Source organism: Lolium perenne, chromosome 6 (assembly GCF_019359855.2).
Source record: "Lolium perenne isolate Kyuss_39 chromosome 6, Kyuss_2.0, whole genome shotgun sequence".
Taxonomy (NCBI): domain Eukaryota; kingdom Viridiplantae; phylum Streptophyta; class Magnoliopsida; order Poales; family Poaceae; genus Lolium; species Lolium perenne.
The window spans coordinates 43,828,202-43,972,380 of NC_067249.2; the positions used below are offsets into that span (position 1 = coordinate 43,828,202).

At 45.5% G+C, this 144,179-nt stretch overlaps 6 protein-coding genes and 3 pseudogenes across 7 annotated transcripts; 5 read left to right on the plus strand and 4 right to left on the minus strand.

Moving 5' to 3' along the window:
• Nucleotides 1-1,247: 1,247 nt before the first annotated feature.
• Nucleotides 1,248-5,122, minus strand: LOC127321211 (peroxisomal fatty acid beta-oxidation multifunctional protein MFP2-like; annotated as a pseudogene).
• Nucleotides 5,123-23,988: 18,866 nt separating this feature from the next.
• Nucleotides 23,989-63,596, minus strand: LOC127321205 (glyoxysomal fatty acid beta-oxidation multifunctional protein MFP-a-like). Its single transcript, XM_051350245.2, has 3 exons — nt 63,442-63,596; nt 24,238-24,309; nt 23,989-24,062 (listed from the first exon to the last, which is right to left on the minus strand). The coding sequence occupies exons 1-3, from the start codon at nt 63,536-63,538 to the stop codon at nt 23,989-23,991; spliced, it is 243 nt and encodes an 80-aa protein (XP_051206205.2). The 5' UTR covers nt 63,539-63,596.
• Nucleotides 63,597-68,286: 4,690 nt separating this feature from the next.
• On the plus strand, nt 68,287-68,950 carry LOC127321212 (ubiquitin-ribosomal protein eL40A fusion protein-like). The gene is made up of 3 exons (XM_051350251.2): nt 68,287-68,668; nt 68,765-68,831; nt 68,921-68,950. Exons 1-3 carry the CDS (start codon nt 68,307-68,309, stop codon nt 68,948-68,950), a joined length of 459 nt encoding a protein of 152 aa, XP_051206211.1. The 5' UTR covers nt 68,287-68,306.
• A 6,791-nt stretch (nt 68,951-75,741) lies between these two features.
• LOC127321213 (ubiquitin-ribosomal protein eL40 fusion protein-like) lies at nt 75,742-76,445 on the plus strand. The gene is made up of 3 exons (XM_051350252.2): nt 75,742-76,121; nt 76,234-76,300; nt 76,396-76,445. The coding sequence occupies exons 1-3, from the start codon at nt 75,757-75,759 to the stop codon at nt 76,426-76,428; spliced, it is 465 nt and encodes a 154-aa protein (XP_051206212.1). The 5' UTR covers nt 75,742-75,756; the 3' UTR covers nt 76,429-76,445.
• Nucleotides 76,446-81,836: 5,391 nt separating this feature from the next.
• LOC127321204 (peroxidase 3-like) lies at nt 81,837-82,273 on the minus strand. Its single transcript, XM_051350243.1, has 2 exons — nt 81,998-82,273; nt 81,837-81,941 (listed from the first exon to the last, which is right to left on the minus strand). Exons 1-2 carry the CDS (start codon nt 82,271-82,273, stop codon nt 81,837-81,839), a joined length of 381 nt encoding a protein of 126 aa, XP_051206203.1.
• A 12,241-nt stretch (nt 82,274-94,514) lies between these two features.
• On the plus strand, nt 94,515-97,043 carry LOC127321203 (uncharacterized; annotated as a pseudogene).
• Nucleotides 97,044-105,051: 8,008 nt separating this feature from the next.
• LOC139830113 (uncharacterized) lies at nt 105,052-107,128 on the plus strand (annotated as a pseudogene).
• A 7,021-nt stretch (nt 107,129-114,149) lies between these two features.
• On the plus strand, nt 114,150-117,093 carry LOC127321202 (uncharacterized). The gene has a single exon (XM_071821633.1). The coding sequence runs from the start codon at nt 114,179-114,181 to the stop codon at nt 116,804-116,806; it is 2,628 nt and encodes an 875-aa protein (XP_071677734.1). The 5' UTR covers nt 114,150-114,178; the 3' UTR covers nt 116,807-117,093.
• A 96-nt stretch (nt 117,094-117,189) lies between these two features.
• On the minus strand, nt 117,190-121,004 carry LOC127321184 (peroxidase 3). 2 transcript variants are annotated; one of them, XM_071821634.1, is made up of 5 exons: nt 120,857-121,004; nt 119,470-119,610; nt 119,195-119,386; nt 118,962-119,124; nt 117,190-117,714 (listed from the first exon to the last, which is right to left on the minus strand). In XM_071821634.1, the coding sequence occupies exons 1-5, from the start codon at nt 120,932-120,934 to the stop codon at nt 117,299-117,301; spliced, it is 990 nt and encodes a 329-aa protein (XP_071677735.1). In that variant the 5' UTR covers nt 120,935-121,004; the 3' UTR covers nt 117,190-117,298. The 2 variants fall into 2 exon arrangements, with proteins under 2 accessions (XP_071677735.1, XP_051206185.1); XM_051350225.2 differs by lacking the exon at nt 120,857-121,004 and having other exon boundaries at nt 117,194-117,714; nt 119,470-119,880.
• Nucleotides 121,005-144,179: the final 23,175 nt, after the last annotated feature.

Here is a 144,179-nt window from a genome sequence, read left to right on the forward strand (position 1 = left end):
TTCTAGCTTTTATGTGTTTCTATACTTTTACATTGATGATATTGTTGTTCAACAACCCTTCGATGGTCAGGAATTGCACTTCACTTGAGAAAGTTCACCACTGTGCTTCACTTGTGGCAATCAACAACTTTGAAGGGGCAAAGACGCAATCAAGAAGACTTCTAATTATCTACTTCGTATATCTTTGTATAGCTAGCAGTGTCACCATGTCCAAATAATTGTATATGTGGTGGATGAACTATGCAATCAATATAATTGATATTATATTGTGTGTTGTTGGTGCATCTGATCATATATACGTTTGAATGTAATGTTGGATTATGTGCTATGGAGAACAGCTTAGTAATGCTTGTTGCGTAGATAAATCATATTCGATGCTTGCTGAAATCATACGGCTTGCTTACACAAACATGTGACATCTCTGCTGAACGCATACGTCTAAATTAAAAACTGCCGACGGTTAAGCTTAACGCACCGTGTGTCCTATCGCACACAGTTCTTTGCACTCAACCGTTTGCGACAGGACAAAATGTCGCATACGATTTAAGAAACCGTGTGCCTTGTTGAGGCGGACCGCCCACCCTTGTGTAGTGACGGTTAGGTTTATCATGTGCGATAGGCCGTTTTAGCCGTGTGTGACTACCCGATCTGTACTAGTGATCATCCGTCGCCTCTTCTATTCGAAAAAAAATACTACAATTTTTGTTTACTAATCGCATCATGATTATCCTACGGGCACGAAGTGTCACCGTGCCAATGCTTCCTAGTATATTTTGATGAAACGTGCGGTGCATACTATATATTTAGATGTACTCGTATGCTTCTTTTTAGATTTTTTTTTGAATTTTAAAACATTATTTTCGTATTCGTTTAAAAGGCTCTTGGGAGGTCGGCGCTAATAGCACTTTTCGCTCCACGCCCTCGGTGTTTACTGAGGATATTGTACGTCTGTTCTTACTGAAGACAACATATCAAAAGCAATGGTTTGACAGCTTCCGCTCCAAGCATGAATTGGATAATATTAGTGCACGTAATCATCCCTTCGCGTAGCAACTCTTCTTCACATTAGTACAACGGAACGATGAAAACTGTCGGAACTCAAAACCATCATAATGTTCTCAACCATTTTGAGTCACCGTACAAAATACATAAAAGTCCTAAAGGTTGCTATTACTACTCTTTTTTTATAATTGCTCCTTACTTGTAACACAATTCCCCTGTGCTCAAAGAAATATCCCGTTCATCCTCTATAGCCGAGCCTTGACTTGATCTGCTGCTGCACTCTGCAAATGCAAATTTATTTTCACTTATATGTTATATCATTTATGCAATATTGGGTTACATGTTTGAATTATGGATGAAACAAATAAAAACTACTAAAAAAGTGACCACGAATAGAAACTAATACTCCATTCGATTCATATTACTTGTCACTAGTATGAATGTACCTAGAACTAAAATATGTCTAGATACATCTATATTAGTGGCAACTGATATGGATCGGAGAGGGAGTATATGTTAAATAGGTGACTAAATAGGCGGTAAAATTTCAGCTGTAACACTGGCATGCTCACCAGTTGAATTCGTCCTTTTGCTATTTCAGCAAGGTAGGAGCAAGGCCTGAAAAAGTCACAGTAGCGATTCGCCCACTCCTCTAATTTGTCGTGGACGTACTTTGCACCCATGGAATCTCCCCATAACATGACGCCTCCCCTGGTTGAACAAATTAATAGGTTAGTTGTTAGCAAATATCTGAAAATGGACCTCTAAGGTTTTCCGTGAGAGGATAATTATACTACCAAATCTCCAAAAACAGACCTATAAGGTGGGAATCCTGTGCCGAAGATTGAGGCGATGTCAAGATCAGAAGCTTTGGCTGCAATGCCCTCATCAAGGACACGGCATGCTTCATTTACCACTGGGAATAATACCATCTCAACTAAATCCTTCTCGCTTAGGTCCATCAACTGATGCATTTGTAGAAACATTTAGCACTTGAGCCAACTCATCCCTTTGGTAAGAAACACAACATTTACTGGTACAAGAATCTAGTCAATGTATTATAGATTTTTTTTACCATCATAACCATCTATTTTTAATCTAAAACAAGTGCTACAGTTTGTAGGAGCATACGTATGTGGAAGCATAAAAGTTCATCTCATACAGGAAGTTGTAATATGTAGCTGAAAATTTTGTTTTGCATCCAAAAACATCATTATGTTTCAAATGTAAACAATGGCATACACATAAAAAAATCATAATATAGCTAAAATCCTAAGAACAGACTATAACAACAAAACGAAAAATATCTGGTGAACATCTCCTTGAAACGATGCATAGAAGATTCAAAACAAATGGGAAACGACATATCAAGGAAGTAGTTTTATTTCCCTTAGACACGATCACAGTGATATGACAACGAGAGAAAAATCAACGAGTAGAGAAAAATAGTATTATAGAACAAGTTTACTATTTATCCTGAATTTGTTTTTTCTTAGCTTCCAAATGCACTTGATTTTAAACTTCACATTCTATATTTTTATAGAATATTACCACATTTACATCATATAATTGATGCACTAGCCTACTCAACCAAAAGTTCAAATTGATGGAAAGCTTTATGTAATATATTCATTTGAACACTCTCCCACATGTGTAGGTATTTTATTCCTTAACATGGGTTTGATGTAATCCATAGAATTTTATTTTAATACTGCGTGAGCAGGTACTTGGACTTGAAACTTCTTAGCTCTCATACTATACAGAATTGATGCAGTAGCTAACTCAACCAAAGGTTCAAACAAATGAAAAGGGCTATCCAATATTTTTAGTTTAACATACACATCATGTTTATTTAGGAGTTTTGTAATATTGTCCCATAGATAAATGTACCAACCGTGAACCGTAAGGCACAGCTATTCCATTGCAAAACATGGTTTATGGAGACGACGAGGCTTTCTCTAAGGAAATACAGAATATATAAGTAGAACACAAAGAGATGGATCCAAACCTCAGGGTATAGTGTGACTCCTGTCATGCTCCTAGATTTCTGAATGTATTTCATAATTTCAGGATCAGGAGTTCCCTTCCTCTTGGCCTCATAGTTGTAAAACCCCTTGCCTGTGGCTTCACCTAAATGAATGGTAGGTCATGGTTGCATATTTCAAAAACCAGCACAAACATGTGTGATATGTGAAAGAACATATAGGCAAAATCTAGTTGTGTTGTTTGATTAATCCTACCTTCCCTGTTGTCCTCCATCATCAGATGAATTAGCACAGAGTTGTAGGCCCTCTCTGGGAAGTTCTCAAGGTACTGCTTCATAGTGGCCGCAACAACACAAAAACCAACACGATCAGCATCCCTGCATATACATACATGAAAGATGGCTAAGGAACCATAGAACGAAACAACAAAATTGTTGCATGAACCTATGTATTTTTTTAAAAAAAATCATGAATCTAACCTGAATGGGCCCATCGGCATTCCAAATTTTGTACATGCACGGTCAATCTTATAGACATCCATGCCACAATCAACAAGCAAGAGTGCTGACTGAGTGTAATTTAAGAATACCCTGTTAACCGTGGAACCGCTACAATTTCTGACCACTATGGGTGTCTTCTTGATTCTCTTCCCGACATCCAGCAAGTCAACAATAACTTGCGCTGAGGTTTGCTGGGTACGAATTATTTCCAGAAGTGGTATTGTGTGCGCTGGACTGTACAATGCAATAAGTTACTGGATGCTCAATGATAACTAATGTGCATCACAATACTTGCGTTATACCTAAAGAAGTGTGCACCGACAATATGGTTTTGGGACTTTGTTTTCTCTCCGATGAGATTGAGATCAATTGTGGATGTGTTAGTTGCAAGGATGCAATGGGAAGGGCAATACTTCTCCAAGTCAACGAATATTTGTTGCTTCATTTTCCTGCAATTTCAACTTTGTGAGCAAGCATAAATGTGCCTAGGAATCTTGTGTAATTCTGGCCCACCAGTACGGAAAGAGGCTTGCCTCTATAACTAAATCCACATCTTTGAACTTTTCATAACCAAGGGTACCAGTCACAAGAGCGAGAGCCTTCTCATATCTCTCCTTGGTCATTTTCCCTTTTCTAACACGACTTTGCAAATTGTCTGGTGAAACAAACAAGTACGATGGTTTGTTTAAACAAAACATATACAATTATAGACAAGATATAGTTAGTAGTAAGCATGTTTCTACCTTTTATCCTGTCAATGCCAACATTAAGAAGTTCCTCACTTCTTTAAGTAGCACAGGATAGTTACTTAGTATCATTGTGGTTGCAATTCCAGAACCCATAAGTCCACCACCTACAATGGCGACTCTCGCTATTTTTCTAGGCATCAACCCCAAGTTCGTAGTACCAGGAACCTGTTGCAATTTTTTCGGAGGAATAAGACATGGCATGATTCCATATAGTAAGAAAAAATTATCTCATATACCTTTGATGTTGCCCGTTGAGAGAAGAATACATGAAGTAAGCTTCTGCATGTATCCGAGAAAAGAAGGCTCTGGAAAGCAGTTGCTTCCTGCATTTGCATTAAGTGAATAAAAAGTTTTGTAAAATATGTTTACAAAAGGAAAATAAGAGAAGGGTAAAGGTAACAAAATACATAGCATCATGTACCTTCCAGAGCCCAGCTCGAGGCCCTGAAACTATTCCTTCTTCAATGACATCAATACAAACAAGTGGGTGCTTCAGATTGGGAGCCCGCTTTCTAGCTTGAGCCCTTGCAAACCCAAGAATCTCCCTAGCCTCGCCAACGGGTACTAGTTTGTCGGTCTTGTAAAGGCTTCTGTTCCATGGCCTTTTAAGTTCACAGATATCCAATGCACAACGACGAGCAGCATTCACCAGATCATTAGGAGAAACTATGGAATCAATAAGACCCAGTTGGAGTGCCTCTTCACCCTTTATGAGCTTGGATAGCTGGTAAAAATAGTTATCAAATCAACTGAAGCAGATAGATGAAACAATGGAAGTCGTACAAAAGGATAACAAGAGGCTCTAGCAGTAAGAAAAAAAGTCACGTCACTTACTAAAATCATTTCAAGTGACTTTGTGAGTCCAACAAGACGTGGGAGTCGTTGTGTTCCTATAGAATATGCATAGGGTCAATACGAAAGCCATACTGAGCTGTACCATCTTCATATTGAAAGTAAGAAGTATTTAGCAGCAGGGGGAAGTTCATATCCTTTATATCCAGAACCAAAAACGATAAAAAGAAGATAAATATATACATAAACATGACACAAAGTTCATTAAACATGGCGACGGATATAAATTCAATCAGACACCATTGATGTGGTATAGATTCTTCATTAGGGCATGTACAATGACGCGGCGTCAGCCTTCTCTTAGAGCTGCCACGTAAGATTTTTGCTGAGTTGGAGAAGAGAGAATAGAGAAAGAAAATGCTATCTTCTCGTAGCTAAGTTATAATTTCTTAGAAAATAAGAGAAGGCGAGTTTCACCATTTCACATTTCTTCCCTTATTAACTTGGTTTTTTTACCAAAATTTACTTAATTTTCATTAATCATAAGAGATGGCAATAAGAGATAATGCATTGTACATGTTATACCTATTTTCTTCTCTAGATGATGTAGATGCTAAGGAAGCACGTGCCTTCTGTACTATTGTATATGTCCTTCTGGTTACATCTTTAAAAAGTTCTAATCTAAATTGGTACATTTCCAATAAACATTGGCATATTTCTATTATATTGATAAGGATTAACCATTACCGAAAACAGACCGTACTTACCTGCAAAAAGGGGGAAAAATAACCTACCACAAGTGTAGTACTTGTATCATCTAATATACCATTGACCAACGAACGTCCAAGGTTAAGTACTATTCCTACTACTCTATATATCTTAAAATAGGATGCCTATAATATTTAGATAAAATTAAACTTGTCAACAAAGTTTGATCAACTATATAGGCAAAAAGTGTCAACATTTATAATTCTGAATTAATATTTTTAGAATTATTACGAAATAAATTTTCATAGTGTGCATTTAAAATTTTAGATGTTGCTATTTTTTTGTATATTTTTGCTCAAACTTCAAAAAGTTTGACTTTAATGAAAAAAATTATAGGCAGCCCAACTTGGGAAGGAGGGAGTACGTCCGTATTATATTATAAGGTTAGAGAGTTCTGAAAAATTGTTAGACACTATGAGACCCTTCCCATTTGTTGTTTTAATTATCGCAAGTAACTAATACAAATTTCTCTTTCTTTCAATCTCTCAATGCATGTTCTCTCTCTCAACATATGTACTTTTTCCCTCTCTCTGTCCTCATGTTGTCCTATGCATGCGAAAACTATCGGTGCATCCATTAATTAATTATAGGGTGTAATTAGGCTTCTTGGTCCAAGTGAATTGTTCCTCTAGCCTTATAATCCCATAAAAAGCATCTCCCCATTTTTAGATTGTTAAGGATTATAAGGCCTCTCTTATATATAATTCCTCCTTTCCAAAATAGGATGCCTATAATATTTTGATCAAATCAAACTTATCAAACTTTGACCAACTACAAAAAAAAGTGTCAACAAATAAATTTCAAATCAATATTTTTTAGAACCGTCATGAAATATATTTTCATAATATGGGCATTTAAAATTTTAGATGTAGGTACTTTTTTGTATGTAGTTGCTCAAAAATTTTAAAGTTTGACTTTGACCAAAAAATTATAGGTATCCTAATTTGGGAAGAGGGAAGTATTGTCTTAATTTCTATACTCTCTCTAGTGTATAGATCCTGCGCGTATTTTTATGTTATCGATTTGGTAAACAAAAAAATCAGGGTTGGGGGATCCCTACCATTTGGTGCATTCCATAGAAAGTAGCCTCGCGATCCCATCTTATTACAAACAGATTGGAGAGATTACACGAGCTACAAGGGAGTAGAGAACAAAAAAAATACGGAAAAAAACTAGAAACTATGGAACACTAAAAGGAAGGGAGAAGTTGGCAACCAAGGCCAACCGAACCCCCTGGGAGGCTAGCATCTCCATCGGTGTAGTGGCACCGAGGGTACTACGGTCCACCTGTTGATGGCTCCGTGCGACGGCCCATCTGCAAGTCACAAGGTATTTCTCCCTTCATGAAGTTCTTCGTCTTCGTGAGGAGTCCACACCAGCCTCCAAAAGATGCCGTGTAGGACCCCCCTACAAGACGTACCGCATGAAGATGACGACAAGGATGGTGACGGAATCCATGACACACGTCGTGGTGGGAGATGACCACTCCCTCCATGCTGGTAGATAAGGAAGAGCCTAACACACCCATGCGTAAAGAGATGACGCAGTTGCTCCTTCGCGAAAGGTTCGTCGTGGATGGTGCATTTCCGAAGAGGGTGTCCTAATTGGTCCACAACCACTTCCATAGACCGGTGCCATGTCCAGGGCATTGACCAAGTCCATCTCTGTAGTAGGGGATAGTTGTGTCTCTCCTTCCTCACGTTTGTGATAACCCCTCCCCAATGTTTCTGTGGGTAGGAGGACCAGTGCCTCTATAAAAGGAGGGGCAGTTGCCTAATAAAAGGGATCCCTTTTTTGGACCTTCAATCAGATATAATTTTCACCTCCTAGCTAGAGCCCTCCAGATCTAGCCGCAGCTTCTTCAAGCTGCAACCATGTAAAACCCTCTTGGGGCTTCACGAGCTATCAATATCAAAGAAGGCAGGACGTAGGGTTGTTACCTCTCCACGAGGGCCATGAACCTGGGTAACTCTGTCTCTCTCTGTTGTGTCGCCTTTTCTACTCTCCTACGTCGCCGTGGCTTTGGGATCTTGGAGTGGTGCTCTTGGCCCTTGTGTTCAATAACCTTAAGGGTGCTACCGAGGTACCCATGTTCCTCTCGAGACACGAATCTCCAACAGTTGCGCGCTAGGTAGGGGGCTAAAGCTCGTTTCAGGTTCACCATCGACATGACCGACACCCGGAGTCAGCGCTCACAACGTCGCAACGCCATCAGGGTTCAATCCGCGCCTGATGGGAACCGTGCGCCTCCATACGGCAGCGCCAAGAACGACTCCGCTTCATGTTGGATATGTGCCCTAGAGGCAAATAAATAAAGATGTTTTTATATAATCATATATGTGTTTGTTCATAATAAGTTTTATGCCATGCTATAACTATATTAAGTGGAAACTTAAATACATGTGTGGTATGTAAACAAAACCTTGTCCCTAGTAAAATAGTCTATTGATTAATAAGATGATCAAGATTTCTAGAGCATGGACAGCAACGTCATTAATAATGGAGTCATGTTGTATAGCGTGATGGACACACACACCCATAAGGTATTGCAGTGTGATCAAGTCACAAAATTTAGCATTGTTCCAACATGAAATGTTGTAACCTAATCCTTAGACCGTGAAACCATATCTAATCACTATCACCGATGGCTGCTTTGACATCATCAACCATTACATCATAACAAGGTAGTCATAAAGGTGCTGCTCAGGTATTTCAGTGGGATGGGTTGGGGCGTATGTGTCAATAGAGGGATTTGTACATCCTGTGATGGATAGATACCGAAGGGCCCACTCAGTGATATTATATCAACATTTCTTGCAAGCATGTTACTAGGTCGGATATGTTATCAAAATAACGAGTTGAATATGTTTGTTAGTAACGAGATCAAACTAGGTAAGCCATATACCGAAGATCAAGTCTCGAGCAAACTAGGTATCGTGTAATAAAGGGAATTGGACTCGACGTTGAGGTTCAAACAATATACATAAATCCATGCTTCTGTAGGGACCGTTATGGTTTTCTAGAACCCCTGATAGTCATTGATCGTAGAGTCATGTTGATCATGTCTATGCATTCCCGAACCTGTAGGGTGTCACACTTAAGGGTATACGATGATTTGAGTTATATCCGGGATCAATAGAGAAAAGAGAGCAAGCACTGGAATCGTTCCGGAGAAGCATCGGAATAAGTTTCGGAGTTAACAAATTGTTCAGAGACTTAATAATTTGTTTTATTATTTAATTATATGAATTAAATAATAAAATATAAAGAAAAAGGGAAGTACCCCGAATTAGGCCACCATAGGGCAGCCCAATAAGGGGGCCCGGCCGGGCCACCAAAGGGGAAGGGAGGCTGGCGGCCCAAGAGGGCCGAACACGCCACCCTAAACCTAGGGGGCCGGCGGCAGAAAGAAGGGGGTGCGACGGCTGCCTTAGGTGGCCCCACCTCATCCTCCGTATCCCCCTATATAAAGAGCCCCCTTGGGGCTCTTCCCTCATTCAATTCATTGGCCTTTGCCTTCTCTCTCCCTCCCTCCCCACGTGTGAGTTCCCAAAGTTAGGAACGTGCATTTGGAAGCTCTGTAAACCATATGCATGCCATCGTGTTGCTGGGACATCGATTAAGATCTACTACTTATGTTGCTTCGCTGGACCGGGGCCCAGAGGACGTCTATAAATAGTACGTGTGTAGAACTGCGGAGGCACGACACTTGGAGCGCTTCATCGTTGGACTTCTTCACGGCCTTGAGTTCGGCATCAATGGTATGAACACCGAATCGCTCCATTACTTTGCATCTCCATATAGAATAGATGCTGGCTATGTTATTATGTCATAGGAATTTTTTTCTGCAACAGAATCCTACAGTGGTATCAGAGTGATCTATGCATAGATGTACTTGTATGGCTAGGACACATAGCGATATGTGGGCATCGATTCTCTAATTGTTACCCTCTCACATGTTCATGCTCATTACTGCGGCATTGTATGATGAAGTGGCCCCGACCGACCTCACGCGTACACTGATGTGAAACTGATTCTGCACTTGACATATGGCTTCTACCATATACACGGCTAGGGGGTTCCATCTCTCTTACTTCAGTGGTGTGGCTTTTACATACAGAGGCCCTTGAACAAGGGACTAAGAGCGACAAATAGTTAATCAATGTTGTGGTTCTGAAGTTCGTAGGTTATGAGCGTTTCTTCCGTGACAGCCCTAACAGCCACATAAAATATGCAAAGATAAAAGTAGAGACGTCTAACTTTGTTTTGAAGAGGGCACATGATATGAATATGGTATGGTCAAGATAAGTTTATGAATTGTTCGATGACTACCTGTGAGGAGGCATCGTGGACCCTTGGCACCATTCGAGAGCGCACAGTGGAGATCAAGGCGTGACGACGACTATACCATGTCACGATTTAATTTCATGTGATGTTATTATTATTTTTTTCTTACGATGCATATATTATATATTCAACGATAGCATTGTAAGATGATACCTCCATGAAATACCAACATTTGTGTTCTCCCTTTCTCAAGGAATTTTCCTATGTTCATAATATATGAGTTCATATATTATGAAATTACCAATCTCAAAGCACTATGATAACATGGGTGCACTCGAGATGATCACCGATCTCAAAGCTGCATTTGCACCACAAGCTAGAGCTGAGAGGTATGAAGCTTCCGAGCTATTCTTCTCTACAAACATGGAAGAACACATCAGTATGAGCGAGCATGTGGTCAAGATTTATGGCTACGTTCAGCCCCTAAATGCTTTGGAATGCCCAATTCCGAACGAACATGCAATTGACAGGGTGCTCCAATCGTTGCCCCTAGCTTTAAAGGATTCGTCCTGGACTACAACATGCAAGGGATGACTATGACCCTTTTTGAGTTGTTCTCAATGCCCAAGATTGATGAAAAAGAGATCAAGAAGGAGCACAATGTGCTGATGGTCAACAAGACCCTTAGCCACAAGAAGTCTCGCAAGAAGGGCAAGGGCAAGAATGGGAAACCTAAGAAGAATGGAAAAATGTTGCCACCACTCCTAGAGCTGCCAAGCCTGGACCTAAGCCGGGCTTCGAGTGCTTCTACTACAAAGAGGGTGGTCACTGGAAACGCAATCGCCCCAGGTACCTAAAATACAAGAAGGCCAGCAATATCGCTGGAAAGGATAAAGGTATATCCGATATACATTTTATTGATGTTTAAATCACAAGTGCCAGAGTAATATCTGGGTATTTGATGTTGGATCTGTTGCTCGCATTTGTAACTCTCAGCAAGAGTTGTGGAATAAGCGACGCTTGGCGAAGGACGAAGTGATGATGCGTGTTGGCAACGGTCACAAAGTGGGTGTGGAGGTTGTCGGCACTCTTCATACTATTCTACCTTCAGATTGATATTAGTTTTGAATAAGTGTTTTTTGTACCCGTGTTGAGTATGAACATCATTAGTGGATCTTGCTTAATGCAAGATAGATATTGATTCAAGTCCGAGACAACTGGTTGTTCCATTTTATGAATGAGATGTTTTATGTTCATGCACCAGAGCACAATGGTTTTTTCATTCTGAATTTTGATTGTAATAATTCGCATATTCATAGCATATATGTCAATAGCTGCAAATATAGTGATGATAACTCCATGTACTTATGGCATTGCCGTCCTGGTCATATTGGTTTAAACCGCATGAAGAAACTCCATTTCGATGGGCTTTTGGAATCATTAGATTTTGAATTTCTTGAAAGATACGAACCATGCCTCATGGGAAAAATGACTAGGACACCATTCAACGGTATAGTAGAACGAGCGAATGACTTGTTGGGAATCATACATACCGATGTATGTGGACCATTGAGCGTGTCGGCACACAATGGTTATTGTTACTTTGTGACATTCACTGACGACTTAAGTAGATATGGGTATATCTATTTAATGAAGCACAAGTCGAAAACCTTTGATAAGTTCAAGGAATTTCAGAGTGAAGTCGAGAACCAACTCAACGAGAAAATCAAGCACCTTCAATCTGATCGAGGAGGCGAGTTTTTGAGTTCTGAGTTTAACACACATCTCAAGGCTTGTGGCATTGTACCACAACTTACATCAGCTGGAACACCACACAGAAATGGTGTGTCCGAACGATGTAACCTTGCTCTATTAGATAGCGTACAATCTAGATGTCCTTACCGACTTGCCATTATATTTTTGGGATCATGCGTCAGATACATCCACATTCCTTCAAAATAGGGCTCGATCCAGATCTGTGGAGATAACGCCGAATGAATTATGGCATGGTAAGAATCCAAAGTTGTCATTCTTGAAATTCTGGGGTTGTGAAGCTTATGTCAAAAAGCTACAGCCTAACAAACTTGAACCAAAAGCGGAAAAGTGAATATTTGTAGGGTATCCAAGGGAAATTGTTGGGTACGCCTTCTACAACAAAACCGAAGGCAAATTGTTTGTCGCAAAAAAGAGTACCTTTCTCGAGAAGGAGTTTCTCGCTAAAGGTGTTAGTTGAAGAAAAGTAGAGCTTGATGAAATTATTGATCCCTCTCTCCAAATATCGAGTAGTGCAACGGAACATGTTCCGGAGCTGTCCTCTTCAGTGGAAGCGGAACAAAATGATAATGATTATGATGATGAAGACCATGACTTTCATCATGAAAAGCAATTACTGAACCACACAGGTCTAGAAGAACAAGAAATACCCCTAAGTGGTATGGTGATCTCGTTAAGACCGTCATGTTAGTTGAATATGATGAGCCTGCAAACTACAAAGAAGCAATGGGAGGACCCGAGTCCAAGAAATGGCTTGCAGCCATGATATCAGAGATAGGATCCATGCACAACAACAAAGAATGGAGTTTGGTTGATATTGCCGATGGACGCAAGGTTGTTGAGAATAAATGGATTTTTAATAAAAAGACGTATGATTACGAAAACGACACTGTCTACAAAGCTCGACTAGTCGCAAAAGAGTTTCGACAAATTCAAGGAATTAACTACGACGAGACTTTCTCTCCCGTAGCGATGCTTAAGTCTATATGGATTTTGCTAGAAGTTGATGCCTAGTTTGATTATCAAATATGGCATATGTATGTCAAAATTGTGTTCCTTAATGGAAATATTGAGAAAGAGTCGTACATGGTACAACCCGAAGGTTTTGTAAATCCTGAGGATGCTGGAAAAGTATGCAAGCTTCAGCGTTCAATCTACGGACTGAAGCAAGCATCTCGGAGCTAGAATCTTTGATTTGATGAAGTAATCAAAGAGTTTGATTTGTTCGAAACTTCGAAGAATCCTGCATATACAAAAAAAATGAGTAGGAGCTCTCTTGCATTCATACTACTCTATGTGGTTGACATACTGCTTATTGGAATGATATGAATCTATTGAAAGGTGTGAAGGAGTATTTGAACAAATTTTCCATGAAGAACATGGGTGAAGCTACTTACATTTTAGGCATCAAGATCCATAGAGATAGATCCAGATGTCTATTAGCACTAAGTCAGAGCACGTACATAGAAAAGATTTTGAAAAGGTTCAATATGGATCAGGCTAAGAAAGATTTTTGCCTGTGATAAAAGGTACGAAGTTGAGTGTGACTCGGAATCCAGCAACATAACAAGAGATAAAGAGAGAGAGAATGTTTACCATGTAGGATAACGTTGCATAGAAAACAAAAATTTTCCTACGGCGAACACGCAATCCAAGCCAAGATGCAATCTAGAAGACGGTAGCAACGAGGGGGTATCGAGTCTCACCCTTGAAGAGATTCCAAAGCCTACAAGATGAGGCTCTTGTTGCTGCGGTAGACGATCACTTGCCGCTTGCAAAAGCGCGTAGAAGATCTTGATCACGATCGGTTCCGGCGCCACGAACGGGCAGCACCTCCGTACTCGGTCACACGTTCGGTTGTTGATGAAGACGACGTCCACCTCCCCGTTCCAGCGGGCAGCGGAAGTAGTAGCTCCTCTTGAATCCGACAGCACGACGGCGTGGTGTCGGTGGCGGTGTAGAAGTCCGGCGGAGCTTCGCTAAGCTATGCGGGCAATATGGAGGAGAGGAGCTTGGCTAGGGTTTGGGAGGGGTGGCCGGCCACTCTATGGGGGGCGGCCAGCTTGTGGTCTTGGGGTTGGCCGGCCCCCTCCCTTGGCCCCTCATTATATAGGTGGATCCCAAGTGTTGGTGTCCAAGTCTTCGAATAAGACCCGAAACCAAAACCTTCCATAGGAGGGGGAAACCTAGCCCAACTAGGACTCCCACCCAAAGGTGGGATTCCCACCTCCCATGTGGGGGGTGGTCGGCCCCCTATGGTGGAGTCCACTTGGGACTCCACCCCATCAAGGGCTGGCCGGCCATGGAGGTGGAGTCCCTTGTGGACTCCACCTTCCTTGGTGGTTTCTTCCGGACTTTTCTAGAACCTTCTAGAACCTTCCATAGAACCTTCCGCGACATTTTATTTCACATAAAATGACATCCTATATATGAATCTTATTCTCCGGACCATTCCGGAACTCCTCGTGATGTCCGGGATCTCATCCGGGACTCCGAACAAATATTCGAACTCCATTCCATAATTCAAGTGCTACCATTTCAACATCCAACTTTAAGTGTGTCACCCTACGGTTCGAGAACTATGCGGACATGGTTGAGTACTCACTCCGACCAATAACCAATAGCGGGATCTGGAGATCCATAATGGCTCCCACATATTCAACGATGACTTTAGTGATCGAATGAACCATACACATATATTACCAATTCCCTTTGTCTCGCGATATTTTACTTGTCCGAGGTTTGATCTTCGGTATCACTCTATACCTTGTTCAACCTCGTCTCCTGACAAGTACTCTTTACTCGTACCGTGGTATGTGGTCTCTTATGAACTCATTCATATGCTTGCAAGACATTAGACGACATTCCACCGAGAGGGCCCAGAGTATATCTATCCGTCATCGGGATGGACAAATCCCACTGTTGATCCATATGCCTCAACTCATACTTTCCTGATACTTAATCCCACCTTTATAGCCACCCATTTACGCAGTGGTGTTTGGTGTAATCAAAGTACCTTTCCGGTATAAGTGATTTACATGATCTCATGGTCATAAGGACTAGGTAACTATGTATCGAAAGCTTATAGCAAATAACTTAATGACGAGATCTTATGCTACGCTTAATTGGGTGTGTCCATTATATCATTCACACAATGACATAACCTTGTTATTAATAACATCCAATGTTCATGATTATGAAACTAATCATCCATTAATCAACAAGCTAGTTTAAGAGGCATACTAGGGACTTCTTGTTTGTCTACATATCACACATGTACTAATGTTTCGGTTAATACAATTCTAGCATGATATATAAACATTTATCATAAACATAAAGATATAAATAATAACCACTTTATTATTGCCTCTAGGGCATATCTCCTTCAGTCTCCCACTTGCACTAGAGTCAATAATCTAGATTACATTGTAATATACCTAACACCCATGGCATTCTCGGTGTTGGTCATGCTTTGCCCTAGGGAGAGCTTTAGTCAACGGATCTGCTACATTCAGATCAGTGTGTACTTTGCAAATCTTTACTTCTCCATCTTCGATGTACTCGCGAATCGAGTGGTAACGCAGCTTGATATGCTTCAGCCTCTTGTGTGACCTTGGCTCTTGTGCATTGGCGATGGCACCCATGTTATCACAAGAAATGATTAATGGGTCCAATGCACTAGGAACCACACCGAGCTCTACAATGAACCTCTTCATCCATACCGCTTCGATGAAGCCTCCGAAGCCGCTTATGTACTCGATTCTGTTGAAGACTTCGCCACCGTGCACCGTTTCGAGCTTGCCCAGCCATCGCAAAGCACCATTCAATATAAACACGTACCCAGATTGTGACTTAGAGTCATCAGGATCGGTGTTCCAACTTGCATCGGTGTAACCGTTTACAACGAGCTCTTGGTCACCTCCATAACAAAGAAACATGTCCTTAGTTCTTTTCAAGTACTTCAGATATTCTTTACCGCAGTCCAGTTGTTCCATTCCTGGATCACTTTGATATCTCTGCTAGTCAAACTAACAGCATGTGCTATATCCGGTCTAGTACATAGCATGGCATACATGATAGATCCTACTGCCGAGGCATAGGGGATGTTACACATCCTTTCTCTTTCTTCTGCCGTAGCCGGTCCTTGAGTTTTACTCAATACCTTGCCTGGTAACATAGGTAAGAACCCTTTCTTACTTTCGTCCATTCTAAACTTCTTTAGAATCTTGTCCAGATATGTACTCTGTGATAGCCCTATTAGGCGTCTTGATCTATCTCTATAAATCTTGATGCCTAAAATATACGATGCTTCACCAAGGTCTTTCATTGAAAAACTATTATTCAAATAACCCTTAACACTGCTTAATAGTTCTATATCATTCCCGATCAATAATATGTCATCTACATATAATATCAGGAATGCTACAGAGCTCCCACTCACTTTCTTGTAAATACAGGCCTCTCCATGACATCGTATAAACCCGAAGTCTTTGATCACCTTATCAAAGCGTCGGTTCCAACTTCTTGATGCTTGCTTCACCATAGATTGAACGCTGAAGTTTGCATACTTTGTCGCATTTTTAGGATCGACAAAACCTTTGGGTTGTACCATATACAACTCTTCCTCAATATCTCCATTAAGGAACGCCGTTTTGACATCCATCTCGCCAAATCTCATAATCGAAAAATGCAGCTATTGCTAACAAAATCCTCACAGATTTTAGCTTCGCTACAGGTGAGAAAGTCTCATCGTAGTCAACTCCTTGAATTTGTCGGAAACCCTTTGCGACAAGTCGAGCTTTATAGACAGTAATATTACCATCAGCATCTGTTTTTCTTGAAGATCCATTTATTCTCGACAGCCTTTCGGCTATCGTAAGTCTACCAAAGTCCATACTTTGTTATCATACATGGATCCCATTTCGGATTTCATGGCTTCTTGCCATTTGTTGGAATCTGGGCTCATCATCGCTTCTTCATACGTCAGTGGTCCTCATCATTGTTATCTACAATCATGACATTTAGACAAGGATCATACCAATCAGGAGTGGCACGTTCCCTTGTCGATCTGCGAGGTTCAATAGTTTCCTCGTTCGAAGTTTCATGATCATTATCATTAGCTTCCTCTCATGCCGGTGTAGGCGGTACAGTACAACTTCCGATCGCGCTACTCGATCAACGAGTATAGATTCATCAATCTCATCGAGTTCTACTTTTCTTCCAAATACTTCTTTAGTGAGAAATTCTTTCTCAAGAAAGGTTCCATTCTTAGCAACAAAGATTTTGCCTTCGGATTTGTGATAGAAAGTGTACCCTATAGTTTCCTTAGGGTATCCTATGAAGACGCATTTCTCCGCTTTGGGTTCTAGCTTGTCCGGTTGTAACTTCTTTACATAGGCTTCGCAACCCCAAACTTTCAGGAACGATGACTTAGGTTTCTTATTAAACCATAATTCATACGGTGTCGTTTCTACGGATTTTGATGGTGCTCTATTTAAAGTGAATGCGGCTGTCTCTAATGCATAACTCCAAAATGATAACGGCAAATCGGTAAGAGACATCATACTACGAACCATATCTAAGAGAGTTCGATTACGACGTTCGGACACACCGTTTCGTTGAGGTGTTCCCGGCGGTGTCAATTGTGAAAGTATTCCGCATTTCTTTAAATGCATGCCAAACTCATAACTCAGATATTCACCTCCACGATCAGATCGTAGAAATTTGATCTTCTTGTTACGTTGATTTTCTACTTCACTTTGAAATTCCTTAAACTTCTCGAAAGTTTCGGATTTATGTTTCATGAAATAGATATACCCATATCTACTCAGATCATCTGTGAAGGTTAGAACATAACGATAACCACCGCGCGATGCTACGCTCATTGGTCCACATACATCTGTATGTATGATTTCCAATAAGTCAATAGCTCGCTCCATCATACCAGAAAATGGAGTCTTTGTCATTTTACCCATTAGACATGCTTCGCATCTATCAAGTGACTCAAAGTCAAGTGATTCAAGTAATCCATCAGTATGGAGTTTCTTCATGCGTTTCACTCCAATATGACCAAGACGACAAGTACACATATAAGTAGAATTATCATTAAGTTTAATTCGCTTAGCATCAATGTTATGTATATGCGTATCACTACTATCGAGATCTAATAGAAATAAGCCATTCTTTTGTGGTGCTCGACCATAAAAGATATTATTCATAAAAATAGAACAACCATTATTCTCAGACTTGAATGAATAACCGTCTTGCATTAAACAAGATCCAGATATAATGTTCATGCTCAACGCAGGTACATAATAGCAATTATTTAGGCTTAAAACTAATCCCGAAGGTAGATGTAGAGGAAGTGTGCCGACTGCGATCACATTGACCTTGGATCCGTTTCCAACGCGCATCGTCACTTCATCTTTCAGCTTGTCGTTTATTCTTTAGTTCCTGTTTCGAGTTACAAATATGAGCAACCGAACCAAGATCAAATACCCAGGTACTAGAACGAGAACCAAGAAATGAACATCTATAACATGTATATCAAATATACCTTCTTTCTTCTTCTTGACAAGGCCGCTCTTCAGATCAGCCGGATACTTGGAGCAATTACGCTTCCAGTTGTCCCTTCTCCTTGCAAGAATAGCACTCAAGATCGGGCTTAGGGCCGTTCTTAGGTTTCATAGGAGGCGTGGCAGCTTTCTTGCCACCCTTCTTGAATTTTCCCTTAGACTTGCCCTGTTTCTTGAAACTGGTGGTCTTGTTGACCATCAACACTTGGTGCTCTTTCTTGATCTCAATCTCAACAGCTTTTAGCATGCCAAAAAGTTCAGGTAACTCCTTGTTCATGTTCGCATATTGTAGTTCATCACAAAGTTCTTGTAACTTGGTGGCGGTGATTGAAGGACACGATTAATCCCAGTCTGTTAGGAATCACTATTCCCAAGTCAGAGTTTCTTCGCATGCCCGGTCATGGCGAGCATGTGCTCACTAACGGAGCTGCCTTCTTCCATCATACAGTGAAGAAATGTTTCGATGCTTCATAGCATTCCATCGCCGCATGAGTCTCGAATATAGCTTTCAGCTCATTCATCAACTCATGAGGATCATGGTGCTCAAAACGTTTTTGAAGATCGGATTCCGCATCGCACAGATGGCACACCGAACTTGAGAGTACCGAGTTTTCCGAGTCGCGTAAACAGCTTTTACTTCATCGGATTCATCTTCTGCGGGAGGGTCACCTAGCGGTGCATCAAGCACAAATTGCAGATTTCCGCCGCAGAGGAAGATCCTCACATGACGGAACCAGTCGGTGAAGTTGCTACCGTTGCTCTTAAGTTTCTCTTTCTCTAGGAACTGATTAAAATTGATTGGGGACGCCATCTCTACAACATATATTTGCAATAGTTTAGACTAAGTTTATGACAAATTGAGTTCAAATTTTAATTCAACATAATTAAAAACCTAAGTGAACTCCCACTCAAAACAATATCCCTCGCATTGTCTTAGTGATCACACGAACCAAATCCACCGCACCTAAACCCGATCATCACGAGAAAAGGTGTGATTTCAATGGCGAACACTCAAAGTGTTCATCATATCAACCATATGATTCATGCTCTACCTTTCGGTATCACGTGTTCCGAGACCATGTCCGTACATGCTAGGCTCGTCAAGGCCACCTTAGTATCCGCATGTGCAAAACTGTCTTGCACCCGTTATATGTACTTATTGAATCTATCACACCCGATCATCACGAGGTGCTTCAAACGACAAGACTTGGCAACGGTGCTACTAAGGATGAACACTTTATTATCTTGAGATTTTAGTGAGGGATCATCTTATAATGCTACCGTCGCGATCTAAGCAAAATAAGATGCATAAAAAGGATTAACATCACATGCAGTTCATATGTGATATGATATGGCCCTTTTGTTCTTGCGCCTTTGATCTTCATCTCCAAAGCACGGATATGATCTCCATCATCTTCGGGCATGATCTCCATCATCGTCGGCGTAGCGTCAAGGTCAATGGCGCCGTCTTCATGATTGTCCTCCATGTAGCAACTATTACAACTACTTTGAAATACTACTCAACATGAAATTTAAAGACAACCATAAGGCTCGCCGGTTGCCACAATACAATAATGATCATCTCATACATATTCATCATCACATTATGGCCATATCACATCACCAAACCCTGCAAAAACAAGTTAGACGTCTCTAATTTGGTTTGCATATTTTACGTGGTTTAGGGTTTTCGAGAGAGATCTAATCTACCTACGAACATGAACCACAACGTTGATACTAATGTTTTCAATAGAAGAGTAAATTGAATCTTTACTATAGTAGGAGAGACAGACACCCGCAAAGCCTCTTATGCAATACAAGTTGCATGTCGAACGAGGAACAAGTCTCATGAACGCGGTCATGTAAAGTTAGTCCGAGCCGCTTCATCCCACTATGCCATAAAGATGCAAAGTACTCAAACTAAAGATAACAAGAGCATCAACGCCCACAAACCATTGTGTTCTACTCGTGCAACCATCTATGCATAGACACGGCTCGATACCACCGTAGGATAACGTTGCATAGAAAACAAAAATTTTCCTACGGCGAACACGCAATCCAAGCCAAGATGCAATCTAGAAGACGGTAGCAACGAGGGGGTATCGAGTCTCACCCTTGAAGAGATTCCAAAGCCTACAAGATGAGGCTCTTGTTGCTGCGGTAGACGATCACTTGCCGCTTGCAAAAGCGCGTAGAAGATCTTGATCACGATCGGTTCCGGCGCCACGAACGGGCAGCACCTCCGTACTCGGTCACACGTTCGGTTGTTGATGAAGACGACGTCCACCTCCCCGTTCCAGCGGGCAGCGGAAGTAGTAGCTCCTCTTGAATCCGACAGCACGACGGCGTGGTGTCGGTGGCGGTGTAGAAGTCCGGCGGAGCTTCGCTAAGCTATGCGGGCAATATGGAGGAGAGGAGCTTGGCTAGGGTTTGGGAGGGTGGCCGGCCACTCTATGGGGGCGGCCAGCTTGTGGTCTTGGGGTTGGCCGGCCCCGCCCTTGGCCCCTCATTATATAGGTGGATCCCAAGTGTTGGTGTCCAAGTCTTCGAATAAGACCCGAAACCAAAACCTTCCATAGGAGGGGGAAACCTAGCCCAACTAGGACTCCCACCCAAAGGTGGGATTCCCACCTCCCATGTGGGGGGTGGTCGGCCCCCTATGGTGGAGTCCACTTGGGACTCCACCCCATCAAGGGCTGGCCGGCCATGGAGGTGGAGTCCCTTGTGGACTCCACCTTCCTTGGTGGTTTCTTCCGGACTTTTCTAGAACCTTCTAGAACCTTCCATAGAACCTTCCGCGACATTTTATTTCACATAAAATGACATCCTATATATGAATCTTATTCTCCGGACCATTCCGGAACTCCTCGTGATGTCCGGGATCTCATCCGGGACTCCGAACAAATATTCGAACTCCATTCCATAATTCAAGTGCTACCATTTCAACATCCAACTTTAAGTGTGTCACCCTACGGTTCGAGAACTATGCGGACATGGTTGAGTACTCACTCCGACCAATAACCAATAGCGGGATCTGGAGATCCATAATGGCTCCCACATATTCAACGATGACTTTAGTGATCGAATGAACCATACACATATATTACCAATTCCCTTTGTCTCGCGATATTTTACTTGTCCGAGGTTTGATCTTCGGTATCACTCTATACCTTGTTCAACCTCGTCTCCTGACAAGTACTCTTTACTCGTACCGTGGTATGTGGTCTCTTATGAACTCATTCATATGCTTGCAAGACATTAGACGACATTCCACCGAGAGGGCCCAGAGTATATCTATCCGTCATCGGGATGGACAAATCCCACTGTTGATCCATATGCCTCAACTCATACTTTCCGGATACTTAATCCCACCTTTATAGCCACCCATTTACGCAGTGGTGTTTGGTGTAATCAAAGTACCTTTCCGGTATAAGTGATTTACATGATCTCATGGTCATAAGGACTAGGTAACTATGTATCGAAAGCTTATAGCAAATAACTTAATGACGAGATCTTATGCTACGCTTAATTGGGTGTGTCCATTATATCATTCACACAATGACATAACCTTGTTATTAGTAACATCCAATGTTCATGATTATGAAACTAATCATCCATTAATCAACAAGCTAGTTTAAGAGGCATACTAGGGACTTCTTGTTTGTCTACATATCACACATGTACTAATGTTTCGGTTAATACAATTCTAGCATGATATATAAACATTTATCATAAACATAAAGATATAAATAATAACCACTTTATTATTGCCTCTAGGGCATATCTCCTTCATACCATTCCCTATGCTTCAACCATAGATTCTATCATGTATACCATGATGTGCACTCGCCCTGACGTTGCCCTAGCAGTTAGTATGACTAATCGTTTCCAGAGTAATTCTGGAATGGAACACTAATAGTTTTGAAGAATAAAAGTACTTAAAAAGGACTAAGGATATGTCTTTTGTCTTTGGAGGACTCGAACCACTATAACTAGTCCACAGATCTCGGCTTCAATGCCATTCTCCACTACTTACTTCACCATGGATCTAAATACATGTCCCACGATGGCAACAAACTGCATAACTTCGCATCGCTGCCTCTGAAACCAAACGGTCAGAAAAAAACATGGTTGTGCATGACCGAATCCCATCCGATCCGGCAATCTCCAGCCATGAGTCGTCCAGTGGAATTCGCCGGTGGAGCCTTCCGGAACACGACACTTCGTTCAGATCAATGTATACACGTATCAAGCAGATCTTCGTCTTGGCTTGAGAGAGACCCTAGGACCGTCTCCTTTATTGAAAATCGAGCTAGTAGGCCCCATGCACCCGCCGGCAACCTACAGGATCCGCTGCTCGCAGGTGAAATAACGAGACAAGCAAAGACGATGCCTTCGACAAGGTAACAACGCCAAACGACGACGCCATCGTCCGTCAAGGCCGAAGTCTGGGTGCAGTTTTCTCCGGCTGCCACATCACCCCAAACTCGTCAGCGAGACCACCCAGTCGACCACCTTTGGCGGAGAAGGAGGCCACCACCACCATGCCGGAGACAGTTGCCACTGGCGTCCTCGTATCGCGAGCATAGCCCAAGAGAACCTGTGCGAGCGGCGTCGAGGGACACGAAACAGCAAGCAACATTCCCGCAGCCCGCTGGACCACCACCACCGCCCGTTGCCATCCACCGCCCGTTGTCGAGTTCCTTCGACCACCGCTAGCCACGACACCACCATTGACATCAGCCAGGTGCGGGCACTGCCGATAGCACGAGATTGTGCCCCCGCGTCAAGCTCCGTCGAGGTAACCGCCGCCGCCACACCACCAGAGCTTTGCCCGGTGACACCAATGGCGGCGGCGGGAGGGGAGGTGGAGGAAGGGGAAGATGGTGACCGCCCGGGTGCAGGAGGTTAGGTGCGGGAGGTTGCGGTAGGTAGAGACCAGACAGCCTAGCTAATGATTCTTTATACTAAGTAAAACATAAATTGTAAACTGCAATATTGGTCTGTAAACATATTCAGAATGGATGTACCAAAGTACCATAGAAGCTAAATTGAGATGATTGAAAGAGAAAAGAGATAAGTTTACCTCCAAAACCTGGAATGATTCCAAGCGGAAGTTCCGGAAGACCAAATTGAGCATTGGGGGTTGAAATGCGCGCATGGCATGCCTGCCAGAACATGCAGAAACTTTCTTAAAGATAACACATTTGAAGTTAAATGATGTGGGCATGGCATAAGGCAGACAAAAGTACCATGGCAACCTCCAGTCCTCCACCAAGAGCAAGACCATCAACTGCAGCTACCGAAGGCTTTGTTGCTCCTGTTTAAAACAGTAAATACGGACAAATACACAACAAAAATTAGTTAATTGAATAGAAATAACGATTATAAGAGGAAGCCAACAAATCACGTACCTTCCATAAAATCAGTGAAAAACTCTATCGATATGTAACCAACCTTTGGCTGCTGTACTGTTATGAATATATGAACATAATTAATGATGAGATATGTAGAACGGAGGACACAACACTCAACATGTACTATAACGAGATAAGCATTACGCACATTTTCCACTCTGAATAGCACAAAATGAAGCAATGTCGAATCCTCCAGAAAATGTCCCTCTATTCCCTGTAAAATACTCAATGTATATGTTTCAATGAATAGAATCTTATCAACAGAATATAGAATCTTATCAACAGAATATCACCATAGACAGAAGGTGGTCAAACCAGCAGCTCCAACACTGCCATAGAAAATATATATTGCATGTAATAATAAATTAATAATGAACGAGTAGGAGTACCTGTAATAACAATAGCTTTGACATCCTTTCTCCGAAGAGCTTCTTCATAGCTTTTCCTGAAGCCCAGCAAGACTAGAATGCAACAAGTGATGGTGAGAACCATAGATGGCACGCGAGTTTTCAATAATGGTTTATATGTAGTATTTTAGAGGCATATTGAAGCATGTAGTTTTTTTCTGAAACGAGGCAAGACTCGCCATTTTATTAATAGAGAAGAATAGGTGGCCGATTTATTAACGGAAAACCGGCAAAAAACCGGTACAAACACCCTCGCCGATCGTCATGGAACACGACCGTCGCAAGGGAACACACATCCACCCGGCAACCCACCGAGGATGCACAAACACCATCGAAGCAAAGATCGTCGTCGAGGTTGCTCACCAACGTCATCGTCATCGCTCTGCAATGACTCCGACTTCCTCGAAGAAGCGGCCACCAGAGAAGACCTCGCCGAAGCAGCACCACGAGGCTCAAGCCGGCCTATGCCAAACAGGTGGCTCCTTGATACGTCTCCGACGTATCGATAATTTCTTGTGTTCCATGCCACATTATTGATGATATCTACATGTTTTATGCACACTTTATGTCATATTCGTGCATTTTCTGGAACTAACCTATTAACAAGATGCCGAAGTGCCGATTCTTTGTTTTTCTGCTGTTTTTGATTTCAGAAATCCTAGTAACGAAATATTCTCGGAATTGGACGAAATCAACGCCCAGGGTCCTATTTTGCCACGAAGCTTCCAGAAGACCGAAGAGGAGACGAAGTGGGGCCACGAGGCGGCCAGACTACAGGGCGGCGCGGCCTAGGTCTTGGCAGCGCGGCCCTGTCATCTGGGCCCCTCGTGCCGCCCCTGACCTGCCCTTCCGCCTACTTAAAGCCTCCGTCGCGAAACCCCCAGTACCGAGAGCCACGATACGGAAAACCTTCCAGAGACGCCGCCGCCGCCAATCCCATCTCGGGGGATTCAGGAGATCGCCTCCGGCACCCTGCCGGAGAGGGGAATCATCTCCCGGAGGACTCTACGCCGCCATGGTCGCCTCCGGAGTGATGTGTGAGTAGTCTACCCCTGGACTATGGGTCCATAGCAGTAGCTAGATGGTTGTCTTCTCCCCATTGTGCTTAATTGTTGGATCTTGTGAGCTGCCTAACATGATCAAGATCATCTATCTGTAATTCTATATGTTGCGTTTGTTGGGATCCGATGAATAGAGAATACTTGTTATGTTGATTATCAAAGTTATGTCTATGGGTTGTTTATGATCTTGCATGCTCTCCGTTACTAGTAGATGCTCTGGCCAAGTAGATACTTGTAACTCCAAGAGGGAGTATTTATGCTCGATAGTGGGTTCATGTCTCCGTGAATCTGGGGAAGTGACAGAAATCTCTAAGATTATGGATGTGCTGTTGCCACTAGGGATAAAACATTGGTGCTATGTTCGAGGACGTAGTTACTGATTATATTACGCGCAATACTTAATGCAATTGTCTGTTGTTAGCAACTTAATACTGGAGGGGGTTCGGATGATAACCTGAAGGTGGACTTTTTAGGCATAGATGCATGCTGGATAGCGGTCTATGTACTTTGTCGTAATGCCCAATTAAATCTCACAATACTCATCATAATATGTATGTGCATGGTCATGCCCTCTTTATTTGTCAATTGCCCAACTGTAATTTGTTCACCCAACATGCTGTTTATCTTATGGGAGAGACACCTCTAGTGAACTGTGGACCCCGGTCCAATTCTCTATACTGAAATACAATCTCTTGCAATCTTGTTCTACTGTTTTCTGCAAACAATCATCATCCACACTATACATCTAATCCTTTGTTACAGCAAGCCGGTGAGATTGACAACCTCGCTGTTTCGTTGGGGCAAAGTACTTTGGTTGTGTTGTGCAGATTCCACGTTGGCGCCGGAATCTCTGGTGTTGCGCCGCACTACATCTCGCCGCCATCAACCTTCAACGTGCTTCTTGGCTCCTACTGGTTCGATAAACCTTGGTTTCATACTGAGGGAAAACTTGCCGCTGTACGCATCACACCTTCCTCTTGGGGTTCCCAACGGACGCGTGATGTACGCGTATCAAGCTCTTTTTCTGGCGCCGTTGCCGGGGAGATCAAGACACGCTGCAAGGGGAGTCTCCACTTCCCAATCTCTTTACTTTGTTTTTGTCTTGCTTAGTTTTATTTACTACTTTGTTTGCTGCACTATATCAAAATACAAAAAAATTAGTTGCTAGCTTTACTTTATTTACTGTCTTGCACTCTATATCAAAAACATAAAAAAATTAGTTACTTGCATTTACTTTACTTGATTCATCATGTTTCCTTTTAATTTTACCACGAAAGACATACCGGTAGGACGTGGGTCTATAATTGGGAGAAATAATATAGAAGAATTTTTCAATCATGTCAGTACCGTTGAAGATTTTGAAGATAGACACTTGGTAGAACTTGCTCCTACCTATGAAATTGCCGCTGCTGCTTTAGTTCGTATGATGGAAACTAAATTTGTTAACCTCAATCCTATAATCCAACACATGTTTCTTACACTCGGTGATATGGAAGAAGGGGAAAAGAAAGACTTTGTTTTAGAAACCCTTCTTAGAGAATTTGGTGGTATAGCAAGAGAGGCTAGAAAGGTCTTTGCTAAATATAATATGCTTGGTTCTTATACCAATTTTTTTAGTCTCCTTGAAAAGATGGATATGGATAGAATAAAGTACACTAATAATATTAATGATGGTGGGGAGATCAAAGCACCAATACCATGTAAGCTCCTAGCGATGAATGATGCACTAGAAAATAATTATGCTTGGCTTGTTCCTAAAAATTTGTTTGATGAGAGTAGCAAGCCCAAGACTAATGAAAAGGGGGACGCTAAAACTTATGTATCTAATATACTATGCCTGGTTGAGAAAACTCCACACCCCGCTGAAGATGCACCACCCTCCGATAATACTTCATACACACTTTCTGTGCCTAGCTGAAAGGCGTTAAAGAAAAGCGCTTATGGGAGACAACCCATGGTTTTTACTACAGTACTTTGTTTTTATTTTGTGTCTTGGAAGTTGTTTACTACTGTAGCAACCTCTCCTTATCTTAGTTTAGTGTTTTGTTGTGCCAAGTAAAGTCGTTGATAGAAAAGTTCATACTAGATTTGGATTACTGCGCAGAAACAGATTTCTTTGCTGTCACGAATTTGGGCTGTTTTCTCTGTAGGTAACTCAGAAAATTATGCCAATATACGTGAGTGATCCTCAGATATGTACGCAACTTTCATTCAATTTGAGCATTTTCATTTGAGCAAGTCTGGTGCCTCGATAAAATTCGTCAATACGAACTGTTCTGTTTTGACAGATTCTGCCTTTTATTTCGCATTGCCTCTTTTGCTATGTTGGATGAATTTCTTTGATCCATTAATGTCTAGTAGCTTTATGCAATGTCCAGAAGTGTTAAGAATGATTGTGTCACCTCTGAACATGTTAATTTTTATTGTCCACTAATCCTCTAATGAGTTGTTCTAAGTTTGGTGTGGAGGAAGTTTTCAAGGATCAAGAGAGGGAGATGATACAACATGATCAAGGAGAGTGAAAGCTCTAAGCTTGGGGATGCCCCGGTGGTTCACCCCTGCATATTCTAAGAATACTCAAGCGTCTAAGCTTGGGGATGCCCAAGGCATCCCCTTCTTCATCGACAACACTATCAGGTTCCTCCCCTGAAACTATATTTTTATTCCATCACATCTTATGTGCTTTTCTTGGAGCGTCGGTTTGTTTTTCTTTTTTGTTTTGTTTGAATAAAATGGATCCTAGCATTCACTGTATGGGAGAGAGACACGCTCCGCTGTAGCATATGGACAAGTATGTCCTTAGGCTCTACTCATAGTATTCATGGCGAAGTTTCTTCTTCGTTAAATTGTTATATGGTTGGAATTGGAAAATGATACATATAGTAATTTGCTAAAATGTCTTGGATAATGTGATACTTGGCAATTGTTGTGCTCATGTTTAAGCTCTTGCATCATATACTTTGCACCTATTAATGAAGAAATACATAGAGCATGCTAAAATTTGGTTTTGTATATTTGGTCTCTCTAAGGTCTAGATAATTTCTAGTATTGAGTTTGAACAACAAGGAAGACGGTGTAGAGTCTTATAATGTTTACAATGTGTCTTTTATGTGAGTTTTGCTGCGCCGTTCATCCTTGTGTTTGTTTCAAATAACCTTGCTAGCCTAAACCTTGTATCGAGAGGGAATACTTCTCATGCATCCAAAATCCTTGAGCCAACCACTATGCCATTTGTGTCCACCATACCTACCTACTACATGGTATTTCTCCGCCATTCCAAAGTAAATTGCTTGAGTGCTACCTTTAAAATTCCATCATCAACCTTTGCAATATATAGCTCATGGGACAAATAGCTTAAAAACTATTGTGGTATTGAATATGTACTTATGCACTTTATCTCTTATTAAGTTGCTTGTTGTGCGATAACCATGTTCACTGGGGACGCCATCAACTACTCTTTGTTGAATTTCATGTGAGTTGCTATGCATGTTCGTCTTGTCTGAAGTAAGAGAGATCTACCACCTTATGGTTAAGCATGCATATTGTTAGAGAAGAACATTGGGCCGCTAACTAAAGCCATGATCCATGGTGGAAGTTTCAGTTTTGGACAATATCCTCAATCTCTAATGAGAAAATTAATTGTTGCTACATGCTTATGCATAAAAGAGGAGTCCATTATCTGTTGTCTATGTTGTCCCGGTATGGATGTCTAAGTTGAGAATAATCAATAGCGAGAAATCCAATGCGAGCTTTCTCCTTAGACCTTTGTACAAAGCGGCATAGAGGTACCCCTTTGTGACACTTGGTTAAAACATGTGCATTGCGATGATCCGGTAGTCCAAGCTAATTAGGACAAGGTGCGGGCACTATTAGTATACTATGCATGAGGCTTGCAACTTGTAAGATATAATTTACATGATACATATGCTTTATTACTACCGTTGACAAAATTGTTTCATGTTTTCAAAATCAAAGCTCTAGCACAAATATAGCAATCGATGCTTTTCCTCTATGGAGGACCATTCTTTTACTTTCATTGTTGAGTCAGTTCACCTATTTCTCTCCACCTCAAGAAGCAAACACTTGTGTGAACTGTGCATTGATTCCTACATACTTGCATATTGCACTTATTATATTACTCTATGTTGACAATATCCATGAGATATACATGTTACAAGTTGAAAGCAACCGCTGAAACTTAATCTTCCTTTGTGTTGCTTCAATACCTTTACTTTGATTTATTGCTTTATGAGTTAACTCTTATGCAAGACTTATTGATGCTTGTCTTGAAGTACTATTCATGAAAAGTCTTTGCTATATGATTCACTTGTTTACTCATGTCATATACATTGTTTTGATCGCTGCATTCACTACATATGCTTTACAAATAGTATGATCAAGGTTATGATGGCATGTCACTCCAGAAATTATCTTTGTTATCGTTTTACCTGCTCGGGACGAGCAGAACTAAGCTTGGGGATGCTGATACGTCTTCGACGTATCGATAATTTCTTGTGTTCCATGCCACATTATTGATGATATCTACATGTTTTATGCACACTTTATGTCATATTCGTGCATTTTCTGGAACTAACCTATTAACAAGATGCCGAAGTGCCAGTTGATGTTTTCTGCTGTTTTTGGTTTCAGAAATCCTAGTAACGAAATATTCTCGGAATTGGACGAAATCAACGCCCAGGGTCCTATTTTGCCACGAAGCTTCCAGAAGACCGAAGAGGAGATGAAGTGGGGCCACGAGGCGGCCAGACTACAGGGCGGCGCGGCCTAGGTCTTGGCTGCGCGGCCCTGTCATCTGGGCCCCTCGTGCCGCCCCTGACCTGCCCTTCCGCCTACTTAAAGCCTCCGTCGCGAAACCCCCAGTACCGAGAGCCACGATACGGAAAACCTTCCAGAGACGCCGCCGCCGCCAATCCCATCTCGGGGATTCAGAGATCGCCTCCGGCACCCTGCCGGAGAGGGGAATCATCTCCCGGAGGACTCTACGCCGCCATGGTCGCCTCCGGAGTGATGTGTGAGTAGTCTACCCCTGGACTATGGGTCCATAGCAGTAGCTAGATGGTTGTCTTCTCCCCATTGTGCTTAATTGTTGGATCTTGTGAGCTGCCTAACATGATCAAGATCATCTATCTGTAATTCTATATGTTGCGTTTGTTGGGATCCGATGAATAGAGAATACTTGTTATGTTGATTATCAAAGTTATGTCTATGTGTTGTTTATGATCTTGCATGCTCTCCGTTACTAGTAGATGCTCTGGCCAAGTAGATACTTGTAACTCCAAGAGGGAGTATTTATGCTCGATAGTGGGTTCATGTCTCCGTGAATCTGGGGAAGTGACAGAAATCTCTAAGATTATGGATGTGCTGTTGCCACTAGGGATAAAATATTGGTGCTATGTTCGAGGACGTAGTTACTGATTACATTACGCGCAATACTTAATGCAATTGTCTGTTGTTAGCAACTTAATACTGGAGGGGGTTCGGATGATAACCTGAAGGTGGACTTTTTAGGCATAGATGCATGATGGATAGCGGTCTATGTACTTTGTCGTAATGCCCAATTAAATCTCACAATACTCATCATAATATGTATGTGCATGGTCATGCCCTCTTTATTTGTCAATTGCCCAACTGTAATTTGTTCACCCAACATGCTGTTTATCTTATGGGAGAGACACCTCTAGTGAACTGTGGACCCCGGTCCAATTCTCTATACTGAAATACAATCTACTGCAATACTGTTCTACTGTTTTCTGCAAACAATCATCATCCACACTATACATCTAATCCTTTGTTACAGCAAGCCGGTGAGATTGACAACCTCGCTGTTTCGTTGGGGCAAAGTACTTTGGTTGTGTTGTGCAGATTCTACGTTGGCGCCGGAATCTCTGGTGTTGCGCTGCACTACATCTCGCCGCCATCAACCTTCAACGTGCTTCTTGGCTCCTACTGGTTCGATAAACCTTGGTTTCATACTGAGGGAAAACTTGCCGCTGTACGCATCACACCTTCCTCTTGGGGTTCCCAACGGACGCGTGCTGTACGCGTATCACTCCTCGTGTAGGGTAAAGCAGCTCCGACTCGGATGATGAGCTCCCGAGAGGGGATGCGCGAGACTCACACCGAATAGAAGACTCGAAGAACATGGCAGCTTCGACTCCACAACAACGGAAGACTAACATGAGGAAAACTCGGACGCGCCAGGCTTGAAGCCGACTAACCAGGTATTGTCGTGACCAAATCATCACTCTTCAATGCCATCGTTGCCACATAAGCCTCCACACGGAACTCCTGCATCGCCGGTTGGACACAAACATGATGTTGTGTGCATCCAAACAATAGGAAGTGCATATTGATGGGATTCGTAGCATAGAAAATAAAAAATTTCCTACTGCAAGAACGAAAACCAAGCCAAGATGCAATCTAGAAGATGGTAGCAACGAGGGGATCAAGAGACTAACCCTTGAAGATTTCCAAAGCCTACAAGATTAGATCTCGTTGTTGCAGAAGATGATCACTTGCCGCTTTCAAAAGCGCGTAGAAGATCTTGACGGTGCCACAGTCGGGCAGCACCTCCGTACTCGGTCACACGTTCGGTGTTGATGAAGACGTCCTTCTCCCCGTTCCAGCGGGCAGCGGAAGTAGTAGATCCTCCTCGGAATCCCGGCAGCACGACGGCGTGGTGGCGGTGGTGGTGGAGATCTCCGGCAGGGCTTCGCCAAAGCGTATGCGGGAGAGGTGGAGGAGGAGAGGCGGCTAGGGTTTGGGGAGAGGGGGGCACCGGCCACTAGGTGTGCGGCCAAGGAGGCTTTTGGTGTGGCCGGCCCCCTCCCCTTGCTCCTCATTATATAGGTGGAACCCCCAAGAGTTTGACTCCGAGTCTTCGAATAAGACCCCAACTCAAAACTTGCCATAAGGACGAAACCTACCCAAGGTGGAACTCCTACTCAAGGTGGGACTCCCACCCCTTCCTTGGGGGGGGGGGGGGGGTGGGGTGGCCGGCTACCTATGGTGGAGTCCACCTGGAACTCCTCCACCCCTTGGTTGGCCGGCCAGGGACTCCACCTTCCATGGTGATTTCTTCCAGACTTTTCTAGAACCTTCTAGAACCTTCCATAAATGCACCGGATCATTTTCAAACTTAGAAAATGACTTCCTATATATGAATCTTATTCTCCGGACCATTCCGGAACTCCTCGTGATGTCCTGGATCCCATCCGAGACTCTGAACAAAACTTTGAACTCCATTCCATATTCCATATCTACTTAAACGACATCAAACCTTAAGTGTGTCACCCTACGGTTTGTGAACTATGCAGACATGGTTGAGACTTCTCTCCGACCAATAACCAATAGCGGGATCTGGAGATCCATAATGGCTCCCACATATTCAACGATGACTTAGTGATCGATTGAACCATTTACATACGATACCGATTCCTTTTGTCACGCGATATTTTACTTGTCCGAGGTTTGATCATCGGTATCTCTATACCTCGTTCAACCTCGTCTCCGACAAGTACTCTTTACTCGTACTGTGGTATGTCATCTCTTATGAACCATTCATATGCTTGCAAACTAATTAGACGACATTCCACCGAGAGGGCCCAGAGTATATCTATCCGTCATCGGGATGGACAATATCCCACTCTTGATCCATATACCTCAACTCATGCTTTCCGAATACTTAATCCCACCTTTATAACCACCCATTTACGCAGTGGCGTTTGATGTAATCAAAGTACCCTTCCGGCATAAGTGATTTACATGATCTCATGGTCGAAGGACTAGGTAAGTATGTATCGAAAGCTTATAGGAAATGAACTTAATGACGTGATCTTATGCTACGCTTAATTGGGTGTGTCCATTACATCATTCATCAATAACATAACCTTGTTATTAATAACATCCAATGTTCATGATCATGAAACGATGATCATCTATTAATCAACAAGCTAGTTATACAAGAGGCTTACTAGGGACTCCTTGTTGTTTACATAACACACATGTATCAATGTTTCGGTTAATACAATTATAGCATGGTATGCAAACATTTATCATAAACATAAAGATATATAATAACCACTTTATTATTGCCTCTTGGGCATATCTCCAACACATATGTGATCGAGGTCTTTTGGGCAATGCCCCGAGGAGGTAAGCGACGTGAGATGACGCCCGTCGCCCGATCCAGATGGGTCAAAGCTTTCACCCGAAGAGCCTGATTCGAGCTTGGAGGTCGAGAAATCTCCACGACGGTGCCTCCAACGAGGAGAACAATGCCCGCTGGTGCAGTCACCGTCTGCCGACCATAGCTGCGCAGACTTTCGCCCGGAGCTTCAAGGCCACCATCCCCGCGTAACCGGTCGAATCCAGCTTGTAGCTCCACTGGCCAGTACACAACTGCAACTGCGACCGCGCCATCGCATAGCAGGGCCCCCACATACCTCGTCGATGGTGAATTTGACATGCCAGATCCTACCAGATCTGGCTCCCACCTCCAGGGCGCAGTCGAGGAATCCAACAGCAGCCAGCAGCCAGCAGGCCGCCAGCCCGCACAAGGAGCCACATAGAAGGAGGGGGCATCACCCCACCAAAACGTGACGAGTTGAAGCCACATGAGTAGCCAAGCTGACGCTGGCAAACCGGTGCAGAGAGGAGCCGGAGCTCCATCACCGGAGAAGTAGCATAGGGATCTGCAGAATAGGGGGCCTCCAGACCGCTGGGAGCCCCTGCACCGGCCGCCGCCGCAGGGGACCAAGCGCACCCCACCAAATTAGGTGGTCCCCCGAGAGCAGAGTGGCCACATGGGAGAGGCCCCACCACCACTGTCCTCCACGTGGTCTTAGCTAGTGTATCAATTTAATAGGTCTTTCATTTGTCTAGCATAGATCGTGAGACGGAGTGCTAAAATGCCAACACTAGGGATCAGTCGGTTGTAGCTACAACTGTTTATGGTACAAAAAATTCCGTAATGGTACATTCCCAAATATAACATTTTTTCTATGTGTGTAACATTTCAAAAAAATGATACATCATTTTGTAACATTTTCATGCATTTCCTAACTCATCTAACATTATAGGAACACGCATGTAGCACTAGTGCAAATTCTCTATCATATACATAAAAATCATTCTACCATTTTGCTCATACTTACGCGGCAAAAAAAACATACACAGATGTAGAAAATTGTATTATCATATGTAACAGTGACAAAAATCACAGAAAGTTAGCCTTCCCAATGACAGCGAAGGCACCACCATGACCGGATTCGAGCTCGCCGACGACAAATTCGCCACGCCGGAGATCTATCTGAGACAGATCGAGTGAATCCCCAACCTATGGCATTCACGCGATCTATGCCTAGCGTCCATGGAGTTCCCCGACCTTCGATGGGCACACGTGCAGGGTGAAACGGGCAAACGGCTCGGTTGCAGGCTCGGGGAGGCGGCTTCCGTGGATCTACTCCCCTTGCCTCCCTCCCCCATCTTCCCTGACTCCATTGAGAAGAAGAGCCCGAGATCCGAGCTCACGGAGGGGCAGCTTGCTGGTCTTGAAGCGAGCGTTGGGGGGGAGGGATACCCTGCTAGGAGCGAGCATGGGGTAGGAGCAGTGGTGCTCGCGGATTGGAGCGGTATCCTCTTGGCGCAAGCAACGGTGTAGGAGCAGCGGCCTGCTTGGGGCGAGCAACGCAAAGAAGATAGAGCTACCGGCTGTAGCTACAGCCAGCAGTATTAAAGAATTTTCCTAAAATATATAGCCCAATTTCTTTTCATCAATTCGGATTTTAAAAAAAGAATTAGCTACTTTGTTATAATTTAATAGTTCTTCCCACTAGTAGAAACCGGAGCATTAGCACCGGTTTATAAGTTTCATTTGCACTGGTTGCTCAACCGATGCAAAGGAATCGGGACTAAAGCCTTCCCTTTAGCACCGGTTGTGTTGCTTCCCCCCTTTAGCACCGGTTATGTTGTGAACCGGTACTAAAGGGGTTCCACGTGACCCGGGTCATGTGCTGCGTCTGGAGGACCCTTTAGCACTAGTTTGAGCCACAACCCGACAGAATTTTCACTAGAAATTTTGAAGAAAAAAATTGCAATTTTTTTGAATTTATTTTTTGGAATTTATTTAATTTTTCTAATCACCCATATTCTCATGTCAAAGTACATACTCATGGTGTCCCGTCGGTCACCCATCCTCACACTGCTCCACCCTTAGCACGCTTAACTAGTCCATTCCTTCCCTACAAGCTTCTAAGACCGCGCTCGCAACTCCTTGATAATACTATGCTATGAATTGTATTAACCCTTAGACTTTGATAACACATGATTTTATTTTTTGAATTCCAAATAATTTTAAAAATAAGCAACAATGATTAAGTAATAATAATCAACAATGAATTTCAAATAATCTTTATGCATAATTTAATTATTAATTAAAAACTCGAAATATTTAAAAACAATAATTTTAAAAAAACTAAAAAAATCAAAAATTCCAAAATAATGTGAAACATTCAAACTAATTAAAAACTCAAAAAATCAACAAAAGAAATTCTAAAATTTCAAAAAAATCATTTTTTCTTATTTTTTGACAAAATCTAAAATCTTCCCGCTATCATATTTCCCTTTGGAATTTTAAGAACCAAGATCTTGTGCAAAGGATTTTGAAATTTGAAGTTCTGATCATTTTTTTTTTATTTTTTTAAGGTGTTCTCTGCGGCGCGGGGGGGGGGGGGTATGAGAGGAAACAATGGGCGTCAACCCTTTAGTCCTAGTTCGTGGCTCAAATCGGTGCTAAAGGTTCCCCTTTTGCACCGGCTCGTGGCACCAACCGGAACTAAAGGTCACTACCTTTTAGTCCCGGTTTGAGGCCACGAATCGGTGCTAAAGGGTTCGCGCCTGCCACGTGGCTTAAACCGGTGCTAAAAGTGCCTTACGAACTGGTGCTAAAGCCCTACGTGTTCCCTACGATATCTGGTCGCTCGAACCGGTGTTAATGCACCCTTTAGTCTAGGTTCTTAACCCAACTGGTGCTAAAGCTCCGAGCATCTCCAAATACCTTTTCTACTATTGTCCGCTTATCTAGCATAGATGTGAAGGGGTGTTAAAATATAGCCTAACTCCTTTTCTTCAATTCGGATTTTTAAAGAAATTAGCTAGTGCACATCAACTTAATGTGTCGTCGGAAGCTGCAAAGCCACACCACCACCGCTGGCCAACGACGGTACCAAACGTGCTATCGGCACTGGTGGAAAAAAGGCCTTTGGTCGCGGTTCGCAACTGCCATTAGTCGCGGTTGCGCAACCGCGACCAAATTAGCGCGACTAAAGGCCCCCCCTTTAGTCGCGGTTGCTTACGAACCGCGACTAAAGGCCCGTCCACGTGGGCGCCAGGCGACCGTCGGGGCGGAGGACCTTTAGTCGCGGTTCTTCTGGCCAACCGCGACTAAAGGCCGCCGCAGGTTTAGGGTTTTAGGCCCCCCCTAAACCTGCCCCCCCTAAACCTGTTTTCTGTTTAATTTGTATTGTTTTATTTCTTTTGTGCTTTATTGTAATTTTGAAGGAGTTTCACATATTCTACGGTACTACATACATGCATATGAATGTATAATTTCAAACAAATTTGAAATTAGAACCAAAAAGAATTCAAGAGGAATATACAATATATATTCAATATCATCGGATGACCATATACAAGTTTGAACAAGTTTCCATACATAATTTAATGCATGTATAGTTCTACGTCCTCGTAATGGTGTTCTCCTTTAGGATTGAGGACTTCCCTCCTGAACCATCCAGCTAGTTCCTCTTGAAGTGGTCGGAAGCGAGCTTCTGGACTAAGCATCATCCGGAGGTTATTCCTCTGAGCATTGAGATCACTCGGAACGTGCTCAGAGGTGTATCTCCGGATCATCTCACAGACATAGTATCCACACAGATTGGTTCCCGGTGGCTGAATATCGCTACCATTCTTAGCCTTTGACCGCATGAAATTTAGCTCTTTTTTGAATTGACCGACCTTTGTATCTGAGAACCGTCTCCAAACCCTACGAGGCAAAGAAAATTAAATGAACAAGAGAGTTATTAGTTAATTACTTGAAGCTTAATTAGGAAAATGAACGAAATAGGCCGATCGATATAGAGCGCAAATGAATGAAAACAATTACTTTTGAATCATTTGTCTCATGTCGGCCCACTCCGCCTTATCCATATTGCGAGAGTCGTGGACGAGACATTCTGATTTGTCAACTTTAATTACTAGCAGAATCCAGTGGAACCTGCGGATACGATACATGCACAGTACGTCATGCATAACTCATCGATTAGCCGGCCACATACCATGCATGGAGTAAACAAAAGAGAATGTGCTCAAGACATAAACACTCACCCAAAATGGTAAGAAAATAGAATATCACTTTTGAGTTCCTGCTTTTCAAGAAACCACCACAGGTCTTCCTCCACGTCGGCGGGGTGATGCTGTAACGTATATCCATTAACGATGTGTGGGTCAATGAACCCAACATCATGGATGTTCCTTACTCTGCATTCCTTAATCTTCAATCTGCATGTATAATAGCGGACACAACAATATAGTTAGGACATATATATATATATATATAGTGCAGGCAATATGAACGAGATGGGGTAGAAATAAATCACTTACAGAACGTAGCAACTGATGATAGATTTGTCGAGCTCGCGCAGATTGAAAAGCTGGAACAATTCACTTAGATGAATTTGTACAGAGTAACGTTTGAAGTGATGCTCATATCCAACTTCCGCAAAAATATAATCTTTGGCGTTTTTATGTTTTATGTAACCCTTGTACCAGTTCAGCAGACCTTTCATTTGTGGAGGTAGATCCTCTTCTCGCGAGGCTCGACGAGAGGCCCATTCTTCACATATGTAAGTACTACCTCCTTCACTGGCGCCTCATCAAGGCCTAACAGTTCACGAAGAGTAATACCTAAGTTGGCCGCTTGTTCTCTGGCACTCGTTACAGTCAATCCCTGTGCTGCCGCAGCTTCTATGATATCGGGGGCATCCGGACCGGCGGCTGTCACTATAAGCGGGGCAATCGATTGTTTACTTTGTTCCCCGAGCTGGGCAACTCGTTTCCCGCTTTGTGCACTTTCTAATTCCGCTTTCTCGGCCTCCTCTTTCTTCTTCTTGAACATGCGTGCCTGATTCTTTAGTTCACGTGCATAGTCGTCAGGCAGATTCTTCGCGGCTTGGGACGGTGTGGTCAAAAATGACTTAGCCCACTTCTTTTGCTCATCAGAAAATACTGGCTTGGGCTCGGGCTCTCTTTTCTTCTTGCAGCCCGCCTTCCATTTCTCTAATTCAGCAGTCGCGACCGCCTCGACTTCCTCGGCACTACGTTCCCAAGGCCTCGTGGGGAGAGGCTTCAGTGATGGCTCCGGTACCTTTGTTTTCTTAGGTACATAAGGGTCCGAGTTAATAATCCAGGACTCTGCTTCTGCTTCTTCGCCGGAGGTGGATTGGGGGGCGGCGTCTGCTTACCCGCCCGGGGCGGACTAGGGGGCGGCGGCTGCTTACCCGCCGGAGGTGAATTGGGGGGCGGCGTCGGCTGACGTGAAGGAGGTGTAGGTGAAGCACCACCACCACCACCGCCACCGCCGCCACCACCACCACCGTAGGGGGGTGGACTTGTTGGCGCCTCGCCTGGAAACTTGATAAAATTCTTCTGCCATAAAATGAACTGGCGCTTGACATCTCCAAGTCTTATCGCCCCTTCAGGTGTAGCAATGTCAATGTCCAGGTCCTCAAACCCTTGGACTATGTCCTCCACCGTGACACGAGCATAGCCATCTTGAATGGGGTTGTTGTGGTGGAGTGCTCCAGGTGGTAAAGCACTGCCGATGGCTACCTTCATGGACATGTTCCCGATAGGATAATACAGATGACATGCTTTCATCTCCTTTATATCGTCCACGGGGTAGCGAGGAGGCTCCGGTGCAGTAATTTCGACCACCAGAGGCTACGGTGCAGTAATTTCGATCGTCGGTGCACCAGCCGGTGGGGCCTCCGTGGAAGCCACGCTGCTTCTCCGCTGCTGGCTTCCGAGATCCAATGGATGATCTTCATGCTGCGCCCGAGCTGCATCTCTTTCGGCTACTAGTACACTCACGGTTTTCTTCATCACATCCATTTCCGATGCCAACCGCGCCACAACATCTGCTTCCCGATCCATCTTTCTCTTACGGCTTCTGTAACCGTACGGGTCATCGTTCTGGGGGAACCCTACTTTCCACGGAATGTGCCCCATACCTCGTACACGTCCTCCGTGTTCAGGATTCCCGAGGGCTTTTGTCAGGGCGTCGTTCTCTCTGTTGAACTTGATCCTCCCCTCTTGAGCATCCCTCATTGCCTCAATAAGCTTTTGGGTGGGTTTAATTATTTTGCCCTGGTAAACACACTCCCCTGTCTCCGGGTTCAGCGATCCCCCATGCCCGTACCACCAGCTTTTGGCCCTTGGGTCCCATCCCTCCGTACCTGGACGGATTCCTCGCGCCCTCAGCTTGTTCTCCATCTTCTCCCACCTAGGCATCCAAAGGCGATACCCTCCTGGCCCCATAATATGATTGTACTCTTTCTTAGCCGCATTTTCCTTATTTTTTTCGATATTTGAAGGAACTGCTCCGATTTCTTTTGCTTCACAAATTCTAGCCAATCATGTTGCAGTTTCTCATATTGTCCTTTGAAATCCGGAGTCTTGTTCTGCTTGACAAAGTCATGGGCTAGATTTTGCTTGTATTTCCGGAATGCGTCGGACATCTTATGAAGAGCGAACTGTTTGACTAGCTTGCACCTCTCCTTGTTTTCCTCAATCTTGTTACCCTCCTCATCGTATTTGTGGTATTCCGGAGGTAGAACGAAATGTTCCATAAGCTTGTTGAAGCAATCTTTTTTTGTTCTCTTATCGACAAAAGTGAAACCAAGACGTGCCTTCTTTGGCTCATTCCACTCCTGGACGGTGATCGAGACGTTGTCTCTAACAACGGCTCCGCATTGGCTGATAAACTTGGTGGCGTTCTTGCGGGGCTCCAGCGGCATGCCGGTTGCTTCCTCGACAACCTCGATGGTGCATGTTTCTCCTGGTTTCATCGTCTTGGTTGCGCCACGCTTTGACGACGTACTCGATTGTTTCGACGATCCGGCCGAGGGCTAAAATAAGAAAGAGAGTCGTGCGCGTTAGTACACACATATTTATTCAAATCAGTTAGTTTGTATCACCAGAGGCTCAATGTATATATATACCTCGGCGCCGGAGGTGGTTGCTACTTCCAATTGAAGATCGTCGTTTATCGACGTTTCTTCGGCATCATCTTGCTGACGGCGCCCTTCATCTTCACCCTCAAGGTTCAGATAAGAAGAGATATCATCTTCTTCTTGTCCGGTCGGCACATATAGAATATCGCCTTTTATGATGCCGAAAATATGGTCTTCAGCGTCCGGATCATAGTTGTCCATAATCGGGTCAGCTCTATCGTCCGCCATATGTCAGTCCTGAAAACATGTAGTCAAAACAAATTAATTGTATATGCATTATCACATCTCTTCTACATATAAAGAGAGAGGGCGACGAGGGAGGCGAGAGGGGGGACGCAGTGACCGCGTGACCGAGAGACCGGTGGCGGTGGCGAAAGGGCGCGCGGTGGCGAAAGGGCGGTGGCGGTGCCGAGGACACATAACCCTCGCCGCCCCCTCTCGATCCCAAAAAAAACACCGCGCGTATACGGAGGGGGCGACGAGCGCTGCCCCCTCCGTATACGCGCGGTGGTTAAGTTATTTTTGTTATTTTAAAAGTGACAAACTTTTGTTAAGTTATTTTAAAAGTGACCGAGAGACCTGTGGCGGTGGTGAAATAGCGGTGGAAAAATGAGGGGGCGAGGAAGGGGTGGGAGAGGGTGTCACGGAAGAGGGAGGCGAGGACGAGCGCGTTGGCGTTGGCGCGTTGACGGCGTTGGCGTTGGCGCATTGAATAGAGGTAGCGTTGGCGTTGGCGCGTTGAATAGAGGTAGCGTTGACGGCGTTACATTTTTATAAATAGAGGTAGCGTTGGCGCGTTGACGGCGTTGGCGACGGTACGGCGTACAATTTTAGTTCATTTTTTATTAAGTCAAAATTTTAGTTCATTTTTTATTAAGTCAATTTTTATTAAGTCAAAATTTTAGTTCATTTTTATTAAGTCAAAATTTTAGTTCTTTTTTTAGACAAAGTTTTTAATTAAGTCAAAGTTTTTAATTAAGACAAAGTTTTTAATTAAGTCAAAATTTTAGTTCTTTTTTTAGTACCCATTTTAGTTAAAAAAACAAAAAAAACAAAAAAAAAAACGAGAGAGGCAGGCGCCTGTGGCGCGCCCCGCCCTCTCTCTCTCCCGCGGCCCGCGCGCGGAACGGGTGTGGGCGCGCGGCGGAGGTGTGCGGCGGCGGTTAGGGTGGCGGCGCCGGCGGACGGAAGACCTCGGCGCGGCGGCGCGCGGAGGTGTGCGGCGGCGGTGGAGGTGTACGTGTGCGGCGGCGCGCGTAGTGTGCGCGCGCGGCGTGTGGTGTGCGGCGGCGACGACGTACGGGGCGGGGCGGCCGGAGAGGTGTTCGGCGCGCGACGGAGACGTCGACGACGCACGGGGCGAAGCGGCGCGGTCTTCGCGGGTGGCGGCGGTCGATGGCGCGCGGCGGCGTGCAGGGGCGTCTGCGTCGAGGAGGCGTCGGCGGCGTCGTCGAGGTGGCAGATCGTCTCTCACAGTACACGAACGGGCGGAGGAAGAAGAACTGGCGCGGCCGTTCGGCCGCGCGATATTTATAGCGAGAGGGCTTTAGTCGCGGTTGGTGACCCCAACCGCGACTAAAGCCTTTTTCGCCCCATTTGAGGTTCCCGCGGAAAATGATCTTTAGTCGCGGTTGGCCTGGCCAACCGCGACTAAAGGCCTTTTTCGAAATTATTTCATTTTCTAAATGTGAAAAATAAAACTAATTCATGTCTAAATGTGAAAAATACAAATAATATATCAAAAAATTCAGAAAAATAAAACTAATTCATTTCAAAATATTAAAAATACAAATTATATATCAAAAAATTAAGAAAAATAAAACTAATTCATTTCAAAATGTTTAAAATACATATAATATATAAAAAAATCATAAAAATAAAACTAATTCAATTCAAAATTTTAAAAATACAAATAATACATCAATAAATTCAGAAAAATAAAACTAATTCAATTCAAAATCTTAAAAATACAAATAATATATCAAAAAATTCAGAAAAAATAAAACTAATTCAATTCAAAATTTTAAAAATACAAATTATCAAAAAATTCATAAAAATAAAACTAATTCAATTCAAAATTTCTTCCCGGCCGCCTCTGTCTTCTCGTTGGCCCCCTCTTCCCGCCTCTGTCTTTCCGCCGACCCCCTCTTCCCGCCTCGTCTTCCCGCCATTTCTTCCCTGTCTTCGCGCCTCTTTCTTTCCGCCAATTTCTTCCCGCCAATTTCTTCCCGCCTCTTTCTTCCCGCAACTTTCTTCCCGCCTCCTGTCTTCCCGCTCCCATTTTTCCCGCCATTTGTCACTACATATATGTAGCCCGGCTTGGCCAGCATTATCACATCTCTACAATCTCTCATCACTCTCTCATGGCTTCCACCGCACCCACTCTAACCTACCAGCAGGTGGAGGAGCTTTGCGCCTCGAACTACCCTTGCCCACCGGGCTACCGCGTCCCCGCCGGCTGGAGCCTAAGCGCCGGCGGCGTGCCGGTCCCTCCCGTCCCTCAGGGTACTGCGCGCCGGACGGCCATCACGAACCACTACTACCTCGACCTCACGCCGGTGCAGCGGATGAATCCCCGCTGGCATCCCGATAACCAGCATACTTGGGACGCCTTCTTCATCAATCGGCGTGAGAGGGCGCTCGCCAGGTATGAGGAGGACGGTCTGCCTCCTGGGAACTTCCACGAGGCCGGCCGTCGGCTATGGTGGTACGGCCGGACTCTGCAGAGCGTCATGGACTACATCACGGCCAGCGATATCCCCCGCCTGCGCTACCCTCAGTTCGAGCCACGAGCGCCGCCCGACGACAGCGATGACAGCAGCGACGACGACGGCGGCAACTTAGAAGGCGACGACTACCAGTACAACGGCGGCGGCTATGAAGACTACGAGTATGCATATTATACGCCTAGGCAGGAGTATGACTGAATCACTCCAAATTTCATGTATCATCAGTGCTATCTCGAGTCAATTGAATCATTCGAAAATGGACATCAAACACATCACGGGTAATATAATTCACATGATCCATTCAACAAAGTTTGGTACAATAAATTATTACACATCATTTCTTTCCTTGTGTCCCTGCTTGCTTACGATTGTGCCGTATCCATGGAGCATCCTCATCATTTAACTTAATGCTTGGGTCGGTGTTTGTCAACACCCGGATTTTTAAGTCCAGATGCCTATTATGCCGTACATCGCAATCCCAGGAATAATGTTTTTGCGAGACATAATAGTAAGTAGCATAGAGTCATCATTTATTACAACACATATTGTCTTACAACCATAGATCACATGATCCAATATTACACAAATATATTGTTCAACATCACAAATAGTAGCGGAAGCGAAGTAGTAGTGGACGATCTATTCCACAGGCAACGCTTGACGTTAGAAGACGATCCTAGTTATCGTAGACGTCCTGTTGTCCATCATCCTGATACTGGTGCTCTCCTTCATAGTCTGGCATTTGAATAGCCAGGGCAAAGCCATGAGTACTTTTAAAGTACTCGCAAACTAACTCTAGGATAAATACTCATTAAGTGTAAGAGGGTGCTAAGCTCTAGGTTTATTTGCATAAAGCCAAGTTTTAGTTTCATAAATCTTTAGTAAAAGCCTAATTCATGTGCTAGACTAACTCAAGTGGGAACATTAGTGTCATTCCCACAACTCATTATGGATCACCATAATGTCACCTTTCAAACCACCATTCATTTCTCGAATCAAAACATTCTAATGATATCGGAGATAGTATGGCCTTTCCAATCGTCCGTAACCGTGGACACGGCTATTCGAATAGGTTTAACACTCTGCAGAGGTTGTACTCTTGTGCCACAACTTTTGATTACATCCATCGAGGGTAACCTCGAATCATCGTAACACAGTACGCGGATCATCAATCGAAACCTTTCACTTATATATGCTAGTATGAGCACCTCTCCCCATGAGCTTGGCCTCCCGGTGGAAACCGCAGTTAACCCGGGAACTGCACAGGGCTTGGGCCGTACATTCACCTCATTTCAACATCAATCCACAAGTAACGGAGGCAGCCGCAGCGTAACCCCTATGATGTTTGTTCAGAGGGAACCCATACTAAAATACACAAGCTTCTAGTTAAGCCCTACCCATAATCAGGTATTGTGGGGGTACTTGTATAATTGGAAGGGTATCGCATTCAAACTCAATCATCTATTTTATCAAAAATCACCATCTCCTCAAGGTCATATTCACCTTCAAAATCTTTCACTTTAGTTCATTTCACAAATGTTCCCATCTAGAGTAGTCAATTTTAGTTCTTAGCAATAGCAACTAGTCATGAGGGGGTGCTATCTAGCTTTATTTGCTTAGGCTAACTTTGATGCTCTTGTTCTATTCCGGACAAGGGAATCATAAATCAAAAAGTACTTTAAAAATAAATAAGCAAAAGCAAGAGTAAGTAAAAACATGGGATAGGTAATACTTAAAAGTAAAGTGTGAAGATGCCTTTGCTCTTGTAGAGCTAAGCACTTGTTTTCAGCAAGGGTTAGCTTGCCTTGAGCTGGGTAGTTATCGAAGTTCTCTTCTTCTTCCTGAGAGTAGCCCTCCTCCTCTTGGTATTCCTCGTTACTAGCGTCTATATACGAATACGAGGTATAAATACTAAACCAAGCTCACATACTAAACTAGAAACACTCAAAGAGTTCACACACTAGTCCTAGTATCAATCAAACATGGCATGGTGGATTATTGGATTTGTCTTTATTAGAAAGAAAATAATTTCCTCTCATTATTCTCATTTCCTAAATTTGATATGTAGGTCTTTAAAGAATTTCAATTCTTTGCATTACCTAATATTAAGATTTAATCTCTCCATATAATAATAAGGTATGAAATATAGGTTGACCCCAAAGTCAACATTTCATATCTATTATAGGTGAGTTCAATTTAATTGAAGTGCTATACTTCACATAGTTTTAAAACTTAACATTTAAATGAATTAAAATCTCTAAGTAATAATTCTCAAGGGTTCATTAGCCTAAGTCATTCCCCCTGGTTATTAGTACTTAGGATCAAAATTTAAATGAGAGGTAACTCTCATATTAGGGTTGAGTTTGGATTCCACTTTAAAATGCTCTAGAAATGACTACATAGCCATTTTATTTGATCTAGTCCATGATCATACAAACAACGGGGCTATGTTATTGCATAATCAATTAGAGGACATCATTTGTGATTTATTAGAATTGGAATTACTTCAAAAACTATTCTGGTTGAATTTTAAATAAAGTTTGAAAGTGCAAAAGTCCCTGTCTTGTCTTTTTTGTCAAATTAAATCTACAAAGAAAATGGAGATGGGGCCAGTGGCATTGGATAGGTAAATTCATGGGCTTTCTAAAGGTATAAAGTTTGCTAGATTTGGTTTGGTAGAATTCAAATTATTCAAATTTTACTAAACATTCAGCAGAGCAATTTGAATAAAGAATAAACGGGATTTGAATTTGTGGGCTTAGGCGGGAAGAGTTATTGGGCCGAAACGAATTTAAACAGCGCTTCGCAGCCCAACACGCGTCTGGCGCGCTCGGGCCGCGCTGACAGGGTGGGGGCCACCTGTCGGCGCCTCTTCAAACGCCGAAGCGGTATTTCCTATCTCGACCGTAGGATTAGAAAGAGGATCGACGGCGGTTGAGCGTCGTCGTCACCGACGGGATTCCGACGAGGTCACGGCGGCAGTAGGGGGTCGGAGAGCCTACCAGGCCGATGCAGGACTCAGGCAGTATGCGCGGTGAAGGTGTAGTAGATGGGGAAGAGCTTGGGAGCAGCGGCGGCGCTTGGGGTGGCGCCAATCGTCGACGGTGAGCTGCGTCCCCCGGCGGCTCCGATCTTGAAATTGCTTCTCCTCCGGCGGCAATCGATCAAGCTAAGGTGGTGAGGAAGATCAGGGGTGAGAGGGGAGTCGATTGGTGTGAGGAGAGCTTGCTGGGAGGGCCTCTATTTATAGTGGCGAGGGGTGCCGCGGGGTGCTGCAAGGGCGCGGCCATGGCGTGGCGTTTCCAGCGAGCGAAAGGGCAAGCGAAGGACGGCTACGGCTAGCCGGTGTACTGGAGATGCTCAACCTGTATCGAGACAGAGAAAAGAGTGATGGGAGAGCTCGAGCGCTGGCAATGTCTATCACTGGGCGCGCGGCATCATTTTGGTCTAGGGCGACGGCGACGGTGCAGGGCAGGCACGGGCGTTCGTCTAGCGTGTAGAGGGTGCAGAGGCGATGCTCGACGCGGTGATAGGGATGCAGGGCGAGGACGGTAGCGGTCGAGTGCGTGGCGTCCTTGCGCGTCCCGGGGCGTGATCACCACGCCGGCTGGCACGTCCTGGCACGTTTTGGACGTGGGCGTTCTGGGCAGTGCCGTGCAATGGCGATCGAGTGAGGGGTACAGGCTTGGTCCTTATGCATCAGAGATGCTCGCAGACATGGAGAAACGACGAGGGAGAGGCCAGGGAGAGGAGTGCCAAAGGTGGCCGGCATGGCATTGTTTGGCATGTTTTAGGGTTTCTCCTCGACTTTAATCGACCATGCAAGTACTGGGCTAGAGGCAGGGGTGTAGGGGAGGCTGATGATCACAAACCAAAAGTGGTTTAGGCTCAAATCTGCTGGACAATAGCATGTAACACAAATCCCAGATGCTGCCTGCCACCTGTTCGACAGAATGCCCGCATGAAAGTTTCTTTTGAATTTTGAAAATCTCTTTGGTGATTCTCATTTATATAATTATTGTGATGTATTGGTGGTGGTGGCACTCAATTTGGAAGTGATTTGCAACTTTGCAAATTTGAGGTGATCTTCTTCTCTCTCTCGGGTTCCCTCTTTGCCCTCTTATTCTGGTCAACCTAGTCAACTTTAGGGAGGGTGGTCAACATCAAAGTTACTCACCTTGACATGGTCTTGGATGACCTTGCTTAGTTCAAGATTTGAGAAATACAGAAGGGTAAAGTGGTGAAGAAAATAATTTTGGGTTAAGTGACCATTATCACATGTGTGATGAAATCTTGATTTCTTTTGATTTGATTCTTGATCCAAGGATGCAAAAGGGTTAGTTTATCACATTGAAGCATTTTAGAAGCAAGGGGGCAAGCAAACTTGGCCTTGGTTGAAGATTTGCTAAAATGCATATTGTGTATGTGAGTGAGAAATGAGTTTTTCTCATTTTCTCTATTTCCCCTCAAATTAGGGTTTGGTGATCTTGCTTAGGGTTCACATAACAATATTTAATCATACTAACACTCATCATGGCAATTGCACAAAAGAAAATCACTCAAATGCATATATCTATATGTGGCACTATATGCATAGAAAAAGTTTTTGTTAATTGCAAATTTTGGGTTTGGGGAATTTCTCTTTCTTGTTTATTATTGTTGAAACTTGGGATGTTACAAACCCTTCCCCCTTACAAAAGATCTCGTCCCGAGATCTGAGAAAACTAGGTACTAAAGAGATCTGGGTACTCAGTCCTCATAAAGTCTTCTCTCTCCCAAGTGGCTTCTTCTTCGGTGTGGTTACTCCATTGGATCTTCAGAAACTTGATACTTCGAGTACGGGTGGTTCTGAAAGCTTCTTCCAAGATGCGAATAGGTACTTCGCGGTATGTCAGATCTGAGTTGATATCGACAGCTCGATGGTCGATGTTCTTGAAAACCTCGGTCTTCTCAGGCACTTCTAAACACTTCCGGAGTAGCGAGATGTGAAACACATTGTGCACTGCTGACATTTCTTCCGGTAACTCCAGCTGATAGGATACTTCTCCTCGGTGACTCAGGACCTTGAAAGGTCCGACATATCGGGGTGCGAGCTTTCCTCGAAGTTGAAATCTCTGCATTCCCTTAAGAGGGGACACTTTGAGATATACGAAATCTCCGATCTCGAAGGTCATCTCTCGGCGTCTCTTGTCGGCGTAGCTCTTCTGTCTTGATTGGGCGGTCTTGAGATACTCGCGGATCTTGTGAACCTTCTCTTCGGCTTCTCGGAGAATATCTGGTCCAAAGATTTGACTCTCTCCTACTTCCGACCAATTCAGAGGGGTACGGCACTTCCTTCCATACAGTGCTTCGAAGGGGGCCATCTGCAAGCTGGCTTGGTAACTGTTGTTGTACGAGAATTCTGCGTACGGCAAGCAGTCTTCCCACTTAGATCCATACTCTAGCACACATGCTCTCAACATATCTTCTAAGATTTGGTTGACTCTTTCTGTCTGTCCATCCGTCACGGGTGATAGGCTGTGCTGAAATTCAGGCGAGTTCCGAGTCCTTCATGGACTTTCTGCCAGAATCTGGAGGTGAATTGGGATCCTCTGTCGGATACTATCGACTTCGGGGTTCCGTGAAGGCTGACTATCCTTGAGATATATAACTCTGCGAGTCTCGGTCCTTGATAGGTGGTCTTGACGGGGATGAAGTGGGCGACTTTGGTTAGTCTGTCGACCACTACCCAGATGGAATCATTTCCTTTATTAGACTTGGGCAGTCCGGTGATGAAGTCCATTCCTACGGAATCCCACTTCCATTCGGGAATCTGTAGGGGTTGCAACAGTCCTGCGGGGCGTTGGTGTTCTGCTTTGACTCTTTGACAGATGTCGCACTTGGCGATGTAGCTTCCAATTTCTCTCTTCATTCCATGCCACCAGAATTGCTCCTTCAAATCCTGGTACATCTTGGTTCCTCCGGGGTGAATGGAGTATAGGGTGTCGTGAGCTTCTTTCAGGATAACTTGCTTTAATTCTGAGTCTGACGGTACGCAAAGGCGCTTGTTATACCATAGCACTCCTTCTTCATCTACGGTGAATCCTGGTGCTTTTCCGGCGGCTATTTGGTTCTTGATTCCGTCAATGCTAGCATTTCCTTTCTGTGCTTCTTTGATCTGACTAATCAGGGTGGGTTGGAGTTCAATGCTGGCGAGGTATCCTTCGCTAACCAGTTCAAGTCTAAACTGTTCAAACTCTTCAAACAGGCTAGGTTGCTCAATTGCTAACATGGAATTTAACTGACACGGCAGTCTACTCAGAGCATCCGCTACCACGTTGGCCTTGCCGGGGTGATAGTGGATTTCCATGTCGTAATCCTTGATTAACTCTATCCATCTGCGCTGTCTCATATTCAGCTCCTTCTGCGTGAAGATATACTTCAGGCTCTTGTGATCCGAGTAAACCTCGCATCGATTACCCATGAGGTAGTGACGCCATACTTTCAGCGCTAACACCACCGCTGCTAGCTCTAAGTCATGGGTTGGGTAGTTCTGTTCATGCGGCTTCAGCTGTCTTGATAGGTAAGATATCACTTTGCCTTCTTGCATCAGCACACATCCAAGACCAATCTTGGAGGCATCACAGTACACATCGAAGGGCTTGGTAATGTCCGGCATAACCAGTATTGGGGCTGTTGTCAATCTTAACTTGAGCTGTTGAAAGCTCTCTTCACACTTGTCGGTCCATTCGAAACTCCGGTCCTTCTTCAACAATTGGGTCATTGGTCTTGCTATGCTCGAAAATCCTTCAACGAATCGGCGGTAATATCCCGCCAATCCGAGAAAGGCACGGACTTCGGTCTGGGTGGTTGGGGCTTTCCATTCTTCAACAGTCTTGATTTTTGCGGGGTCAACGGCAATTCCTCCGGCTGACAAGATGTGACCCAAGAATCCTACTTCTTTCAACCAGAATTCACACTTGCTGAACTTGGCATACAACTGATGTTCCCGAAGGGTATCTAGGACCACTTCCAAATGTTGCCCATGTTCTTCCTCGGACTTGGAGTATATGAGGATGTCGTCGATGAAGACAACCACAAACTTGTCCAGGAAGTTCATAAAGATCTTATTCATGAGATTCATGAAGTAGGCGGGGGCATTGGTCAATCCAAATGACATGACATTGTACTCATACAATCCATATCTGGTGGTAAAGGCAGTTTTGGGGATATCGGTGGCACGAATCTTCAACTGATGGTATCCTGTCCGCAGATCAATCTTTGAGAATACTCGGGCTCCGGTCAGCTGGTCAAACAGATCTTCTATCTTGGGCAATGGATACTTGTTCTTAACGGTGACATCGTTAAGCTTACGATAGTCCGTAACCAAACGAGTGGCACCATCCTTTTTATCCACAAACAAAACTGGCGATCTCCAGGGTGACGCACTTGGTTGAATCAGACCTTTGAATAGCATATCATCCAGCTGCTTCTTCAGTTCCACTAACTCTGTCGGGTTCATGCTGTAGGCTCTCTGGGCTATAGGTCCGGTTCCGGGGATTAACTCGATGATAAACTCGATATCCCGATCTGGGGGCATACCGGGTAGATCATCCGGGAACACATCAGGATATCGACAAACGACCCTGATCTGATCCAAGGTGGGTTTGGCTAGGCTTTGGTTACAAGTGAACTTTCGGGGCATCTTTTCAGATATGTGTTCGACTATTATTCCGGTGCTACTAGTCATGGTGATGGCCTTCTTGGCACAATCAATCAGTCCATGATGTTTCGCCATCCAGTCCATTCCCAGGACTACTTCCATTCCTTTGGCTCCCAGAACAATCAAATTTGCATAGAAATCTATTTCATGTATTCTGATTGGCACATCTTTGCAAATTTTTCTAGCTTTAGTGGTTGATCCAGGTATTTGAACTATCATGACATGCTTCAAACAGATGGGTTGAATCTTACTAGTGCATGCAAAATCTTCGGTAATGAATGAATGCGATGCTCCAGAATCAAACAGCACTCTTGCGGGTATTGAGTTAACAGAGAACATACCCAGCACAACGTCTGGGGCTTCCTGAGCTTCTTCTGCATTCATGTGGTAGAGGCGGCCGTTGCGGTTGTTCGGGTTGTTGGGGGCGAACTTCTTGTTGGTGGTGACACGACGCTGCTGCTGCGCAGGGCCTGAGGTGTTGGCGGCAGTCTTGGCGAGCTTCTTGGGGCACTCATAGGAAAAGTGCCCAGCTACTCCGCACTCGTAGCAGTTGTAGGTGGACTTGTCCTTGGGGGTGATGGGAACAGCGTTGCTCCCCGTCCTTGGAGCAGGGTTGGAGTTATTGTTGGTGGCGCGAGGTGGGGCGCGGTTGAAGTTGCTGTTGTTGTTGTTGTAGTTGTTGTGTCCTCCTGACCTGGGGTTTCCTCCACTCCGGTTCTGATAACTCGGACGCGGATTCTGCATCGGGGGCTTGTTGTTTCTTGGGGCGAACCCTCCACCTGAGTTGGGGCGATACTTGTGATTGTTGCTGGGCCCATTCTGGTTCATCATACGGCGCTTGCGGTTCTCATTGGCTTGGTGTATCTTCCCCTCCATCTGAATGGCGGAGTCAACGAGTGCTTCTAAGTCAGCAAAGGGGATGTTGATCAGTACAGTCTGCATCTCATCATGCAGTCCATTCAGAAACCTCTCCTTCCTCTTCTCGACGGTGTCCGTCTCATCCGGGGCGTACCTTGACAAAGTGAGGAACTTGTCGCGGTATTCTACCACGGTCATTCTGCCTTGCTTCAGTTCCCTGAACTCATCCCTCATCTTTTTAATCAGACCCGGGGGCACATGATACTTGCTAAACTTGAGTTTGAAGTCTTCCCAAGTCATCAGGTTCCCCGCATGTAAGGCGCGGGTACTTGTCCACCAGGCACGTGCAGGTCCAGCCAGATAGTGGGTGGCGAACAACACCTTCTCGTTGTCCTCCACTCCGGCAACCTCGAGATTGTTCTCCATAGTCTGGAGCCAATCATCAGCGTCGAGGGGTTCCTCTGTCTTGTTGAACACAGGTGGGTTAGTGTTCTGGAAGTTTTTCAGCTTTGACCCTGGGTGGTCGTGGTTTCCGTGGCCTTGATTTCCCTGAGCAAGTTGTTGAAGTGCAGCTAGGTTGGCTTGCCGTTCAGCTCTCTCAACTTCTCTATCAGCCAACATCTGTTGCAACATCTGCAGCATTGCCTCCTGAGTCATGTTGCGAGTTGGGGGTGCCATCTGAACAGTGATAGGGATCATGAGATAAGAGGGAAATGTCTATGGCTCATTTTGGGATAAAATACAACTTAAACTTGATTCATAATAATAATAATATTACACACACACAAACATAGTCATGGAGGTAGCACATATTACAAGCCAAATGTTCAGGAGGGTTTTAAGAACCCTTTCAACCAACTACGATACATGGGGCGGGTACAAAGGATAGATACATAACACGGGGCGCAAGTGCTCAGACGGGACTACTCGCCATCAACGTTGATAGGATAGACATTGTCTTCCCCGGCATCGAAGTGCTCGTGGCCATCCTCGTAAGGGTGGAACTCCAGGTCGTCGTCTTCCTCCTCCTCGTAGTCGTCGTCGTTGCTGACGTAGGAGTAGCCGTCCCCCTGGATGTTCTCCCCTTCACCTTCGCCTTCCAGCTCCTGGATCTGCTCAGCTTGTGCAGCGATGGTCGCCTTCAGAGTGGCGATCCTGGCCTTCAGGCGGTTGATGGCGTGATCCTTCTTCTGGTTGGCACGGCGGAGTGCCCTGCGTTCTCCGGCGATCACCCTGATGGTGTCCACCTGCTGCGCCAACTGGATGTGAGTGTGGTTGGCGTATTCGCGGGAGTTGTCGAGGTCGATGCGGGTCTCGCTCAGCATGAAGTCAAGGTGATCAACATGGTGGCGAAGCTGCGGGTGTGACGGCAGGTTCATTGGCACTCCGAGTGAGTTGTGCCTTGCATAGTGCACAAAGCGACTGTCGGTGAAGTCCATGAAGTTTTGCCCGCACAGACGTGCGAGTCCTTCCTGAAGTCCCCTTGCGAGACCATCCGCCCAGTTGTTCTCCCTGAAGGAGAACTGGATCCTTGCGCTCATTGGGAGCGTGAACCTTCCACGAAGGTCCACCATGATCACCCACTGAAGTTGACCACCGGGTTGGTCATTCAGCATTCCGCCAAAGACTTCCGGTGGTGGGCGCCCGAGGAACTCGGAGAGGGAGAAGAGGTCCCTCTCGAAGATGATCTCTCCACCGTTCCCCAACTGATAGAACTCAGTCTGGAGAAAGGGCTGCGTGTCCACGACGTGATCCATCTGTAGAGAGATGAGATGATTAAGTTAGATAAGTGCAAGTGTTCCCAATTTTAATTCTATTAGAAGAAGGGCATGAATTTAAAGTTTGTAAAAGACTCTTCAAGGTAAGGAGGTGAATAAGATTTTCATAACTAGTCAAATCATGGAATTTGAAACTAAGTTTTTGAGCGTCCATTCTAACTAGGGTCTCCTAAGGTCAAACAACAGCTCTGATACCAACTTGTCAACACCCGGATTTTTAAGTCCAGATGCCTATTATGCCGTACATCGCAATCTCAGGAATAATGTTTTTGCGAGACATAATAGTAAGTAGCATAGAGTCATCATTTATTACAACACATATTGTCTTACAACCATAGATCACATGATCCAATATTACACAAATATATTGTTCAACATCACAAATAGTAGCGGAAGCGAAGTAGTAGTGGACGATCTATTCCACAGGCAACGCTTGACGTTAGAAGACGATCCTAGTTATCGTAGACGTCCTGTTGTCCGTCATCCTGATACTGGTGCTCTCCTTCATAGTCTGGCATTTGAATAGCCAGGGCAAAGCCATGAGTACTTTTAAAGTACTCGCAAACTAACTCTAGGATAAATACTCATTAAGTGTAAGAGGGTGCTAAGCTCTAGGTTTATTTGCATAAAGCCAAGTTTTAGTTTCATAAATCTTTAGTAAAAGCCTAATTCATGTGCTAGACTAACTCAAGTGGGAACATTAGTGTCATTCCCACAACTCATTATGGATCACCATAATGTCACCTTTCAAACCACCATTCATTTCTCGAATCAAAACATTCTAATGATATCGGAGATAGTATGGCCTTTCCAATCGTCCGTAACCGTGGACACGGCTATTCGAATAGGTTTAACACTCTGCAGAGGTTGTACTCTTGTGCCACAACTTTTGATTACATCCGTCGAGGGTAACCTCGAATCATCGTAACACGATGCTGCGGATCATCAATCGAAACCTTTCACTTATATATGCTAGTATGAGCACCTCTCCCCATGAGCTTGGCCTCCCGGTGGAAACCGCAGATTAACCCGGAACCGCACAGGGCTTGGGCCGTACATTCACCTCATTTCAACATCAATCCACAAGTAACGGAGGCAGCCGCAGCGTAACCCCTATGATGTTTGTTCAGAGGGAACCCATACTAAAATACACAAGCTTCTAGTTAAGCCCTACCCATAATCAGGTATTGTGGGGGTACTTGTATAATTGGAAGGGTATCGCATTCAAACTCAATCATCTATTTTATCAAAAATCACCATCTCCTCAAGGTCATATTCACCTTCAAAATCTTTCACTTTAGTTCATTTCACAAATGTTCCCATCTAGAGTAGTCAATTTTAGTTCTTAGCAATAGCAACTAGTCATGAGGGGGTGCTATCTAGCTTTATTTGCTTAGGCTAACTTTGATGCTCTTGTTCTATTCCGGACAAGGGAATCATAAATCAAAAAGTACTTTAAAAATAAATAAGCAAAAGCAAGAGTAAGTAAAAACATGGGATAGGTAATACTTAAAAGTAAAGTGTGAAGATGCCTTTGCTCTTGTAGAGCTAAGCACTTGTTTTCAGCAAGGGTTAGCTTGCCTTGAGCTGGGTAGTTATCGAAGTTCTCTTCTTCTTCCTGAGAGTAGCCCTCCTCCTCTTGGTATTCCTCGTTACTAGCGTCTATATACGAATACGAGGTATAAATACTAAACCAAGCTCACATACTAAACTAGAAACACTCAAAGAGTTCACACACTAGTCCTAGTATCAATCAAACATGGCATGGTGGATTATTGGATTTGTCTTTATTAGAAAGAAAATAATTTCCTCTCATTATTCTCATTTCCTAAATTTGATATGTAGGTCTTTAAAGAATTTCAATTCTTTGCATTACCTAATATTAAGATTTAATCTCTCCATATAATAATAAGGTATGAAATATAGGTTGACCCCAAAGTCAACATTTCATATCTATTATAGGTGAGTTCAATTTAATTGAAGTGCTATACTTCACATAGTTTTAAAACTTAACATTTAAATGAATTAAAATCTCTAAGTAATAATTCTCAAGGGTTCATTAGCCTAAGTCATTCCCCCTGGTTATTAGTACTTAGGATCAAAATTTAAATGAGAGGTAACTCTCATATTAGGGTTGAGTTTGGATTCCACTTTAAAATGCTCTAGAAATGACTACATAGCCATTTTATTTGATCTAGTCCATGATCATACAAACAACGGGGCTATGTTATTGCATAATCAATTAGAGGACATCATTTGTGATTTATTAGAATTGGAATTACTTCAAAAACTATTCTGGTTGAATTTTAAATAAAGTTTGAAAGTGCAAAAGTCCCTGTCTTGTCTTTTTTGTCAAATTAAATCTACAAAGAAAATGGAGATGGGGCCAGTGGCATTGGATAGGTAAATTCATGGGCTTTCCAAAGGTATAAAGTTTGCTAGATTTGGTTTGGTAGAATTCAAATTATTCAAATTTTACTAAACATTCAGCAGAGCAATTTGAATAAAGAATAAACGGGATTTGAATTTGTGGGCTTAGGCGGGAAGAGTTATTGGGCCGAAACGAATTTAAACAGCGCTTCGCAGCCCAACACGCGTCTGGCGCGCTCGGGCCGCGCTGACAGGGTGGGGGCCACCTGTCGGCGCCTCTTCAAACGCCGACGGTATTTCCTATCTCGACCGTAGGATTAGAAAGAGGATCGACGGCGGTTGAGCGTCGTCGTCACCGACGGGATTCCGACGAGGTCACGGCGGCGATAGGGGGTCGGAGAGCCTACCAGGCCGATGCGGGACTCGGGCGGTATGCGCGGTGAAGGTGTAGTAGATGGGGAAGAGCTTGGGAGCAGCGGCGGCGCTTGGGGTGGCGCCAATCGTCGACGGTGAGCTGCGTCCCCCGGCGGCTCCGATCTTGAAATTGCTTCTCCTCCGGCGGCAATCGATCAAGCTAAGGTGGTGAGGAAGATCAGGGGTGAGAGGGGAGTCGATTGGTGTGAGGAGAGCTTGCTGGGAGGGCCTCTATTTATAGTGGCGAGGGGTGCCGCGGGGTGCTGCAAGGGCGCGGCCATGGCGTGGCGTTTCCAGCGAGCGAAAGGGCAAGCGAAGGACGGCTACGGCTAGCCGGTGTACTGGAGATGCTCAACCTGTATCGAGACAGAGAAAAGAGTGATGGGAGAGCTCGAGCGCTGGCAATGTCTATCACTGGGCGCGCGGCATCATTTTGGTCTAGGGCGACGGCGATGGTGCAGGGCAGGCACGGGCGTTCGTCTAGCGTGTAGAGGGTGCAGAGGCGATGCTCGACGCGGTGATAGGGATGCAGGGCGAGGACGGTAGCGGTCGAGTGCGTGGCGTCCTTGCGCGTCCCGGGGCGTGATCACCACGCCGGCTGGCACGTCCTGGCACGTTTTGGACGCGGGCGTTCTGGGCAGTGCCGTGCAATGGCGATCGAGTGAGGGGTACAGGCTTGGTCCTTATGCATCAGAGATGCTCGCAGACATGGAGAAACGACGAGGGAGAGGCCAGGGAGAGGAGTGCCAAAGGTGGCCGGCATGGCATTGTTTGGCATGTTTTAGGGTTTCTCCTCGACTTTAATCGACCATGCAAGTACTGGGCTAGAGGCAGGGGTGTAGGGGAGGCTGATGATCACAAACCAAAAGTGGTTTAGGCTCAAATCTGCTGGACAATAGCATGTAACACAAATCCCAGATGCTGCCTGCCACCTGTTCGACAGAATGCCCGCATGAAAGTTTCTTTTGAATTTTGAAAATCTCTTTGGTGATTCTCATTTATATAATTATTGTGATGTATCGGTGGTGGTGGCACTCAATTTGGAAGTGATTTGCAACTTTGCAAATTTGAGGTGATCTTCTTCTCTCTCTCGGGTTCCCTCTTTGCCCTCTTATTCTGGTCAACCTAGTCAACTTTAGGGAGGGTGGTCAACATCAAAGTTACTCACCTTGACATGGTCTTGGATGACCTGGCTTTAGTTGACCTTGCTTAGTTCAAGATTTGAGAAATACAGAAGGGTAAAGTGGTGAAGAAAATAATTTTGGGTTAAGTGACCATTATCACATGTGTGATGAAATCTTGATTTCTTTTGATTTGATTCTTGATCCAAGGATGCAAAAGGGTTAGTTTATCACATTGAAGCATTTTAGAAGCAAGGGGGCAAGCAAACTTGGCCTTGGTTGAAGATTTGCTAAAATGCATATTGTGTATGTGAGTGAGAAATGAGTTTTTCTCATTTTCTCTATTTCCCCTCAAATTAGGGTTTGGTGATCTTGCTTAGGGTTCACATAACAATATTTAATCATACTAACACTCATCATGGCAATTGCACAAAAGAAAATCACTCAAATGCATATATCTATATGTGGCACTATATGCATAGAAAAAGTTTTTGTTAATTGCAAATTTTGGGTTTGGGGAATTTCTCTTTCTTGTTTATTATTGTTGAAACTTGGGATGTTACAGTGTTCACTTTGAAGGGCGGAATTTCAGCAAACATATTATAATCTTCTGACATGTCTGTCTTGTCCTCCACTCCCACGATGTTTCTTTTCCCTGAAAGAACAATGTGGCGCTTTGGATCATCGCATGATGTACTGATCGTTTTCTTATCTTTCCGTTTCCTCGGTTTGCTACTCATGTCCTTCACATAGAAAACCTGAGCGACATCTTTTGCTAGGACAAATGGTTCGTCAAGGTAACCAAGATTGTTGAAATCCACCATTGTCATTCCGTATTGCTGGTCCACCTTTACCCCACCTCCTGTTAGCTTGAACCATTTGCACCGGAACAAAGGGACCCTAAAGGAGGGTCCATAGTCAAGTTCCCATATCTCCTCTATGTAACCATAATATGTGACCTTTTGCCCATTCTCGGTTGCTGCATCAAAGCGGACACCACTGTTTTGGTTGGTGCTCTTTTTATCTTGGGCGATCGTGTAAAATGTATTCCCATTTATCTCGTACCCTTGGAAAGTCGTTATAGTCGAAGATGGTGTCTTGGCCAACATGTACAGCTGATCTACAACATGATCGTCATTCATTAAATGTTTTCTCAACCAACTGCCGAAAGTCTCCATGTGGGCCTTCCTAATCCAGGATTCAGGCTTCCCAGGGTTGTCCGAGCGTAAAATATTCTTATGTTTCTCAAAGTACGGAGCCACCAAGCTAGAATTGGTCAGAACTGTGTGGTGTGCTTCAGTCAGAGAATGGCCGTCCATACATATCGTTGATTTCCTTCCGATCGTGCCTTTTCCACTTAGTCTCCCCTCGTGCCGCGATCGAGGAAGACCAATCGGCTTAAGGTCAGGAACAAAGTCAACACAAAACTCAATTACCTTCTCATTTCCATAGCCCTTGGCGATGCTTCCTTCTGGCCTAGCACGGTTACGAACATATTTCTTTAATACTCCCATGAACCTCTCGAAGGGGAACATATTGTGTAGAAATACAGGACCGAGAATGGAAATCTCATCGACTAGGTGAACCAGGAGGTGCGTCATAATATTGAAGAAGGATGGCGGGAACACCAACTCGAAACTGACAAGACATTGGATCACATCGTTCTGTAACCGTGGTAGAACTTCTGGATTGATTACCTTCTGAGAGATTGCATTGAGGAATGCACATAGCTTCACAATGGCTACTCGAACATTTTCCGGCAGGAGCCCCCTCAAAGCAATCGGAAGCAATTGCGTCATAATCACGTGGCTGTCGTGAGATTTCAGGTTTTGGAACTTTTTCTCCGCCATGTTTATTATTCCCTTTATATTGGACGAGAATCTAGACGGGACCTTCATACTGCTCAGGCATTCAAAAAAGATGACATTCTCTTCTTTGGTCAGAGCGTAGCTGGCACGACCTTGAAACCGTTCCGGATGCCGGTCATCAGGGTCTTTCAAACATCGCTGGTCCTGCCGTGCTTCCTTTGTATCATTTGTCTTCCCATACACGCCCAAGAAGCTTAGGAGGTTCACGCAAATATTCTTCGTAACGTGCATCACGTCGATTGCAGAGCGGACTTCTAGGACTTTCCAATATTCTAGCTCCCAGAATAAAGATTTCTTCTTCCACATGGCTGCGTGCCCGTCAGCTCCCTTCGTAACTGATTGTCTGTCAGGACCCTTTCCAAAGATGACTTTCAAATCCTTGACCATATCAAATACCTCAGCACCAGTGTGTTCCGTAGGCTTCGGCCGGTGATCTGCCTTGCCGTTGTAATGCTTGCCTTTCTTTCTTACTGGATGAATTTTCGGAAGAAATCGACGATGCCCAAGGTACACGTTCTTCTTACAATTTGGCAAATGTACACTTTCAGTCTCATGTAAGCAGTGCGTGCATGCATTGTATCCCTTATTTGACAGTCCCGAAAGGTTACTAAGAGCAGGTCAATAGTTGATGGTTACGAAAAGCAACGCTCGTAGGTCAAATTCCTCTTCTTTGTGCTCATCCCACACACGGACACCAGGTCTGCCCCACAGCTGTAAAAGTTCATCAACTAATGGCCTTAGGTACACATCGATGTCGTTGCCGGGTTGCTTCGGACCTTGGATGAGCACTGGCATCATAATGAACTTCCGCTTCATGCACAACCAAGGAGGAAGGTTGTAGATGCATAGAGTCACGGGCCAGGTGCTATGGCTGGAGCTCTGCTCGCCAAAAGGATTCATGCCATTCGTACTTAGACCAAATCTTATGTTCCTTGCGTCAGCTGCAAAATCTTTGAACTCTCTGTCGATCTTTCTCCATTGCGTTCCATCTGCGGGGTGTCTCAACTCCCCGTCCGACTTACGGTCCTCTTTGTGCCATCGCAACAACTTGGCATGCTCTTTGTTCCTGAACAGACGTTTCAACCGTGGTATTATAGGAGCATACCACATCACCTTGGCGGGAACCCTCTTCCTGGGTTTCTGGTCCTCAACATCGTCACCAGGGTCATCGCCTCTGATCTTATAACGCAATGCAGTGCATACCGGGCATTCATTCAAATTCTCGTATTCACCGCGGTAGAGGATGCGATCGTTGATGCATGCATGTATCTTCGTAACCTCTAAACCTAGAGGGCGGACAACCTTCTTTGCTTCGTACGTCTTTGGCGGGCAACTCGTTATTCTTTGGAAACATATTCTTCAACATTTTCAGCAAGTTTTCAAATGCCGAGTCAGCTACACCTGTCTGTGCCTTCCATTTCAGCAAATCCAGTGTGCAGCCCAGCTTTTTCAGACCATCATCGCATCCGGGGTACAGCGCCTTTCTGTGATCCTCTAACATGCGATCCAAATTCTCCCTCTCCTTTTCAGTTTCGCAGCGTCTCCGTGCATCAGCAATGGTCCGACCAAGATCATCAACGGGATCATCACGTGCCTCTTCTTCACCTTCCCCTTCACCTTCAGCATCCTCCATGAAAGTATCACCGAAATGAGCAAGATAGCTTTCATCGATGAAATCATCCCCTTCTTCATCTTCTTCCATTATAACCCCTCTTTCTCCATGCTTGGTCCAACAATTATAGCTTGGCATGAAACCGTGCCGAAGCAGGTGCATGTGAACATCTCTTGAGGAAGAGTAACCCTTCGATTCTTACGGTTAACACATGGATGAGATAACAAAACCCCCTGCTTGTTCGCATTAGTCACTACGAGGAAATCTTTCAAACCCGTAGTGAACTCGCCGGAGAGTCGGTTAACGTACATCCATTGCCGATTCATCTGCATTATTATAATATAAAATATATAATTAACCATCATGCATTTGTTAAACTAACTAGCTACAAACAATATAAATTAAACAATGAACTACACACATGCATATTTTATCAATGACACATCAAAGGTTCAAGTTGCTAACCGCGATCGAGGAGGAAAAAATAAATGAGAAAGCTCAAGTGTGGCTCCAACACTTCATATCATGTTTGTTTCATGCTCTTGGGGCATTTCATCAAACACCTTATGTGCATAAGAGGAACCAAAAGCAAACCTAACACCCACTTGTGAAGTTTGTGAAGAGAATGGCTCCAAATGGCTAAGTGTTGGCTGCTGGATGGGTATATATAGGGGAGGGGCTTTAGTCCCGGTTGGCCTGGCCAACCGCGACTAAAGGTGCCCGAAGGCCTTTAGTCGCGGTTGGCCTGGCCAACCGCGACTAAAGCCCCCCACGTGCACCAGCTGGCCACCGAGCGCCCTGGGCCAAGGCCTTTGGTCGCGGTTCGCCTCCCGAACCGCGACTAAAGGTCCCATTAGTCGCGGTTCCTTTAGCTTCGCGACTTATGGGGCTGGACGGAAGCCTGTTTTTCTACCAGTGCGGCTAGTCACCGGTGAGCCCATCTTCAACGGGGTGAGCGACCGTTTGAGTCTGCCAAGTCGAAAAATGCGTCTGGTACCACCTTCAGCGGGGTGACGCAAAGTAATCGGGTCATCCACGGTAACACAAACCTTGCCTAAATATGCGCCTCGGATGCGTCTCTGCGGGCGCTGCGCGGACACACAAAGTGTCCGCTCGCCTCTGGCGGACGTTTCGTCGGGCCCGTCTGGCAGTGACCCAGACTCGATGCGTCTCTTCAGCGACGCCAGTACTAGCGCCGAGGTGTCGCTTCGGCAGTCTGCGCCATGTTAATGACGACGCCTCGCGTGGTGCGCGGTTGTCGTCTACCTCTAGGCACATGTTAATGGCGATGCCACGCGTGCCGCGGCCGTCGCCTGCCTCTAGCCTATATAAACAGGGGCGTGTGCATCTCATCTCCTCCCACACTAACCCTAGCCGCTGCACAACCTCCACCGTAGCGTCGCTGCCGCGTAACCTCTACCGTAGCCACCATGAACAGCGCCGGCCGCGGCCAGGCTGCTGCCACTCCAACTCCACCTCTGACTCCACCTCCCCCGGCCTCGAGCTCCGACGAGGACTTCGACGACGACGACAGCACAGGAGACCTCCTCAACCTGGTCAGGGATGCCAAGTTCCTGGCTGACGCGGCGAAAGAAGCAGAGGAGGAGCTGGCGGGCCACGCGACGTTTGATGCTGAGATGGAACGCCGTAGGGTGGCGGCCGCCGCAGCCGCAGAGGAAGACGACTCGGACATCTCATGGTCCTCCGATGACCCTGATGCGCCTACCCGGAGGAGAAGGCGGCGGAGCAGAGGGCTATAGTCGAGTCCTTCGAGCCGCTCAAGGACGACGCCGCGAACGCGACGCTGCAGCCGTGCCTGCAAGAGGACGCGGCGGCGCACGGAGCCTAGCGGCCGCATGCCAGGCGGCGAAGAAGCAGACAAGGGAGGGGTGCAACGACGGGGCCCGGCCATCGGGCAGCAAGTAGTCTAGGTTTCTACTTGTATAGTAGTTTCTATGATTTTTAAATATGTTTGCAAAACAAAAAATGGGTCGCCCCGCTGGAAACACACCCAGACATAAACGGACGCGCGAACAAAATATGTCCGCGGGGGCGACACGCTCGCGACCACTTTTCGGCGTCCGAAATGTGTCACCCCTTTGGAGATACCGTGAGTGCTGCTCTTGCCGGAGCTAGGCGTGGCTAAAAAGGTTCCGTCGTGTGTGCGCGGGGTTGTGGTGGGAGAGGACGACTTTTTCTGGCTCGCAGATGCACGTTGCAGCGCCGTTGGTACTAAGCAGTAAGCACAAACTACACGGAGAAGACAGGGGTAAAGGTCTCCATTCCGTACGTAGGTCACAAAAACATCGAAAGGAAAGGAAGGAAGAATTAAATTGGTGCCGAAGACGCGGCCTGCTTGTACCTTCGACGGAGAGAGCATTGACCGGTGAGTTGCAGATGGTGAGGACGGCCACGCCGTCGGCACCGATCTCCATCTCCGTTCTTCCATTCGCCGCCATCGCCCCCAAGATTTCGCCGGCCTGCGGCTGTTTTTCTCGCAGGTTTCTCTCAGGTTGCCTGGTGGCCGGCCCAAGGGGGGGGCGGGAGGGGCGGGCGCCCCGGGCCCTCGAAACCAAGGGGGCCCCAAGTCTCAGCTAAGTATGCATATGCTGCGGCCAGGGGCGGCGCCATTAGAGCAGGTCGATGGAGAATTTCTGCCGTACAGTACAGTTGAGTCGACCAACAAAGACGAAGCGTTATGGACTAGATCTTGGGCCCTTTTTTACTTTGGTTAGATGGGCCTTATTAGTTTGGCTAGCTTCGTTTTTTTCACTTTAGTCAGTTACAACCGTACATGGAACCAAATGGTGTGCGGCCCATGGCTAGACAGTCTGATCCAAACAGAATGCAGGAATTCTAAAGAAAAATATGTAAACAACCGACGCATTTTCCTGCTAAATAAAAATGGTACCTCAATGATCTGAACATTGCGCTTTCACAAATTTCTTTGTTAGGATAATACTTCTCTCATCACGTGGTACACGTGATAAACTATCTCAAACAAACAAAGAAAAAAGGTAACACTTCTCTCGAAGTGGCATCAAGCAGTGAAAAAGATGAGTTGACTAGCACGGATATATATATATCGATAAAAAAATATCTATAAAATTTATAAGAACTATGAGTTTGAATATAATTTAGATGTTTACTCTCAATAGTTATTATGTTCTACCTCCGTTTTAAAGAATAAGACGCCCTCGTTTTTGTGTTTTTGTTTGATCAAGAAGTACTTCAAATTTATAAAGATTGTTTGTACGAAATTAACATTATTAGAAAGTGCTTTTCAATGTGAATCGAATGGTACTATTTACATATAATATAATCAAAATTTTATTGTTAAATCTTTATGGTCAAAATTGTCTTGAAATACGTGCGTCTTATTCTTTGAAACAGGTATTAACAATATTTAATATTTATTTTTATAGTTACACTAAGGGCCCTTAGTTGTAGTTTCGCCCCAGGCCCTCGAAATCTCAGGACCGGCACTGGGTACGCCACCGCCCCCCCCCCCCCCCCCCCCCCAACTCCTGCACCCTGGTTGCTAGCTGTAATGGTGTCTCACGTCCTCTCCACTGCAGTCTGCACCTGCACATGCGCACTGCACTCATGGTGTATTCTAAGAGATCACGTACTCTCCACCTCCCGCGCCTGCATCCGCTGACCTAAAACGCCTTCTGCAGCGGGATCTGGTTTAAACTACAACATTATTCTTTTTCATTATTTAATAGTGTCACCTAACCAAAATAATTATAACTCTTGCGCGAAAACATAGGCAAAATACTTTACTAGTCTAATCATATGCATGCATATCTTCAAAAATATTAAATGTAGATAGAATCCTTCAGACACAATGCATTGGGGCTTTTTTCATAACATGCAACACTATATAGGATAGCACTAAAATACAGCATGTTGTGAAAGGCTAAGACTAATCACAATAGAGATATCACAAGTAGTAGTAATATATATTTCATGCATACAAAAAACTGAGGTGGAAGTGCAATTAAAGACATGGGAAAGAATACTAGTAGTACTCCTTTCATCCCAAATCATGGCTTGTGAATATCCCTAGGTTGCCTATTTAGCTAACATAATATTAATTGTATAATATAAAATGTTATCATTAGAAAATAGAACATCTAAACTTTCTAATGATATATATTTTATATTATGTTGATAAAATTTACGATCTAGAAATACGCGTTCATATATATAGTACGTAGTTCTAGAAAAATTAATGTCAAATAAATCTTGCATAAATTTACATTAAAATTCTACAAATTAATAAATACTCCCTCCGTTCCAAAATGTAAGGCGTCTAAGGATTAGTCAAAAGTAAATGTTTTTTAAGTTTGATCAAGTTTATACACAAAAATATAAATATTTACACTAGTGAATCAAAATGAATAGATTCACCATAAAATATATTTTTCTTAATATGTCCATTCGATATTATAGATGTAAATATATTTTTTCTAAATATTTGATCAAAGTTAGTAAAGTTTGATTTTTGACCAGTCCTTAGACGCCTTACATTTTGGGACAGAGGAAGTATAAGAATATGATACTACTACATGATAGTACATATTGTGACTAGTCTAAGACTACCCACAATTAGGATATTATAGGCATTATATATCATGCATTTTATGCATGAGATTTGATGTGTCACTACAATTAATGATGTGAGAGAACATCCTACCATCATAGGTAGATAATATTGTATCATAACACATAGAATTAGAAAAATAAATAGTATATATAATTCTACATTGAGATTCTACAAATCATTAAATGCAAAAAATATATAATTACTTTATAATACCATAGATTTATAGATCTTGTATCATGCACTAATATTATATAAATGATACTTTTATATTATGTTCAAGGGAGAGGATGAGCATGGTCAACGAGAGGCTTGTTGTACCACGTGGAGCTGCACCAATAGGGCATGCAGTAGGTGAGAACCACCAGGAGCACGCGCTGAACACATGTTCATTCAAAACTAGAAGAACGGCCAGATGACTAGTGAGATGAGCAAGTTGCTACAACTCAAGCAAACTGGCTCCGTCATCAGTGATTATCGGCAGATTTTGATTTCATGCATGTTAATACGATATATTTCATCCGTCCCGGTTTATAGGGACTACGAATATTTTTAGGTTGCAAATTTGACCAGCATAATACAAGTTATATATAATAAAATATATATCATTAGAAAATTTAGATTCTGTACTTTCTAATGATATAGTTTTTGTTGTTGTACAATAGATATTATGTTTGTCAATTTAACAATCTACGAATACTCGCAAGCCATATGAACCGGGACGGAAGGAGTATCGACGGTGTGTGTAAGCAAGTAAGAGGAGAGGTTCATCAATAGCTAATCTAGGGCTAGCTTCATATTCCCCTCACCATTTGTAAGTAAGAAATTACTTTATACATTAATTATTGTACATCTTATACATAGATTGTATATTATGCCTTTGTACGAATTTAGCCTTTGGAATCAATGAAGGAGGCAACAGGTCTGCTCTCCAGCTGAGAGTGCATTCTCATCCCATTCACATTTAATAATTGGAGAGGTTTTTTTCCTCTCCCATCTATTTTGGTTTTGTCAATTATTATATATAAATTTGTTTATATTATGACTTTAAGTTGTATTAGGTGTGGATATGTATAACTGTCACCCACCTCTCGCCCTCCACCGCCATCTCTCTCGTCTTGGTTCTAGGGGAGAAGGGAGATGAAGAGTGTTAGGAACTGGGGATCTACAAGGTTCTACAGGAGAGAGTGGTTTGGCGACTCACGCAGACGTGGCGGACGTCGGAGAAGAGAGCGAGGAGCTGCTGCTGCAACAGCGCCGCCTCCACCGCCTTCATCACTCAGGGATGGAGCTACTCCCGTGGCTGGCTATGGCACCCTCCGGATCTGTCCCCGCCTCCTCGCCTCGCCTCCAGCTGCGGGGGCTGGCAAGAGGGACAGATGCGGGTCAACACGAGTTGCACGGCGGTCACGCGCTCCACTTCCACCCTCGAGCAGAAAGAAAAATGGCACCTTGGCGACAGGGAGCGAGAGGAGCGAGGAGGGAGACGGGAAGCGAGCGACGCGTGGAGGGACCACCGACGCGGGGGTAAAACGGGAAACCCGGGATTTTTCATAGCGCAGCGAAATTTGAACTAGGATTCTAAAACGTCTTATATTAAAAAAATGGAGGGAGTACATTGCAAAGAGGTCTTTTGCCGTGTCCCCCGATATTTATCACTTGGCAAAGAGAAAAAAAAAGAGTAGGCAAAAATTCGTTTTCCGGCTGTGACTAGCAAGACCTCCGGTGATCTTCAATGGAGCCCGGCCCGAGCTCTACTTATCATCACCTTAGACTACTCATAGTGGAAGTAACATAGCTAGTAACATCACACATCTCAAGACGTTTTGATGATGTGGCATGTCAATAAATGAAGAAAGAGAGTGATGTGGTAACTAGCTATGTTACCATAACATCACACACCCAATGCAAAATGAGTCTACAACATACTAATGACACAATGCATGACACCACATATAAGTTATTATCCACTATGAAGGTAGTAACTTAGACTAGTAACATGACATATGTTACTAGTCTAAGTTACTTCCCATTATGACCAGCCTTATAACATGAAAAGACACTGAGTGTCGGATCCGAGCAATCGGCACCGTCCAGACGCTAAAAATCTAACGCTCCATGTCAGTCCAATGTTTTGATGTGCATGTAAAAGCAAATCGTGAAACTCCGCCTACGTCTAGCGGGGCAGCCCTAAGAATAAACCGGACGTGATCCCTAGTGGTCGCCGTTTGTTCGGAATTCTCTGAGTTCCTGAGTCTGAGACTGTATCCGGGGCGATCACGTATTCCTGTTACGTTGGCCTACTCCGTTTCGTAGCGGCCGCGCTTCTGTTCCTCCGATCGATAGACCAGCAATGCTACATCTACGGAATCATGTCTACGGAATGGGACTTACGGACTGAGGTGGCATCACCTGGTGCATTCCCAGTCCTAAAATCACGCAAAGAAGAAAAAGCAGAACCAACAGGTGATTAACACATCATCCCGTAGGCCCTTTCCGTAGAAGTTAGTCCGTAAGTCTAGCATTTTTGTCGATAGACCCGGCCCCTATACATATGTACTTCCCTGGCGCTGCGGTGCGCTCACCCCACCACACGGCACCACCGCCCACCTACGACAATGCAGATCTTCGCGAAGACCATCACCGGGGAGACTCTCACGCTCGAGGTCGAGAGCAGCGACACGATTGACAGCGTCAAGACCCAAATCCAGGACAAGCAAGGAATCATCCGCACCTCCGACGCCAACGACGACCAGCATCATCAGCTGCCGTCTCTCGTCTTCGCCGGGAAGCAGCTAGACGAGGAGGACGGTCGAACGCTGGCCGACTACGGCATTGGCAAGGAGTCGACGCTGCACCTCGCGCTCGGCCTCCGCGGCGGCTACCCGTCCACCGGGCGGGGATGCTACCCCTGGCCCATGGACCGCAACCTCCGGGCGCTTGCGCTCAGCTACAACGAGAAGAAGATGATCTGCCGCAAGTACGTGCATATACACGCCTCGAGTTTTCCCATCTCAGTCTCCATGAAATATTAACTGTTTTTTCTACGCCATTGATTGATTTTCATACTATATAGGTGCTATGCTCGCCTTCCTCCGAGGTCTACCAACTGCCGCAAGAAGAAGTGTGGCCGCAGCACTGATGTATTTTTCTTCTCTTCAAATTACAAATTTTTATTTGATTACCAGCAACGTACCTATCCGTTCTAATGAAATTTCTTTTATTTGTTCAGCTGAGGCCGAAGAAAACGTATCGCTGGTGACAAGCAACTTCACCGGGCCAGCAGTGTCGACATGCAAACTACCACGAAGCCACACCATCTATAACGCCGATTCCCTTTTTTTTTCCTGAATAAGCTTGCTGTGTAGATTTGGCGACCTTTTTTTTATAAAGAGAATATATTAATATCGAGAGATACCAATTACACCCAGCCTCTGCAACAACGCCCCACCCTAGTGGTAGTACGGATGCACACAGCCAAAAAAGAGAAAAAGAAAACTAAGAAACAAAAGTCCCGCTACAGTATTCTAGGCCTAGCAACAGCAATACCTCACTAGTAGGAAAAGCCTCATCAGTGGCGCACGAAAATGGGCTTCTATGGCGCACGGGTGGTGCGCCACAGAAACGTCGCCACAAAAATAAGCTTTCTGTGGCGCACCAGCCCATGCGCCACAGAGTTAACGTATCTGTGGCGCACATGCTCTTAGGTGCGCCACAGAAAAGAGTGCGCCACAGAATTGGTTTGCAGTGCGCCACAGAATTTGCTTGTATTATACACGATTTTGTGCTGCCTCCTGTACACATGCAGTTTATAGACAGCAATATACAGATATACAGGTTATATACAGCAACATTCAGATATAATATAAATATCATGTACATTGCACAGATATAACATAGACATCATCATCACATTACTTAGATCCCGATCGAGATACATATATAGTGGCAAGTGTCAAATGTTTTGCATACAACTCTTAATTCATACAAAATTCACAATTTCGAGATACAAAGTAGTCTTCATCCTACAAAGTAGTCTTCATCCGGTTCCTCCTTTGCTCCCTCATCTCTACCCACCAGGCTCGCTTGCATCGGGGTCCTTCATCCGGTTCCTACTATGATGAAAATGGAAGAAAGTGAGACCAACAAGTCTGATGCACAAGAGAAATGGAATAAATGCCTCATACATTGTTGGTCAACACAAATATTAACATTCAGTGACGGTGTAAGTGAGACCAGTCCGATGCACAAGAGATTGATATTTGTGATATCTTACCAGGCTCACTTACGCCGCTCCCGAGTGTACGGTGACCAAACATTTTAATCATCGGCATTTTGAAAATCTCAAAGCAAATGAAATGACAAAATGGAATAAGTGCCTCATACATTGTTGGTCAACACAAATATTAACATTCAGGGATGGCGTAAGTGAGACCAAGTCCGATGCACAAGAGATTGATATTTGTGCTATCTTAGCAGGCTCACTTACGCCACCCCCAAGTGTACGGTGACCAAACATTTTAATCATCGGCATTTTGAAAATCTCAAAGCAAATGGAATGACAAAATGGAATAAGTGCCTCATACATTGTTGGTCAACACAAATATTAACATTCAGGGATGGTGTAAGCGAGGCCAGGTAGGATGCACAAGAGATTAATATTTGTGCTATCTTACCAGGCTCACTTACGCCACCCCCGAGTGTACGATGACCAAACATTTTAATCATCGGCATTTTGAAAATCTCAAAGCAAATGGAATGACAAAATGGAATAAGTGCCTCATACATTGTTGGTCAACACAAATACTATGGTCAGAAACCATAGTTGCAGTATACACCGCCGTATACTTTGCAGAAGGGCCCCCTTTCCCCGGTCGGCGTTCCGTCAATGGGTGCTTGACGACACAACAACGCCGATCTGCATCTCCGGCGCAGAACCACGGCAGTCCCTCGCTGTCCAGTGAACGAGTCCTTGATGCAAAGACTGTGCCGGCTGCCCGACATTATGCCGGGCCGTGTTGCGCGCTTCAAGCCGTGTGTCCCGCGCCTGCTGTTCGCCTTCTTGCCGGTGAACCAATAGGCTGATCGTTGGAATAAGGAAACCGATGACGGCCGGTCGCAAGATTAAATTGCGATCGGCCGTCATCGGCTTCCTTATTCCAACGATTAGTCTATTCGTTCACCGGGCAAAAAGGCGAAGAGTGCAGGGCGCGTGATCGACACGGCCTGAAGCGCGACAACAGGGGTCGGCATGATGCTAGGGAGGCTGGCACCGTCTTGGCATTAAGGACTCGTTCACGTACTGGACGGCGAGAGAAGAAAAGTGGTGCTGCGCCGGAGAGGCATGTCGGCGTTGTTGTCTCGTCAAGGACTCGTTCACGGAACGGCGGCCAGGGAAAGGGGGGCTCGTCTACAAAGTATATTGCGGCGTATAGGTGACCAAACATTCTAATCATCGGCACTAAAATAGAAGAAAGAGCCAAGTGGTATCTCAACTAGATATCATATGCCTCATACTTTGTTGGTCGAAACAAATATTAACATCCAGGGATGGAGTAAGTGAGGCCAGGTAGGATGCACAAGTTGATATTTGTGCCATCACACCAAGCCTCACTTGCTCCACCCCCGAGTGTACGAGTGATCGACCAACCATCTAATCATCGGCAAGTACAAAAACACCAACAAACCAGCAACCATGGTGACATAAGTCAAGATGCTCAAACACACATAGCATGCATGGAGCAGATGCTCCAAAGGGATTATTCATCACTTGGTATATAGACCAAGTGATGCTGGCAAAAGAGAGGCCAATCAAGAACCAGTAGATCCAGTAAGTGATAGATATGCCTAAACAAGCAACAACACATAGCATATCCCAGCTAACCAGATGAGAGAAGTCTTGGTAGCCAACTGAATCACCTAGCACCACCTAGCCTTTTAAAACCATCAGAAACAATCCTTTTTCTTCAAAGGATACCACAGTGGCATTCATTTACATGATCCCCTACTGTGGATATCTCTATTTTCATCAAAGCCAACAAGAAATAGAAATTTATCATTACTCAGTTGAGTTCAAAACAAAGCTGGGGTACCATAAGGGATTATTCATCACTTGGTAGTAACCAAGTGATGCTGGCAAGAGAGAGGCCAAGCCCGAGCTAGTCAATCCAGTAGAGATGGATATGCATAAGTAAGCAAGAACACATAGCCTATCCAAGTTAACCAGATAAAACCAACCTTGACAGCCAACTTAATAACCTAGCATCACCTAGTCTTTTAGACCATCAGAAACTTCCCATTTTTTTCAAACGATACCACAGTGGCATTCATTTACATGATCCCCTACTGTGGATATCTCTATTTTAGTATACATTCATTTACAGTTTTTGCCTCAGCCTTTGCATCATTGGCTGAGCCAAGACATCAAGCATCTGGCCAGGGAGCATTCTTAGGCCAACCAAGACCAACTGCAAATATGTATGTATACAAGCCCACCAGTAGCATAGTAGCATACCATAAGCTCACAAGAATCCATCAAGTAAATATGTACAGAGACATAGCAACAGCCATGTCAAACACAAGCACATAGGGTGGAATAACAATGTTTGGTCATCATTTAATCATAGACCAAGTGAAGCCTGGTACAAATGGCAAGGACCAGGAATTTGACCAACTCAAGTCACCATGGTTATGCCAACCAATTGAATAGTAGCATCTTCCAAATGGAACTAGGAAGGAAACCATCCCAGATGATTTACCAAGCCAGCTGTTCATGACTGCAAAGGCCAATTCAACCACCAAACCATCCAAACCACCAAGCCTACACACTTATCATTACCCAACAGGATTCAAAATGAAGCTAGGGTCCCCAACAATAGTTGGTATCCATCTAGCTTAAGTAAATACAGTAATAGAATCATTACTGCAAAGTAGTTCATCTCAATTATCTACATTAACAAGATAAAGTTTCACAGATAAATGAATTAGTCAACTGCTAGGCAACACGGATGCTTGGCAAGCATCATGCACCCATTCATATGCTTTTCAAAGCATAAGAAACCACCAGTACATGGTGAGAAGCTATACAAATCAAGCAACAACACAGTATATCAAGCAACATGCATAGATAGAGAAAGCAGTAAGTAATTATCAACCAATTGGTGATCAAATGATCACCAGAGCTTGCAAACACAAGCCATAGGGGCAGCGGAGGAGGAATTAAGAGGGAGAGGAGGGGAGGGGAGAGAGAGCACCGATGACAGGGGTGGAGGACGAGGTTGAAGATGACGGCAGGGGTGGAGGAGGAGGAGGAGGCGGCGGCTCCTCCACCTTGCCGCGACGGCGGCCCCTCCTCGCGGCGGCCCCTCCTCGCCGTAGGGGCATCTTGTGCTGCAGGTGGCGGGGATGGGAGGACCGCGGCGGCATATGCCCCTCGCGGAGGAAGGCGGCGGCGACGGCGATTGCGACGACCATGGAGGATCCAGGCGACCACGGAGGAAGGCGGCGGCGGCGGATCCAGGCGACCACGGAGGAGAGGGGAGAGGGGAGGGGCTCGGGAGAGGGGAGAGGTGAACAGGCGGGGGAGGGCACGGGCGAGATGATATAAGTCCCTTAATTCTGTGGCGCACCCGAGCAGGTACGCCACAGAATCAACTACTTCTGTGGCGCACCGAAGCCCATGCGCCACAGAAAGAGTTATTTCTGTGGCGCAGCACGACATGTGCGCCACAGAAATACCTACAGTAATAATTGGGGGTGGCAGCTTGTGGGGCCCACCAAGTTTTTGTGGCGCACGGTTCGCTGGTGCGCCACAAAATTAAGCTATTTTTGTGGCGCACCTTGCCCGGTGCGCCACAAAATAAATTTCTGTGGCGCATTTTTAGTGGTGCGCCACAGAAATAAGCTCCGCCTATAAGGGTTTTCCTACTAATGCCTCCACCACCAATACAACACCTGAAATACAGACTCTCCAAAAGCGACGCCTCCAAGAAAGAAAACAGTGCACCAACACCGTCGTCGTCCGACCAAAGATCTTAGGTTTTCACCTTGAAGATAGTCCCCGCTCTCAAAACAATGCCTCCAATAAGGTAATTGCCAGGCACAACCAGTTAAGGCCAGACCTTGGATTTTCACCCTGAAAGGTAGGACTCTGAACTTCACATGTGTTGCCGCCCCCGCTTTCATACCACTGCTGCGAAGCCCGGAACACCAAGCCAGTCCCTCAACAGCGCGGAGACTTAAACCTCCATTAGCTAGTCCTCCGATCCGACCTTCATGATATTATCTTCTTCTGACTTCACCATGGACCAAAATGTCACTTGATGTCAACATAGAATAGAGCTTCGCGTCGCTCCATCCATAACCAAACGGCTGGAATAAAACATTGGGTGCGCACGACCGAATACCACCCGATCCAGCAAAACTCCAGGCAAAATGCACTGTTCCATTCATCGGCGGCCCCTTCCGGAACTCAACACTCCGGCCAGATCAAGAAGAACAGACCTCAGAAAAGTCTTCATCTTCGCGCAAGAGAAACCCTAGGACCACCACCTTCAAACCACGAAACAGACGAACAAGCCCCCTCGCCGCCATCTACTAGCCAGCGAAAACGAAGGAGGAATCGGAGTACGCACCATCCGAGACACACGCGACCCAGATCTCAGATCGGGCCTGCCACGTCACGCGGTCTTGGACGCCGGTACCACACCATCCACGCCTCGCAAGGTCGCTGCCCCCTTCTCACGCCGTCAGCTGAACCGACGACGGGTCTATGCGGGAACTAGACCCGCAACCATCAGTACCACCATCACCGGAAGGCCATGGTGGAGCATCCGCCGCCGCTCGCCAAGGGATCTCCGCCTCGGACGCCGTACGCGCCTCCCCGCAGCCGCCGCAACGGATCTCCGCCACCACCACCCCCCGACCCCCTTCGGCGCCGGGGCCCGCCGCCACCGTGGCCGACGCCGACGGCAGCGGCGGAGGGAGAGAGCGAGGGGGGCGGCGGCTGGCGGCGCTAGGGTTCGCCCTGGCGTCGCCCTTGGGGACGACGCTAGGATGAAGTGTTTAGATTTGGCGACCTGTAATGGTGTATGCCTGGTGTCCTTGTAAGCGTCTGCTGTAAATCTTACTAGACCATGAAAGCGCGCTTTGCCGCACCCGTCCATCTCTAAAAGATAATTACCGGAACTTTGAAAATAGTAATTGAGGTTCGTATTAGAATTTGACTGGTTCATATTATGGTGCGTTTATGTAATGGTGAGGCAAATTTGTTTACAAAATCCATCTTCTATTTAGACTGATCGACAAATCTAAATATTTCTCAAATATCTTGCTGCAAGCACTATGCGTCAAAATCACAAATTCCAAATTGGTTTCACGATAGATCAAATGCAATCACCATGCTAAATTTAGTACTGTGCGGTCTAGACGAGAAAATAGTTGCTAATCTTTTAGGACAAAAAAGAGAAAAAATCTTATTAAATGAACTCAAGTGGTATCGTTCTCACAAATATTTCATCAAACACCTCTTGTGCAAAAAAAAAAAAAAAAAGCTAGCATTAACCTCCATCTTCCACCACCAAGGAAAAAAATGTAGAGAGAATGGGCGGAGGGGGATGGCTGTATATGTAGGCCGGGATCTTTTATCCCGGTTTGAACCACAAACCGGGACAAAAGGGCTGCCAGCACGCCGCAAAAGGCGTCAGATCCTTTTGTTGCGGCCCGAACCTCTAGCCAGGACAAAAGGTACCTAAAGAACCGGGACAAAAAAAAAACCCATGCCCTCTCGCTGGTTTCGGAGCAAAGTGGTAAATCGTATAAAAATAAAAGAAATTCCACCACGACCTGGGGGACAGCGCTAAGAATAAGAACCGGACGTGAACCCTAGTGGTTGCTGTTTGTTCGGAATTCTCTGAGAGCCTGTATCCGTGGCGATCACATATTCCCGTTACGTTGGCTACTCCGTTTCGTAGCGGCCGCGCTTCCGTTTCCTCCGATCGATCCCCTATATATATGTACTTCGCTGGCGCTGCGGTGCGCTCACCCCACCACCACCGCCCACAAACGACGATGCAGATCTTCGTGAAGACCGTCACCGGGGAGACTCTCACGCTCGAGGTCGAGAGCAGCGACACGATTGACAGCGTAAAGGCCCAGATCCAGCACAAGCAAGGAGTCATCGGCACCTCCGACGGCCATGACGACGACCGGCATCATCAGCTGCCATCTCTCGTCTTCGCCGGGAAGCAGCTAGACGAGGAGGGCGGACGAACGCTGGCCGACTACGGTATTGGCAAGGAGTCGACGCTGCAGCTCACGCTCGGCCTCCGCGGCGGCTACCCCTACAACGGCCGCGGCTACTACCCCTGGTTCGAGGACCGCAGCCTCCAGGCGCTTGCGCTCAGCTACAACTTGAAGAAGATGATCTGCCGCAAGTACGTGCATATACAGTTATACACGTCTATAGTATTACATGCTCGAGTTTTCCATCTCGGTCGACCTGAAATATTACCTGACTTTTTCCGACATTGATTGATTCATATATAGGTGCTATGCTCGCCTTCCTCCGAGGTCCACCAACTGCCGCAAGAAGAAGTGTGGCCGCAGCAGCGACGTAATTTTCTTCTCTTGGAATGACAAGTTTTGATTTGATTGCCAGCAACATATATACCTGTCCGTTCTAACGATTTTTTTTCCTTTTTGCTTCAGCTGAGGCCGAAGAAAACGTATCGCTGCTGGTGACAAGCAACTTCACCAGGCCAGCAATGTCGACTTGCAAACTACCACGAAGCCACCAGCTAACACCGATTTTTTTTCTCTTCTGAATAAGCTTGCTGTGTAGATTTGGCGAGCTGTAATAGTGTATGCCTGGGCCCTGGTGTCCTTAATTATAAACGTCTGCTGTAAATCTTATTATGATGAATTTTGAAGCGGCCTGAGCTACTCTGGAACCACGTTCTTGTACCTGTATTTTTCCTATGGCTCAGACTTGAAAAGCAATTTCAGTTACTACTTATCTTCAATTAACAAAACCTTGGTGAACTCTACTTCTTGCTTCTCAAATTGCAAATGTGTCCTACATCATGTTAAAATTACGGAATAAATTTTTGATTCAGGTAGTATTTCAGATTTTCCTATAAAACTCAAAGCTTACCCATGCGACAACACATGTGAGTTTGAGCTCAAGTTGGTGGTAACTCACAAGGGAGTGACAAGAGAAGTGAGAGCAAAGTTTAGTACCACATGAAAGTTAGGAGGAAGTTAGACTATCTTATAAGGTGTGTTGTCCCACTATTAGTAAGTGAGTGAGAAGAGGAGTGGTACAAGCATGCTCCTCTTCGACATGTCACGACGCGCGCGCTACGCTTGTGTTGAGTGGACTGAGCCTCGAGCCGAGACTTTTTTTTTTGCAGTTCAGGAAAACAATAGAGTCCTAAACCGACGCGCCGCAGTTAGTGTTAGGGTTTCATGAGCCTATATATAATCTCTTGCCCGACCGCCGCAAAAACATACCTGATACACGAGTTAGGGTTTACCACCTCTCTTCTTGTGTTGTCATCGTTGCCTACTCCACCTCGCACGTCGGCGTGCACCGGTGAACAGAAAAGCAGGTCTCTGAAACGACTCGCCTTTGTGATCCTGCACGAGATAGGGCGAATTAGGTTTTTGTGAAGAGCTTTGCGCAACTGCTCAATCTCTTCATCACGGGTCGTCTATCGTGCAAGTCGTGTGATGCTTCCTACCATCATCGTCAATGCCGTCTACTTCGACCCGTCTTCACCAACGTTGTCATCAATAATGTTACCGCTATGATGACAACTGCTACACCTCTAGCAGATCGGTACGTGAGACATATCTTGATATGTTTAGCGATGATTATTGTATTGTATGCCCTGCTACTATTTTGTTTTATATTCTAAAATTAATCATGAAAATTGTACCTAGTTATTCAACAATCCAAAAACCTAATTGTAGGCAATTTCCTAAGTTACCTATGTAATTAACTAAATCTTAGTGAACTCTACTTCTTGCTTAACAAATTGCGAATGTTCCCTACATCATGGGTAATGTATTCGAACCGATGAATTCTCCTCCATCTCAATTAGACAGGTTTTTTTTTACATGTATCCGGGTGAAAATGTGTGGGTAGAGTCTTAGAGTATTCCCAAGTGTGTGTCATGTAGCCGAAAATAGAAGAAGCATTTTGTGCATTGCTTGAATTGAAACAAAATATCTCGGTTGTTAAATAGGAGAAGTGCAAAATATTCCCAGTTCGCAACAGGAAAGCTGGCTATCTTTCTTGCCTTCCTTTTTACTCAGGATAGTCTTCTTCTTCGTTGGGCTTGGCCCAAGGCCCAACTTGATCTTACTGGCGTTTCTTTATTTTATTTGCAGCACACCTCGCCTCTACCGGCGGCGGCGGAGCCCGCCGCCGCCCTCGTCGTCCCTTCGCTTGCTTCTTTCCCGCCGCTATGCGCCGTTTGAGCGTCCCAATCACCATCGCATGAGACGCGCTTCGCCTCTCGCCAAATCCCCATACACGCCCATTCCACGACCCTCGCCGTCGCCGTGTCGGACTCTCGTCGGGGCTGCCAATCGAGAGACACTCAGATAGGGAAATAATTTTACCGAACCTTTGATTTCCTGGTGAACCGCCATCTCTTGGGGAGGTAGGCATTTCTTAGCTCGCTTGTTTAACCTGTGCTTGATTTTTCATATGGTGGGAATGTGCGACTTATGCACTAGTCATCTCAGCAAATTGACTCATGTCCACCTTGTTTATTTGGCTGCTGTGGGAATTGCTATGAAATGTGTTCTCCTGTGACGTATGGCATCACCATGTTGGTAGATATCTATTTTGCACACTCGAACTGATCAAGCAAGCTGTAGACTAGTACAACCCATCTCGTGTGGTCTCTTGACTGGAAATTTGTGTACTCTGGTACTCATCCCAAGTCACAATAGGTTTCTAGAACAGATCTTTGTTCTATTGTTCCTCCAGCCTGCCTATGTATTCTCTAAAAAAATAGATTACTAATCTTCCAGTGATTTCACACCACATAAATGGGGGGGGGGGGATATGGTGTAAGAGTTATGTTCGTACTTGCATTGCATTTACCATTTTCTTACTTTGTTACTGCTTAGCGGGTGAAAGGCGATAGTCCGTAGTTATAGTCAGTGGCAACTGACTAATGCAATCACCTTTAAGTGCACATTTAACTAACACTAGTCTGTATTGCCGATTTCTCTTTACCATCTTAGCTACTAATGCACTGGCATTGATAAAATATATAAAGCTCAATGGTAGTGGGAGCGAATGGGACTGCCAGCGATTAAATTGCGCTATATTATGTATGCTCACTACTTGGTTGTTGAGGCAAACAAACATGCAACAAATCCATCCGCTACCTTCAGCCATGGCACCCCATTTCAGAAATCTCTTGTGTCTCTTGTCAACTTTCCGTGTGCTGCTATGCATGGCCAGTGCGATCAGCCAAGAAGGAGAAGCACTCCTCTGGTGGAAGGACACTCTGCTAAACTCCACTTCTCTGTCTTCATGGTCACGTACCAACCCAACTTGTAGTTGGTCAGGTATCTTGTGCTATGAAGATGCCGGGCATGTCAACGAGCTCCACCTTTCCTGCTCCAGCCTCAACGGCACGCTTGACGCCTTCTCATTTGCCACGTTCCAGCACCTCACTATGCTTGACCTCAGCGGCAACAATCTGTTTGGCACAATTCCTGCAAATATATCTTTGTTGCGCAACCTCAACACTCTGGATTTGACCGACAACGATCTTTGTGGAGCCATCCCCTACCAGCTTAGCAAGCTCTCAATGATTGTTGAGTTATATTTGGCAGATAACTACTTGAGAAACCCAGATGCTACCAAGTTCTCACTTGTGGCCAGCCTGCAGATCTTAAATCTAGCTGGTAACAAGCTCAATGGTACATTCCCAGCATTCATTCTCAACCGCACCTTCGTTATGCTACTGGACCTCCGACCTGTCGTATAACGCCTTCTCAGGTTGGATCCCAGAGAACCTGCCCGATATGATGCCAAACTTAAGGGTCCTTTGTCTGTCCTCCAATATGTTCTCAGGGCTTATACCACGGTCGTTCTGTAAACTTGCGAAACTGTCTGAACTCAATCTAAGGAAAAATAATCTCATCGGAGGAATCCCAAAGGAGCTCAGTAACCTTACTGATCTCCATTTAATGGACTTTGTCCTGGAACATGCTCTCTGGGGGTTTGCCCCCGTCCTTTTCCAAGATCCAGGATATTGAAGAGTTTAGTGTCGGGAACAATCTCCATCTCAGCGGCAGCATCCCATTGGAATGGTTCTCAAACTGGACCAGTGTCAAGGTTTTCAATATTGCAAACAACACCTTCACCGGAAGCATCAATGAGGACTTCTGTCAGCTAGGCAATCTAGAAGCCTTAGACTTATCAAGCAATCTCTTATCTGGAATGTTCCCTGGTTGTTTATGGAACTTGCTTAGCCTACAATACATGGATTTGTCAAGCAATGCCTTTGTTGGAGAAGTTCCAACCTCAACGAACCATAATTCTTCACTACTATCAGTGCATCTAGCAAGCAACAACTTCCGAGGATGTTTACCACCTGCTATAAGGAAGTTAGAAAGCTTAGTTTCTTTGGATCTGGGAGGAAATAAGTTTTCTGGCTCAATTCCTTCATGGATAGGGTCAAGCTTCCATTGGCTAACAATTCTACGACTACGGTCAAATATGTTTCATGGAAGTATTCCTTGGGAGGTATCACAACTCTCTCATCTTCAATTGCTTGACCTAGCTGAAAATAATCTCACAGATTCCATACCAGCAAGTCTTAGCAACTTTACTTACTTTGAGACAATGCTAGACATATATGCAAGGGACCAATCGGGTGACAGAACATACATGTTAAACCGTATGGCTCATTCATATGATGGTCACACGCAAGTAGATTGGAAGGGACGATATTATACTTTCAATACAGAAATTAGTCTTATGATTGGTATTGATCTATCAAGCAACTCCCTTTTTGGTGAGATCCCTTCAGAATTAATGAACCTTGAAGCCCTTCGATTCCTTAACTTGTCGAGAAATAAATTTTCTGGTCCTATCCCAGTTAGCATTGGTAATTTGAAAGATGTGGAGTCTATAGACCTCTCTTGGAACAAGCTCTCAGGTCCTATTCCTTCAAGCATATCACACTTGAAGTTCCTCAGCTCTCTGAATGTCTTCAACAACCTTCTGTCAGGAGAAATACCTACAGGCAATCAGCTCCAAACATTTGATGACCCCTACATTTATAGCAACAACCTGGGACTATGTGGTGTTCCTCTGAGCACTCCATGTAAAAACGATTCGACCTCTACAACAGCACTTGGCGGGGCAAAGGAAGATCACCATCAACTCGAAACCCTGTGGCTGTACTACTCAGTGATTGCTGGAAACTGTCTTTGGTCTCTGGTTATGGTTTGGAGCATTGTTTTTTGGGAAGTTCTGGAGGTTTGCCTTCTTTGGTTGCATCGATGCGCTGCAAGAGAAGTGCATATGACAATGAAGCGTCACTCTGCTTTGCACTTGTCACCTGAGGTACCGCACTCTGCTTCGCACTTGTCACCTTAGTGTTTCTTGAAGTTTCCTCCAACTTGCAGTACCTGCCATAGACATGTATTATCCATGGCCCTGCCCTTTGTTTTCGTTCACCAAATAAGTTGTGATGATCTGTTCCTAAGTGAGCTGAAGTGGCTGATAGCTGTTCTGAACATCTGATGATACAGTTTCATAGACTTGTAATGGGTGTTACTTCTGAATTCCGTGAGTTGCAGTTATGTATGTTCTGTTATTGGTCGCAGCTTCAATCTTATCTAATTCATGTGTACTTGTGTCGTATCCGCTCTGTACAGTTAAACTGCAGACTCGGCCTACGAATGCAGCTTCAATCATATATAATTCATGTGTACTTGTACCATATCCTCTCTGTACAGTTAAACTGCAGACTCGGCCTTTTTAGCACCAACTTGTAGCAAAATTTTGATCACAATAGTAAGGGTTACAAATCACCAATGAACAAGAACAAATTCACAGTATGCACTGCCACTGCCAAATTCCATATGGAAGAGAAACCAGGATGCGTGTGTCAGTTCTGGTAGCTGTTGGTGATGGCGCACTGCTTCCTGATTTCCCCCTCGGAGCCAGTCATGACTTGTACGGACCCTATCCTGGCCACCGAACGCGCGAACACCTGGAAGAACACCTGCGGTGTGCTGGCCATGACATTTTGGCGATTTCAGCCCTTGCCGTGGCGCCAGTGATCAGAGCAGTGTCGGACTGGAGAAGGGCTCTGTACTTGAGCACCGCATGGTAGTAGCCAAGGTCGAACATGACGAAGCTGCTGGGGTCCATCTCCACCACGGCGTCACGGCCGCCCATCCCGCAATTTGGCTGCCACGGGTTGGTGGTGTAGGTCGCGCCGAGGGGCGGGTCTGTGCTGGAGTAGCTGTAGTGGCGGTTGGTAAAGGACGAACAGTGGGTGATTCCGATGGCGTGCGCACCTGCATCTCCTCTTAGGTTCATCCGACCAATGCTCGAATTCAACATTTATTTTGCTGCTCTTAACGTTTGTCCTAAATACAACCATTTTGGTCGCAGGATTTGTAGCATTGTTCTTTTTTAACTTTTTGGTCAAGTTAATAGAGAAAAAAGCACATGGTTTCTGTTGGATTCTCAGGTAGGGATCTCGTACTCGTAGCATTGTTAAGTCTTTTTTTTTTTTTTGAGAATCTAGCATTGTTAAGTCTAGTTCCAACTTTAGCGCCAACTTTGGAACTACTCCCTCTGTTCCATATTAGTTGTCACTGATTTAGTACACAATTGTACTAAGACAGTGACAACTAATATGACAGAGGGTGTAGGAGACAGGATATAAAGCAAAGTCCTTCAGTTTGGACTTGAATGATAATAGAAATAAAGTAGACATGTAAGTATGAGCTTGACGTCATCAGAAATGGATGCCAGGCACACATCTGTGGCTCAGATTATCAAGACCTCACAACAAAATGGCAAGAAGAACGGTCAAATGGCTTCCAAAATCTCAAGTAGTACAAAGCTCAAATTATTCTGAGTTGGAATTCGAATCCTATGAATTGGATGTTCTAAAAATTGAGTTATTGTTCGAATACCCTCTTTCAGTTTTGGCCTAAAAGCTGTCACTTAGTTTAGGGTTTTCCAGTGTTCAGACTTTCGAAAACTCATCCATAAACTGAGAACCCTGATCTAAAATCTAAAAGCTAGCAATTCTCTAGATACACTAGGTTTTCACAAATTGTGGTAGAGGGATTCTAAATAATAATATAAGTAGATGAACTGGAGATAAACTCATACTGACAGGGGTTAACTACATGGGATGTCCGAAAATGGGGTCTTGCTTAAGTTATGGACATATATATTCAGACACTACGGGAAAACAATTCATTGCCGTGCGACAATTCGCACGGCAAAGGCCCTTATTTGCCCGGCAAAGGTTTTGCCGTGCGTCGACGCACGGCAACGTCTGCACGGCAACGCCTCCGACGGCAACGAAGACATTGCCGTGCTTCAGACCAAACCGCACGGCAAAGGCCTTTACCGTGCGCGCGCAACGTTGCCGTGCGGCCGCCCCTTTGCCGTGCGCGTGATCTTTGCCGTGCGCTCGCACCTTTGCCGTGCGGCTGATCTCTGCCGTGCGCCATCCTCTTTGCCGTGCGCCACCTAGTTGCCGTGCGCCTGCCTCTGCCGGGCCGTGCTCCCTTTGCCGTGAGGCCAAGCCCCAGCACGCACGGCAAAGGAATCTCCAGGCACACCCACTGGCTTCCCAGGAGCACAGGCTTGCGCCACGTGGCACCTTTGCCGTGTGTATGCACACGGCAAAGTGACCAAAAGTCCTTTGCCGTGTGCATACACACGGCAAAGGCCCCTGGTTTTTTCATTTTTTTGCTGCTTTTCATTAATCCCTGCATTTCAAAATTGCATTTCACATATATATAACATATACAACATATATATTCACCATAGCATCACCAAACACATCAACAACACCACAAATACATCGAGCACACATAGTTCATGCATAACAAAGTGCAATGTCCATTATTACAATCCATAACAAGTGCAACATCCATAACAAGTGCGAACAATCCATTACAACGACGACGAGTGCACGAAGACCATGCCATCAACCTTGTCCTCCTCCATTGCTTGCGCCCGCCTCATCGTCATTGCGTTGTGACACATAATCTACAAGGTTTGATGGAATTGGCATTTGTCATTTGCATAATGATCACTTGAACAAGCACAAGTAGCGGGTTGGGCACAAGTGTAGGAGGACTCACCGAGGTTCATGCTCCGGATGATGTTCATGTTGTTGACGGTGATAGGTGCCCCCGGGGTATGAGTGGGCGGTGGCGGCATCCACGGCATGGAGTAAGGTGGAGGAGGAAGACTCCCCGGTGGAGAAGACAGAGCCGTCTGGCTCATCAGCCAGCTCATATGTGCCTGATGCTGCTGCATCATCTGCTGCTGCTGTTGCATCTGCAGCATCATCTGTGCCTGCTGCTGCTGATACTCCAGAACCTGCCGCTCCAAGTTCCGTGCGTGCTCCTGGGCCGCCTGCTCCTTTTCTGCCATCTCCGCCTACGATGTGTCCGCGATGTCATTAATATTTCAATGGAAAGCATGTGCATGTAAAGGAAAGGTAGAGGCCCGAGGAAGAACATACCCGTAACCGCTCGACAGCTAGATCCGAAGCCCGTGGCCGCGGCTCTACCTCAGGCTGGCCGCTCTTACGACCACGACGGATCTGGCGGAGAGAGGGAACCTTCGCTGGGTCGACGCACCCGTCACCAAACCATAGGCGGCCATGCTTCAAGCCTTCTCCCGCAAGCACCGCGACCTCAGGGTCAAAGTCCTTGGCCTCTGGGTTGGCGTCCTCGCCGTACTTCTGCTTGAACTTGGAGACATACGACGTGCACTGGGTCTCGGATTGCGGGTTAACCCACACGGACCCCGTCTCAGGATCCGGCGTCTTCCTTTGCTTCATCTTCTTTAGCACGGCAAAGACGTTAGGCTTCGCTCATGTCCTGACTTCCTGCAAAAGAGAACATGTAATAAAGTGAAGTGGCACACCCTTGCAGAGTTAGCAAATATATAACATGAATTCAAAGAATGAAGGAACCATTAATTTGCTCACCTCCTTCTGCAGGTGAAGAGAGATGGGGATGCTGCCTTGGATATGCGATCCACCTCGCATCTCTGCCCGCTTCTTCTTGCCCTCCTCGTGCTTCTTGAGGTCTTTGGGGCATGTCCACCACATGACCATCGCACGAAAGCACCTATCGTCGTTGCCGACGTACTGAGGAGGGTTCTACATGCACAAGATAAACCCATTATGGTAAAATAAACTACATGGCGATAAAGAAATCAATAACACATAAATGCAAATACCTGCAAATCTTGCCACGGCTGCATGAGCGTGTCGCGAGCGTCCTCCTTAGTCATGTGGACGAAGCGGTCGGCGTGCCAGTCGCGGACGCATTGAACACGTGCCTCGTAGTGCATGCCAGTCACCCTCTTCCTTGCAAGCTGGTGTAGGACATCATCGCACGCATTCTCCTTGCCCTCGGCCCTCTTGAAGTATTTCTGCAACCATGCACATAGGTAAAACAAGGGGCATTAGTGCAATTATTGTGAACCAAGGAGAGTGTATGAATGGTAAGAAGTCAAAAGTCACGTACCCAGAATTTGGCAACAACCAAATCCGCCGCGGTGCCGCGGCCAAGAGGATCTTCCGCGAGGCTGTAGTGCGCCCACCTCCAAGCTATGTCGCAGCCACCAGTAGGGAGATTGACTATCCCAGGGAAATACCATCTAAGTAGGCCCCCAAGGATGTTCGAGTACCCACGTGGCGGTCTCTGCGACGGGTCTTCATACTGGAACGAGCTGCACCATGAAACGACAACATCAATATGTATGTGATAATAATTTTGATAATGACAAAATTGCGATAACGAAATGCCAAAAATTAACATGTACCTCCTTCCATAGGGCTGTAGAACAACGTGCCTGTAGCGCCAGTGCTTCAGCGCGGGGAGCTGTGTTATCCCACGCCGATATGGCTTCCTATCACGTGGCCTCGGCCTCTCCACAGGCTGGAACGTCTTTGGTAATCCTCCGGCTCACACCACTGTAGGCTTGGATCAGGATCGAACACTAAGTTCCCCAACCCCTCATCCTCCGAGAGGTCCTCCTCGTCCCCCTCCTCCTCCTGGTCCTCCCCACCCCCTCCTCCTCCTGGTCCTCCCCACCCCCTCCTCCTCCTGGTCCTCCCCACCCCCGTGGTGCTCCTGGTCCTCCTCCTCGTCATCATCATCGGCTGCGGGAGGGGGGCTAGGACTAGGAGTGAGTACCCGCGTCGCATTCTTCCTACGCGGCCGCCCTGTGGGAGCGACAAGAGGGGGGCTAGGAGGGGGGGTAGTAGCTCGGCCCCGCCTCGAAGTCCCTACACCTACCAAGTCCTTGAGCTTCTTTTTAAGACCGCCACCCCTTTTTTTTTGGCGGCATGCTTCAATCACCTGCAAACACAAATGAAGAGAGTGGTTTATTAGTACGCAATATTGTAAAGAGATAAATATTAGTGAAAGCAACAGAAATATAAGTAGATGAACATTAATGAAAGCAACAATAATGCAAAAGGATGAACATTAATTAGTGGAAGCAACAAATAGCTAGCATAGAGTTCTCTCAAACATAGCACATAGTTCTTACAAATAACCTAGCTAGACAATCTCTATTACACGGAGTTATTACAAATAGGCTAGCCTCACAATTACTACTACATAGATCAGTAGCCTGTGTCGCCATCCGTGATTGGACCGCGTGTCTCCTCATCGTCATCAGGCTCGGCGAACCAATAATCATCAATGAAACCTGGAGGTGGTCCATCTGCATCGAGGTCAATCCCTGCTTTGAACGCCTCGAGCAAACTCAGGTCTTCCGGGGCACAGACATCCTCAGCTTCATCTTCCGCATTGTCTCCATCCATGCCCGCGTCTTCTTGTTCATCGTCTACGACCATGTCATCGATAGTCGGCAAGCCGATTGTGAAATGGCCGGGGAGCCCTTCTTCCTGATAAAACTCGACACTCCTTGCTGAGGGGTCTACGCGGCGGTAATCGTCAGTGTTTGGCGGGGGCGGCCTATTGCGTGAAGGCACCGTCATCACAACATCCCATCCATGTAGACGTTTTGTCGGGTTTTTGCACGCGTACGGGAGATAGAATACTTGAAAGGCCTGGGTAGCCAAGATGTACACATCCTCTCCCTTATAAACGGAGTTCCTTTGAACTTCAACCAACCCAATTTCAGGATCCCGTCTCACCCGACGTGGGTCAAACCAATGGCATTTGAAGACGACGGGATTTAGCCCTTTGTGAAACCCGTAATTCAGCTCGTACATACCCTCGACTCTTCCATAGTAATGGAGCCCATCATCACCTTGACATACCACCCCGCTATTTATTGTCTTCGCGTTGGGCCGGCTTGTTGTGTATTGATGGGTCTGGAAGCGATACCCGTTCACGTCATAGGAGTTGAACGCTTCTACGGAATGGTCAAAGCCCCTAGCAATTTTTCTTAGCTCTGACTTCATCTCTTTGTCAGTTCTTGCCTACAAGTTTAGCACAAGAAGTTTAGAACGAGAAATGACCGATAAATGTCGGAAGTGCTAGCTAATTTGGATAGAATAGTACCAAATTACAAAACCAGCTACTGAAACCGAAACCGCCGCCCTTATCGAAAATTTGCTTGGATTCTTCCGGGGTAGGCTCCCTGTGGGTATTCTTCCAATGTATAGCCTTGAATTTCCTATACCGATGAAAAGAGGAAGAGTTAGCCACGAACATACGAGTGAATGTTTGCGAATAATTAAATGGTTCGCACTTACTCAATGTACGGCTTCACTTCGACCATGGTGTTTAAGACATACGAGTGGATCAAGGTCCGCTCATGTAGGTCCGTTCTGTACGGCTTCGAGCCACTTGACTTGCCACCAAGCCCCACGAAGATGCTAAGCTTGGGTACTTCTTCATTGTTGGCGGCATTGTAACAGAGGACCGGGTTGTGCTTTGTGGGAATGTTGGGATCATAGTGCTTAGTGGTGAAGTTTGCCACCTCCACATTCAGGACTGCCTCGGCTATGGATGCTTCGATCTTGCATTTATTGCCAGTCATTTGACGAAGCTTTTGTGTTTCTCTCTCGGGACCAAACTGCCAACGGCCCCAATTCGGGCCCCCCTTTAAGCACTCCTCCGCGAGGTGCAGGATCATGTGTTGCATCGGATTAAAAAACCCTGGAGGAAAGATCTTCTCTAGATCGCAAAGCAACACGGGTGCCTCTTCATCCAGCTTCTCAATCACTTTAGTGTCTAACTCCCTAGCACAAATCCGCGGAAGAAAAACTCAACCTCGTTAGCACTCGCCAAGTCTTCTCAGGGACATAGCCTTGAATCATCACCGGCATTATCCGCTCAAGCCATATGTGGTAGTCATGACTCTTCAGTCCTTGTACTCGCAGCGTTTCAATGTTCAGGCCCCTCATCCAGTTGGCTGCGAACCCATCGGGGAAAAACAAGGAGTCCTTCATCCATTGGAAGACCTCCCTTTTTTGGGCCTTTGTGAGGCAGAACGGAGCGTGTGGCTTAGTCCAAGTTTTTTTGGCACCATTAGGTGGCTGCATGTTCAACTCTGGCCTATCACACCACATTTCTTGATCAATTCGAGCCTTTATGTTATCCTTCGTCTTCTCAGTGTCCACAATCGTGCTCCAAATGGCTTCACTGATATTCTTCTCGGTGTGCATTACATCAATGTTATGCGGGAGCTCAAGAAACTCAAAGTAAGGGAGCTTCCGTACGCACGGCTTGTGAGTCCATTGGTGTGTCTCCCCATATCCCAAGAAACCATTCCCATCAGGGCTAGGCTGAAGAGCATCTAACTCGGCCTTGATTTCCGTTCCGGTCTTCGGAATTGGCTTCGGGCCACGGACAACACGGCCTTTCTTGAAACTCTTTACATCACTCCTGTATGCATGCCTCCGCTCAAGGAACTGTCGAGCTTCATCAAAGCATGAATACTTGCCTCCCTTGTTTAGCCAGAAGAAAGTCACGGCACATGCACTGTGGGCAAGGCCACTTCCCATGTGTACACCACCCGCAGAACAAAGCACGTCTTTGGCAGGTCATGCAGGGACGTGTGGTACCACACATACATATCGAAGTACTCCTTCTTTGATGCGTCATATGTTCGGATCCCGCGACCTTCCCAGCCACGAACCAAGTCATCCACCAGCGGTTCCAGGTACACATTCATGTTCTTGCCCAGGTATTTGGGCCCTGGGATTATCATCGACACAAACATGTTCTCTGATCTCATGCAGACGCCAGGGGGAGGTTCATGGGAATAACAAACACTGGCCAACAACTGTATACTGCAGCCGACATACCATATGGATTGAACCCATCGGTTGATATCGCAACTGCTACGCTCCTCGGGTCACCTGCTATCAGTGGAAATTTCTTGACAAAGTTCTTCCATGCAGTACCATCCGACGGATGTATCATCTTGTCGGTGTATCTGTTTCCTTCCACGGCCCACCTCATCTGCTGGGCAGTATCCTCGGTCATGAAGAGCCGCTGGATCCTCGGTAGAACTGGAAGATAGCGGAGGATATTCTTGGCAACCGTGGTCTGCCTCTTCTGACCATCACCATTGCGGTCTACCTCAAAGTACCTAGAGGAATTGCATTTGATGCAATAATTTGTGTCAGCGTGCTCCTCTCTGAATAGCATGCATCCCTTTGGACAAGCGTGTATCTGCTGAGATGACATCTTAAGGTCACTGAGCAATTTGGTCGAATAGTAGAAGTTTTGCGGCAAGAGGTGCCCTTTCGGCAGAAGGCTGCCTACGATGACCAGAAGTTCATCGAACCCATCTCTGCACAAGTTCCTATGGCACTTCAAGGCCATAAGGCGAGCGATGGCATCTAGTTGGGTAACCTCTGTATTTTCATGTAGGGGTTTCTGCGAAGCAAACAGAGCCTCATAATACTCCTTTGTGTTTTCCTCCGGGTCCTCACTTGTCTCCGCATCCTGAGGTGTCTCCACCTCTACATGAGAGCTTTCAGGCACATTACCATTAGCCAAGTTTTCTAAGCACCTATCAAAACCAGTGTCATATTCCCCCCTAGGTTGAATCTGCGGCACCTCCTTCCTAGCACGTTTCTTTGCCTTTTCTCCATGGTAAGTCCAAATCCTGTAGGACGGTGTGAACCCAAACTTGATCAGGTGCATACTCATAGTTTCCTTGTCCTATGCCTTTCGGTTAGCGCACTTACTACAAGGGCACCAAACACTTATAGGTCTGCTAGGGATGGCAAACGCCCTATCCACAAACTGCTCGGTCTTTTCTCCCCATTCATCAGTATAGTTCCACTGACTGATTCTGCCATCGTACATCCAGCCACGATTATCCATCCTCTAATCAGCAACAAAACAGACGAACATAGCATTTATATATCAAATACGAAATAAATGCATCATATATTTATTTATTTTACGCGTGCATCAACCTGAAACTCTACTAGGTGGGCTCCTAGCAGCCGCCGGATCCGTAGATTGAGTACGTTCTCCCAGCTCTACCCCGATCCGAGACAGAATTTCGGCAGCACCTCCCCGCTGCTCTCCCGATACACGTCTCGGCAAAAAGCACGGAGATCCTGTCTCGGATCGGGGTAGAGCACGGAGAACGTACCCAACTACGCATCCGCCGGCTGTCCCGATAAATGCCGTAAGAGTTACGGTTCATAATATGCGAGACCACTAATGCATATTTATCCGCGTAACCCTTACGGTCGGGAAGAGACGCCTAGGTATCGCGACAGACTTGGTGATCTAGACATAAAGAAAAAACCTAGGTACAAGAGAGGCGAACGGATTCTCACCCTCGAAGCGTGACCGACAGCCGGCGAAGAAGACCAATGACCCTCCGCCAAAAGCGGGGGAGGAGGGGGATAACGACCGCCGGAGCACCGGAACCCCACCAAACCTTGCATGTGGGCCTATGCTATGTGTCAAAGTGTGATGCAAGGTCTAATGGTGCAAAAGTAGCTCCCCTAAACCCTAGACCCTAAACTGGGGAGGCTTCGAGCCCTAAACCCCTCTAAATCCCTAAACCACGACGCCGGAGCTGCAGAACCATGCATCATAAACCCTAACCCTAACCCTAAACCCTAAACCTATACCTAACCATAAATACTTACCCTTTAACCTAAACCCTAGCCCTAGCCCCTAAACCCTAGCCCTAACCCTACACCTAACCCTAACCAGTACATCAGGCACACCGTCGATCGTGTGATAATGGCTCTAGCTGCGGGTATATGTGCCAAAGGGTCCCAATCTTGGTTCTCCATGTGTATATGTACTAAACAAACCTAAAAGAATGAAAAGTTACATTGGTGCACCCTCGCGCGGAGAAATCTAGGGGGTAGACCCGCTGGGGCACACGTTCCGCTGTTTTGGGGGAGGAGGGGGATAACGACCGCCGGAGCACCGGAACCCCACCAAACCTTGCATGTGGACCTATGATATGTGTCAAAGTGTGGTGCAAGGTCTAATGGTGCAAAAGTAGCTCCCGTAAACCCTAAACCCTAAACTGGGGAGGCTTCGAGCCCTAAACCCCTCTAAATCCCTAAACCACGACGCCGGAGGTGCAGAACCATGCATCATAAACCCTAACCCTAACCCTAAACCCTAAACCTGTACCTAACCATAAATACTTACCCTTTAACCTAAACCCTAGCCCTAGCCCCTAAACCCTAGCCCCAAACCCTACACCTAACCCTAACAAGTAGATCAGGCACACCGTCGATCGTGTGATAATGGCTCTAGCTGCGGGTATATGTGCCAAAGGGTCCCAATCTTGGTTCTCCATGTGTATATGTACTAAACAAACCTAAAAGAATGAAAAGTTACATTGGTGCACCCTCGCGCGGAGAAATCTAGGGGGTAGACCCGCCGGGGCACACGTTCCGCTGTTTTGGGGGGAGTAGGGGGATAACGACCGCCGGAGCACCGGAACCCCACCAAATCTTGCATGTGGGCCTATGCTATATGTCAAAGTGTGATGCAAGGTGTAATGGTGCAAAAGTAGCTCCCCTAAACCCTAGAACCTAGCCCTAACCCTACGCCGAACCCTAACCAGTAGATCAGGCACACCTTCGATCGTGTGATAATGGCTCGAGCTGCGGGTGTATGTGCCAAAGGGTCCCAATCTTGGTTCTCCATGTGTATATGTCCTAAACAAACCTAAAAGAATGAAAAAGTACATTTGTGCACCCTCGCGCGGAGAAATCTAGGGGTAGACCCGCCGGGGCACACGTTCCGCTGTTTTGGGGGGAGGAGGGGGAGAACGACCGCCGGAGCACCGGAACCCCACCAAATCTTGCATGTGGGCCTATGCTATGTGTCAAAGTGTGGTTCAAGGTGTAATGGTGCAAAGTAGCTCCCCTAAACCCTAGACCCTAGCCCTAACCCTACGCCGAACCCTAACCAGTAGATCAGGCTCACCGTCGATCGTGTGATAATGGCTCGAGCTGCGGGTGTATGTGCCAAAGGGTCCCAATCTTGGTTCTCCATGTGTATATGTCCTAAACAAACCTAAAAGAATGAAAAAGTACATTTGTGCACCCTCGCGCGGAGAAATCTAGGGGGTAGACCCACCGGGGCACACGTTCCGCTGTTTTGGGGGGAGGAGGGGGAGAACGACCACCGGAGCACCGGAACCCCACCAAATCTTGCATGTGGGCCTATGCTATGTGTCAAAGTGTGATGCAAGGTGTAATTCACCAAATGGTGCATGGCATGGATCCCCGGTCTGACATTCCTCACCTTCGGGCGATAACACTTAATAGATTCCTGGACGTGTACGGTGAAGTGTCCCGCCGCGGGTATATCAGGGGCTAGACTGTGCCAAAGGGTGCCACACATGGTTTTCCATATGTCCATGGACTAAACAAACCTAAACCTATGAAAAGGTATATTGGTGGAACCTCGCGCGGAGAAATCTAGGGGGTAGACCATCCGGGGCCCACAGACAGCCGTTTTTAGGGGGGAATGACCCCCGGAGCACCGGAATGCCACCAAAACTTGCAAGTGGACCTAAAACCTAACCCTAACAAACCTAAAAGAATGAAAAAGTACATTTTGCACCCTCGCGCGGAGAAATCTACGGGGGTAGACCCGCCGTCCCGCTGTTTTGGGGGAAGGAGGGGGACGGCACGAGCACCGGAACCCTGATATATGTGGGGGATGAACATGGAGACTAATTTTGTATTGCACATAGTGTAATAAATAGTCATCAAAAAGAAAAACTAATTAACAAAATAAATATAAGTAGTAGATGAAATAAAATAGTTAGAAAAACAAATAAAATGTATATTGGCGCACGGCAAAGGGAGCAGCGCACGGCAAAGGACCCTTTGCCGTGCAACTGGTCTGTCTGCACGGCAAAGGGGCGGGACACGGCAGTGCCCAGGCCTTTGCCGTGCATTGTTTCTTTGCCGTGCGGCTTGCAGGGACTTTGCCGTCCTACTATCATTGCCGTGCGCTGCTCCCAGACTTTGCCGTGAGATATTGCTTTGCCGTGCGCCAAGTCTTTCTTTGCCGTGCTAGGTTTCTTTGCTGTGCGCTGCTCCCAGACTTTGCCGTGCGTGTTGACGTTGCCGTGCGGTCTGCTTTCTGCGCACGGCAAAGAAATCTTTGCCGTGCAGCAGCTCACGGCAAAGATAGGCTGCACGGCAGCGCCTGATTTTCCCGTAGTGAGAGCTCCTTCTTTTACCTTTGCAACTTTCGTAGCTAACATCTTTGGCGACCAAGCTTGGATGCCGTTCAGTTGTGGAGGCTAACCTACTTTATAAATACGGAGTACAACATCCTAAATGCCTGCAGCTCTTATATCTGGGTGGCAACAAGCCCAATGGTACATTTCCACCCTTCATCCTCAACCACACCTTTGCTATGCTAAAGTACCTCGATCTGTCGGTTAACGCCTTCTCAGGTTCGATTCCAGACAACCTGCACGCTATGCTACCAAATTTAGAGACCCTTGATCTGTCCTCCAATGCTTGATTTTTCATGTGATGGACAGAAAAAGGAAATAGACACTAGTCATGGCCGCCGTGTTTATTTGGCTGATGTGGGGTCACCAGGTTACACCCCATCTCATGCGGTCCCTTGACTAGATATCTATTTTACTATGAAATTTGTGCACCCATTTACTCATCTATCTTTTTTTTTTCTCAAGTCAGTCGGTTTCTAGTGATGTCACACCACATATAGTCTATGGTCAGTGGGTGAGTGGTGCCATCTAATACGTCCTGAGTTTATAAGATTCATGTTCATAGTTGGGATGCATTTTTTACTTTCTTACTTTGATACTGCTTGGCGGGTCAAGGACGAAGTCTTGAGTTATGGTTCAGTGGGCCACTGACTAATACAATCACGTTTAAGTTCACATTTCACTAACACTAGTCTGTTGATGTCTCTTCACCATCGTAGGTACTAATGCACTCACAATGGTAAAATATGTAAAGTTCAATGGTAGTGGGAGCGAATGGGACTGCCTGCAACTCAATCTCTTGCTCGATATTATATGCTCCCTACTCGATTGTTGAGGCATACAAACATGCAACGCATCCATCTGCCACCTTCAGTGAGGGCGCCCCATTTCAAAACTCTCTTGTGTCTCTGTACTACCTTCTGTGTGCTGCTATGCATGGCCAGTTCGATCAGCCCAGAAGGAGAGGCACTCCTCCGGTGGAAGGACACTCTCCTCAACTCCACCTCTTTGTCATCATGGTCACATTTCAAACCGACCTGCAATTGGGACCGCGTCACCTGCGATGAAGGCGCCAGGTATGTCACCCATCTCGACCTTCCCTACTCCAGCCTCCACGGCACGCTTGATGCCTTCTCCTTTGCCGCGTTCCGACATCTCGCTGTGCTCGACCTCAGCAACAACAATCTCTTTGGCTCCATCCCAACCAACTTATCCTTGTTGCTCGATCTCACCATTCTGATTTTGAGCTACAACAACCTTGTTGGTGCCATCCCCTACCAACTTAGCAGGCTCCCAAAGATTGCCACGTTAGAGTTGAGAAACAATCACTTGACCAACCCAGATGTTACCAAATTCTCACATATGTCCAGACTGCAATCCTTACTTCTAGGTGGTAACAAGCTCAACGGTACATTCCCACAGTTCATACTCAACCGCTCCTGGGTTAGGCTGCAGTTTCTCGATCTATCTGGTAATGGCTTCTCGGGTTTGATTCCAGAGAGTTTGCAAGACGTGGCACCAAATTTAGTGTATCTTGATTTGTCATCCAATATCTTGTTGGGGCACATACCGTGTTCCTTCTCAAGACTTGCAAAACTGCAATACCTATATCTCGCAGAGAATAATCTCACCGGAGGAATCCCAGCGGAGCTTGGTAACCTTCGTAGTCTTGAGACCATGGCCTTCTCGTGGAACATGTTCTCAGGAGAAATCCCAAAGGAGTTTGGTAACCTTACTAATCTCAATATCATGGACTTATCGTGGAACATGTTCTCAGGAGAAATCCCAAAGGAGTTTGGTAACCTTACTAATCTCAATATCATGGACTTAGCGTGGAACATGCTCTCTGGGGATTTGCCACCGTCCTTTTCTAGGATCCAGTGTATTTCAGAGTTTGATGTTGGGAACAATCTCCACCTCAGTGGCAACAATCTCACTGGAATGGTTTAAAAACTGGACCAATGTCATGGGTTTCCATATTGCAAACAATAAATTTACTGGAAGCATCAGCAAGGCTTTTTGTCAGCTAGGTAATCTAAAAGCCATGGACTTGTCAGATAATCTCTTGTCTGGAGTGCTCCCTGATTGTTTATGGAACTTGCACAATCTTATTTACATGGATTTGTCAAGCAATGCTTTTGTTGGAGAAGTTCCAACCTTACAAAACGATTTTTCTTCGCTGGAATCAGTAAATCTGGCAAATAACAACTTCATAGGAATTTTTCCACTTGCTCTAAAGAATTTACAAAATTTGGTACTTTTGGATCTGGGGGGAAATAAGTTTTCTGGAACAATTCCTTCTTGGATAGGGGCAAGCTTCCCTTTGCTGAGAATTCTACGGTTACGGTCAAATATGTTTCATGGAAGTATTTGTCAGGAGGTATCACAGCTCTCTCATCTTCAATTGCTTGACCTTGCTGAAAATAATCTCACGGGTTCCGTACCAGCAAGTCTTAGCAACTTTACTTTCATAGCCATGGTCCTTACAAGCGACCAATTAGGTAAGTATACATTCAGAAGCAATGGTTCAGTTTCTTCACATGATGGTCAGATGGACATAGTTTGGAAGGGCCGAGATTATACATTCAAGAGAATATCAGTTATGCTTATGGCTGGTATTGATCTATCAAGCAATTACCTTTCTGGTCTGATCCCAGCAGAATTGCTAAATCTTGCAGCCATTCAGTTCCTTAACTTGTCAAGGAATAATTTATCCGGTGCTATCCCAAGTAACATTGGTAACTTGAAAGATGTGGAGTCTCTTGACCTCTCCTGGAACAAGCTCTCAGGTCCTATTCCTCCTAGCATATCACACTTGATGTTCCTCAGCTCTCTGAATCTTTCAAACAACCTTCTGTCAGGAGAGATACCTACAGGCAATCAGCTCCAAACATTCAACGACCCCTCCATTTATAGGAACAACTTGGGACTGTGTGGTGTTCCTCTGAGCATTCCATGTAAAAACGATTCGAGCTCTACAACACTGCTTGATGGGGCAAAGGAAGATCACCATGAACTTGAAACCCTGTGGTTGTACACTCAGTGATTGCTGGAACAATCTTTGGTTTCTGGGTATGGTTTGGAGCATTGTTTTTCTGCAAGATCTGGAGGTTTGCATCCTTCAGTTGCATCGATGCACTGCACGAAAAGTGTATGCTGAAGATGAAGCGTTCCTGACAGCACCACACTTAGTGCCCTGTTTCTTGAAGCTTCCTGCAGTACCTGCCATACCATGGACATGTATTCTGCATTACCCTGCTCTTTGTTTTGGTTTCACCGAATAAGTTGTAATTATCTGTTCCTATGTGAGCAGAAGTGGCTTATAGTTGTTCTGAACTTCGGATGATATAGTTTCCTATATACTTGTAATAGGTTTTACTCTCTTCATTTTGTGAACTGCAGTTGTTGTACGTTCCGTCGGTGCTGTTTATATCTTCTTCTTTTGTTGGCTTTTACTACCAACTTTAATCTTAATATCGTATACGAGAACTCTTGCACACTTGCGTCATACCATCTCGGTTCACTGTAGACTCACTTGTCTTACCACCACTCACAACAAAAATTGATCAGAATTATATTGGTCAAAAACCAGCAAAGAACCAGAACAAAATCAGAAGATTCAGTAACAGTCTCCATGGAAGAAAATAATCCTAGCTGTTGGTGACGGCACAGTACTTCCTGATCTCTCCTCGCAGTCGGTCATGACATGCACGGCCCTGAGCCTCGTCATTGACTGCCTTAACACATGGAAGAACATCTCAGTAATAAAAGGGCATATGCATCAGTTGATGTATAAGCTGGCCTGCCCCATTTCGAAAAAAAGGTGGCTAACCACGACGCCGGCAATGTCGTCCTGTGCCGCCGCGTCTCTGACCAGCGCGGGGTCGGACCGGAGCAGGGCCCTTTGCTTGAGCACCACATGGTAGTAGCCGAGGTTGGACACATAGAAGCTACCGGTGTACATCTCCACTCACTACAAGGATTTGGATCTATTGCAACGAAACTATTTGTCGCAATATGCACTGATTTGTGGCAATACGTACCTATCGCCACGAAATGGCATTCGTTGGCAGCCGTTGCAATTGGCCACATGGTAATAGGTTATTGCCACGAAAAAACAATCGTGTCAATAAAGTGTGCTATTGCAACAATCATGTGTCAAGTTGCCACATTTTTTCCCTGAGGCAGCACACACCTAATGCCACAATTTGGTTTGTGGAGATAGCTTAATGCCACAAGATCTTGGGCATTGCAATAATCTATTGCGATGAATATAATATCGTGGCCGTAGCCTATAGCAACAATATTTATTCCATGGCAAAAGGCTACCGCAAAAAAACTGTTTCCGCCATGATATGATATTACAACAAAATGCATTTCATGGCAAAAGGATATATCACAACAGAACCCGTGTCCTAGGGATATAATATAATTATGGTAAATACCTTGTTACACAGAATATGCTATACACGCATGATTACACATCAGTATTGGAAAAGGCATATGTCCAAAAACCAAAGCATCTATATAATATAAATAAATAGCACACAACGCAAATGTATACAGAAAACACGTATGTCAATCATACATTTAATATACAAAAATACATATTACACGTTCTAGAGGCAAGAAATCTAATTGAACGAAATAAAAACTTAATATCCATAATAATTGTTTTTTCAAGGTCCTATGCAAAGCTTCAATACATGCATGCTCCAGCTGATCTTCACCTCACTGATATATTTCTGTTCTGGAAAAGATTGAGCAAGCACAGTGAGTTATATTTTTTTTTTTTGCAGGGAAGTACAGTGAGTTATATAATATAGATGTTGGCATAAACTAATTTAGTTTGGTGCATTTTTACATCTGAATAGACACGTTAGCCTAGCCCATCTATGGACAAATCGGAGGCTATGTATTTACAGAAACCATAAAATGATATCTAGAGTCAGGATAACGTTGAATGCTAACAGCAACTATGCGTCTCTACCATATATCATCACCTACTCAACACCACCACATCCAATGGTTGTATCCTTGGTAGTTTTAATTTAGGCTGTTAAGAGATTGTAGATGTACTAATTCTCTCATCAGGCACGATACGATGCCAGAGATAATTAACAGCTTAGCATGGCTACAAGCATGTGAAAAATGGTAAAAAAATAATAATTTACCAATAAAGGCATTGTTATTTCTTTTCTAGGAATTGTTTCTTAATCTTAAAGACGATGTCTAATTCATTTAGTTAAATAATAGTGCACAACAGGAAAAGAAGGAACATCTGGGGATAAATCAGGGATAGTGAGCAAAAATTTGCTCTTCAAATGTACTGTACAGCAAACTTTTGGAAGCATCTTGGAAAGTAATATGGAAAAAAGAATCATTCAGGTGGATGCACATAAGTGCATAGGGTTGTACTGCAACATGTGATCTGAGAGATGGTTATGCTATGCCACCATCTTACCAGAACTACTAACATATGCCAGGCTGCAATTTACTTTTAACTTATCAACTACTAAAATATAATTATGCTATTTCTCTGGATGCTAGGCTAACAAAAATAGACGGTTTATCCAAAGATTGAAAATTGCACTATAAACATAACATATCTATTTATGTTGAAACACAAACTGAGTTCCGAAAGTATTGTTGTTGATTACGTGATCTAATCAAACAAACAATACAACCGGGGTATGGCTTGAGTTTTCATCACTCAATAACATTCTTCTTCAGTTTTCTCATCAAGACATTATAAGAATGAACTGACTTACGATGGTATAGTATATAATCAAAGCAAGCATGTGTATATATTTGCTTCCCAGCCTGCACGCATGTGTACCATGGCCAGGTTTGATGCTCTCCATCAGGTCTGCAAGAGCAACCAAGCAAGGTGTGGGTCAGCAAGCATGAAATGATGTTATTGCTGCAGGTCAAACAGATTAAAAGTAAGGGCCAAACATATTCATGTCAACAAAAATTAACAAGTGCGATATATTCTCCTTTTTCTCAACAGGTATACCAGTATTTCAGTATCACTGGAAGAATAACATTACTAGTTCAGTATCATTGGAAGAACACCAGTAGTTCAGTATTAACTTAGCTAGTGCAAAATTCTGCATTAGGCTGTGTCATTGGAGGAACACATTTAACTTAGTGATTAACAATGTAAAAATGTAGGAATTGATAAAAAAATTGTAAACATGCAGGAATTAAAAAACCTCTGCTTCTGAAGAAGAATAATATATTGTCCGTTCAATGTTGTGATACACTGCACGAGTGCCTGTGCCACACTGATCTGCACATCACCATGTGTCAGTGTGGCGCGCCAGTTAATGCAATTGCAAAAAAGAGAACACGGATAAAATCATGGCATGACAGGTAATTAGCGCCGATAGTTTCTAGCTTAGAGAATTATGTTAATTTACCCCGGCGTTTGTATGATGTATTCTGGTGGGCAGGGGAAAGGGCGACTTACGATTACGCGAATGGCATCGCACGCGGAGAGGGTGAGGGCGAGATGTCGGCGTAGGAGACGATGTCGCGCTCTCTCTCCCGCGACCCGCGCCGCCCCCCCGCGGCGGCCGGGCCGCGCCCTCTCCCGGCCGGCGCTCCCCGTCCCCTCGCGCTCTCCCCTTGCCGCCGCCGTCGGCTGGAGCCGCCGGGCCTTGCCTGGGCGGTGCCGGCGGCGGCGGGGTCGACCTTACCCGTGGCGGCGCTGGGGGTGTGGGGACCTTGGCGGGCGGCGGTGGACTTCGGCGGCCAGCGGTTTGGCGCGGCGGGGTGGAACCCGTGCGTCAGGTGGTGTGGAGGAGCGGCGGCGCGGCCGTTGGCGGCGGAGCTGCGCAGGCGGACGGCCATGGCAGGGCCTGCTCGGCCCAGATCTGGGCCCAGTTCGGGGCCCGGAGGGGCTGGGCGGGCGGGCTGCGCATGGCGCGCCGGTGGTGCTCCCTGGAGGTGGAGTAGGTGCGACGGCGGTGGTTGGGTGGCGGCGGCGCTCCGGCCGACCTGCTGCAACGTGGTAGTGAGGTCTTTGCGGGCCCGTTTGGGCCCGGCCGGGCGGGTTTGACCTCGCTGCCATGTCCGGTCGGCTGCCGCGAAGGCGGTGGAGGTAGTTCCCTCCCGCTCGGCTGAGGTGTTGCTACGCCCGACCCAGCTGTCTCTCGTCTCTACGTCTAGGCCCTGCTCCGACGACCACAGCGCGACAGCGAGGATGGCTTCAAGATCGCGGTGGCGCATGCTGGTGGGCGGCAAGTTTGGTGGAGCACGTCGAATCGTCCGGGTTTTTGGGTTGGTGGACGGGAGAAATCTTGTCGGCAGACCCGACACTGTCGCGGTGACGCCTGCGGGTGTCGCCTTGCCTTCCTGAAGGGCGGCGGTAGTCCCTCCTCCCCAATCCCTTCCGCGTATCGGGGGAAACCCTAGGACTAGTCCGGGCGGCAGTGGCGTCGTCGTCACTTACCTTGTTGAAGGTGTTGCTTGATACGCGGCGCTTCGGCGTGCTAGGAGTGTGGTGGCATTCTCCGGAGGGCGCAGCGGTTGCGAGTTGTTCTTGTTCTTGTCAAGCTGCCGGTGTCGGCTTTGTTTTCTCTTTGTTTTCTCTTGTTTTTCTGTTTGGGCTTGGTTGTGCTGCAGCCCCAGCGTGCTTGATGTATCGGTCGGTTGCTATATTAATATAGCGGGGCGAAAGCCTATTTCGAGGAGGAGACGATGTCGCTCCTGCTCGACGAGGCCCGGGAATGCAAAACGCTAAGCATCAGGTTCGGCGCCGAGTCCTTCAGCGTCAAGTCTGGACGTATCTGCCCCGCGGGGTGAATCTGGTCGCCGATCCTGATCACCATAATCTGCTGCCGGGGCGCCGCCGTCGCCAAGGATCAGCCTGTAATTGGGCACGTTAGCGGTGGCCCACCAAGTGTCCGCCTGGGCCCATACAAGGTAAACGGGGCGCCGCTATGTGTCTAGATAATATACTCCTGCTAAGCGGCGTTCGTATATACCCGCCATCGTCGTTCGGCGAGGAACAGCCAGCGGCCAGCGATCCAGCCAGCGTCGTGAGGAATAGCCAGCGCCCAGCGGCCAGCCATACCTCAGAGGCTCAGAGGTGGCGACGGGGACGGGGATGACTCCACCGTCCCGCCCCGATCCCCGCCATTCCCCGCCCCCGCCATTACCCGCAGAGGATGCGCCCGTCGATCTGATCCAAGGGATGCACCCGTCGATCTGATGCAGCACAGTTGTAGGGGAATGACGCCGTTGAGCTGATTCAGCGCAGCTGCAGGGGATTCTGGCGATGAGCTCCTCCTTGCACCGCGCGGCCGCCGGTGATGTGACCCTGTGAGTTGTGGAGGAGAGCGAGGGGCTCAAGGGAATGGCCTCGCGGGCAGCTCCCCACGGATCTTGCCGGTGAACCTCGCCGGACAGGATAGAGGCGGAGGGAGAAGGGAAATAGAGGGGCGGGGAGCAGGGATGGGACGGAAGCAGCGGGGGAGTTCCTCCGGCCAAGTCACCTACCGCCATCGCCATGGAAGCAGGTCTCAGGTCTCGATGCAAGCGGTGCGGCGGCGGTAGCGGATGCGCCGTAACAGCCCGTGAAGCGTTTACTTTTCCTCCTGGGTGTCCACTCAGCGAATTAAGTGTGTTTGGGTTAGGGACGCCGTGGGCAGCCCATTCCCACTTGCAGGCCTAGCCAAGGACCTCCTGCTCCACTTTGTACAGGCAGGATGCCGGGCTAGGGTTTCTGTTGGAGGTGCAGTTTGGTGGTTCAGCGAGGTGGGATATAGAGAGGGGGGTCGGGTTCTGGGGAGATGGTCGGTGGGGCAGGGAATGGCCGGAATTGCCCAGGATCTAGGCAGGCGGCAGAGGTGGATGACTGGGGAGGAGGGAGGAGGCGCTGTGAGGGGGTAGGTCAAGGATTGGTTCGATGGGGTTGGGGCTAGGGCTGGGAGGGTCGGCCCATTTTTATACTCTATTTGTTTCGCGATTCAGCCAAAAGCCAGCGCGGGAATCCTCATCAAAAAAGAAAAAATCCAGCGTGGCACTATTACCCGCGCGATGAAAATTATGTGATTCGTGGGTAGTCTGGTTGCATCTTCTAATTGGCTGAAAAAAAATATCACACGTAAGTTTAAGTGGCTCTATTCCATATTTAAAAAAACTGGAGGGATGGTGAGACCGTCAGTTTAGTTTTTTACTAGTCGAACCGCCGGTTCACTGGTTCATTGTCTCAATGTTTTACTAGTCGAATTGCCGGTTCACTTATTCATGGCCTTCGGTATTTGCCTAAATGTTAGGGTACGATATCTAAGTTGAGCCCTATGATTGGGGTCCCACACGTCAGATATTGATCCTGGCTAGTTTGATTAGGAAAACCGACACATGGACACGCCAAAGGCGAAACAACTGAGGTGGCACACACATGTACACGACATGTAGGCCGAACAGCTGAGTTGGCCCCTAGTTATTTGAACACATCATAGAAAACGATTACGATGATTCTAAATTGTCCATAATCGCATAAGAAAATAACATCGTACACAATATTCCAATATATAAATATTTTTCCAATATCATGTACTATTTGGCAACAAGAAATATTGTGGCAATATGTGTAAAATATTGCCACGAATATATATTTTGTTGCAATATATGTACCCTATTGCAACGATAGAACTATCTATTGCAATGTAATAAAATCGTGGGAATATGTCGTGATTATTGCCATGATCTAACATTTTTGTTGCAATAACTAGATTTTATTGCTACGAAATCCTTATTTACCGCAATGTTTTGTGACTGTTGCAATACACGCCTCATATTGCCACAAATAGATAATTTGTTGTAATATTGATATTTATTGCTACAAAAAATTGCCATTGCAATAAATTTTGTTGCAATAGACTGAAATCCTTGTAGTGACTGTGGTGTCGCGGCCAACCATCCTTCACTTGAGGTTGGCAGCGCAGGCAGAGTCGAGGGATGGGGTGGTGCCATTGGTGGCACCCGAGTAGTCATAGAGGCGGTCGGTGAAGGAGGAGTAGTGTGTGATGTCCATGGTAAGGGCACCTTCACCTCAGGTCCGATTCAAAAGCACTTTTTGAAAGTGACATGTGCAAAGCTGGAACACTTTTTTGTACTACTTTTTCTTAGAGTTGAAGAGTAGATTCAGTCAGTATACTAACACTGGTTTCAGTTACTTGAATCCAGACCTCCATCTTTTTTCTTTTGGACATGAAAGGACCCGAAGGTCCTGGAATCTGCATTACTTGTGACCTCTACTTTTGCAGGTGCTGAACTCAAGGAATATGCTCTACATGAATTCTCAGCCCGGTCAGACTGCTGCCTTCTTTCATATCAAATGACACAGCTTCATAGGGTGTGCTTAATGTCTCGCTGGGCCTGGCCCAAGGCCCAACCTGATCTTGTTGGTCTTTCTTTCTTTTCTGCCACGCCTTGCCTCATCCGCGGCGGTGCCGCCATCGCCGTCCGCCGCCCTTGTCCTCTGGTCCTCCCTTAGGTTGCTCCACTGCTCTTGTCCTACCGCCGTGCGCCGTTCCTTTCCAATGCCTATCTCTCCCAACCCGCACTGCGTCGGGCTCCTCCTCTCCGGCGCCCACGCCGTTGTGCTCTCCTCTCATGTACACGCGTGCCTGCGATGCGAGGGTGGCATGGCCTTCGTCGTTGTAGCCTCTGGAAAATCAAGTCGGAGGACCAAAGGAGAGGAAGTAGATGCGGCCCCCATCTCAGCTGCTCACTGCCGCTGCCGCAGACCTCTGCCTCGTCGGTTTGGGTTTCCCACCCCTTCTACAGTTGCTCAATTTTTCGAACACCCACTCGTAACTTGAAACCATAAATCACAATCTGATGCATGCGTTCGTCTATTTGCCACCTCCACTCCAGATACAGTGGTTCCCTATGCTAGTGAAGCATTTGAATTTTACATACAGAAGCACCACGGGTTGAACTAGCAAATGCAGGTCTTGCTAAGAAATAAACGAACGGCTATATTTTGTTTTGCTTCGTGATCTTTTGGAAGCTCCATGTTGATATTTCACTCCTACGTATTGAATTGCTGATTTGGTCGTTGTACTTGAGAAAATGCACGTTGTTTGACTTTGACCCAGTGTGAACAAACAGGGCAGTCTGAGTCATCAGCCATCAGACGTCACTATACATGTAATCACTTCCTTGATAAGCTCGGAATTGGGTGGCCTCGGAACACCGGCATATTTTATTTTTCTCTCTCACATCGACCCCAAGTCTGAAGTCTTCTGGAGTATATGCATATGCCCCTACAACGACAGCAAGGCAATGCATTTGATTTTCTGCAGTGATGGTTCCTTCTATCCATGTGCAACCTAACTACTTCTAAGCCAATCAATAGAGCACCCTTCAGCTTGCCATTTTCTTTCTTACCAACACCATAAGCCACTGCAATGGTGCCACAGAAACTCTTCTACATCTCGATTTTCTTGCTAGTATGCACATCCAAGGCTATCAACCCGGAAGTAGAAGTGCTGCTCCGATGGAAGCCCACGTTGATTGGGGTCAACTTGCTGTCCTCATGGTCGATTGCCAACTCTACGTGCTCTTGGTTAGGCATCACCTGTGATAGTGCTGGGTATGTTACCAAACTCCAACTTCCCAACAAGGGGCTCAATGGTACGCTACACGCCTTCTACTCTGCAGCTTTCCAGAACCTCACTGTGCTTGAGCTCTACAATAACGACCTTGTTGGCATCATCCCAGCAAACATCTCCTTGTTGCTCAACCTCACTATTCTGGACTTGAGCAACAACAATCTTGCTGGTGACATCCCCTACCAACTCAGCAATCTCCCAAAGATTATCGAGTTATATTTAGGAAGTAACCCACCTGACAAACTCAGACACTGCCAAGTTCAGACCTATGTCCACTTTGCAGGTCTTACAGCTATATGATAACAACCTCAATGGTACTTTTCCTCAGTTCATCCTGAACCGCACAAGTGTTAAGATGGCCATCCTCGACCTTTCCGGTAATGCCTTCTTAGGTTCCAATCCAGAGAACTTGTCAGATATGGTCCCAAATTTAGAGAGACTTGATCTAAGCTCCAACATGTTCTCTGGAGTCATACCGCAGTTGCTCTAATCTTACTGATCTCTCCACCATGGAACTGAACTCTAACCTGCTCTCTGGAAGTTTACCACTGTCCTTTTCCAGGATGAGCAAAATGAACTTTTTTGAGGCAGGGAGCAACAATCTCAGTGGTAACATTCCACTTGAGTTTTTCTCAAATTGGACTGAACTATTTTATTTCAATATTTCACACAACATCTTTTCTGGAAGCATCCCACAGGAGATCAGCATGTGGAAGTCCCTAGAATACCTGAGCCTTTCTAGCAACCGCTTCAATGGCACAATCCCCAAAGAACTGGGATCACAGCTATTTGTGGTAGACCTGTCCAATAATTACCTTACTGGATTGCTACAGTTGGAGTTTGGTAATTTATCAGGTTTAGATCTCCTTGACCTTAGCACAAACCTATTGGAGGGAGAGATTCCTGCGAGCTTGTGGTTTCATTCTGTCAGTTATATATTCTTGTCCGGAAACAAATTCACAGGTATCATCGACAAGCCTTTCTGTCTGCAAAGGCATCTTCTAGTCCTGGACATATCAAACAATTTCCTATCGGGAGTGCTCCCTGTTTGCTTATGGAACTTGCATAGCCTTACTTACATGGATTTTTCAAGTAATTTGTTCGTTGGGAAAGTTCAAGCCTTGAATAATGTTACTTCCTCACTATTTTCACTAGATCTTTCAAACAATAACCTCAAAGGATGCTTTCCACCAGTTCTGCAGAACTTGCAAGGCCTAATATCTTTGGATCTCGGAGACAATGAGTTCTCTGGTGAAATTCCCTCATGGATAGGGACAAGCCTTCCTTTGCTACGAGTTCTCCAACTTCGATCAAATAAGTTCTATGGAAATATTCCCAGGGAGGTATCGCAACTCCTTCATCTCCAACTTCTTGACCTGGCTGAAAACAATTTTACAGGTTTGATACCAACAAGTTTTTACTACTTTAATCACACGAATGAGACAAGACCAGAAGCACATGGAGGCAGTATCGCTAGCATTGCACATTACGAATACAAAGAACATATTGACGTAATCTGGAAGGGGCACAGCTACACTTTTGGTAGAACAATTATGATCATGATCGGTATTGATTTATCAAGCAACTCTCTTTCTGGCGAGATCGCTGCAGAATTGATTAACCTTGAAGCCCTTCAATTCCTTAACTTGTCAAGAAAAATAATTTATTTGGTCCTATCCCAAGTAACATTGGTAACTTGAAATATGTGGAGTCTCTTGACCTATCTTGGAACAAGCTCTCAGGTCCCATCCCTGCAAGCATATCACAATTGATGTACCTCGGCTCTCTGAATCTCTTTAACAACGTTCTGTTGGGAGAAATACCTACAGGCAATCAGATCCAAACACTCAACGACCCTGTTAGAGTTGTATAGTCCCTTTTCTGTTATTCCCCAGTGTATGAGGGGCTTACCTGCACATTGTCACACTTGTACATGTACTGGCCTATGGCCCTCTGTGAATACCAGTTGCTATTCTCCAACATGGTATCAGATCTCATGGTCTAGCTCTTTGCACGTTGCAACTCCGTGCTCGATCCGCACCGCCGCCGATGATCTTTCCGGCCGCCGCTGCTCCACTTTTCTTTTCCTCTCCCGATCTCGTCGGGATCGAGTCCTTTTCCAAGTAATTTGCCGCCCCCGGCTGGCCTCGATCCGGCCGTCGCCGCGCCGCCCCCGGCCCGCCTTGATCTGGCCGCCGCCGCTCGCCTCGGCTGGCCTCGATTTGGTCGCCGCCGTGCGCCCGGCCCGCCTCGCTCCGGTCGTCGCCGCGCCGGCTCCGGCCACCGCCGCGCCTCCCCCGGCCGGCACCGGTCGCCGCCGTGCCGCCTCCAGCCACCACTGGCCCGACCTGGTGTGTCGTGGTTGCCTTGACCACGCACGGGCTGCTGCGGGTCTGTGCAGATTAGATCCAGGGCTGACCGAAAAAACAAAAATGGCGTCCTCCGCATCTGGCTATGTCAGTATTCCTCGGTGCCCAGTGATTTTTGATGGTACCAACTATGGGGAGTTTGCTGCCTTTATGCGGATTCACATGCGTGGTCTTCGGCTGTGGGGTGTTCTTACCGGCGAGGTCTCTTGTCCGCCGCACCCCACTGCTCCTGTGCCTCCTACTCCACCGCCCGTGCCACAGGCCCTTGCTGAGGATGCTACTCAGGCTGATCGGGATGCCGCCAAGTCTGCCGAGGCTACTGCTGATGAGGCATATGACGAGCAGGTACTTGCTTATTCAGAGGCTCTTGGCTCTTACCGTGACAGTTTGGCTACCTTTACTCAGTGGTGTGATGAGGATGCCAGGGCTGCTGCTGTTCTTTCTCCGAGTGTTCAGCCACAGTTTGCTTCTGAGTTTATGGGCCTCGCCACTGTTGCTGAGATGTGGTCTCACCTTCGTCAGCGCTATCAGCCTTCTGGGGATTCTCTGTACTTGTCTGTGTTGCGTCAGGAGCATGATCTTCAGCAGGGTGACTCCACTGTTGATGAGTTCTACACCCAGAGTGCGGCGATCTGGCGCCAGCTTGACTCCCTTCGCAGTGCTGTCTGTGGTACTTGCCAGTGTTGCCGGACAGTACGTTCAGATATGGACTTTCAGCGGATCCATGAGTTCTTGTCTCGACTTCGTCCAGAGTTTGAGCCTCGCCTTGCTCAGTTGTTTGCTCGAGGCCGTGTTCCTATCTCAGAGGTGCTGACTGAGCTTCGTGCTGAGGAGACTCGTCTGCGGGGTGCTGGCCTGCTTGGGACACCTTCTGTTCTTGCTGCTCGCGGTCCACCTGCTCCTGCCCCGCCGCTTCTTCCTACACCAGTGCCTGCTACTTCTGGCGGAGTCCGCTCTTCTCGCGGTGGGGGTCGCTCTCGCCCTCCTCGGTTCTGCACTCACTGTCGGAGACCTGGTCACCTTGAGTCTGACTGCTACCAGAAGCAGCGGGGTGTGCCTCCTCGTGCTCCACTGTCAGCGCCTGTCACCACCGGTTTCACTGAGCAGGATATAGCGCGACTTCAGCGTCTCCTTGCCTCCTCCGGCTCTGCTTCGACGGGTACTGCTGCCTCCGCGGCTGTTTCCTCTCCACAGTTAGGTACATCTTCGTGGGTTCTGGATTCTGGAGCTTCTTTTCACATGTCTCCTGATTCTTCCTCTCTTTCTTCTCTTCGACCTCTTCCTCTTCCTGTTAGTGTTCTTACTGCCGATGGTACTTCTCTCCCTGTTGCTAGTCGTGGCACTCTTTCTACTTCCTCTTTTTCCGTTCCTGATGTTTCTCATGTTCCCCGTCTTACCATGAATTTGTTTTCCGCTGCTCAACTCACTGATTCTGGTTGTCGGGTCATTCTTGATGCTGATTCTTGTTCTGTTCAGGACACTCACACTCGAGCCCTGGTTGGGGCTGGCCCTCGGTGCCGTGACTCCCAGGGACTTTGGGAGCTTGACTGGCTTCATGTTCCTTCTTCCCACACTTCATCGACCGCTCCATGTGCGCTTGCTGCTTCCACCACCGCCTCCTTTCAGCAGTGGCACCACCGCCTTGGTCATCTATGTGGTTCTCGCTTGTCATCTTTACTTCGTCGAGGTCTTCTGGGGCCTGTTTCCGGAGATGTCTCGCTTCAGGGTTGTCAGGGTTGTAGGCTTGGTAAACAGAATCAGTTACCTTATCCTACTAGTGCGTCTGTATCTCAGCGTCCGTTTGATTTGGTCCATTCTGATGTATGGGGTCCGGCCCCTTTGCTTCCAAGGGGGGCCACCGCTACTATGTTCTTTTTATCGATGACTTCTCTCGCCACACTTGGATTTATTTTATGACTTCTCGCAGCGAGGTTCTCTCGATATATAAGCGTTTTGCTGCCATGGTTCATACTCAGTTTTCCACACCTATCCGTGTCTTTCGGGCTGATTCTGCCGGGGAGTATATCTCCCAGCTGTTGCGTGGTTTTCTTGCTGAGCAGGGTACTTTTGCCCAGTTTTCCTGCCCTGGCGCCCATGCCCAAAATGGTGTGGCTGAGCGCAAGCATCGCCACCTGCTTGAGACGGCACGTGCGATGATGATCGTTGCCTCTCTTCCTCCTCACTTCTGGGCTGAGGCTGTGTCTATTTCCACCTATCTCATCAACCTTCAGCCCTCCACAGCCTTGCAGGGTGGTATTCCTCTTGAGCGTCTTACTGGTCACACTCCTGATTACTCGACCCTTCGCCTTTTTGGTTGCGTTTGCTACGTTCTTCTTGCTCCACGCGAACGCACCAAGCTGAGTGCTCAGTCTGTTGAGTGTGTCTTCCTTGGCTATAGCCCTGAGCACAAAGGATATAAGTGTTGGGATCCTATTGGTCGTCGGATGCGCATATCTCGGGATGTCACTTTTGATGAGTCTCGTCCGTTCTACCCGCGTCCCTCCTCCTCTTCCTTCTCGGTGGATGATATCTCTTTTCTCATGTTTCCTGACTCACCTCCTCCTGTGCCTCCGGTCCCTGCTCCGCCGAGTCTCTCACCACCTTCTTCTCCTCCACCCGCCAGACCTCCCTCTCCTCCCTCACCACCGTCCCCACCCTCTACACCTTCCTCTCCCCTATCACCTTCCTCGACTATGGTCGTTCCTCCCTACCCTTTCCACTACTCCCGTCATCCCCGTGAGGATGAGGCTGACTCTCCTGACATGCCCTCTACCTCTGATGCGATGCCCTCTCCGTCCGAGCCGACTCATCATCTTCGTGCTCGTCCTCGTCCTCCTCCTGATCGCTATTCTCCCACTCACTATGGTCTTTCTGCTGCCCTTGAGCTGACCTCTTATCGGGATGCCCTTGCTCATCCCGAATGGCAGCTAGCGATGGCTGAGGAGATTGCTGCTCTTGAGCGTACTGGCACTTGGGATGTTGTCACTCCTCCTTCCTCTGTTCGTCCCATCACCTGCAAGTGGGTCTACAAGATCAAGACTCGTTCCGATGGTTCCCTTGAGCGCTACAAGGCTCGACTTGTCGCTCGCGGCTTTCAACAGGAGCATGGCCGTGACTATGACGAGACCTTTCCTCCAGTGGCTCACATGACCACTGTTCGTACTCTTCTTGCCGTTGCTTCTGTTCGTCACTGGTCTGTCTTTCAGCTTGATGTACAGAATGCTTTTCTTAACGGTGAGTTGAGTGAGGAGGTATACATGCAGCCACCTCCTGGCTACTCTGTTCCCGATGGCATGGTCTGTCGTCTCCGGCGCTCTCTCTATGGCCTTAAGCAAGCCCCTCGCGCCTGGTTTCAGCGTTTTGCCTCTGTGGTCACCGCTGCTGGTTTTGTCCCTAGCGCACATGACCCTGCGCTCTTTGTCCACACATCCTCTCGTGGTCGGACTCTGCTTCTTCTTTATGTTGATGACATGATCATCACAGGCGACGACCCTGAGTACATTGCCTTTGTCAAGGCCCGTCTTCGCGATCAGTTTCTCATGACTGATCTTGGTCCTCTCCGCTACTTTCTTGGGCTTGAGGTTTCCTCTACCTCCGATGGCTTCTATATCTCCCAGGAGAAGTATATTCAGGACCTTCTCACTCGTGCCGCTCTTGGTGATGAGCGCATTGTCGAGACTCCTATGGAGCTCAATGTCCGCCTCTGTTCCACTGATGGTGATCCTCTTCCGGACCCGACTCGCTATCGTCACTTGGTTGGGAGTCTTGTCTACCTTGCTGTCACACGTCCTGACATCTCCTACCCAGTCCACATTATGAGTTAGTTCATGGCTGCTCCCACTAGTGTCCACTATAGTCATCTTCTTCGTGTCCTTCGCTATCTTCGTGGCACTATGTCTCGTCGGCTTTTCTTTCCTCGCTCCAGCTCCTTACAGCTCCAGACCTACTCAGATGCTACCTGGGCTAGCGATCCAGAGGATCACAAGTCTCTTTCTGCCTACCGTGTCTTTCTTGGCGGCTCTCTCATTGCTTGGAAGACCAAGAAGCAGGTTGCAGTCTCTCGTTCGAGTGTTGAGGCTAAGTTGCGAGCGATGGCTCTCTTGACGGCTGAGGTGACTTGGTTACGCTGGTTACTTGCGGACTTTGGTGTTTCTGCAGCCGCTCCGACTCCGCTCTTATCTGACAGTACTGGTGCCATCAGCATTGCGCGTGATCCGGTGAAGCACGAGCTCACCAAACACATCGGTGTTGATGCCTTCTATGTGCGTCATGCTGTGCAACATCAGGTTATGGCTCTTCATTATGTGCCTTCAGAGCTTCAGCTTGCTGACTTCTTCACGAAGGCCCAGACGAGAGCACAGCATGATTTCTTTCTCTCCAAACTCAGTGTTGTTGATCCACCATGAGTTTGAGGGGGGTGTTAGAGTTGTATAGTCCCTTTTCTGTTATTCCCCAGTGTATGAGGGGCTTACCTGCACATTGTCACACTTGTACATGTACTGGCCTATGGCCCTCCGTGAATACCAGTTGCTATTCTCCAACAGACCCCTCCATTTATAGCAACAACCGGGGACTATGTGGTCTTCCTCTGAGCATTCCATGTAGAAACAATTCGATCCCTACAACAACACAGGATTGGGCAAAGGAAGATCACTATGAACTTGAAACCCATTGGCTGTACTACTCAATGATTGCTGGAACTGTCTTCGGTCTCTAGGTATGGTTTGGAGCATTGCTTTTCTTGAAGCTCTAGACGTTTGCATTTTTTAGTTGCATCGATGCCATGCAAAAGAATGTTATGCACAAGATGAAGCGTACCTGAAAGCAGCACGATACTATGTGTCCCAAGCAAGGAAAAAAATAGCGCGCTATAATAAAATAGCGTGGGTCTAAAAATACGCTATAAGCATGTTATAGCGCGCTATTAACGCGAATAACACGCTATAGCGCCAAAATAGCATAGCGTCGGCTCTCCAGATATGCTATAGCGTACTATTAGCGTTGGAATAGCGCGCTATTTTTTTCCATGGTCCCAAGTAGTATGTACAATGGTTATAAATTAATGCATGGTTCATGACCCTGCTCTCTGTTTACTTTCACTGATAAGCTCCAAATATTTGTTCATGCCTGGAAAGATAATTGGCTTATAGTTATTATGATGTGTCCTAGTTCTTATTCTCTGATGAATTATGTGAGTTGTATTTATGTATGTTTCACTTGTCACGTAATATATTTTTGATCTTTGGTAGTTTGAATGCAGCCCCAAACTTAGGAAACTATTGGCCACATGTGTCTTGTTACCTTCAGACTCAGTTGATTGCTACATTTTCTAATTCGGTATTCAATTGGTTGCAGTTCAGGAATGGATCATTTGTAATTCATGTCTCTGTTTTCTTCCTCTTGTTTTTTTCTTTCGAAATGGAGGTTGGGTTTTCTTCCTATTTTAATCTCTCCTGTAATGTTTGAGTCAGGCTGGCGGTTCTTCCATGGTACCTCCTTCACATTTGTGATGTGCATTCAGTTTTTCTGTTCTAGTTCAACACATAAATGCAAAACATAGAGGATTCCTGCTCCTTTTATGATTTTTTTATTGGTCTTCCCAATAAAATAGAAACAGGTTTAATTAGACTCGTCAAAGAACCAGAGAATAGGAAGGAGTCTCATGGGTTTTTGTTGCCAGTTTTATAGTCCAAAGAGCTTCATAGTTTATAGGTGTTCCTTCAGAATTATTCTGTTCCTAACAAACCTTGTGCGTGCATTGCATGCCGAATTCAGACTAAAAAATATGTATATTAGGCAACCGTGAGATCCACGGAAGGGTCGTGTTGTAGTGCTACAGATGAGTATGGCTAGCTAGAGCCGGTGCGTGCCTGAGCCTGAGCTGATCGACATCACTGCATGCGACGGCGCCGGGGCACGTCTCGACAGCTGGGTGACGAGGTCCTTGACCTGCATCAGATAACATGGTAATGTGGGCGCCATGCGGTCAAGTTGGAGGACACCAAAGAAAGGTAGTATATGCGACCTCCATCGCCCCTGTTCTCTGCCTCTGCCGTCACCCTCCGCCTCATCTGTGTGTAGTTTCCATCCCTTTTACATATTTTCAGCCTTCAATTTTTCGAAAATCCACTTATAAGTTGTAATCTTTTGGAAGTCCGTTATTGAAGGGCTTTGCTGCTGGTCTAAATTCTAGACTTGGCATTTCACTCAGAGATTGAATTGTTGATTTGGGCATTGTACTTGAGCATACGTGTGTTGTTTGACTCAGTGTTAGCAGACAGCTACAACCACATACATAAAGGGCAGTCTCCGTCATCAGCCATCAGACATCACTATACTTGTAAACACTTCCTTGATAAGCTCGGATCTGGGTGGCCTCGAAACACCGGCATATTTGATTTTTCTCCCAGAAGACTGACCCCAGATATGAAGTCTTTTGTATTCCCTTTTCTGCGGTGATCCTTTTATCTATGTGCACTCTAGCTACTTCTAAAGCCAATCAGTAGAGCACCCTTCAGCTTGCCATTTTCGTACCAACACCATAAGCCCTTGCAATGGTTCTGCAGAAACTCTTCTATATCTCTTTTTTTCTGCTGGTATGCACATCCAAGGCGATCAGCCCAGAAGCAGAAGCACTACTCCGATGGAAGTCCACTTTAATTGGTGCCAACTTGCTATCCTCCTGGTCGATTTCCATTCCTACCTGCTCTTGGTTCGGCGTCAGCTGTGATGCTTCTGGACATGTTGTTGGGCTCCACCTTCCCAAATCAAGGCTCCATGGTACGCTACACGCCTTGTACTCTGCAGCTCTCCAGAACCTTGCCGTGCTGGATCTCTTCGACAACGACCTTGTCGGTGTCATCCCAGCAAACATCTCCCTGTTTCTGACCCTAACAATTCTGGACTTGAGTTATAACAATCTTGTTGGTGTCATCCCCTATCAACTAAGCAAGCTCCCCATGATTGCTGAGTTAGATTTGGGAAACAACCACTTGACCAACCCAGAATATACCAACTTTTCACCTATGTCGAGTTTGAAGCTTTTATTTCTAGCTAATAATGATCTCAGTGGTACCTTCCCACAATTCATCATCAACTGCACCAATACAAGGATGAGGTCCCTCGATTTATCAGGTAACACCTTCTCGGGCCCTTTACCAGATTCATTGTCGGAGATGGTTCCAAGGTTGCAATATCTAAATGTGTCCTTTAATGGATTCTCTGGCTCGATACCTCGTTCGCTCTCAAGGCTCCGAAAGCTCAAGGGGCTATATCTCAACTCAAATAATCTCACAGGAGGAATCCCTGAGGAGCTTGGAATTATAAATGGATTGCGAGTGCTTATTCTTTACAATAACTCACTTGGTGGATCAATCCCAGCTTCACTTGGGCAACTTCAGTGGCTAGAGCAGCTCAATGTTGGAAACAATGGTTTGATTTCTATTCTTCCACCTGAGCTGGGGAACCTTACTAGTCTTGAATACATGTTACTGGAAGGGAATCATTTAATTGGAAGCTTGCCACCATCTTTTGCCAGGATGCACCAATTGCATTCTTTTGGGATAAGAAACAACAGAATCAGTGGTACCATTCCACGAGAGATGTTTACAAACTGGACCAAGCTGGTGGATTTTGATGTATCCAACAACTGGTTAACTGGAAGCATACCCCCACAGATCAGCAAGTGGAAGGAGCTAGTGTATCTAGCGCTCTATGGCAACAACTTTATTGGCTCGCTTCCTCTGGGGATGGGAAGCATGTCAAACCTGCAACTATTGTCCTTGTACAGGAATCACATAACTGGAACTATACCATCAGATATCGGTAATGTGACAACTTTGAAATTCCTTGACATCAGCTCCAACCATCTTGAGGGTGAGCTTCCTGCAACCATCTCCCTGTTGGTGAATCTTCTTGTTCTTGACTTGTCGGGCAACAAGTTGACAGGTCTCATTCCTAATCTTGATAGCAGGCAGTTGCCTGTTTTTAAGGTGGCTGAGAATAATAGCTTCTTGGGAGAATCATTTTCTGCCTTATGTCAACTAACATTTCTGCAAATGTTGGGTCTATCAAATAATCAGTTTTTTGGAGAGTTTCCAGATTGCTTGTGGAAATTGAAAGACTTACAATCCTTGGATTTGTCGAGCAATGCTTTTTCTGGGGAAGTTCCAAACTCAACTTACAACAATACTTCGCTAAGATTACTGCAGTTGTCAAACAACAAGTTATCAGGTTGCTTTCCAGCAGTGGTGAAGAACTTCAAAAGCCTTGTTATTTTGGATCTTGGGAACAATAAGATTTCTGGTGTCATTCCCCCATGGATTGGGGAAAGCAATCCTTTGCTGGGGATCCTCAGACTACGATCAAACATGTTCTGTGGAAGTATTCCCTGGCAACTATCACAACTCTCCCATCTCCAACTACTTGATCTAGCTGAAAATAACTTCATAAGTATCGTACCAGAAAGTTTCGTCAACTTTTATTTGATGAGACAGACATCAATGATGAAGCCAGTTCTAACAATCAACTTACAATCTACCATCTTTAGATATAATTACAATAGCAGTATGGAGATAATTTGGAAGGGACGGGAGCATACCTTTCAGGGAAGAGATGCATTTGTGACTGGTATCGATATCTCTAGCAATTCTCTGTCAGGTGAAATCCCTTCAGAGTTGACAAATCTTAGAGGTATCCAGTTGCTAAATATGTCAAGAAATTATCTATCTGGTTATATACCGAAGGACATTGGCAACCTAAAGTTGTTAGAATCCCTCGACCTCTCGTGGAACAAATTATCAGGTCAGATTCCTCCTACCATCTCAAACTTGATGTTCCTCAACACTGTTAATCTCTCCAACAATCTTCTATCTGGAGAGATACCTACCGGAAGTCAGCTCCAAACACTCAATGACCCATCAATCTATAGCAATAATCTTGGACTTTGTGGTCCCCCTTTGAGCATTGCATGTACAAACAATTTGAGTATTGCAACACCATTGGATGGAGCAAAGGAACATAACAAGGACCTGTGGCTGTACTACTCGGTGATTGCAGGAGTTGTCTTTGGTTTCTGGGTATGGTTTGGAACATTGTTTTTCTGGAAGATCTGGAGGGTTGCTTTCTTCAGTTGCATTGATGCTCTGCACCAGAAGTTGATGCAGAAGATGAAGAGTACCTGACAGTACGACCTTCTGCTTCACACTTGGCGTCTGAGTGCAGACTTGCATTGTTTGCAATGGGCGTACATATATTGTCCAGATCATGCTCTTTGTTTTAGTTCCCAAATAAGTTGTAATGATCTGTTCCAATGTGAGCAAAAGTGGCCTATAGTTGTTCTGAACTTTTGATGATACAGTTTCCTAGAGGCTTGTAATAGGTGTTTACTCTCTGAATTTTGTTAGTTGTAGTTATACTCTTTCAGTTATGTATGTGTCGTCGTCCCTGTTATATACATATTTTTCTAGCTTGCTACAGCTTCAATCTTATACAACTCTTGTATTTGTGGCATATCTTCTCTTCACACAATTAATGCAGATTCAGTTGTTTTACCACCAGTTGCAACAAAATTTTGATCAGAAATAAACCAGTTAAAATCACAGCACCCACTGAACAAAATACCGTGCATATCCGCATATCAGTTTGATCTAGCTGTACCCGCATATCAGTTCGATCTAACTGTTCACAACGGAGCAGCTCTTCCTGATCTCCCCCTCGGAGCCGGTCATGACCTGCACCGCCCCTAGCCTCGTCATCGACCGCCCGAACACCTGGAAGAACACCTCCTGGGGGCTGGACACAACACCAGCGATGTCGGCCCGCGCTGCCGCGTCAGTGACCAGAGCTGCGTCGGACTGGAGCAGGGCCCTGTGCTTGAGCACCGCATGGTAGTAGCCGAGGTCGAACGTGAGGAAGCTGCCGGGGTCCATCTCCACCGTGGTGTCATGGCCTCCCATCCTGCACTTGCGCTGCCGCAGGTTGGCGGCGTAGGCCGCATCGAGGGGCGGGGCGGTGCCATTGGCTGCGCCGGCATATCCATAGAGGCGGTTGGCGAAGGAAGAGCAGTGGGCGATGCCGATGGTGTGAGCACCTGCACATCAAGCTCAAGTCAGAACAGTGTCAAAATTTGTGTTTCAGGCCTGTTGTAAATTCAGGTTTGGTTTTTAATGACCGAGTTGAAATTCAGTAGCTTATATAACATTATTCGTGATGATTCTTTTTGGCGAATTTAGTAGGGAAGAAGGGATGTGTGTTGGATTCTCAGCTAGAGATCTCAGTTTAGATGTACTGGGAGAACACAGCTTAGGCAAAGTCTAGTTCAAAAGTAGGCGCTAAATGCTGCCATACGGAACAGGAGACAGGATATAAAGCAAAGGCTATCTGTTTTTAACTTGATTGGTACTGGAAATGAAGTAGACATGTTAGTATGAGTTTGGCATCGTCAGAAATAGATGCCATTCATAGGTACGCATCAGTGACTCACATAGATCATCAGTACTACCTGAAAACAAAGTGACCAGAAGGACGGTGAAATGGATTCCAAAATTAGAGGAAGCAAAATAGCAAACGATGTGATTGGTCAGGATCCAACCAGGAGATTGCAAATAGCACCGAAGGCAGACAAAGAAGAAATCTTGGGAGCAGCATTTCAAGCAACAAGTAACAAACCGAGATGAAGTATTTAAGCTCGAATGACAGTGCTAAGTATCTGTAACATTTTTACTGAAGTCTGAAAAAGGTGTTTGATTCGACACCGCGGTGTTCAGAAACTACGCATCAGTGACTCTGATTATCAGTACCTGACAGCAAAGTGGCAAGAAGGGCGGTGAAATGGCTTCCAAATTAGAGGAAGCAAACGATATGATTGGGCAGGATCCAGCCAGCGGATTACAAAATTATCAACACCGGAGGCAACCAAACAAGAAATCTTGGGAGCAAACGGTTTGAAGGAACCAAGAAAACTTAGGAGCAGCATTTCAAGGTACAAGTAACAAACCAAGATGAAGTAATTAAGCTCGAATAACAGTGCTAAGTATTTGTTACATATTACTGAAGTCTGAAAAGTGTTTGATTCGACACGGCGGTGTCCAGAAGCTACCGTTTATCCTGAAAGGAATCTGCCCATCTGGTTTAAGAGGGACAGAGAGAAAGCAACGATTCTTCGTGCTCTTTCTTTTCTATGTCGCTCTCGGCACACAAAGAATGGGTGATAAGCGACATCCTTTCATCGTGTCGGTGGCACAAGTTTTAGTCTATGATCAGACATTCAGAGTTCCATTAGTGTAAGTGTCGTGTGATTATTAACCTAGATGTATGTACGCTGCGTGTAGCACGGACCTGACAGCCACACGAGGTCGCGGACACCGAGGCCCTTGCGGGCGAACAGGGCGGCGAGCTGCGGGAAGGTCATCGCCGGCGAGGGCAGCTCCCGGAGCGCCTCCTGCATGCTCGACACCGTGCCGTCCCTCCTCCCCGTCGGCACGCGCCACGAAGGCCCGCCCTGCACCACCGCATGCAACGTCAGTGCTACATTCAGTTGATTGAGCGAGCTGAGCGCGGAGGCTACGTACGATGGCGGTGACGGCGTCCCGGGCGGCGAGCGCGAGGACGTCGGCGCAGGAGACGACGCCGGGGCACGCCTCCTCCACCAGGGCCTTGACGCGGTCGATCAGGTCGAACCCCCGCAGCGTCAGGTTCGGCGGCGCGTCCTTCTCCGCCGCGCCGGCGCTGGTCGAGTTGAGCAGGATGGACCCGTCGCAGCCCTGCATGTACATGTCAGTATGAGTATGACACTCACGCCCTGTGATTTGTCGCACACGTATAGAACACTCATGCATTTACGTACCCTGACGAAGCAGTCGTGGTAGTGCGTCCGGAGCAGCGCGGGCGCGACGGTGGGCACGCGGCGGACGTGCTGCCGGACGTAGTCGCCGACGATCCGCTCCGCCGCGGGGCAGCTCTTGTCGTAGAACCCCATCCTCAGCTGCTTCTGTTGTTGGCCGCCGCGCACGCGGACCGCGCCTGCGCCGGCACCGACGAGCATGACCGCCGCTCCGACGAGGACCACCATCACCGCGGGCAATGGCACGGCGGCGACCATGGTGCGTGCGTCGGCCTGCTAATTACCACTCTGTTCTCGCTGCCACTCCTTCAATGGATTGTCTGAACTTCTGGAGTGATATGTGGCAACAGAAGTGCAGTACGTGTCTGCTACTTGCAGCAAGGTAAGTATCGCCGATCGATGCTGAAGTGTGAAGACTCGCATGTGTTATATACGCATGGGAGTGGAGGTAGTGCACTACTGGTGGGTATCGTTGTGTAGGGTCCCGAGCTTACTTGGGCTAAGAGCATCTCCACTAGTGCCCCCGTCGAGGCCCCCGGCGAGCGTTTTTTCCATCCGGATGGCGTAATTCGGCCCAGTCGTGCCCCCGGTTCCTCGTTTTCGTCCGGATTTGGCCCTTCATCCATCCGGCGAGCCCACGCCATCCCCGGCCCCCCGGGGCGCGCTCGGGGACTCCGGACAAAACGAAAGCGCGTGAAACGTTCCCGCGCGTCTGGTGGCCCCAACTTGTCGGCGAGAGACACCGATCGTCGTCCTCATCGCATCGTCTTCCGCGCGCTGTAAAAGCCTGCCGCCGGTCAGCATTCGCCGGACGCGTAGCTTCCTCGTCGGGCTCGAGATCGGCGTCTAGGTCCGGCGGGTCGACGCCGGCCACCGTCAAGAAGGAGTGGCCGTCTCCGGCCACCGTGAAGAAGGAGCCGGCGTCTCCACCGCCGACCAGAGGGCGCAGCAGCGGCGCGCTCGTCATCCGCGACCAGCCCTCCTCGCCGCAACGCGGGCGGAAGAGGAAGACGGCGAAGAATCAGGCCGCCGCGGCCGCCGCCAACCAGCTCGCCGAGGAGGAGGCGAAGCGCGCGGAGGACGCCGCGGTGGCGGAGGCGATCGCCAGGTCGCTGAAGGACCTGGTGCCCGCCGACAATAGCCTCCCCATCGACGCCGCGCTGGAGTGGTCCAGGCGCGACTATGAGCGCCAGGAGGCGGAGCAGCAGCGGCGGATGTTGGATCTGGCCGCCGCGCGACAACTCGCCGCCGCCGCGCCGCCGCACCGTCGTCCTCGCGGAACGCCGCGCCCAGGGAGGTGATCAAGCTCGAGGAGAGCAGCGACGACGACATCTACCGGCCGTCGCCTCCACGCGCCGGCGACGCTGGCCAGGGCACGAGCCGCTGGTACGAGGCGCCGCCGCCCCAGGACGACGCCGGCTCCAGCGACGACGACGACGGCGGCGACTACACGACCTTCTACCGCCATTTCGGCATGTAGGAGGCCGCTTTTAGTTTTAGTATTAGTTTGCCAATCGCCGAATTCAAATATATGTACGAATTCGGTCTATTTATGTACGAACTCGCCTCTATATGTTAAATATCATTAAATTTTGCTTATGTTTGAACGAATTCGCCTATTTTATCTGAATTCGTCGTATTACGTTGCATCCATCCTGGGCTCGCGGCTGGGAAAATGGGCCTCCCCACGCCAAATCTTCCTCCAATCCGGACGAAAATTTCGCCGGATTTGGGCGTGGGGAGCCCAAACGAGTGGGGATGCTCTAACACCAGTGGCGTGTGGCCAGGCGTGGTGGCACTGTACATCGCAAGTTCGCAACACATCAAAGCGTGCGTGCTGCAACTGTTACATTTATTCCTTGCCTCCATATATATTCCGCGATACAGGGGAAACTCTCATTTGCAACTAGTTGCGCCCGCACCCCATTTTTTGTTGTGACACTTCCAAGTTTCCAAAAAAATGCAAACTAAAATTCTAGACATACATTGTGTTGTGTCTTGTGCATCTGTGAAGTTTCATCCAAAAATATGTCAAAATGCGACCTGTGTAAAAAAGAGAAGACGTACGTAAATAGTGTCACGTACTATTTACAGATCATTTGTTCTTTTTGTGTAGGCCACATTTTGACATATTTTTGGATGAAATTTCACAAATGAACAAGGTACAATAGAATGTATTGTATGTCTAGAATTTTAGTTTGCAATTTTTGGTAACTTGGAAATGTCAGAACAAAAATGGGGTGCGGGCGCAACTAGTTGCGGAATATCCCCTCTCGCGATACAGCCAACTCGCTGAAGCACGCACACTCACAAGTCACAAAGCATTGTTTTTTAACAGAAGGCTCTGAAGGAATCCGGTTTTAAACTAATAAAGCCCTAAACGATCATGGGTACAACGTCTGATACAAAGAGAAAGAGAAACAACCTACGCTAACTAGGACTACTAGTATTTTTTTGAACAAGGTAGGTCCCGAAGGACCTGGAGCATGCATTATATCGTCGGCAGGAGCAGAGTTACATAGAGGACCTCAAGGAAAAGAAAAATTACAATCAAGTCCCTATCTTTTGCACTAAGCACCCTGCAGAGACGCGTAGAAACGCGATCGAGTCCATTGCCGACAGAAGAGGACACACCGGCGTCGCCGTCGCTTCCATCCTCGGGGCCGAAACCACTTGAGGACGGAGCAACGCTCATCGCCACGCCGTAGTCGAAGAAGAACCTCCAACGCTGGAGGAGAAAGCTCGAATCAAGTCCGAGCGCAGCAGGGCCAACCCTATGGCCAAGGATAGCGACGGCTGGAGCTAGCCGACGCTTGGAGGCTGCTGCCGAGGTTGCACGCTCCAGACACCTCGAGCGCCGCCTCTGCAGGGTCGTCGCAATCGCAGACATCCTCTCCTCCCCCTCGCCACCGAGGCCGGCCAAGAGGAGACGAAGGCGAAGCAGGCCACCCAAGCAGAGTTGACGAAGACTCTTATTGAAGCAAGGGCGCGCCGGAGAAGCAGATCTCTCTGTCTTCCACCATGGAAGAACAGCAGAGTCTGCCAGTGGCGCCGGCCTGACGCAGCGTCGACACGCCAGGCTTGGAGGAGACCCCTGCGTACCTCCAGATGCGCAGGTACTGGCACCATCCTTCCTCTTCTCCTCGCCACCATGGCCGGCCAGAGGAGGAAGAGATGGAAGCCCAACAACGCGGATCCAGGGGTAGCAGCTGTGGATCTTATGCGTGGAGATCCCTGGGGCGGCAGATCTCGCCGTCTCCGGCCACCGGAGCTCGAGAAGATGGAGCCACGAACACATGTTGTTCAAGATCTGATCCAGAGGATCTTGAACCCTACTCCAAACTACCGGCAAACCGCCAAAAACTAAAAAACTAAGCCTAAAAACTACTCCGGCGACGTCTCCTCTCCATCTCCGGCCGGCTATTCCGGCGGAGAGGAGGAGGGAGAGGCCCGGCGAGGAGGAGAAAGGGGGCAGGTACTGTAGTGGGTTGAGTGCGGTGAGGGGGGGAATGAGCGGCGTTACTAGGACTACTAGTAGGGTTGCAAGTGGCGTGCTATGTGGGACGGACTTGGTTTTTGTGTAGTGCAATTTGTGTTAATTACAATGATTTGCGGGATTATACGGACGGATAGCTTGATCCTGTGAACGAAGGCATAGACCCCTGTTGAAAGGGTGTGGCGATGAAACTGACCAAATAAACGACACCCGTGAAAAAACATTGCACAACCATGGCCGAAGGAGCTTAATTGTCTCCATGACTTGAGATTCTGAAGGAGGGGGGACTTTAAGGAGACGCATTCAAGGAGGGGAACGGTGCCCAAGAGTGTTGCCGTCATATGCACCGGTGAAGGTGTGGTGACCCGGCATACCACTGCATGGTGTAGTATGCAAGTCTGATATAACACCAATGAAACACCGTTCCACTAGTATTATATCGCTCAGAGTGGTACAACAGAAACATATGCGGGTCCAAGGCATGTCTATAGAGTTACAACATTGACTCGGTTACATAAGATCATCACAGCCTCCTACTTTACAATGAGGTAAAACTGCAAATAAACTCCAGAAGAATGACTCGTAGTCTAGTCTTATCACGGACTCTGTTTGTAGAGTATTTGACTAGCTATAGGGCTATGAATAGATTCTAGCTAAATAGGAGCTAGGTTTAGGAAACTAGTTCCCTTCTATGGCTAAACTAGGTTTTCTCCTCGTTGGATGTGGTATCTGACTCCTCTGACAGGGTCCTGTCTCTTGAAGTAGTTGTTGACTGCTCGGCCTTCGAGTTGCAATGTAGATCCTCCTTTGATGCCTCCATATCTAAGCAGGGGATTTAAGAGTGGGATGAGTACGAGCGTACTCAACAAGTTCATTATAGGAAAGAGGTGTTTAATGCACTAGCTACGGCATTAGACCAGAAAGTCTAATACCAATGCAAGTTTTCATAACCATTTCTTCAAAAGGTTGCTTTTATTCAGAAGAACTATGTCTGTCAGCCTTCACCGGTTTACTAGAACTTCATGGAGCTCCTTTCCGGCAGCGTTCGCAGTTCCAAATCCCGAAACAGGGAGTGACAGGTCACGATTCATTACACTCTGCAGAGGTGTGTTGCTTTACCCATAAGAGGTCTTAACCTTGGTGCCAACCGGGTGATCTTCCCGTCCACACTTCCTATGGTGTGAGGCCTGGTATAAGGTCATAGCCAATCATATTCCTCCGCTACCTCGCACACCCACCCGTTGTTGCAAACCCCGACCCTGGGTCCTCGCCGGTCCTCTTACTCCAATTAAGGATGGATTATACACATTTAGTCTATCCAATCATGGTTATGAGTGATAGCTATAACTATTTTGGGTTATTTAGGTTCCATGAAAGGAATCATTCAAATGGACTTAATTTTTTTTTGGTATAGTCAATCTCTTTTGCTCTTTGGCCTTCTAGGGCTGTATTTGGTCTACAGTATTTTCTTCGTCCAACTTCTTTATGCTTGACTTACTTGAGCTTTCATACTTCTGAGTAAATACTACTCACTTTCTCAGGTTATAGTCCACTTCTTTCTTCCTCGAGGTATGAACCTCGGCTTTTGGTCTGACATCCTTCTGAAAGTAGTGTTCAACAATCTTATGAAAATAATATCGAACTCCCTCTCAGTTCAGACCTTCTTCTTCTATCTTGCTCAAAATATTGAGTTATTGTACATCCATCTCCATCTTTACTCTACCCCTTTGAGTTTTCTTATGGTCTTCAACTCCTTTTATTCCAACCATTGGATTGATGGTTAAAATATTGGTCTAGGTGTAGCTTATGGTTTATATTCTTCTAAGGTCTTGTAAAGAATCCTTGTGGTGTATCCACTCAATTGTGGACATCCAATGTGAATCCTTCGACTAAATGATTATAGGTCATTGTTATTTGGTTAACAAAATTTTATTTGTTCACAACTTCTTGGTACAAATAATCCAATGGTGGACTACTTGATACCAATTGTGGCTATTTGTTATCTAAAAATGGACTCTATTTATAGGTTCTGATCAACTGGACGAGACATCTACTACTTTATCTTGCAGTATTGATCCTATACCACAATTGTGGTCTTCTGATACCAACTGTGGTCTTCTGATATCTGCTATGGTTTCATAGGTCATCTTTCTTTCTTCAGGGTTTATTGTTGCAAGAAAACCACTAGCTGACACTATGATTATAGTATCCTAAGTGATTTCCCATGCATTCCCTCTTCTATGTTGACTATGGATCTGCTTCAGCTTCTCCATAATCATCATACTTCTTACCTTCATGCTTCTTCAGTACTAAAGTACTCCTCTGTTGAGGCTAAGCATGAGTTTTGGTTGGTACTTTCTTCTGAATAGTGTGGTTGCTTCCCACAACTTTACTCCTTTCTTCTGATGAACCTTCACCTTGGCTTCAGAATCTTTAGAATTCGTCACTTCCTCACACGAATACCATTACCCTCTAGATCTATAGCATCAAGTAAGGACTTGATATTGCAGCATGCATTTGCATACCAAGTCAAACTTCATGTATGGATCTAGTCAAACAATGAAAATCCAATAAAATCCAAGAAGATTCAGCTTTGTGCATATAATACACACCATCATAAGCCTAAATATCATATTTGAGTAAGACATCTCTAAACATCAGGCTGAGATGTGTAGTATATAACACCACATAACATAGGTTTATATCATGATACTTAGCATGATTATATGGCAGACTACTATTTGTCTTGACATTTACCTGAATTGCACAATTGCAATGAGATAAACTTGAAACAAAGTGGTCTAGGATAGTTAAGGTTAACCTAGTTTTGTTTGGAAGTACTAACAAAGTATTATACCATATATAAGTGCTATTGAGGACTACTTCCTATGATACATTGAGTTCTAACACATGGCTACTCTGAATACATATCTATTAAGATATATTTCCTATACTTCCAAGTGTTTCTATCATAAAACTATGGTCATGATGTGCTTGGCACACTTCCCATTGTTTTGGAACACAATTCTTGCACTATTGTTTAGCACTTGACTTCTGATTGTACTTCTCCTAATTACTTTAGATGTTCATCACATAATGATCCTCAGGTGAATCATATATGATTTCTATCTCTACCCTGTAAGTAGGCATATTTTATTCCTATCTCTCCTCCTTACCTCCCATGATTTACTCATCATGGTCTATACTACCTCATATAACTCAGAGTTATCACTTACTATCAATTGTTTCACATGTCTAGATAATTTTAATTACTCATTACTTAACTTGGTCTACATCTTCTATTAGGATTTCTTAATTATCTTCATCACTTGATTTACTCCTATTACATGTCTGAATAATTCTTACTTAATCATAACTTGTGTTGCTACACATCTTCCAATAGGATATCTTCCTTATGGTTGTATCCTCTCTTTGGACTACCATGTATTGTATACCAACTGTGATCTACTCATCTATTGTTTTGAGGACTTAATGGTATACTACATATTTGGGATTAGCTGACTAACTTTACTTTATCTTGGTAAGCTAGGTAAGAAATGTTGACTCAAGTGTGTCAGGATTATTCTCAAGTGAATATCCATCTCAAGTCATAAGAAGTATTTGGTTTTACTAAGACAACTTCCTATAGACACTACCAATCCTATAGGTCTCCTTTAAAGGGTTTTAATCCTAGGGTGAAAGCATTTGCTCTGATACCAACTGTGGTGACCCGGTATACCACTGCATGGTGTAGTATGCAAGTCTGATATAACACCAATGAAACATCGTTCCACTAGTATTATATCGCTCAGAGTGGTACAACAGAAACATATGCGGGTCCAAGGCATGTCTATAGAATTACAACATTGACTCTGTTACAAAAGATCATCACAGCCTCCTACTTTACAATGAGGTAAAACTGCAAATAAACTCTAGAAGAACGACTCATAGTCTAGTCTTATCACGAACTCTATTTGTAGAGTATTTAACTAGCTATAGAGGCTAAGAATAGATTCTAGCTAAATAGGAGCTAGGTTTAGGAAACTAGTTCCTTTCTACTGCTAATCTAGGTTTTCTCCTTGTTGGATGACGTATCTGACTCCGCTGACAGGGTCCTGTCTCGTGAAGTAGTTGTTGGCTCCTTGGCCTTCGAGTTGCACTGTAGATCCTCCTTTGAGGCTTCCATATCTAAGCAGGGGATTTAAGAGTGGGATGAGTACAAGCGTACTCAACAAGTTCGTTATAGGAAAGAGGTGTTTAATGCACTAGCTACGGCATTAGACCAGAAAGTCTAATACCAATGCAAGTTTTTATAACCATTTCTTCAAAAAGTTGCTTTTATTCAGAAGAACTATGTCCGTCAGCCTTCACCGGTTTACTAGAACTTCATGGAGCTCCTTTCCGGCAGCGTTCGCAGTTCCAAATCCCGGAACAGGAGTGACAGGTCACGATTCATTACACTCTGCAGAGGTGTGTTGCTTTACCCATAAGAGATCTTAACCTTGGTGTCAACCGGGTGATCTTCCCGTCCACACTTCCTATGGTGTGAGGCCCGGTATAAGGTCATAGCCAATCATATTCCTCCGCTACCTCGCACACCCACCCGTTGTTGCAAACCCCGACCCTGGGTCCTCGCTGGTCCTCTTACTCCAATTAAGGATGGACCCCGACCACGACGACATTCTAGGACTCGTTAACCAAACTCCTTCGCCGGTAGCTGCAACCCATCATAGACCACATTACCGTGGGGACTTAGAGTGGGTTCCCCACCCTCAAGTTGTTCCGCAAGCCGCAACTGCTACGGTATGCACAGCATAACCGTGGGGAATTAGAGTGGGATCCCCACCCTCAAGTTGCTCCGCAAGATACAACTGCTACGGTAAGCGCATCCGTTGATGTACAAGAGGTGGAAATACGATTGACTAGTCCGTCCCATTCCAGATCTTATGGTTAACACGGGTATTACGGCACAAGAATCACTGGACGACATTTGTTGTTTAATCCTAGATGGATATAACCCTTGCAATGGAACCTCCACCATATCAACACAATCCATGGTTCCATTGCCAACCACATAGTCATATTCATAATTATGAAAATAGTGGTTTTGGTTTTTATGCAATAGTGATAATCATAGTACTTTGCAAGTAATTTGATAAAGATAGTCAAATGACATGAGCAAGTGATGAACTTGCCTTTCTTGGCTGCAAGATTATGCAGACAAGGTCTTCGATACGCAATAACTCCAAATTCTGAAATAGCATCATCGTCCGGTAAGGACGATGTTTAAAAGATTGGCAAGGATGCAATAATGCATAAGTATGAGATGCATTCGCTCTAAGCGTGACCTAACCCCGAGGATTTAGGATCAGTGAGTTGTAATGATTGGTTCAGGGTGTGTTGCACTTTTAGAGTGATTCACAAACAAAGTTCTTATTAGGAATGGATTGCTTGTTATCATAAACAGGTGCTGTAATAAATCATAATATTAACACTAATAGAACATAACAATAACATTTGGTATAATCCTAACATGTAATGAATAGTGGTTGGTTTTAGCACTATATGTCATGGTTAATGATTAATTATCATATACTTCAAAAGAATAACTTTTGAAGAACATGTTCTTTAATAAAGAACATGTATGATAATTAGGTTGGTGGGGTTCTATGGTTGATTATGGTTTCATCTAGTTTCTGGAGTAAGTATTAGATGGATCACAACAATGTTGGATCTATCAATAACTAGGACTTGTGTGGTTTTAGTGAAGCATAATTATTTTAAGCTATTATTGGTTGCTATCATGGTGATATATCATAGTGGTAATAGATAGCTAGGTTTTATAGGTTCTTATAAGCAGGGTTGATGATGGTTCTCTGTTTACTTCAAAAGAATAACTTTTGAAGAACATCCTTCTTAAGAAAGAAGAAGTATTACAATTTACGGTTTATAGGTGCTATTAGATAGGGTTGATGGACACTCTCTATTTACTTTAAAAGAATAACTTTTGAAGAATATACTTCTTAAGTAATAAGAAGTATTACAATTAAGGTTGAGGTTGCCTAGGTTTTACTGTTGGTTCTATTAAGTAAGGAATATTTGGCTCCTAAATAGGTTGGTTGATAAGTATCCACCACTAGTAGGGTTTAGTGGAATATGGTTAGGTAATGCTCAGGATTTGGCATAGTTGCTCCTGAGGTTCATCACATTGGTGTGATGCTAAGTAGGAATGAATAAGGATGATATCCTTGTGATAGGGACTAGGTTTGACTAAGATGAACACATGTGATGCTAATTAGTAGTGATAGGGTTTCCATATTTTATGTGGATTTGGAACAAGTATTTAGTTGCTAAATGTGAATCTATGATTACAAATGAAGTAACATGATCACATGTTACTTGGGTTTTAGGTTTGGAAACAAATTAGGGTTTATAGGAAGTAATGGAGATAGGGTTCCTAATTGAATTAGGGTTTTAGGTTTCACATGAAATGTTAGGTTGTAATATCATTCAATATGGAATTAGGGTTTGCTATTTACCATATAGTCCTATGATTAATGACTTCATTTTAAAGTTGAAGTTATTAGTAACTTGTAAATAAAATAACATTGAATTTCTGGCATTTTTTATTTTTAAATGAATTAATAATTAAGGTAATTATTAATTAGGGTTTAAATTCCACTAATAAAGATTTAACAAATTAACAAATAAAGAAAATTAGTTTTTTAATGTTTTCTTTATTTATTTACTGGTTTTTATTTAATTTGGAAAGTTTTCCTAATTATTGAATTTTAGTTGCATTCTGAATTAAAAGAAAAGGCTTAATTAACAAGTATTAAATAATTGAATTTTTATTAAAAATAAAAATTTCATATTATATTTTTATTGGATAGAGTTTTCTTTTCTAAGAATTTTGATATCTCATTTATATTTTTCTGACTTAATTTGAATTTTCTAAATTATTTCAAAGTTTCTGGAATTAATGAAATTGAAATAAAACAAAAACTACTGAAGCTACCGCCCTAACCTACCCCCCAGTCGCAGACATGTGGGGTCTGGGCTGAGTCAGCTGCCTCGTTGGCAGTTGACTGGGTCAAACCAGCTTCGGACCCCACTGCCACATAACCTCACCGGTCAACTCGCCGTCGGCGAGTCAACACACGACGGCGACGCCGATTTATGGCTTACTGGGCCGCGCGGGTAGCACTTTCCGGACCTCCTCTACACGCTGAGTTTGATGGTGAGGTCGGTTTCTTGAATAGATCATCGGAGTATCGCCGACAAACGTGCCCGCGGCGGAGCAACTCCGACGAGGTCTCGAGATCGAGCTACTGACGGCCCTAGGATGCAATAGAGGGTTCTAAAGAAGCGCAATCATACCCTGAAGCTCACGGTGTGGTCGAGGTCGTCTATTGTTGACGGAGACGGCGAGGAATTCGCTGATTCCGGCGAGGTGATGCGGAAGAAAACGTTGAAATTGGGCCGATTACTAGCTCCCCTGGATGCGTGCTTCTGCACATATGCTCTACGCGTCGAGGCGCATCTCCTGGACCTCCGCACGGTTGCCGGGGCGGCTCCAGTCGTCGGCTTCCTCTCCGACTCCGGCGGCCAGTAAGTGGACAGTACAAGAGATGGAGAGGATTTGGGGAAGAATGGAATGGTGGAGATCAACAAGGGTAGCACGGCGATCTTCCTGGTGGTTTTATAGGCCTCGAGGTAGTCTGGAACGACGATGAGTCGACGGCGATGGGCGGCCAGGATGTGGTGGAGGTGCGATTTGGGATTAGCGATGCCCGAATCTTGATGGTTCTTCTAGCTGCGGATTCCACGGCTATGCGCTAGGGTTCTGGAGCGAGGATGGCATCCGGCTGGTGCTTATCGGCGACGGGGATGTGGCCGGCGAAGTCGATCACGGCGTCCCGTGGCGTCCATGCGAGGAAGACGAAGACCACATCTTCGCACGATTTTTAAAGCAGGTGAACAGGTATTTGAGTTGGATTGGGTTGGCCTGGTGGGCTACTGCTGGGCTGCTCTGCTGGGCTGCTACTGGGCTGCTCCGGCCAGGTGAGCCTGTTTCTCCATCTTCATTTATTTCAGTTTTGCCTTTTTCTGTTTTCCATTTTGTTAATTTAAATACTGTTTTGAATTCAATCATATTTTGTAAATTTGATTGATTGAATTCAAGTAATATTCATTCCAGGCACTTAAAGATTGTTGTTGTGTATTAACAGATTTAATAGGTACTAAAACATTGGTTTCTCAATTACTATTGGTACTTGGATTTAAATATTCCTATTGACATGAATTTGAATATCATCTTGAAAACATTCAAATTATTTTCCAATGATATTTTCTCACTTAGTGATATGTAGGTTTTATTTGGTATTACTTTGCAAGAAACAATTTCATGGTAATATTTATTACTGAATTGCACATAAGAAGGTGGCTTTCATGGCATGATTTCATGTACTAAAATGTGTCTAAGGATTTGACCTCTTATTTAGGAATGTTGTCACTTACACATAATTTTATGTGAGCACTTGCTTGTTAAAGTTTTGTAGTTTTTATTATAACCATGTTTCAAAGATAGCACTAGGATTATATTTAAATAGCACCTTGAAGTACTTAGAGTAGGTATTACTCTCCTCATAGTTGGTTCTTGGTTATTAAGTTAAATGGTTGACATGAGTGGTTATTCACCACACATGGGTTTTTAATTATGGAGCCTAACATTAGGTGGTTCTTTTATTTTATAATTAAGCATGAGAGTGCAATGCTAGGGTTCTAATTCTATGTGCTGGCTGACATATGGTTTGAAACTCAAATATGGCTTCATTGGGTTTTAGTTGTGCTCACCCAAGTGGTATACAAACTAGGTTAAGATATAATTCTAGGTTGTAGATATGGGATGACACCATAGTGCATGTGCTAGGGTTTAATCTCCCCTAACCATGATAAGGTGGTTACTTGCTTAATATTTCATGTGCTTCTCTAATTACTAAGGATTTGAGAATGGGCTCTATCTTATTCCATTGGACTTCTATTAGAATCCTTAATTCATCATTGAAGTAACTAAATTGGTTATAGTTCTTTTTATAGTTAACTTTGGTCATATGGATGGATGGTTTCTCACCATATAAAGTATAGAGTTTGACTCTAAAGGTTTTCTTGTGGTTCTTCAGTGAAGAATAAGTGGAGTGTGGATGTGGTATAATTCTACTTATGATCACCAAGTGAATCACAAGTTAAGGTCGGGATATAAGCTTAGGTTTTCATACTAGTTACCTCCCTATGATTTCATGTGGTGAATGATATCTACTTATCCTATTAGGTTTTAACTTATCCTCACATACCCCAAGAGCATGATCATGGATTAGGCATAATCAATTTGTTCTTAATCTCTCTACCTCAAGTTCTTAGGGTTTATGATCATCACTCAATTTATAATGATCAAGGTTTGGCTTCCTAAGGTATCTCTCATTAATTAGGTTTCTCAGTTCCATGATCAAGCATTGTCTTGATCAACTAGGGTATAGTACTTCTAATTTACCTTCTTGAATGGGACTACTATGATTGCCTCTAAAGTTTATATCCCAGGAGAATGTCTGAGATATTATGTTAGGGTTCTACTTAATCAATGATGATATAATCATCTGTTTATAAGAATAGTTCTCTCCCTCAAATCCAGGTGTTGTCTCCACTATCTTGAGTGTAACTCCATGGCTTGAGTTCTCTCATATTGGAATGGTTTATTCTAGGGTTTATGGTGTACTCCTAATATTTACTTAAGTATCTAGGCTAAGATTCCACTTGGTTAACTTAGTTGGATTAGTCTCTCTAGGGATGGTCTGGAATAATATCCTAGGGTTTCTCTCAAAGATAATGATTTGAATTCATGTATTTATATCCAAGGTTTAACTCAAGGTTTGTTAATGCTTATCTAATATTTATAATAGAACTCTCACCTCTCTAGGTTTGATGCTCAACTATCAGGAATAGAGAAGAATATATATTTCTAGAGTTGATCTCCTTGTCATGTTTCCAAGAATGAAGTAAAATGAATACCATGAGGTTCATGGTAGGATCAAGGATTAGTTTAACACATGGAAAAGCTCAGTCAAGAATGGTTTCTCCATTTTATTATTACTTGATTTACCATTAATTATATATTCATATGTTATGGCAATTAATTCCATGTTATGTTCTTTAATAAGATCGTTGTTACTTGGTTCATACATTCTTGTGTTGGTTTTAATTCCATTTGATCTAACCCCTTAGATCAAATCATCTCTACCCAAAACAAAGTTTTAAACAAGGTCACATTGAGGTTTATAGCGCTTGACTTGATGAGCTACTTCAATTCCACCAAGGTCAAGTGAAACTTCAGTTACTGTGACTGTTTTACTTTAAAGCGCAAAAATTCCACAGATTTTCTATGCATGAATGCAATGCATATATCTGTTTCCTCTATTTTTGTAACCCCAATACCTGGGATATTACAGAAGGCCTTGAAGAGCTCGCCCGAGCCCAACCAGCACCCCAAAATCACGATCGTGACACTCATCCAATGACACAAGGAGCCCACGACATGAAGAAGATATCACCAGCATCGCTTGTGGCATGAAGCCGACCCCTTGGTTTCTAGGTGGATGCCCCAAACGGGAAATTCACCGTGTATAAGCAGTCATGGTGACAATAATGGTAGCGACAAGCACAAAGAAGGTGAAAGGGTGAGCCTAAAGTTGGTGAAGAAAACCTTGCCCAACCGAAGAGGCACGCAAGTTGTGCAATGAAGCGGAAACCAGCCACACGAGAAAGGAGGAACTTTTTGGTGATGCCTAGAGGAAGTAAAACGGTGTCGAGGACGTCATCGTCACCAAGAATGGCTAAGGACACGGCTTTTGCTGATGTCCCATCCAGAACCCGAAACCGGCGACCGCCATGAGTTCGTAGAGAGAGAGCAGAGCCAGATACCACTGACAACACACCATCAAGTGTCGTCGTCCCAAGGAGATGAGGTGACCAAGACCCAGGAACACACCCACATAGAGCTCATCGCCGACACACCACCCGCACGGATCACGGCAGGTACTACTACTTGATTTACATGCAAGCATGTCCATGCCTCAGGATCTATGCGTGCCCCAAGACACCAAATCTTGACGAACGAAGATTAAGCTTCCGCGGCATAGGACATCGCCCACCAAGCACATGACATGGCATCCGCAAGAGAAGGATGCTACATTCGGTACCATCATGAGGATTATATATGTTTTTTTGTAAGCACTTAGTACAATCATCTGCACCGACAATCTAAGTAACGTTCGTATAACATGCTTAACTTCCAAATTCATTTTAAATCTGATTAAGTAACATTTGTTTTTTGAAACTTTGAACTGCTTGAACTAGTAGTCTAGTACATAATCATGGACGTGGAGCAACTGGTTGGGAAGGTGTTTACCCATCCACTTGGTTTCTTTTTCCCTGATCTAGAACTCCTACAATATTGTCCACACTGAACTTTGCTTTGTGTGCATTTTCAGATACAGATATCCATGATTTGAACTCGTGCCTGCTTCTATTGGCTCGACGGAGGAATAAGAATTAATTAAAAATAATAATTAAAAAATAAACCTAAGGTTAATCTTCTAAAATCCAGAACCATGCACATGGACACTAGCATAAGCAAATATACCAATACCTTTTTTAAAAAAATCCACCGATCTTTGAGTTATCGATAACAGTACAAAGAGCTCCAAAAAATAACAAAATTACAAGAAGGCCTTTGCACCAGGTAGTGACGGTACACTCGCCGTCCTCATCCACATGCATCAAGATTCATATCCTTCAATGTGGGGCGTCTTGTTCAATTTGCATTACCCTAACCTAAGGGAACCATGTAAGAGCATGTCTAACAGACCCCTTATAACCCGCCCATCCCGTAAAATTCCGGCGAGATACGGGGCAGGCGCGGTTTGGGCCGTCTAGCAGGCCCCGTATTCGGGCCGCCCCGTTTCGGCGGAATACGGGGCCCAGGAAATCGGCCCCTCCGCCCCCTAGTTATACCGGGCGCAGGTGCGAGTGAGGGGTTAACCCCTCACTCGCAACCCTAGCTCCGCCGTGCGCCACCGCCTCCTCCTCCTGCTCCGGCGAGCAATTCGTCCCAACCCCGCGCCGCATTCCACCCAATCTCAAGCATGGACCCCCGTCGCCGTAGTACCGCCTCGCCGGCGAGCGGATCGAAGCGATCCCGCTCGCCGGACAACGTGGAGGATGCCTGGCGGCTTTTTTGCAAAAGATCCGCCGGCGGCAGCCGTCGCGCGGCCTGCAAGTACGACGGCGGGGAGTTCGTCCCGGCAAAGCTCCGCGACTTCACGCGGGGCGGCCGCTGGTACCACGAGGACCCGCCGCTCAAGCCGATGAGCGTCCCGAAGTTCTCGGCGTGGCTCGCCGAGTGGGAGCGCCAACGCCGGGTGAGCGAGGCGTGGAGGGCGACCATCGGGAGCACCAGCGGCGGAGGTGCCCCGCTCGCCGGGGAGGAGGAGGAGGAAGACGAGGACAAGGACCCAGCCTTCTTGAAGGCGATTCAAGACTCCCTCAAGGACGCCGCCGAGAAGGACAAGGCGGAGGAGGAAGAAAGGGCGGCGGCCATCGCCGCCGTGAAGGAGGCGGAGGCGCGGGCGGCGCAGGCGCAGGCGGAGGCCGATGGGTTCATCGTCGACCTCTCCGACTGGAAGTCGCGATCCGATCGCGCATTTTATATGTATGTAGGTACGTCGATTTCTATGTATGATCGACGAACTATGAATGAAATTTTCCCGGGGTTTTAAATTTACAAATATACGGGGTCAAATACGGGTTCTGCTAGACGGAGCGGTGTCTGATCGACCATTTTTTTTATACAGGGCGAAATTCGAGCGTTATACGGGGACAGAAAAGTAAGGGGCCTGTTAGACATGCTCTAAGTATTGCACAGCGGTAACACACCGAAAGGTGGCTCGTGCTAGTCTTCGGCCAATCTCCTAAGCATGTGTCTGTCACGTACGTGATTCGCACGGGGAGCGGCACGGGCGACCAATCAATCATGTGCGGAAAAGAAGTGAAGCCCTACTAGAAGCGTGTGTGTGATCCCGAGATTTTCTCCCCTTTCTCCCGTTCTTTTTCCATGTCTTCGTTGATGCACAAACTTTGCTTCCATGGTAATATGCCCAGCATTATTTTGTAGACTTGTAGTGAAGCATTTGCTTTACTGTAAAAAATATTACTTCTATGGTGATGATTGACGCATCATGATAACTTTTGGTCTCCACGTAGTGTGGGTGCGGCGTGTGGGGTCATTGGCGATGGAAGAAAATGCAAGGAAAGAACCTATCCTTTCCTGCCTCGCCCGAAAGCTCATGCCTAGTTTGAAGCTTCCTCCGATCCTTTGTAAAAGCTTCGGCTCTACATTTTCCTCACTAGATTCTTCTACTTTTATGGTTTTGGTACTTCCACCGACACCCTACCTCGTAGTGGCTTGTCCTAGCGCAAACATGGCACCATGGCATGTAGACAAGATATACAAGTATGCGCATACCAAATTTGAAACTTAAATACAAGTATCCCGAATCCACCCAAGCGTACGGCATCCATTGGTTCCAGTTCGTTAGGAACCATTGATCTCGGTTTGTATTCCAAATCGGACTAAAGGGTTTTTCGGCCCGCTGCGCCTGCTGTCACCCTCTTTAGTCCCGGATGGTGACACGAGCCGGGACATGAAGTTAAAATGTTCGTTCCCGCGCGGAAGCCGGTCGTCCTCGCCATTACTGGCGCGGAAATCGATCGTCACGTGCCGGCCACGGGAATATGGATTGCCAGGCCGGCGGCTGACCACGGGAATTGATCACTGGCGCGGAAATCGATTGTCACGTGCCGGCCGGCCACGGGAATTTGGATCGTCAGCGCCGGCGGACAGCCACGGGAATTGATCACTGATACGTCGCAAACGTATCTATAATTTTTTATGCTTTATGCTTGTTTTACACCAATTTATACATGTTTTACTCATACTTCGTTGCACTTTTATACATTTTCTGGCACTAACCTATTAACAAGATGTCACAATGCAAGTTTCCTGTTTTCTGCTATTTTCAGAAAAGTTATATAGAAAATATTCTTGAAATTGGACGAAACAAAAGCCGAAGTTAATATTTTTCCGTAAGGAAGACAAAATCCAGAGGGGAGTCGAAGAATAGGCGCAGGGCGGCCAAACCACACCTAAGTGCGGCCTGGCCTAGGCTCACGCCTAAGGGTGGTGTGGGCCCCCCTAGCCTCCACCGACCTCGCCCTTCCGCCTATTTATTCGTGATCTCGGGAAAACCCTGAATATCCGAGTCTCCATCCACGAAAAAATCCGTTGCGGCCGCCATCGCAGACCCTAGCTCGGGAGAGTTCTGAAGCTCTTCTAGGCACCCTACCAGAGGGGGAAATCATCACCGGAGCCATCTACATCGCCATGCCCACCTCCGAAGTGATGTGTACGTAGTTTATCCCTGGACTATGGGTCCATAGCACTAGCTAGATGGTTGTCTTCTCCAATTTGTGCCTCATGTTTAGATTTTGTGAGCTGCCCTACATGATCAAGATCATCCTTATGTAATGCTACATGTTGTGTTTGCTGGGATCCGGTGAATATTGAATACTATGTTGAGATTGATTATATATTCTTGTCATATGTTATTTGTGATCTTGCATGCTCTTGTTGCTAGTAGATACTCTGGCCAAGTAGATATTTGTGACTCCAAGACGGGGTATTTATGCTCGATAGTAGGTTCATGCCTCTAGTTTTCTGGAAGAGTGACAATAAATTCTAAGATTGTAGATGCGTTATTGCTACTAGGGAGAAAACAACAATGTTTTATCCAAGGATAATTCTATTGTTTACTTTACACACATTGCTTAATGCGATAATCTGTTGCTTGCAACTTAATACTGGAAGGGGTTCGGATGATAATCGGAAGGTGTGTTATTTGTCATAGACGCAATTGGATTACGGTCTATGTATTATATTGTAATGCCCAAACGAATCTCATAGTAATCATCTTATCATGTATGGTCGGTATTCTGTCAATTGCTCAGCTGTAATTTGTTCACCCAGCATGTTATTTATCTTTATGGAGATACACCTTAGTGAACTATGGACCCCAGTCATTTCCTTTACACTGATAAATTTATCCACTGCAAACTTGTTCTGTTTACTTTCTGTAAGAACTATTCTCTTTGAAAACTGCAAACATCTCTTTCCACTCGATACGTCTAATCCTTTGTGTTTAGCAAAACCGGTGAGATTGACAACCTCACTGTTAGTTGGGGCATAGTATTTTGGTTGTGTTGTGTGCAGGTTTCACGTTGTTGCTGACGTCGGTAGTGCATTCTGCCAATAGTCAGCTAGCAACACCTTCAGAAGTCACTCATTTCTCCTACTGGTCGATTAAACCTTGGTTTTTACTGATGGAAAACTTGATGTGCTCATCACACCTTCCTCTTGGGGTTTCCCAACCGCTTCCATCAAGGACCGTCAATCCCCCGGTGGCTGGCATGTTCATCTTCACCTTCCTCACCTTTATATGCTTCACATCTCCTCCATCATTGCCACATTGATACGTCCAAAACATATCTACTTTCCCGAACACTTTTGCTATTGTTTTGCCTCTAATTTGTGTATTTTGGATACAACTAACACGGACTAACGCTGTTTTCAGTAGAATTGCCCTGGTGTCTCGTTTTTGTGCAGAAATTGGACTTTCAGGAAAATCCCCGGAATTTATGTCAAAGGGTCTATTTTTCCAGAAGAACCACGGAGCCAGAAGGGCAGGCCTGGGGGAGGCCCAGGCCCCCCAGACACTAGGCCGGCGCGGCATGTGGAGGGGGCGCGCCGCCCTAGCGTGTGGCCGCCTCGGCCAGCCTCTGACGCCCCCCTCTAGACTTCGATCTAAAAACGCGAGACGAGAAGTCGAAGTCGCCAGAAACCATCCAGAACGCCGCCACCATCGCGAAACTCCGTCTCGGGACCAGAAACTCCGTTCTGGCACTCCGCCGGGACGGGGAATTGGAGGAGATCATCGCCATCATCACCACCGACGCCTCTCCATCGACCAGCAATGTTTCCCCCATCCATGTGTGAGTAATTCCCCCGCTGTAGGCTGAAGGGGATGGTAGGGATTGGATGAGATTGGTCATGTAATAGCATAAGATTGTTAGGGCATAGTGCCTAGTGTCCGTAATTGGTACTTTGATGATATTGTTGCAACTTGTTATGCTTAATGCTTGTCACTAGGGCCCGAGTGCAATGATCTCAGATCTGAACATGTTATTGTTTCATGATGATATTCATTGTTTTATGATCTTACCTGCAAGTTGTATACACATGTTGCTATCCGGAACCCGAGGCCCCAAAGTGACAGAAATTGGGACAACCGGAGGGGAGGGCAGTGATGTGAGGATCACAAGTGTTCACGGAGTGTTAATGCTTTGCTCCGGTGCTCTATTAAAAGGAGTACCTTAATTTCCAGTAGATTCCCTAGAGGCCCGGCTGCCACCGGCTGGTAGGACAAAAGATGTTGTGCAAGTTTCTCATTGCGAGCACGTACGACTAAATATGGAACACATGCCTATGGATTGCTTAGTACTTGGATACCGTTTTATTACTATCTGCAAATGCCCTGCTTGATTATTACATGAGTTTCTCTCATTCATGCAACACCCATCATCCATCCCTGTGCCTACAGTATTTTAATCCTGCTGCTTACTATAATCACTACTGCTGTCTTTGTTACACTGCTGCTGTTATTTCACTACTGCTACTGCTATAAACTGTTACTACTGATAAACTCTTGCGAGCAAGTCTGTTTCCAGGTGCAGCTGAATTGACAACTCCGTTGTTAAGGCTTTCAAGTATTCTTTGTCTCCCCTTGTGTCGAATCAATAAATTGGGTTTTACTTCCCGCGAAGACTGTTGCGATCCCCTATACTTGTGGGTCATCAAGACTATTTTCTGGCGCCATTGCCGGGGAGCATAGCTTTATTTGGAAGTTCACTTTGATTGATATTGTTCGCTGCAAATTCTCCACCATGGGTAAATCTCGCGATCCTAAAGTCGTCATATTACCATCCACTACAAGAAAAGGTACAACTCTGAGTACCTCTGCTGCTCTTGATTCACCATCTGTGATAAGTCAACTTGTTTCACCACCACAAGCTTCACTTGCTGGTACTTCTGCTGAATCTAAAAATTCTTATAATATTGATAATGCTTCTGCTGTGCTTGATGATAGTGGTTCATTGGGATCTTTTCTAGACGCTACAATTGCTAGGTCTAGACAAATTGAAAATACTGAAACTCCTAATGAAAATGCTGCTACACCTGTTAATTCACCTGAGTCTGTTGAATACTCTAGTGAAGATCCTGATGAGGATTATGTGGAACTTGATGATGATTTTATTGATAAATGCAATGCTACTACTGATGCAAGAAAAATTAAAAAGTTGCTTGCACAACATACTGTTAGATATAAGCTATCTCCTGATCCTAAATTTGCCACATCTCCTATAAACATTAAGGATAAAGATTATGATTTTTCTCTTGATCTATCTCATATAGCTATTGTTGAGAAAACACCCTTTTGTGGTACTGAAAAAGAAAGTGTTGTAGAACACATGAATGAACTTTCTACTTTGAGTAGCTTGTTTTCTGATGATGTCAAGATGCGTACTTATTTTGTTGCTAAAAAATTTCCTTTCTCATTAAAGGATGATGCTAAAACTTGGTATAATAGTTTGCCTCCTGGTTCTATTTATAGTCCAAGTGATTTGCTTGATGTTTTCTTTCGGAAATACTTTCCTGCTAGTGCTCAACATATTGCTTTGCAGAAAATTTATAGCTTTGACCAGGAAGATGGAGAGAAATTGCCTGAAGCATGGGCAAGATTTTGCTCTCTTATCAGAGCTCGACCTGGACATGATTTGGAAAAGCATGATTTACTTGATATATTTTATAGTGGACTAACCATTGAGTCTAGAGCATACTTGGATAGTTGTGCTGGTTGTGTTTTCAGGAAAAGAACTCCAGACGAAGCTGAAGAATTATTGGCTAAAATAGGCCGGAATCATGATGATTGGACTACACCTGAACCAGTCCCGACACCAATATTGAAGAAGAGGGTTTTAATTAAATTAAATGATGAAGATATGAGGGAAGCCAAGAAATCTCTTAAGGAGAAAGGTATTAAATCTGAAGATGTGAAGAACTTACCTCCCATAGAAGATTTATGTAAGATAATTCCCCATTCATCCATGATTGAGGTAAACTCTCTTCAACGCTTTACTAGGGAAGATATTCCGTATTCAAAACCTCCTGCTCAATGCTTAGATGAGTTTGATAATTATATTGTTAAGCAAGAAAATTTTAATATGAGAGTAGAGAATCATCTAATGGAAAATTCTCAAGCTATTAGTAATTTGCATGATATTGTGGAGAGAACCTCCAATGATGTTAAGATGCTTGTTAAACATTTTCATATGGTTCAAACTCAAATTGATCAACTCACTAAAGTGCAAAATGACTTGTTAAAAAATAGTTCTAAAGAGAAACATGCTTATGAAGTAACAACTAGAGGCGGTGTTTCCACTCAGGATCCTCTATATCCTGATGGGCATCCCAAAAGAGTTGAACAAGATTCTCAACGAATTGAACCTAGTGCTCCTTCTAAGAAAAAGAAGAAGAAACATAAAAATGTTGTAGAATCCTCTTAACCTGTTAATGATCCTAATAGCATTTCTATTTCTGATGCTGAAACTGAAAGTGGTAATGAACATGATAAAGATAATGATAAGAATGATGCTTCTGATAAAGAAGAGGTTGAAGATGAACCTGAAAAGCATGCTAAAAATAAAAAGTATACTAAAGAAGATTTTACTGCTAAGAAACATGGTAATGAAAGGGAACCTTGGGTTCAAAAGCAAATGCCTTTTCCTGCTAAGAAACTAAAATCAAAGGAAGAAGAACACTATAATAAATTTTGCGATTGGATGAAACCTTTATTCTTGCAAATCCCTTTGACTGATGCTATTAAATTGCCTCCTTATTCAAAGTATATGAAAGATATTGTCTCTAACAAAAGGAAAATTCCTAATGAGGAGATTTCCACTATGCTTGCTAATTACTCTTTCAATGGCAAAGTTCCAAAGAAGCTGGGCGACCCAGGTATACCGACTATTCCTTGTTCTATTAAAAATAATTATGTTAGAACTGCTCTATGTGATTTGGGAGCAAGTGTTAGTGTTATGCCTTTTTCTCTTTACAAGAGACTTTATTTAGATAAGTTGATACCAACTGATATATCTTTACAAATGGCTGATAAATCTACTGCTATTCCTGTTGGTATATGTGAGGATGTTCCTGTTCAAGTTACTAATAACTGCTTGATATTAACTGATTTTGTTGTGTTGGAAATGCCTGAAGATGATAATATGTCTATTATTCTTGGGAGACCTTTTCTTAACACCGCAGGGGCTGTTATTGATTGCAATAAAGGAAAAGTTACTTTCAATGTTGATGACAAGGAGCATACCGTTTATTTTCCCAAGAGGATTGATAAAGTATGTGGAGTTAATACCATTTCTAATGTGAGAACTATCAAAGTTGGAGTTATTGATTGTCCTATATATGAGCCTAAGGAAGGATATCAAAATATTATGATTGGATCCATATCAATACAATTCAAGGTAACATGATTGATTTGAGGTTTAATTCTTCTTATGCTATGTAAAATTTATTTGGTGGCAAGACTTGATCAACCTTGTTAACGAATACTTTTTATATGCATAGAGGAGCTAAACAACATTTCTTTCTTCCTCCACTTATTCTACTTGCTGTAGCACTTTTTTTTTGCAAAGTTCGTTAGTTAATTAGAGATTTCAAAATCTTTTTCTGCCCAGTAATAATAAATTTAATACCCAAAAATGTGCATTTTTCAAAGTTTTCAAAAATTTACAAAAATTATACCGTTGGTCTTATTTTTCGAAGAGGCACCTGGGAGCACCTGGGGATGACCAGTGGGGCACCCCAGGGTGGCACCCCACAGGCCGGCGCGGCCAGCAAGGGGGGCGCGCCACCCTGGTGTGTGGGCCCCTCCTTGCCCCACTACTTCATCTCTTTCTCCCATTCTCTTCTCTCTCCCGAAAAAACTCGCACCAGCTTTCTCTCACTCGCGTTTCTGCTCAAGAGCTCAAGATTTCTCGATCTCTTTGCTCAGCCCAGATTTCTGTCTGAAATTTGGCACATTTGCTCTCCGGTATTTGACTCCTCCGATTATCCAAGTAGAATTTTGTTTGTTTGAGTATATCTTGAATATTTAGCTGCTGTAGGTAACATGTTTAGTGAGTTTGCATGCTTGTTCTAAGTTGTAAAAACTAGTTTTGATGCATGATTAGTACTCTAGCAAGTTCCTATAGTAGTTCCCCTCAATTATATGTCACCAAATCAAATTTTATAATGTTTGTTGAAAAATTTCAGAAAAGGAAGATGGATAATTATAACTTTGGAGAAGTGTTTGAGAGAGAGACGACAAGCACGGCAAGGCCTTCTAGGACCGCCACCCGATTCAGACGATCCTATAATGAGGACGTCATCGCGCCGAGCGTCGAAGCCGAAGAGGACAATGGAGTCCCTAACGCTTCATCTTTTCCATGTTTTAACTTTTTGAGTAATGCAGGGTTGCTGGATGATTTCTTGGTCCTCGTCGGTAATGCGGGCTTAACCGCCTATATGGAAGATGAGAAGGAGCAATACTACATGCTAACCAAAATCTTTGTTGAGAGCTTTCAGTTCAACAACAAGCACTATCACCCAGCAGTTGCATTCAGGATTTATGGTAATCCTATTACTATGAAGTTGAAGGATTTTTGTACTGCATTGGATATTACCCTTGTAGATACAACAAAGAAGATTGATGTCTACGGGTGCTTCTATTCTTGTAGACAGTGTTGGGCCTCCAAGAGCAGAGGTTTGTAGAACAGCAGCAAGTTTTCCTTAAGTGGATCACCCAAGGTTTATCGAACTCAGGGAGGAAGAGGTCAAAGATATCCCTCTCAAGCAACCCTGCAACCACAAAGCAAGAAGTCTCTTGTGTCCCCAACACACCTAATAGGTGCACTAGTTCGGCGAAGAGATAGTGAAATA

Bases quoted from the DNA above. Each gene is read 5' to 3' on its own strand.
- LOC127321205 (XM_051350245.2), bottom strand. From the start codon at position 63,538: ATGGCGGCGAATGGAAGAACGGAGATGGAGATCGGTGCCGACGGCGTG. The intron at 24,310-63,441 runs GTACAAGCAGGC...GTTGCATTCTAG, and splicing joins CAATGCTCTCTCCGTCGAAG to TCTTGCTGGGCTTCAGGAAA. The intron at 24,063-24,237 runs GTACTCCTACTC...AGTATTTTACAG, and splicing joins CAAAGCTATTGTTATTACAG to GGAATAGAGGGACATTTTCT.
- LOC127321212 (XM_051350251.2), top strand. From the start codon at position 68,307: ATGCAGATCTTCGCGAAGACCATCACCGGGGAGACTCTCACGCTCGAG. The intron at 68,669-68,764 runs GTACGTGCATAT...CATACTATATAG, and splicing joins AAGAAGATGATCTGCCGCAA to GTGCTATGCTCGCCTTCCTC. The intron at 68,832-68,920 runs GTATTTTTCTTC...TTATTTGTTCAG, and splicing joins AGTGTGGCCGCAGCACTGAT to CTGAGGCCGAAGAAAACGTA.
- LOC127321213 (XM_051350252.2), top strand. From the start codon at position 75,757: ATGCAGATCTTCGTGAAGACCGTCACCGGGGAGACTCTCACGCTCGAG. The intron at 76,122-76,233 runs GTACGTGCATAT...ATTCATATATAG, and splicing joins AAGAAGATGATCTGCCGCAA to GTGCTATGCTCGCCTTCCTC. The intron at 76,301-76,395 runs GTAATTTTCTTC...TTTTTGCTTCAG, and splicing joins AGTGTGGCCGCAGCAGCGAC to CTGAGGCCGAAGAAAACGTA.
- LOC127321204 (XM_051350243.1), bottom strand. From the start codon at position 82,273: ATGAACCTAAGAGGAGATGCAGGTGCGCACGCCATCGGAATCACCCAC. The intron at 81,942-81,997 runs GCAAGGGCTGAA...GTGTTCTTCCAG, and splicing joins CTCTGATCACTGGCGCCACG to GTGTTCGCGCGTTCGGTGGC.
- LOC127321202 (XM_071821633.1), top strand. From the start codon at position 114,179: ATGGTTCTGCAGAAACTCTTCTATATCTCTTTTTTTCTGCTGGTATGC.
- LOC127321184 (XM_051350225.2), bottom strand. From the start codon at position 119,724: ATGGTCGCCGCCGTGCCATTGCCCGCGGTGATGGTGGTCCTCGTCGGA. The intron at 119,387-119,469 runs GTACGTAAATGC...ATGTACATGCAG, and splicing joins ACCACGACTGCTTCGTCAGG to GGCTGCGACGGGTCCATCCT. The intron at 119,125-119,194 runs GTACGTAGCCTC...GCGGTGGTGCAG, and splicing joins GGGACGCCGTCACCGCCATC to GGCGGGCCTTCGTGGCGCGT.